The sequence below is a fragment of the Bos taurus genome, chromosome 11, assembly GCF_002263795.3.
Source record: "Bos taurus isolate L1 Dominette 01449 registration number 42190680 breed Hereford chromosome 11, ARS-UCD2.0, whole genome shotgun sequence".
NCBI classification, from domain to species: Eukaryota; Metazoa; Chordata; class Mammalia; order Artiodactyla; family Bovidae; genus Bos; species Bos taurus.
In genome coordinates this window covers 103,927,569-104,065,185 of record NC_037338.1, presented here as the reverse complement: position 1 = coordinate 104,065,185, position 137,617 = coordinate 103,927,569, and the positions used below count along the sequence as shown (strand labels likewise).

Below are 137,617 nucleotides of genomic sequence, written 5' to 3'. Positions count from 1 at the left end.
GGTACCCCGAGAGACAAACTGCCAGGAATAGCCGGGCGGCAGGGTCCTGGGGGCCACCATCACTCCCCACCCCACCCCAGCATCTGTGGCCAGGCTCTCCCGAGGATGCCGGGCTTAGGAGAGCACCCAGGGCCCCCAGCAGGGCGCCCTTCCTGCAGAGAGCAGGAGGGCTTGGGGGAGCCCCGGGTGCTTCAACCGTACCCGCTCTGCGTCCCCGGCGGGTGCCTGGGCGGGTGGACGAGGATGGGCCGCTGGTGTTGCTGGCTGTGTCTCGGGGGACACGCAGAGCCCAGTTCTGGGGCCGAGGTCCCGAGTCTGCTGTGGGATGTGACCTCCGTGTCCTCGCCTGAGATCAGGTGACGGCCAGGCAGGCCCCTCGGTGGGTCTGGATGTGAAAGTCCCTCTTGTGGGTCCTGGCTGGGGCCTGTGGCCCAGGGGACGAGAGGCCGAGGCCCCAGAACTGGGCTCCGTGGTCACGCTGGGCCGCCCGTCTGCCCCGGCCCCGTGGGCAGCCCCGCTGAGCCACAGGACGGGATGTGCTCTGGGCTGCAGGAGGGCCAGCGCTCATGTCCAGATCACGTCCACACTTGGCCCTGGCCCAGCCTGGCCAGAGGCCCTGCCTCTGCTGACCAGACAGGACGGAGGGGTCCCCGGTGGCCTGGTGCCTTGCCTTCCTCACTGACCCAACCCCTGGACTGCTCCAGAGACATGGGGCACACTAGGGACCCCAGACCTCAGCCACCTGTCCCCCCCCGAGGCCTGGCCTGAGGCCTTGATCCCTGGGACATGTGGCTCCCACCTCCATGCTCCTGGGGGCTCCCTGAGGGCAGGGGTCATCTCTTTACCCGACTCCATAGACATAGGGCCCAGCCCTGGGGGCACCAAGGCCTACGTGGTGAGAGGTCAGCATAGCTGTTGCCCAACTCTGTCCCTTCCAGGCCTGGAGGAAGGGAGTTGGGGGCTGGGAGAGCCTCTCAAGACGGCTGGGCCCAGAGGCCTAAGGTCCTCAGCCCCACCGCCCTCTGTCCCTGCATCTGTCTGGCTTGGAGGTGAGCAGGAGCAGGCTGTGTGCTGCTCACCCACTGGCCACCAGGCGGTGCTGTTGGCCGCATGGACCCGGCCGGTCGTCCTGGAAACCCTGGGCGGGGCTTTGGGCAGACCTGAGCCGACTCACGTGGGCATGCGCCCTCCCCTGACCACCTGGCTGCTGTCTAGGGTGGCCCAGTTCCTTGTTTTCTCCCGAAGATGCTTCAGGTGTACCGGGGTCAGTAGACCAAGATGTGATGAAGCCGTTCCTTCTGTCCGCCAGAACCCTTGAGCCCCCAGGCTTCACCCCGGAGGCTTCACCCCGGGTCTGCTGCCAGACGCCTGCGGCTCTCAGGGTCTGTACCTGGGGTCTCAGCACCTGCGGGGGGCCAGCGGAGCCAGGACCGTGGGGCTGGTCCCCAACGGGGAGTGTGTGTGGGTTCCCAGGATCGCCACCTGGTGCCCGGGGCCCCTTGGCGTGGCCCCTCGGAGCTCCTGGCAGCTGTCCCTCTGGTGATGTTGCAATAGCACTCAGGGCGGTGAGTCCTGTGGGACCTACAGCCTGGCCCGGGCTCCCGGCACAGGAGGAACAGGAAGGGCAGGCAGCCGTCAGGGCACCTGGGCGTGTGTGTTTTCTTGGCTCCCCTGAGGTGCCCGCTGCCCGTGCATGCTGAATGCCTGGGTGAGGCAGCTGGTTCCCTGGCTTCTCATCTCTGCCCCTGGAGAGATGATTCCTCACCAGCAACAGAGGCATACAGCCTTGTGGGTGACGAGGACTGGCTCCCAAGAGCCTGGGACCCACGGGGCATTCCTGTGATGATGGGAGAGAGAGACACCAGGGTCGCAGCTGAGCTGCAGGCTTAAGGAGAGGCTGGTGCAGGGGGCTGGGTCCAGCAGGCAAGGACTCAACAGAGAGGTGGACTTGGGCAAATCCTGAGTTTACGACCACACTGACAGCGTCCGTTGGATGCAGGTCACGAATCTCGTTCAGGCTTCTGGAGGCCGGGCCATCTCTCGGCGTCTGCTGGCGGGCAAGGTCATGGAGGCCCCCTTATCTTGGCTGCCAGCTTTCGACGGGTCAACCAGCACGGTGACTCTGGTGGCAGAGACTTCCCGGTCTCCGGTGTGCGGCCGCAGCTCTGGATGATGCTCCTCTCTGCACAGAGCTGAGCTGCTCGGTTCAGTGTTTGTCGTAACATATACAGGATGTGAGCTTTGCCATCCTAACCTGGTTTAAACGCATTTATGTGGTTGTGCCAAAGTCACCACCACTTCCCTGGAGGCTCAGTTGGTAAAGAATCCGCCTGCACTGCAGGAGACCCAGGTTCGATCCCTGGGTCAGGGAGAGCCCCTGGAGAAGGGGATGGCAACCCTCTCCAGCACTTTCTCCTGGAGAATCCCATGGACGGAGGAGTCAAACAGGCTACAGTCCACGTGGTCATAAAGCGTTAACACAACTGAATGACCAAACAACAGTCCATTAGAACGGCTACAATCCACTCTACACACTTCTCCCCACTCTCAGCCCTCCACCTACTGTCTGTCTGTGGATTTGACTTCTCTAGGGCCCTCGTTGTATTAGTCAGAATCAATGGGGTGTGTCTGTGTATTTTCAAAGAGGTTTATTATGAGGAATTGACTCACGTGTTTATGGAGGCTGTAAGTCCCAAGGTCAGCAGGATGAGTGAGACTCAGGGGAACCAAGGTTTCATCTGAACTCTGAAGGTAAGAAAAGATCAATATCCCGGTTTGAAGGCCTTCAGGCAGGAAAAATTCCCTCTTATTCTGGGTTGTTCAGTCACTCAATTGTGTTTATCTCTTTGCGATACAGGAAAGGCAGCATACCAGGCTTCCCGGTCCTTCATCAGCCCCCGGAGTTTGCTCAAACTCATGTCCAGAGGGTCAGACTTTTGCTCTATTCAGACCATCACCTGATTGGAAGAGGCCTGCCTACATTAGGGAGGGCAATCTGCATTACTCAGTCTACTGATTTAAAGGCTAATCTCAGACAAAGGAAAAAGAAATCTTCACGGAAAAACCCAGAATAACCTTTGACCAAATATAGGGCCCTCGTGCCGGTCAAGCAGACACATACAATTAACCATCACCCTCATATCGGTGGAACCCTATGGGTCTTGTCCTTTTGCGCCTGGCATATCTCACTCGGCGTGACGTCCTACGGTTCATCCACGCAGCCTGTGTCGTCATTTCCTTCCTTTTTGAGGTTGCGCAGTACCGTGTGGTTTGGACAGAGCACATCTCGTTTACCCTTCGTCCGCCAGCGGACATGGGGCGCTTCCACCTTTGGCTACTGTGAATAATGCAACTGTGAACACGAGTGTGCAGACCTCTCTCTGTGTCTCTATGTCCACTTTTCTTGAGTGTACTCTCAGATGAAAGTGCTGCACTCAATATGCCAGCAAATTTGGAAAACTCAGCAGTGACCACAGGTCTGGAAAAGGTCAGTTTTCATTCCAGTCCCAAAGAAAGGCAATGCCAAAGAATGCTCAAGTGAAAGTGAAAGCCGTTCAGTCGTGTGTGACTCTTTGCAACCCCAAGGCCTATACAGTCCATGGAATTCTCCAGGCCAGAATACTGGAGTGGGTAGCCTTTCCCTTCTCCAGGGGATCTTCCTGACCCAAGAATCGAACCCAGGTCTCCTGCATTGCAGTCAGATTCTTTACCAGCTGAGTCACCAGGGATGCCCAAGAATACTGGAGTGGGTAGCCTGTTCCTTCTTCATTGGATCTTCCCGACCCAGGAATCGAACCAGGATCTCCCGCATTGCTGGTGGATTCTTTACCAGCTGAGCTACCAGGGAAGCCCCTTCAAACTACTGCACAATTGCACTCATTTCACATGCTAGCAAAGTAATGTTCAAAATTCTCCAAGTTAGGCTTCAACAGTATGTGAACCGAGAACTTCCAGATGTTCAAGCTTGGTTTAGAAAAGGCAGAGGAACCAAAGATCAAATTGCCAACATCTACTGGACCGTAGAAAAAGCAAGAGAATTCCAGAAAAACACCTACTTCTGCTTTATTGAGTATGTTAAATCCTTTGACTGTGTGGATCACAACAAACTGTGGAAAATACTTAAAAAGATGGGAATATCAGATCACCTTACCTGTCTCCTGAGAAACCTATATGCAGGTCAAGAAGCAGCAGTTAGAACTGGACATGGAACATCAGACTGGTTCCAAGTTAGGAAAGGAGTAGGTCGAGGCTGTATATTGTCACCCTGCATATTTTACTTATATGCAGAGTACACCATGTGAAATGCCGGGCTGGATGATGCACAAGCTGGAATCAAGATTTCTGGGAGAAATAGCAATAACCTCGGATATGCAGATGACTCTACCCTTATGGCAGAAAGCAAAAAGGAACTAAAGTTCCTCTTGATGTAAGTGAAAGAGGAGAGTGAAAAAGCTGGCTTAAATCTCAACATTCAAAAAACAAATATCATGGCATTCAGTGCCATCACTTCATGGCAAATAGATGGGGAAACGATGGAAACCATGACAGACTTTAGTTTCTTGGGCTCCAAGATCACTGCAGATGGTGACTGCAGCCATGAAATTAAAAGATGCTCCTTGGAGAAATAGTTATGACCAACCTAGACAGCATAGTAAAAAGCAGAGACATTACTTTGCCAACAAAGGTCTATGTAGTCAAAGCTGTGGTTTTTCCAGGAGTCATGTATAGATGTGAGAGTTGGATCATAAAGAATGCTGATTGCCGAAGAATTGATGCTTTTGGACTGTGTTGTTGGAGAAGACTGTTGAGAGTCCCTTGGACTGCAAGGAGATCCAACCAGTAAATCCTAAAGGAAATCAGTCCTGAATATTCATTGGAAGGACTGATGCTGAAACCAAAGCTCCAGTACTTTGGCCACCTGATGCGAAGAGCTGACTCATTAGAAAAGACCTTGATGCTGGGAAAGATTGAAGGCAGGAGGAGAAGGAGATGACAGAGGATGAGATGGTTGGATGGTATCACTGACTCAATGGACATGAGTTTGAGCAAACTGCAAGAGATGGTGAAGGACAGGGAAGCCTGGTGTGCTGCAGTCCGTGGGGTTTCAGAGTCAGACACACCTGAGTGACCGAACAACAGCAACATTCAGATGAGGACCTGCTGGATCAAGTGAGTTCAGTGAGTTTTGTTCATCGGATATACCCGTGTGGCCATGATGAAAAACCAGACTTAGGGCATTTCCATTAGGAAAAAGTTTCCCTTCCAGCTGTGATGGGGAATTTACCGTCCCACTTGAAACAACCAAAAAAACAATGAACCACCAGACAGAATGAGACACGGGATGGCTCTGAAGGCGCTGCACACCAGGTAACATGGGACCAAGGTCCCTGAGAGAAGGGGCAGGTGAGGTTGGCCCTACGCCGGCTGCAACTCACCGTCTTGAGGGAGTTTCCAGGTTGTGGCGTGAGAAGAGGGACGAGGTGGTCCTGGTGGATCCTCTGGTGAGAGTCTGGGGAGATCAGGTGGCTAGCTGCCATGATACAGAGTGTCACAGAGGGGAGGGCTGCCCAGAGAACACTGGCCAGCTGAGAGGGCCCCCGGAGCATCCAGTGGAAGACTGGCCCGTGCCTGCCTCGGAAGGGGCATGCGAAGAGCCACCTGGAAAGGTGAGATGCTGCGGGTCACCATCGCACAGACCTCTGGACAAGCTTGCCTCTGTGATAGAGAACAGCGAGCCCCAGACTGAGCTGGATGACATCACCGACTCAATGGACACGAGTCTGCGCAGACCCCAGGAGATGGTGAAGGACAAGGAAGCCTGGCGTGCTGCAGTCCTTGGGGTTGCAAACAAACTGAGAGACCAAACAACAATAACAAAGCCTGAGCCCTGCTCTGGAGCCACTTAACAAGTCATAAAAGCGAAGTTCAAAAGGATCACAGCGTTCCCAAGTACTGTCACTACATCCTAGAACAAAGCCCTGGAAGATCCGCAGGAGCACTAAAGACCCAGCACGCGAAGAGGTGAAGCTCACAATGACAGGCACGCAAGCAATTACCAGGCACGCCACGAAGCAGGGAGCTCGACCCATGAGGAGACTGACCAGTCCTCCAAGCCTCCCCAGGGTTCATAGAGATGTCATCATGAACCAGCAGAGAAGGACATTAAGAGCTATTATAACCGTGTTCTGTATGTGCAAAAGTTAGGGAGAACCACAGTGAGATACCAGCATCAGAAAAGCAGAAAGTACGTGTTGGGGAAGATGTGCAGAAGGTGGAGCCCTTGTGCGTTGTTCGTGGGAATGCAAAATGGTAAAGCCACTGTGGAAAAGGGCTCCCAGGTGGGTCAGCGGGAAGGAATCTGCCTGCCAAATGCAGGAGACTCGGGCTCGATCCCTGCTTTGGGACGATCCCTTGGAGAAGGAAACGGCAACTATTCTTGCTGGGAAAATCCAGTGGACACAGGAGTCTGGCGGGTTACAGCCCATGGGGTCACAAAAGAGCCAGACACGACTTAGCAAGTAAACAACGACCAACAGCTGTGGAAAATAGTCCTGCTGCTGCTGCTGCTGCTAAGTCGCTTCCGTCGTGTCCGACTCTGTGCGACCCCATAGACGGCAGCCCACCAGGCTCCCCCATCCCTGGGATTCTCCAGGCAAGAACACTGGAGTGGGTTGCCATTTCCTTCTCCAATGCATGAAAGTGAAAAGTGAAAATGAAGTCACTCAGTCATGTCCGACTCTCAGCGACCCCATGGACTGCAGCCCACCAGGCTCCTCCGTCCATGGATCTTCCAGGCAAGAGTACTGGAGTGGGGTGCCATTGCCTTCTCCGGAAAACAGTATGAAGTTTCCTCAAAGAAAAATAGAATTAGTGTATGATCCAGCAGTCTCACTCTTGGGTATGTACCCCAAAGGACTGAAATCAGGGTCCAGGAGAGATATTTGCATCTCTACATTTATTGCAACATCTCTCACAGATGCCAAGAGGTAGGAACACCTCGGATATCCACTGAAGGATAAATGGATAAAGAAAGAAGTCTGGAATACTCTCAGGAGTTCCATTACAAATTCTGAAGAAGGCTGTTGTTCTCTTTTTTAATTCTTTTTAAAAAAAAATTATTTATTTATTTTAATTGGAGGCTAATTACTTTACAATATTGTAGTGGCTTTCACCATACATTGACATGAATCAGCCACGGGTGTAGACGTGTTCCCCATCCTGCACCGCCCCCCCCCGCCTCCCTCCCCTTCCCATCCCTCAGGGTCGTCCCAGAGCACCAGCCCCGAGCACCCTGTCTCATGCTTTGAACCTGGACTGGCGAGCTGTTTCACACATGGCAATATACATGTTTCAATGCTGCTCTCTCAATCATCCCACCCTTGCCTTCTCCCACAGAGTCCTGTCTCTTTTGCTGTCTCGCATATACGGTCATCGTTACCATCTTTCTGAATTTCATATATATGTGTTCATATCCTGTATTGGTGTTTTTCTTTCTGACTTACTTCATTCTGCATAATAGGCTCCAGTGTCATCCCAAATTCTGAAGAAGGAGTGTTGTACAATTAAGAGGTAGTTACACTTGATAAAGTTTTCCCTGGTGGCTCAGCTGGTAAAGAACGCGCCTGTCAATGCGGGAAAAGTAGGGGATGCGGGTTCCATCCCTGGGTCGGGAAGATCCCCTGGAGCAGGAAATGGCAACCCACTCCAGCATTCTTGCCTGGAGAATCCCATGGACAGGGTATTCAGTCCACAGGGTCACAAAGAGTCAGACCCAACTGAGCGCATGCACGGCTGCACACAAACTCGGAAAAGAATAAGCTGAGAAACAGATGAATTAGTGGAGTGAAGGAAAGCCCCAGGACAGAGCGTCCCAGCACAGACGGCAGGGCGGGTTCGAGGGAGGAGGTAGATGCCCACGTCCACCCGCTCAACAGCTCCTCGGGCCCCAGCAGGGGTCAAATGGACGAGGATGGTTTTTAAAAACGGATGGGAATCCCATCCTGGGCGTTTTTAGAAAGTGAGACTGGGCCTCGGCATCCACAGTGTTTCCTTCCGATGCTTCCATCTGTAGCACATGCTTTGAGTTACAGGCATGGCGTTTGGATTTTGCCAGCCTGCCACGTGTCTGCAGCCCACATTTTAAGGGTTTTGCAGTGAACCTTTGATGTTAGGACAGATTCAGACTTACACAAAACATCAAAGATAGTTCAGAGGGTTGTCATACACGCTGCACCCCTTTCCCCTCTGCAAACATCTTACATCAGCAGCGTCACAACATCGACACAATATTTATCATCAACTAAAGTCCGAACCTAATTTACGTTTCCTTAGTTTTTTCCCTAAGTCCCTTCCTGTCCCAGGACCCCACCCAGGATGCACAGGACAGTCGGTTGCCACGTCTCCTCGGCTCCTCTGGGCTGTGAGTTTCTCAGACATCCCTGGGTGATCAAAACCTTTGATCACCGTTGATGGTTTTGAGGAGGACTGGCCAGAGATTTCATAGACTGTCCGTCTATGGGGATTTGTCTGATGTCTTCCTCAGGACTGGAGTGGTAAGTTCTGGGGCAAGAACACAGGGCCAGGGCGCCCTTCCCACATTGATCAGAGGTGCTTGCTGTCAGCATGGCTTCAGGCTGAGGAGGTAGGGCTTGACCACCTGCCTGATGTGCCTTCATGCGTCCCCAGTAAAACTACTCTGCCCACCTTCCCTACTGTCCCCTGGAAGGAAGTCTGTGTGCTCGCCGAGGGAGGTGGGACAATGCCCCCCCAACCCCGGGGAGTTCCTACACTCTGAGGCTTCCCGGGGGACTCAGCGGTAATGAATCTGCCTGCCGATGCAAGGGACGCAGGTTTGATCCCTGGTCTGGGAAGATCCCAGATGCCACTGAGCCCATGTGCCACAGCTACTGAGCCTGTGCTCTAGAGGCCGAGAGCCACAGCTGCTGAGCCCACGTGCTGCAAGCGCTGAAGCCCGAGCTCCGCAGGAGAAGCCCCCGCGAGGAGAAGCCCATGGACCACAACTGGAATGCAGCCCCCACTGCTGAGAAAAGCCCGCGCAGCAGTGCAGTAAAATGAATGAACACAATCATTTTTAAAAACGAAAAAAGAAAAAGAAATTCTTCTGTTGTTCGGATTTTCCCACCAGGGGCTCTTCTGGGTGGTGTCTGCGCATACTGTGTGTTCCCACTGCGGGTTTGTTTTCTCCTGTGGTGTGGGGGGTGGCTGGGCACTTCCTTACTTTCTGGCACCACAGGCTGCTCCAGACTCACCTGTTATCTCCCGCCGCAGCCCCAGAGGCAGCCATATCTCTAAGACGCTCTGGTTCCTTCAGTGGGAGGTGTTAGAAATCAAGGTCTGGGTGCTGCGGTGCTCGTGGCCGTCGGCGTGTCATAGCTTCTAGATGCACCCACAGAGCAAGGACACATGAGTGCGTCTCGGAACCTAAGTATGTACACTATCTGTAAATATTTCTCTGTGTAACGTCTGTGTCTATATGAAGCTAATCACAGGTTCCTACTGATGACTCCCACTCTAACCCATCACAAGGACCGTTCTAGCACCTCCCTGCGAGGCCCACTCCAACAGTGAGCCCCTGGCTCCTTCTGCTTAACTGTGTCATTCCAAAATGCACACACAGTGGTTCAGAACTGCTGCCCTGGGTTCCTGGGGGAAACCGCCTCACCGGTGTGACGTTTTGAGACCATTCACATGTGTGTGCCTATAGTTCCTTTGCAGGTCTGTCCACTCAGCCACAGCCTTAGAGGCTGAGCCTCTCAGCTGCTCGTGGATATCTGATTGGCTTCTGCTCTTCGGCTCTTACGAATGAGGCTTGCTGGAACATTCCCCTACCAAGGCTGGAACATTCAGCCTTGGTGACTGGGGCAGATTCTAAGGCTGGCCCCTGATGACCTCACCACTTCATTTGGAGCAGGTGGGACCTGTGACATGGCCTGCTGTTCCTCCTGAGATCAAATCATGTTATGTGGTGACAGGAGACCATGCTGTGAGAGGGGCTCAGTCACATGGTCCCTTTAAAAGCAGGGGTTTCCCCCCGTGGAGGTGGGGAGGGGGTTGGAGCCTTCTGCTCTGTTGTTATACAGAGGGAGGGAGCCTGTGCCATGGAGGGTGGGCTGCAGGGGCGGAAGGAGACCCAGCAGGAAACGGGGACTGGATCCTACAACGCCAAGAACCGGATTTGGCCGTGAGCCTCCAGACTAGCCTGGTCTGGCTGACCTGTGATCTCAGCGTCACGAGACCTTTGCCACGAGAGATCTCTGATCTATATCTCCGTGGCTAATCAGTGGGTGTTCTCTTAAGCCACCAAGTTTGTGGGGCTTTGTTATGCGGCCGTGGGTAACTGATACAGTGAGGTGTTTTCATTTCTCTCAGGGACCAATATCTGAGATCGAATTGCTGGAGTTTAGAAAGAAAGAAAAGAAAGTGAAGCCGCCGAGTCGTGTCCGACTCTCAGCAGCCCTGTGGACTGCAGCCCACCAGGCTCCCCCCTCCCTGGGACTTTCCAGGCAAGAGTACTGGAGTGGGGTGCCCTTGCCTTCTCCAGGGGATCTTCTGGACCCAGGGACTGAACCCAGGTCTCCTGCATAGTAGGCAGACGATTTGCCGTCTGAGCCACCGGGGAAGAGAAGACCCTGCAGTTTAGAGCAGATGGGTATTTAACTTAATCAGGAACTCCCCAGGAGTCCCCTGAATGGTTATATAGCTTTATGTCCCTGCTGGCAAAATAAGAGGGTTTCAGTTCTTTGATGCCCTTAGTGATGCCTGGTGTCATCTGCCTTGGTGACTTTCTTCTTTTTTATTTGTTTATTTGCCGTACTGCACTGCGTGTGGGGACTTAGGTCCTCAGCCAGGGGCTGAACCAACGCTCCCTGTGTTGGAAGCATGGAGTCTTGACCACTGGACCTCCAGGGAAGTCCCTGCCATCGCTCTTTGAATAGTAGCCGTTCTAACGGGTGCTTGCTGTTTAGCTGCTAACTCGTGTCTGACTCTTTGTGACCCCGTGGACTATAGCCCACCAGGCTCCTCTGTCCATGGGATTCTCCAGGCAAGATGGGTTGCCATGCAGGCAGATTCTTTACTGCTGAGTCACTGGGGAAGCCCTGTAGATGCTAATGGGTATGTATAGATATCTCCTTGTGATTTTCACCTGCATTTTCCTGATGTCTGCAGATCCTGGGCACCTCTCAAGGGTTACTGGTCATTTGTCCATCTCCTTTAGTGAAATGCCTACCCAAATATTTTGCCTGTTTTAAAAACTTGGTTGTATTTTTATTGTTTGTTTGCTGGTGCTCTTTACATATTTCAAACACAAATCCTTCATCAGAAATTGTATTGTGAATTTTTTTTCCTTCAGCGTGTGAATTGTCTATGCATTTTCTTATTGGTGACTTAAAAAAAATTGAAATATAGTCGATTTACATTATCATGTTAGTTTCAGGTGTACAGCAGAGTGATTTAGTTATGTTAATGGTGTCTTTTGATGAAAGGGAAATTTCGATTTTGATGAAAACCAATTTATCAGTTTTTTTCCTTGTATGTTTGGCGCTTTCGTGACTTGAAAGAAATCTTCGCCTACCCCGAGATCATGAAGGTTTTCTCCTATATTTTCTTCCAGAAGGTGCTGGGGTTTGTTTATGTCCCTGACCCATCCAGGATTTATTTTTGTGCAGAACTAAGAGTTGAGGTTCAATTTTTTTTCCATATCATATCCAGTTGTCCCAGCGCCATCTTTTAAAAATATTTTCTCTCCCTGTTGACTTGACTTGGCATCGTAGTTGAAAAGTCAGTTAGCCAGAAGCTTAGGAGTCTGTTCCTGGATTCCCTGCTGCTTTCTGTAACCCCTGTGTCTGCCCTGTGTTGGTACCTCACTGCCTTAATGACTACCGCTGCATAGTAAGCTGTTAGAGTGGAAGCCTTCAGCTCCGTCTATTTCTTCACATTTCTCTCGGCTATTCTAGATCCTTTGCAGTTCCATTTCAAATTAGAATCATCTTTTTTTCTTTTTTTGGCCTTGCTGTGTGACGTGTGGGATCTTGGCTCTCTGATCCGGGATCAAAACAATGCCCTCCGCCGTGGAAACAGAGTCCTAACCACTGGAATGCCAGGGAGTTCCTTCAAATGAGAACATCTTGTCAAAAACTCAAAAAGTCTCTTGAAATCTTGATAGAATTTCCAATGATTCTACATTATTTTGGAGAGAACGAGTGCCTTAGAAATGCTGAGTTTCCTGGTTTACAAACAGTGTCTCTCTCCCATGGTTTAGTTAGGCCTGCCCTAGTCTCTCTCAGCTAAACTTTCCAGTCTTCTTTCTGAAAAATCTTCTGTATTTTTAAATTATTTTGATTCCTTACCACTTGATTCAAGGCTATTTTAAAATAGCCTTGATTTAAGGCTATTTTTTAAAAATTTATTTTCCAGAAATTCTCTGGCAGTCCAGAGGTTAGAACTCTGGCATGGCCTGGGTTCAGTCCCTAACAGGGGAACTAAGATCCCTCTAGCCACACAGAACGGCCAAAAAAAAGAAAACATTTCTTCAATGCTTCAGTACTAGCATATAGAAATATGGCTGACTTTTCTGAATTGACCCTTTATCCCTCAACTCTGCTAAATGTACTGAGTAGTTCTAGAAGTGACTTTCGACATTTTAAAAGGATTTTCTTCCTATAGGCTCACGGTGTCTTTTCACCCCGTATGCCTTTTCTTTCTTTTTCTTGCCTTCCTGCCGTGGCTAGGACCCCCAGGACAAGGCTAAATGGAGACAGGCAGAGTGGGCATTCTGACTTTGTTCCTGCCCTTGGGGGCAGTGCCCAGGTTTTCGCCATTATTCATGACTTTAGCTATAGGTTTTATATAGACGTCCACATCAAGTTGCTTAAGTTCCATTTCATTCCCACTTTGCTGAGCCTTCCTTTCTAATATCATTTTAAGCTATAATGTTAATATTTTGAGAAAGATCTTTATTTGCTTTACACAACAGTAAAAATTATACACTACATATTGCATGCATGCACGCTCACTCACTCAGTCCTGTCTGACTCTTTGTGACCTCATGGGTTGCAGCCTGCCGGGCTCCTCTGTCCATAGAACTTTCCAGGCAAGAATACCGAAGTGGGCTGCCATTTCCTCCTCCAGGGTTGCTTAGAATTCTTACCATGAATGGCGCTGAATTTCGTCAAGTGCTTTGGCTGCATCACGTGGATTTCCTCGGTTACTCTGCTAAAACATTGCATTATGCTGATGAGTTTAGGATGTCGAGCCAGCCTTGCATTCCCGGGATAAACTCCCCATGGTCATGGTGTGTTCTCCGCTTTACATTTTGCTTGATTGGATTTACTAATATTTTGTTAAAAGATTTTTATGTTCTTACTTATGAGGAATATTGGTCTATGACTTTTTTCTCATGATATCTTGTCTGATTTTGATCTCATAAAGTCAATTTTTTGAGGTGGCCTCATAAAATCTTATTTTCTGGAAGGGTCTGTGTAGAAAAATGTCTTCCCCAAATGTTTGGTTGCATTTGCCAAGGAAACCATGTGGGCAGGAACTTTCTTCGTGGCAAAACCTAAATTACAAATGGAATTTCTTGAGTAGATACAGGGCTGTTGTGCAGTCACTGAGCATGTCCGACCCCGGGACCCCGTAGGCTGCAGCACACCAGGCTCCTCTGTCCTGCACTGTCTTCCAGAATTGTTTCAGATTCATGTCCACTGAGTTGGTGATGCTGTCTAACCATCTTATCCTCTGCCACCCCCTTCTCCGTTGACCTCCAGTCTTTCCTATTATCAGGGTCTTTTCCAGTGAGTCGACTCTTTGAATCAAGTGGCCCAAGTCTTGGAGCTTCAGCTTCAGCATCAGTCATTTCAAGGAATATTCAGGGTTGATTTCCTTTAGGATTGACAGGTTTGATCTATAGTCCAAGAGACTCTTAAGAGTCTTCTCCAGCACCACAATTCAAAAGCATCCGTTCTTCAGTGCTCAGCCTTCTTTATGGTCCAACTCTCACATCCGTACACGGCTACTGGAAAAACCATGGCATTGACTACACGTCTGCAAAGTGACGTCTCTGCTTTTTAATACGCTGTCTAGGTTTGTCATAGCTTTCCTTCCAAGGAGCAAGCGTCTTTTAATTTCATGACTGTAGTCACCAGTGATTTTGGAGCCCAAGAAAATAAAATCTTTCAGTGCTTCCACTTTTTCCCATCTATTTGCCATGAAGTGATGCGACCAGAGGCCATGATCTTAGTTTTTTGAATGTTGAGTTTTAAACCACTTTTTTCACTCTCTTCTTTCACCTTTATCAAGAGGCTATTTCGTTCTCCTTCACTTTCTGTCACTAGAGTGACATCATCTGCATATCTGAGGTTCTTAGTGTTTCTGCTGACAATCTTTGCTCCAGCTTGTGCTTCCTCCAGGGCTATTCTGATTATATATTTCTTGTGCCTGTTCTGATCACTTGTGTCTTTCAAGGAATTGTACCATTTCATCTAAATTGTTCAGTTTTTGGTCACCAGTTGGTAATATTGAAATATTATTCTTGCAACGTCTTAAAGGTATGACGTGATACCTCCTCTTTCACTCCTGGTATTGTTGCCGAAAGGTGTGCATGGGGGGTCCGACTGCTCGCCGCTTAAAAGCCAATAAGCAGTCCAGGTTGGTGGAAAGGAACGTTTGCTTTATTTCAGATGCTGGCAACTGCGGGGATAGGGTAGCGGAGATCTGTCCAAGGCTGACTCCTGCCCCTGGCAAGCAGGGGGTGAGAGCTTTTACAGACAGATTTTTTTTTTTTTTTGAGGGGAGGTTACATGCAGAAACAGTACAAACATCTTTAACAGTGATCTTCAGATTGGTCATCAGTGGTCTGGCTAGCATCATCTTGGTCATTTTAGGTACAGTTAATCTTCAAGTCTAGGGAAGTGTTCCCATTTCTTTGTGGTCAATTCTCAGAATTGTGGCAGCTCTTATCATGGGTAGAGTCTGGTCCTCATGTAGTTAACTTCTGCACCTGGGATTTTGGTATCTATAAGACAGTTCTCAGGATATGGCTCAGAATATCATCTATAGCCCTTGAGAAAGAACTAAAGGTCCTTGACTATGCTTAGTGACTACATTGTTTATTATTTAGTCTCTTTTGACTGTTTTCCTTTGTTTTAGCATTTCTCACTTCTCTGATTAAACTTATTCTTTGACTAAAGTTTTCCACGGGCAAAAGGCAGGCAGGGGACATGCTGGGGGCAAGGACCACACCGTCCCACTCCGTTTCAGTACTGGCCATTCGTCTCTTCCTTTCCTTCCCTTTTCTTTTTTTTGGTTGCCCCACAAGGCTCTCAGGATCTTAGTTCCATGTGCTCCCTGCAGGGGAAGCGTGGAGTCTTAACCACTGGACCACCAGGCAAGTCCCCCTTTTATTTTTCTTGATCGGATCAACTGGAGATTTATCCATTTTATTGGTCTTTTCAAATAACCGGTTTTGGGTTTCACTGACTTTCTCCTTTGTCTGTACATTTTCCATTTCATCCATATCTGCTCTTGTCTTTATTATTTCTCCCATTTCTTTGGAGTTTAGTTTCCTCTTCCACAGTCCTTGGCAGGGCCTGGCAACTCGGCCCGGGTGCCAGAAAGGGCAGGTCTGTGCTGGGACACGTGTCCTGACTTTGCACCTGGCTTTCTCAGGAGAAAAAGGGCTTCCCTGGTGGCTCAGCTGGTAAAGAATCCGCCCACAATACGGGAGACCTGGATTTGCTCCCTGGGTTGGGGAGATCCCCTGGAGAAGGGAAAGGCTACCCACTCTAGTATTCTGGCCTGGAGAATTCCATGGACTGTATAGTCCATGGGGTCGCAGAGTCGGACACGACTGAGTGACTTCCGCCTCACTCACTTCTCAGGAGAGGGCTCTTGGAGGCCCTTCCTGCTGCGCTTGGGAGGGGCCGGAGGACGGTCAGGTCTGGAAGCCCAGGGCTCCAAGTACCAGACCCAGACTATCCCTGGGAATTTTGGGGGCAGAGCAAGGGGTCCGTGGGTCACCAGGTCCTGCCCTCACCCAGGCCTCACGGTCCCTGCCTCTTCAGTGGCTGAGCGTCCTGCCGGGACTCAGTCAGTGGATGAGCAGGCTTCACGCAGCACCTCCCGCTGCCACAGGGGGTCAGTGTGTACTCAGGAACGGCCAGTGTGCATGAGTGAGAGTGTTTGAGTGTGTGTGTGTGTTGGGGTCGGGGGTCGGCGTGCCAGCATGAACCCTCCTCCAGCCACCGGAGGTCTCCCAGGACTTCTCCGAGCCCCCGCATCTAAGCCCGCTCCCCTCCCGAGTCCCCTCCGTGTCACAGGGGCCCCTTGGCCCGGCAGGTGGCGTCAGGAGCTTAGGGACCAGCCCCCGGGGCAGGAGCACTGTGGGAGGGGGCGGGAGGAGGTGCCTCTGCCGGGGGAGGCTGGAGGCTGGCCAGCAGGCTGGAGAGGCTGCCTGAGCGAGCCCCAGGCAATCGCCCGCAGTGCGGGGTGGCGGTGCCGGGGGCGGGGGGCGTCCTTCCAGGCCTCCCTGCAGTCGGGGTCCTGGGGGAGGTTGGCGGGGGGCAGGCTTGGGGCCAGGGATGACGGGGTGAGCCCGTGAGCTGTGGTGGTTCTGCAGGTTTGGGCAGAGGACCCGGCCTTCCCCGGGTCCAGGTAGGTAGATGGCAGCAGTGGGATCCCGCCCAGCAGGGGCACTGGGAGGGGAGCCGGGAGGAGTCGGGGCTCCCGCTCAGGAGGGGCAAGAGAGGCAGCGATCCCCACTCGGCCAGCCGGCCCCTTTGGGGCACAGGATGGGCTGGAGCTTTGGCCCTGGGGGGGGCCTGGGGCGGGGACCGTACCTGAGGCAGCTGATCCTTCTCCTCCTCTCCTGGGCTGGACTCTCTGGGTGGGATCCCCTCAGGCCTCTGGTCTGTCCCAGCCACGCACCCCGCCCCCAGCCCGTCCTCTCCCCCACTGTGGCCTGTCTGTTGTGCCAAGGTGGGCGGGGTGGGGTGTGCCAGGGTTAGGCTGGTTTCCCCGCACCCACACAAATCAAAGCAACGGCATATGGTCAGCAGGGCCTCTGTTTGTCAAGAGGGGGCTGGGAGGCTGTGGAGGTCCCATCCCAGGGCCTGTCCTGGCCCAGCCCAGTCTCCAGGGTCCCCCCAGCAGGACACGGGCAGTCCCCAAACAGACAGCCTTGAGCCAGGCACAGCCCCCACGCCTCCCAGTTCCCTTAGGCACATCCCGGTGGGCATGGAGCCAGCCCCCGGCGTTCCGTCTCTACCCGTGGCGTGGAGCACGGGGGAGGGTCCGCGCCTGCTGAGAGACGGGGCGGCGGGTTCCCGCTGCCCTCCTTGCCTGTGCCCCTCTCCCCCTCAGGTGCCGAGCCAGGGGGAGGCTGCCCTGGTTTCTCGCCTGCAGATGGTGGGAGGGTGGCGCAGGGCCTTGTTCCCCTGGCAGCTATGCTGGTCGGGGGCTCTCCTGGGGGCTCACAGGACAGGGCACTGCAGCCCCCAGATCTGGGCTGTCCTGTCTCAGGGTCCTAGAGGGGCCGCTGGGTGCTGGGCACCCCCCCCAACCCCCGGGAGGGTGGCAGGCACTGTCTGGGCCAGTGAAGGGAGGAGGGAGAGCAGCAGACCTTGCGGCCTGACTGATGGCAGTTCGGGCATCAGTGGAGGGGTGGACAGAGGGCAGGGAGGTGCTGGCATGCGGCAGGGGCCCCGGGCAGGTGGTCCCAGGCCAGAAGCGGGGCAGAGAGTGGGCAGAGCCCTGGACCTGAGAGGCCGCAGTGGAGAGGGACAGAGGGAGCCCCCTAGCCCCCACCCCACCCCATCCTATTCCCTCCTGGAGGCGAGGACCCTCTGTCAGGATGACACCCCCTTCCCTAAAGGTCCTTCAGATGGCCTTCCTTCAGGTTCCTTCAGGAACCTCCCTGGAGACCATCTGGTCCAGGGGGAAGCCTCCAGGTCTCTGCCTCACCAGCAGCCAGCCAGCCCTTTACCTGTTGGGACCCCTGCCTCACCCCCACACCGGCAGCAGCATCTCCCCCCTTTCCAGGCTGCAGCTTCAGCCCCCTACCCCCACCCTCACCTCACCCCACCAGTCCAGCAGCCTCTGAAATACAGATTGAATCTTGCCCACACCTGCTTAAACCTCCTGGAGTTCCTCCTGGCGCCCTGAACCAGCCCCAGCCCCACCGAAATGGGGGCCTCCCTGGAGGCGCTGCCTCCCTGGCCTCCAGCTTGGAGGCCGCTGGACCCCTCCCTGGCTGCATCCACCTCCAGGAGCCTGGGCTCCTCCTGCCTCTTCCCCTGGCCCCTCCTCTCTGGGCTGGCACCTCCTGTGCCCAGGTCTGGGCTCTTGTGTCATATCTGAGCCGCGTGCCTGACCCCCCCAACCCAAGTCCGGTCCCTCCTCTGGGCTCCTGAATTCGGAGGCAGACTCCCTCTTCAGACCCAGAGACCAGGGCCCAGGACGCCTTCAGGGGCTCAGGGAAGTATTTTAATGTCTTTTAAAATCAGGAGAAAAACACTGAATTTTTAAGAAAATGCTTTCATGTGTCAGTATATCTCTGTGTGCATGCGTGCTCAGTCGCTCAGTCGTGTCTGACTGTCTGTGACCCCATGGACTGGAGCCCGCCAGGCTCCTCTCTCACGGGATTCTCCAGGCAAAAGTACTAGAGTGGGTTTCCATGCCCTCCTCCATGGCTCAGAAGCCACCGGAGGCCCCGTAAACTGGGTGATGAGGATGATTAAACCCCAATAAACCAGAAAGGAAAAGGGCCCCCCCTGGAAGCAGCCGGGGAGGGAAGGGGTGCCAGCCTGCTGAGCCTGCCGGCCAACCAGCAGCCCCTTAGGCCCACAGCCTAGTGCCTGGGTGGGGTGTGTGTGCCAGCCTTTGGATGAGGTGGGGTGATGGCCCAACGGGGCCCAGTCTGGAGACTGGGTGTGGGACCCACAAGCACCTCATTTAGTAGCTGGAAACTGGGGCTCCCAAGTCGCACCCTGCCTAAGCACGTGGAGGTTCCTTCAGCAGCAGGCTGCACTATCCTTCGGGCAGAGCCTGGGCACCCTGGGCCCCCCGCCCCACCGACTTGGGGCTGTGCTGCTGCCAGTCCCACTCCAAGAGGACTTTTTCACACCCCAGGTGTGGGCTGGGACAGCGTAGGGGGCGGCCGAGTCCCTCGGGGAGGGGCAGGGGGTGGGTTGGGGGTTGCCCAGCTGTTTCTCAGGCTTTCCTATGAGAAAAGTCCCCTCCGGCCACACCCTCGTGTGTCACTATCGGAAGCCAAACTCAGAGCCGGGGAATGTCAACACCGCAGGCACGGCACCTGGCTTGTGGTGCCCACAGGAGAATCCTCCGTGCTGGGAAGCTCTGTGCTATTTATAACCCCCGGGAGAAGCAGGCAAACACTGCAGCCCCTCCCCACAGCCCTGTGACCTCCAGCCCATGTTTGAACTCTCGATGGGCAAACAGGTGGCGATAAGGCGCTGAGATTAGAGCTCGGAATACACGCAGCTTCCTTCCCTCCAAGCTCAGAGTCCCAGCCTCGGACCCTGGGAGGCTCAGGGAGCCTGAGTTGGTGGCTGCAGGGGCCCAAGAGACCAGGCTGGCCCTCCTCCCCTGCACCCTGGGGGCCCAGATTGGGCTGTGACTCCCCAGCTCCGAGGTCCCGGCATCCCCTCCTACACCACCCCTCACCCAAAAGCTGCCACACCCCCTTGAAGGCACCCCCAGCCCCACAGGAGGGAGTTGTTGCTGGAGTTAGGCTGAGGTCAGTCTCCAGCAAGTGGCTGGACTGAGCTTTGGGTCAGACTGACTTGGATCCCGCGTTTGGGAATCGCTGTCCCTGTGTTGCCGGGTTCCTCGTCCACAAAGCGGGGTTGGCGTGTTCCTCCTTCCAGGGCTGGAGGACTAGAGGTGGAGGTGACCCACTGGTAAACACGCTGGAGGCGACATGGGTCCCACCAGGCTGACCAGGCCTCCCAGCCCGCCTTTGCCCCCCGGGTGCCTCCAGGCCGGCACTCAGCTCTCTCTCCCGCCTCCGCTGTAGCTGCTCTGCATCCCTTTGGAGGCAGGACAGGAGGGAACACGATATTCAGCAGAATGGACCATCCCCTTCCTCATCCTGGTGGTTGGCCTCTGCTCATGCAACCCAGGGAGGTCCTGGTGTGGAGCTGAGGATGCAAAGGGGTGGGTGGAGCTGGGGTTTGAGATCAGCAGACGTGAGGCTGGTCTGTTTGGAGCGGGTCAGTCACGCCTGCATCAGAAGCCCGTCTGCCTGGGATCAGGGGTCAGTCCCCGCCTGGGTCAGGGCTCCAGTCCATACCCAGCAGTAGAGATCAGTCTACGACCTGGGTCAGGACTGAATTTGGGTTGGGGTCAGGGCATGGTCCGGGGTTGAGACTAGTAACTGGGGTCAGAAGCTGGTCTGCGGCTGGGCTCGGGGTTTGGGGTATGACTGCGCGCGGGGCTCGGCCTGCAGGGGCTGCGGCTCCATCTCCATGCCGCATCTGCCCCCAGGGGCTCGTCTGCTCCTCAGCAGCTGAACTCTGCTTCCTCTTTGGATCAGACTGGCCTTGGCTGGCACCCAGCTGCTGATTCCCGGGGGAAGAGGCCTTGTTCCCGCCAGTCACATTCCCACGCCTGCCTGGGGGGTTGCCAGAGAGCGGCTGGGTGTCGAGGGGCTGCCTCCCGGGGGACCGGCCTCTCACCCTCCCCAGCCTCTGACAGCAGCCCGTTACTCACGGGAGGAGCTCGTCCGCTGGGGGCCCTTCCTAAGAGCCCAGTGCCCCAGGCTCTCCTTCCTGCCCAGCGAGAGGCCTGCAGACTAAGGCCAGGCAGGCCCGGTGCTTCCCAGGGCCCAGCGTGACTCGTGAGCCAAGGGCCTGCACCCACCCTGGCCTCGAGTTCCCTACGTGACAACAGAACAGAGGAGGGGTCTGTCCAGGTCACCCCCTCCAGCCTGTCCCGTGTCCCACTCCACTCCCCACCCCCATCCTGCTGCGGAGAATCGGAAAGGCCAGGGATGCGTGCAGTCCTGGGCGCCACCCTCCTCGGGGGCCCCCTAGCCTGCACGGCTCGTGCCCAGAGAAGCCTGTTGTCTTTCAAGCCATAGGTCTGCTTCGGGACTTGTGGGTTGATGAGACCCAGGGGCCAGCCTGACCTCAAGTGAGATGGATTTGCTTGGGGGTCAGGGCCTGGCACCCGAGGATTAGCCCCTGAAGGAGCCCCTGAAGGAGGGGAACCCTCCTCCCCACTCAGCCAGAGAATGAGCCCCTCCAATTCTGGCCAGAGAGACCCGAGATCTTGTCCCGGGGTTGAGCAAGGTTTGGGAATCGGGGGCCCCAGGCCTCTGTCCCCCCAGCCTACTGGCTTCAGGGGCCCTTAGGAACTTCTGACTTGCTGCCTCGAAGGCACAGCCTCGGCGCTGCAGGGCCCGAGATCCCACAGTGGGGACTTCCTATTGGAGCTGGGGTATCTGTCCCGTCACCCCACTCTGCAAAGTGAGGTCACACGCAGACCTTGCCCCGGGCTCCGACAAAGCGCTGAGCGCCGTGCATGCACACAGGTGTCCCAGCTCACTTCTTTGGATGAGCTGGATCCCCAACCTCAAGGGGGGGGAAACGGGACCAGAGAGGGACAGGGCCTTGGCCCCTGGGCCTGAGTCCCACTCGAAGAAGGGTGGGAACCTGCCTCCCGCTGCCCACCCATGCTCTCTGCACCCCCCAGCTGGGAGGTGGGTGCCAAGGTGGGCAGACGGGCTGGGACACGTGCCAGGCGTGGGCTGGGCCTCCTGCAGCTGCTCAGCCGGTGTTGCAACCCGGCGTCCCCCTCTCCAGGCCGTGTCTTGACTTGCAGCGGCCCCTGCCTCCAGGCCCAAAGGAAGGCCTCGCCCACCTTCCTGGGATCTGGGTGACAAGTCCCAGCATGGCAGGGTCTGCTGTGCCAGCTCCGAGCGTGAGAAAATGCTGAGCTGAGGAGGAAGGTGTGGCAGGTGGGAGTGTGAGTGCCAGCTGGTGTCCACCCTCCTGGCACCCAAGAGGAGGCCAGGCCAGCTCTGGCCACTTCCCTGGCCCTTCCTGGACTGGCCTGGAGGCCACGCCCAGCTTGGGCCCCTCCAGCACACACCCCCTGCTGCAGCTCTCTCCACCCCATCGACTCTGGCCCCCGAAGCAGAGCACAGCTGCACGCAGCTGGTGGCCACGGTTGTCTCCGGCAGGAGGTTCAGTGGGGCAGTCGGGCCATGTGGCCGGTGGGGGTCTGTAGAGGCGGGCTGTCAGAGAGCGTCCCTCCCAGTGGGGTCTCTGAAATCCAAGCTGTGGTGGCCCTTGGGGACCGGTGTGGAGGCCTGAGAGGCTGCTGCTCCCCAACGTGGGGGAGCATAGGGGAGCCCCAGACCCCAGAGGGCCCTTGAGCCCTCTGGCTCATGGAAGTCTGGTATCTGGAGCCCTGGCTCACTGGAAAGAAGCAGGGAGGAAGACAGTGGGGGCCCAGAGCCAGGAGGGTGTGGGCGGGCACCTCCCTGAACCCTGACTCCCAAGGGGGCGCGAGCCAGCAAGGGGCAGCGCTGGTGTCCTGGGAGCCGCCAGCTGCAGTGGCCCTGCCCAGGCATGTGCCGCCCTCGGCACCCGGAGCCGCCTTGGTGGGGACGGGCTGGGGGAGAAGGGACTGCCCAGCGCCGTCAGTGGGCCTGGGACCCCCAGTGAGCCTCCGAAGTCACCTGGGCTTCAGATGTCCCGAGGGCCCGGCCAGGCCCCACAAAGGCCCATCATGACCCCCTCAAGACTGGGGGAGATACAGGCTCTTCTCAGGAGCCCTGGGGGAGGCCCTTGAATGTCAGCGCTACTTGGAGTCGGCGGTGGGCAGTGGGCAGTGGACAGCCATAGGAGCAGAGGTACAGGAGGGAGGGACACTGAGCTCGCTGGGCCTGGCCATGGATTGTCCCCCTGACCAGAGGCTCCCCGGGCCCTCTGTTCCCTATCTCCCAGCTCCACTCTCAGCCCCAGTCTTTGGTCCTCTCCCCAGCAAAACCTGACGTCCAGGCCCCTCCCGCCCCCCCTGCCTCCTCCAAACGTCTGTGGGATTGCAGAGTGACAGAGCCCACAGACCAAGAGGCCAGGACATGGGGAGGGAAAGATGTCTCTGGGACCAGGAGGTGGCAGCACGGGGTGACCGAGGTGCCGACAGGGACAGCGGAGGCAGCAGGAGCACGGAGCTCACGGCAGAGCTGAGACTCAGGCTGAGAGCCGTGCAGGGGCGTGGCGGGGGCAGAGGAGTCAAGCTTCATCCCTTGGGGTGGGGAGTGGGGGGCACGTTGCTCCAGGTTTAAGCCAGCTCTTGAGGAGGGGCTCTGATTTGAGGTTTAGAAAGATGCCTGGTGTAGGCAGGGCCGCTGCCCCGATGGCTTCTGGTCCCCTGCGCAGCGCCCAACCTGCACACCCGTGCAGGGCAGGCCTGCCGGCTTCAGTGTGGAGAGCAGCCGGAGGAGCCTGGGCCTCGTGCAGAGAGGGGATTGCCTGCCTCCAGGAGGCTTCTGGCTGCCGGGCCAACCCCCTCTCTTCCACTAAATCCACTGTGAGGACCCTGCTCCAGCAACTCCACCACGGGGAGGAGGCCCACAGCTTGTGTATCTCTTGCCACCGCAGCTCCTTCGCCATCTGCTGCGGAGGAAGGAAGGCCCCTGTCACCAGCACCACCTGCGGGGGCCACTGCTGGGAACAGGAAGCCAGGGTATCAGGTCGCCTGCCCACCTGCCCACCTGTCCTGACCTGCCCCACCCCCACCACCCAAGAGGAGCAGGAGGGTGGGGGACGGAGGCTGGGCTTGAGGCTGGAGGGTCCTGGGGTGTCCAGTGCCCTCTCCCCAGGCAGACCTGCTGCTTCTGCCCAGCTCTGATCACTCAGGTCCTGGAGAACCCCCCGAGACCCGGACTTGCCCACCCAGCACCTAGCACCTCCCCAAGGCATTCAGTGTCCCTTTCCCACAGGCCGCACGGAGCCCCTTCTCCCAGGAGACAGAGAGGGGCTTCCTGGGGCAGCCCGCGGCCTAGGGGAGGGGCTCCCCGCCCCTCTCACAGGGCAGCAGCCAGTGTGGCACCACTTCTGGAGGAGGCTGGCGTGGGGGCCCAGCCCCAGGACCCGACGAGGGTGCCAGGCAGAGGTCCATGCCCAGGTGGGCACGCTGAGGGGCCAGCACTGGGTGGACTCGCCCCAGGCTGCCAGAGCGTCAGGGGCTGGCTTCGTCTACCGTGCTGGCCAGCTGGCGGGATGGAGGCTTTTGTGGAAGGTCCTGTCTCAGAGCCCCTTTTCCTGAGAGGCAGTGCCCACTGCTGCCCCTTGGAGAACCTGCGGGCAGGACCACAGCTTCTCCACGGGGCCTTGGACTGGCTGCCTGCCATGAGAAGAGCCGAACGACACAGGCGGCGGGGGCACGTCGGGGCCTGAGCCTGAGATCGGGTTTCTGGGCAGCCCTCACTGCGTGTCGCAAGAGTGGGCAGGAAGACGGGCCCTGGGCGCCGGGTGGGTCCGGGCTGGGGGCCCTGGAAGGCCCTTCGCGTGGGAAGAGGGGCTTTGTGTATCCCATTCTTCCAGGCGCTCTCCGCTCTCACGAGCCCCTGGCGCCCCGGGTGGGTGGGGCGGGTGTCTCCTTCCCCTGCCCGGGCCAGGAGTCACGCGCTGGGCCTGGCACGGGGGAGGCCCTGCCTGGGGCGCGGGGCTCTGGCTGGCAGGTCCTTGGCAGAGCTGGGCTGCCCTGGAAGCCCCGGGCCGGGGCAGGCACACCCCTTCCATCCTGAAGCCTTCTTCCCAGGGGAGAGCACCCAGCCAGGCCCACAGACAGTGTGGCCTGTCGCGGGAAGCTGGTCCTTGGGGCAGGAAGCCTGGAGCGTGAGCCCCAGTCTGGGTTCTTGCTCAACATACCTGGGCCCTCGGCAACCCAGCCCTGGGCCTCTTCTGCAATGGGACACTCAACTCATCCCCCAGCCAGTGAGCACTGGGCTGAGCCGCTCCTCTGAGGCTGGGCCACCCTCCCAGGGGCCTACCTCCCTTTGCTGTGGCCTGGCCTGGCCTGGCAGATCTTCCCTCCCCAGCTGGGAGCTGGCCCCCTGGCCTTATTCCCAGCGTCTATCTCTGCTCTGGGCAATTATCTTGGGCTGGGCGAGGCTGCTCCAGATAGCGGGTACTGGGCGGGCTGGAAACGCCTCGGGCACCCCCACCCCCATGCCCAGCCTGGGTCTGGTGAGGTCAGGATCTCCGTGGCCCCTGATAACCTGCCTGGCCAGGGCCTCTGGGCTCTGTATCTAGCGCCCTGTCGGGGGAGCTGAGATAACCAGGGTCCAGCCGACCCAGATCTGACCAGCCCTGGGTCTGGGAGTCCTGGGGGAGGGCCTGCAGGCCCCGTTCCCCCTCACTCTAGGGCTGTCCTCTGGGGGGCTGTCGCCGCTGGGGGGCGCCGGGGACGTCGTAACCCCCACCTCCTCCTCCCAGCCCTGTGCTGGGCAAAGCTGGGGGGAAGTCCCGCCAGCCAGGAGCTGTGGGAGGAGCCGGCATGAGGGCACCAGACTGTTGCTCCTGTGCCCTGCTGGGCCAGGCTTCCTGGCACACGCTGGGCCGGGCCGGCCAGCTCCTCGCCTGGGCCCATCTCCTGCTGCCCTGGCCTGGGCCCCCGTGGCTTGCAGTGACCTCCCTCGGCTTCTCCCCTGCGCGGTTCCCCCAGAGCCTCCCAGCCCACCTCGGGCTCTCCTCTCAGCAAGGAGCCCTGAGGGCCCTCCCAGATGGAGGACTCTGGCCTCCTCTCAGGGGGCTCCCGGCCAGTGAGTAGACCCCACCATGACCCCTGAGTGGACCCCACCATGAGCCCCAAGTGGACCCCTTCATGGCCCCCATCATGACCCCCGTACACAGAGGGGGAAAGGGTTTTGCCGCAGGGTGCACTCAGAGGAGGGTCAGTCAGGATTTGAACCCAGGTCTGTTTTTAAGAGCAGAGCCTGGCTCTGGCCAGACCTCCTGCTCTGTCCCGGGGGATCGAGGGCCGGAAGGGCAACATGACAGGAACTAGGCTGGGACAGGTCCCCCGGGACGGACAGTGGCCACTTAACCATGTGTGGGGGATAGCCTGTGCCCTGGGAGCCCCCAGGGCAGAAGGCCCTGGAGCTGGGGGTGGTAAGTGAGGCCTCGGTGACCGGAGCAGGGGCTGGGACCCCATTGGCCAGCTCAGGTGGGAGTGACCTGTTGTCGTGGCTCGCCTGGGGCCACCAGGACCAGTGGGCTGCCTCCTGCGTGACCCCTTGGCCTGCCCGTTGCGTGCGGCCACAGGCGGCCAGCTTTCCGGACCCCAGCTTCATTGCACAAGCTCCTGAGGTCGTCAGCACCAAGGACCGGGTTGCACCACCGAGTTCCCAGGCCAGCTTCCTCTTTGCTCTGTTGACGACCTCATGAGTGGCTCTCTGGGCTGGGGGGGTGTGGACCTCTGAGCCCTTGGCAAGTCCCAGAAGCTGCCTCCTGGGCTCCTGAGATGGGTGGGGAGCGTGCCGAGCCCGGACTGGCCTCGGTCTGCCTGGGGCTCAGCCTGCAGGTCTCTGGGGCTCGCCGGTGAACCCTGGGACATGAAGCTTCTTGGACCCACTGTGCAAACAGACCCACACGGAAACAGACCCTCACGGAGGGAGCAGAAGCCCTAGAAACTTCTTGTCCGTGAGCTCATCTGCTCTTTTCCAAAAATTGAAGCTAAACAAACCCAATCAGCCAATAGGACAAGCATCCTCTCACCTCCTCACAGGGGGAGAACCGGAGTCAAAAGAAGTGCCCAGCCTCCAAGTGCCCTGAAATTCCTCTTCCTCCTCCAAAAAGTCCTCCCAGACTACATTGCCTCGCCGGGCCCTCAGCCTCCTTAGGCGACGGGGCGTCCTGCCTGTTGCTACTACGCCCCGCACACTCACAGCCGCCCCGCGCCCCGCCCACCTGCAGGGGCCCTTTCTGCCCCTTGGGGACCCCGTGTCCCCTTCCTCCTCGGCTGGCCTTGGCACTGTGCAGCGTCCCTAGATGCCTGCTGGTTGCCTCCTTTTCTTCACCTGCAGGAAGGGTGATGGCTTCCCTCAAGGAGTGAGGATGGGGGAGCTGGCTCATTTGTGACCTATTAGTGCCCCAGCCCTGGGAGGGCGCAGGCGCCTTGGTTCCCGAACCCTGGGCTCCGAGCCCTCGGGGTTGGGGGGTGCTGGCCTGTGGCTGAGGCAGGGCAGGTAGCACGTGTGAGGCCGGGCCTGACCTCAACCAAAGGGCGCTCGTCGACAAAACAGGCTGTGCTGCTCGGCGCAGACAAACCGGCAGGTGCACGGGAGGGAAGAAAGGAAAAAACACAGGCGGCGGCGGCCTGGAGCTCTGTGCTGGTGGCCGCCCAGCCCCCAGCCCTGCCCCCGCCGTGCGGTTCTCACGGAGCCAGAGCCGCCCTGGGTGGACACCTCGCAGCCTGCGGCCTTTCCGCCCGTCTTACGGCAGGTCCCACACATGTTGTTTTCATTGTGTGTCAGTTACTCAGTCGTGTCCGACCCTGTGCAACCCCATGGACAGTCCACCAGGCTCCTCTGTCCATGGGATTCTCCAGGCAAGAGTACTGGAGGGGTAGCCGTTCCTTTCTCCAGGGGATCTTCCCAATCCAGGGACTGAACCCAGGTCTCCTGCGTTGCAGGCAGATTCTTTACCATCTGAGCCCCCAGGGAAGCCCCCCATACATATTGTTGTTCAGTCACTGAGTTGTGTCCAATTCTTTATGACCCCATGGACTGCAGCATGCCAGGCTTCCCTGTCCTTCACCACCTCCCGGAGTTTGCTCAAAATTATGTCGGTTGAGTCGGCCTACGCGTGGTGCCTGACAGTAAAGGAAAGTTCACGTTGCCTTGTCCTTTAAAAGACTGAAGCTTCGTTCAGGCCAGGCCCTGCTCCACGCTTCTGCAGAGTAATTAGCCAGGTGGCCGCCAGGGGCCCCAGCAGACCCCCCGCCCCCACTCCCCAGCTGCCCGTGGGCTCCAGGTGCAGGCGGGGCTGCCCCAGAAAAGCCTCCTTTTGGGCCTGAGCAGGCCCGGACCTCGCACCTCCTTTCTCTCATCCCTTTCTCCTGGTTTCGGCTGGTGGGGAGTTTATTGCCCTGAAATACAGGTTCCAGCCCTGGCTTGCCCCTCCCTGCACCTGTCCAGGAGGCCTCCTGCTCACCCTCCCCACGCAGGGCACCCCTGGAGTGGCTGACTGCCGGCTCCCAGGCTCCCGATTGCCCCAAATCCAGCAGCTCCCTCACAGCTGCTCCCAAACGTGCCTCTTCTCATCCACGGTCTCCTTCACCCTGCAGCAGCTCCACGCTCTGTTCCCAGCCCACGGGCGAGGCTCTCAGGGCCAGAGAGGCAGAAATTCACCTGAGGTCCCCTCACTGGGTGGGGCTGCCTCCTCTTGGGGCCCTTCCCCACTCCCTGCCTCCGCAGTGAGGCTCCCAGCAAAGCCCGACAGTCTGTCCCAGCCTCCCCCAAAGATCACCTTGACCACCGGCCCTGGAGATTATGACCATGGGCTCGCCCCTGCGGCTGGGTTGTCAGGTACGGGGCCGTCATGCAGCAGACCTGTGGCAGAGCCCAGCTGGCCTGGCTGCCTCTCCTAGCCACCCCACCCTGGAACGCCCCTGTCCCCTCCCTGGGCTCTGGCTATGGGACCCTCCCATCTTGGCACCTTGGGCTCACCGCTCCTCGCCCCAAACTGCCCCTCCCAGCCCAGACAAGCCCTCTGGCCCCGGCACCTGTTGAGGGTCCTTCTGTACCAACTGCCCTTGGGGAGGACTCCCTCCCGAAGACCTCTCACCAGCTCCAACCCACAGCCGTGGACCGACGTGTCCACTCTCTGCCTCAGGGACCATCCCAAGCTCAAAGCCACACCCGCACCACTTCTGGCCTGCCCACTTGGGCCTTCATATCTCCTGACTTGTCTGGATACCCCCCACCCTCCAAGCCCATTGGACCCTAAGGCCGAGATTCACCCCAAGCCCCCACACCCTCCCCCTGCACCCCTGATGTCTCTCAGCACCCCCACCCCCCGCAGCCCCGAGGGTCTCCCCAGACCATCCTCTCTGGCTGCCTCTTAAAATGCAACAATGGTGATGAATCCCTGACACTGCCGGGCTGGTGGAGGGGGTTGGCAAGCAGGATGGAGTCAAAGCTACTGCAGCAGAGAGGGGTCCCGGAGCCCCCCGGCCTGCGAGCTAGGCCAGGCAGCCTCCCCCGTCCAGGTCGCCCTGCAGGCACAGCGTGTTTTGACAGCTGGGAGGGCCCGGGCCGGCCCCTGGCCTGGCCTGGGTTCATTTTTAATTAGTCTTTCTGGAGGCGAAAGTGGGGAGGAGGCCGAGCAGAGGAAATCACCTCCATCGGGGAGGATAACTCAGCTGGAGGTGGGGGAGCACCCCCCTCACCCGGGGGGCCATGGCAGGGCAGCGGAGGGTGGGGAGCGGGGAGGAGGGGCTCCGGAGAAGGCTCTGGAATCTGCTGTCCGGCCGGCTGGGATCCAGAACTCCCTCCTCCAGGCTTCCCGAAGATGAGGGGAGGCGGAGCTTCTGTGACCCAAGGAAGAACGTGTCCCCCCCCACATCCTCCCCACCGCCATCCCCAACATGTGAACAGCTGTGACCGAGCATTTCCTGCTCCTGGCCTGGGGGCCTGGGCGGATAGGGGGCTCCTGGGCGGTGCCCCACTGGCTTCGCTCCCTGGGGCTGGGGCTCTGGAAAGCGGCGGGGGTGGGGTGCTCAGGGGCAGATGCACACAGCCCTCCCCCATTCCCCCACCATCAGCCAGGACTCAGGACACATCCGTGCCTGGGCTGGTGAGGCGGGTGGAGTCGGTCTAGAGTCTGGAGGGTGGGTATGTTGTGACAAGTGCTCAAGCCCGCTGTGCCTCGGTCTCCCCGGGGCACACAGGGCTCCTTGTAGGCTTGGAGGCCTCTGTGGGGACCCGGGGGCTCCCCTTGCCACAGCAGGGCCAGGTCCCTGGGGAGGGGAGACGTGAGCGCTGTGACCTCTGGCTCCCCGGTCTGGGGATGAGGCCGCCAGGCCCTCCCTCGCGTATGATGCGGAGCCACGCAAGGACCTCTGCCGTCTGCCCTGACTGTGGGGGCAGGACCTGAAGCTGGGTACACATCACCCGCTCCTGATGGAGCCGGCCGGCCCTGCCACGTCCCCAAGGCCCAAGCTCCAGGCCTCTGCACGTCTCAGGGGCCGGCAGGGCGGGTTGCACCCGGCCTGCTAAGCGCAGTGTCCAGGCCCTGCTCACAGCCCGGGGTCAGAGGACCCAGAAAGGACCCCTCAGTTGCCACCTTCTGCTCCCTGCAGATTCCAGCACCCTGGCAGGAGAGGGGCCTGGAAGCTAATGGAATGGGGTTTAGGTTCGGGGGCCTGGTCCTAGACCACCTGCCTCTCCTCTCTGGCCCTTTCTGCGCTCGGGCCCAAGCCTGCAGTTGGGGCCAGGCAGGCCGGTCAGGGGAGTTGAAGCGGTCCCCTCTTGGTCCCCAGGGACATACCCTTGGCAGCAGGGAAGCCCCTGCTCTCCACCTCCGAGGCCCCGGCCCGCCCCCTCTGATAGATTCCCCTGCCACCTCCTGCTTTGTCTGCTCAGACCTCTGCGCTCCCCACGAGCTGCTCCCTTTGGGAAGGCCCTTCCTCCCACACATGTCCCAGGCCCACTGACCCCCTTCTCCCCAGAGTGCCTATCACCCCTCCAATTCAGTGGGGGTCTTGTGCTGGCTGCCAACAGGGGTCCTGCCCCCCCAAGCCTGGAGCCCCCTGGGTCAGGGTGCAGAAGGCACTCGGTCAACACTGAGGTCATGCGGGAATGGCTCGCTCTGTGGTCCAAACCGAGGCCCAGTGGTCAGCTGGCGGGCTGGACAGGAGGCAGCCACTTCCTGGGCTGGCTGGTGACTCATGGTCCCGTTTCTGGAAAAACTCCCACCCCCTTCCACCCCGACCAGGTCCCGGGGCAGGGCCCGGCCACATGGGGGCCAGTGTGGGGAATGTGGTTGTGATTAGGGGCCGGGGCCAGGGCCTGGGGGGAGGGAAGTGGGGGCCCCCGGGACAGGGACAAGATGCCTGCTGAGATGCCTCCCCCTCCTCGGCCACTGGGCTGGGCTCCCCGAGCTGCCAGGCTGAGGCTGAGCTGCCCGGGCCTCCCCAGATGTTTTTATCCTGAGGATCAAAAAACCCAGTCACACTGAGGGTGGAGGGACCCCAAGCCCTGCCCTCAGCCTCTCTAATGCCCAGGACCACCTGTGGGGCCGGCCCTCCTGGGTCCTGCGTCTCAGAGAGGCTGCAACACAGCTGGGCAGGCTCTGGCCAGGCCTGGACCATCCGGAGGAAACAGGAGGCTGCTAAGCAGGGTGGGACGAGAGGTTGGTCCCCACCAGGCTTCCAGGCCACCGTCTAAATGCCGTTTGCTCAGCAGGTCCCTGGAAAAACATCCTTCTGGGAGGGCTTGAGAGGGGCCAGCAGAGGCGGGCTAGGAGGGCTCTGGGCAGGTCGGGAGCAGGGCCCAAGCCTCCTGAACAAACAGCTCTCGACCCACGGCAGCTGGAGCTGGGCCCGGCCCCCCTCCCAAGCCCATTTGGCTCCAGCGGCCACCCGCCCTCGCCCGCGGCAGGGGATGGAGTGGTGACAAGGAGGCGTGGCCCCTGCGCCTTTGCGTGGAGCTGGGCACCTGGCCTGGCTGGGGACCCAGCACATGTCTGCATCTTAGCAGTGTGATTGGTGTGGAATTCACATGGCATCCAGTCTGCGCATTTCAAGTGCGCCGTTCGGGGTCTTCAGCTTATTCACAAACAAGGGCGGCCGTCACCAGTCAAGCCTAGGACTTCTTCATCTCCTCCAGAAGAAACCCCTCATCAGGTCGGGGTCCCCCACCCGCCACGCCACCCTCCACCCTAAGGAGCCACTCAGCCTCTTTCTGCCCTCTGTGGACTCCTCCGTTCTGGACGTTTCCCGTAAGGGAAAATCATAAGCGACGTGGCCTCTGGGGCCGGCCTCTCGCTGGGCATGACCTCCCAGGCTCACGCAGGCTGAGCCGTGTCTGTCCTCAGTCCTCTTCACGGCTCAGTGACGGTCCACGGACCGGATGGACCACGAGTAGCTTATCCTTCACCTGCTGATGGGCACTCGGCTCTTGGCTGCCGTGAGCCTGTGTGTCCAGGCGTCATGTGGCCATGCAGTCCTTGTTCCTGGGTATGTGTCCCCCCAGGAGTGGCCCGGCCAGGCCATCTGGCAGCTCTGGGTTTAATCCCTCGAGGAGCTGCTGCCTGATTTCCGAGCAGCTGCCCCATTTCACGTTCCCAGCGTCTAAGGTTCTGATTTCTCCACCCGCTTGCCAGCCTTCCCTGGATCATCTGGGCTCCTCTCCAGATATGGACAGCTGAGCTGGCGGCAGGTGTGAGCGTGAGGAGGGCCCAAGACGCAGGCGCACCGGCGTTCACTCAGCACCCGGGGGCTGGTCCAAGGGGGCTCAGCCCTGGAGGCAGGCAGGGTCACTGTTTTCGAGAGTGCGGCTGGGAGAGAGAGCAGCCCGCCTCAAGTAGGGGCTCTCCTGTGAGGGCACAGGCCGCCTGGCCCACCCCCTCCCTGGGCGGTGCCCGCCAGGCTTCTTGGCGAGACAAGAATGCAGGGAGCACAGGGCCGCTCTCTGTCTCCCAGCTCCACGCTTCTCCTGCCCGGGACCTAGAGTTGGCCAGTGGGTCTGAAGTCAGAGAGCCCGTAACAAAGAACATCCAGGCGTGAGACCTGGAGGGCCCTCCTGGCTCCCAAAGCTCCCTGGGCACTGTGGCCAGAACGTGAGCGGTGCCCAGCCTGGCCCGCCACCCCCGGCTTGCCTCTTTCCGCCTAGGCACCCATGGATGCCCACGGGCTGCGGGCCCTGCTCCCCTGCCGTCTTCTCTCGCTTGGAGCACTCCTGTTCCGTGGGAGCCCCCTTCCAGCCCCGGCCCCTGGTGGTCCATGCCCTGCCCACTTGCTGCCCCTGGGTGATGCCGGTGGGTGCCAGGAGCCCTGGGATGATTGTGCCCCGGCCCTGTGCTGGGCTCACAGGGAGAGGCCCTGCCTGGCTTGACTCAGCTGCGGCCCCGCCCCCGTAGGAATGCCTGTGACCATTTGGGCAGCACTGTCTGCCCACTTGCTTCCTAGAAACCACTGTCCCTTCCCTGGGTGGTCCCCAGAGAGGTGGCAAACAGCCAGATGAACATGCTAGGCACCCTGACCTACTGGATCCCCAGAAGCCCCCGAGGTTGGGTAGAGTCACCCGAGCACCAGCTGAACCTTCTGGCAGGCTCAGGGTGGAATGGCACCCTGCCCCTCAGCTGCCCCTCGGGTTAGGTTTCAACAGCTCCTTGGGCAAGGCTTTGGGAGGAGGCGTCTGCTGCGGGGGGTTACACCTCAGGGCGGGTGGCGAGGGGAAGGTGCAAACCCCAAACGCCATCAGTTCCTTCTAAGGCGAGACCAGAGCCCTCGGGCGCCTGTGTGTGGAGTTAGCAGACCCCTGGGGGTGCAGACCGCTGCTCGTCTCACCCCGCCACCCCTTTGCTTCCAGGCTTGTTGGGGTGGCCCAAACCACCCCAACTCGGAGCTCTCTGGGGACAGGGTGCATGGGCCACTCGGCTCCCCTACACCTCTCGAGATGCCCAACAGAGCAGACGCTCAGAAGAGAGTTGCCGAGTGAAGGGCCGAGACGTCCAGTGCCCAGGGCTAGGCCCCTACCCACTGTGTCCCCACAGGTGGCTTCCCTGCAGCAGAGCTGGGTGGTCCCTGTGCCATCACCCCCAAGCCCCGGGGCCAGCATGTGGTTCAGGGGCCCCTGGGTGTTTGGTGGGAGGTGTCCCTGCAGAGAAAGCCCCTATAGAGGGAAGAAGGGTCCAAGAAGGGGTGGGGGGTGTTTGGGGCCACTGCCTGCAGAGGGAGGAGAACTGGGGGGGTGGGGGGCTGGAACTAGGCCAGCCTGCGGGGGTGGGGGTTGGGGAGGGGGTGGCTCTGCCCCCCGAGGCCTTGGGGCTCCCACAGTGGTGGTGGGGTTGGGATCCGTGCAGTCAAGGAGACCCTGCCCCTCCTCAGGACCCCTCTTCAGGGCGTGGGCACTGTCAGGCCTGCCCAGCACCTGGCGTGACTCTGTCTCTGTGCCTGCTGCCCGCGGCTGCCCAAGGGGAAGCCGCCAACGAGTCTTTATGGCCTGCCCCCCAGGAGGAGCCTGTGGGAGGGCTGGGGGCCCCAGAGGGGTGGGCGGAGAGGCCTGACCACACACACCATTTGCTGAGGCTGCTGCCCAGCTGCGAGGCCTCACCCCCCTGCCCAGCCCCCGGGGAACCACCTCGGCCCATTTGGCATTTGTCCCTCTGACCGAGGAGACCAGAGGCTTGTTTTCCCAGGGAGCGGGGACAGAGAAGGAGACAGGGGCTGGGGAGAGACTGGGGCGGGCCAAGAGAGGGCCAGCGGGCCGCACCCCCAATCCCCAGGAGGCTGGCCGGCTGCGGGGAGAGGCAGGGCCAGGCCACACTTGCTCCCTGGCTCAGCTGCCCGGCCCGGGGGAGGGAGGGACAGGTGAGTCAGGAGCGGCCAGGCCCACATGCCAGCGGGCACGGCACAAAGACCCCTTTGAAATCGAGATCAAATGCTCTGGGAAGAGGCAGTGAGTTTCGGAGCCTCACCGTATAATGTGGGGGGGCAGGTGAGGCAGGAGGCCCGCTTCAGAGGCCTGAGGGGTCCTGGGAGCTTCCTGCCTCCCCCTTTCTTCCTTCCCCATTTCATCCCTCCTCCCTTCCCTCCTCCCATCCCTCCTCCCTTCCCTCCTCCCATCCCTCCTCCCTTCCTTCCTCTTCCCCCCTCCCCGCTGCTTCCCTCCTTCCTGAAGAGGAGTCCTCAAGGGAAGAATATCTCATCTTAACTGAGCCAGCGCTGGCTGACCACCTCCACGGGCATCCTCAACCACCTCCATGGGCACCCCGACCCTGGCCCTGCGGGCCACTAGGCTGGAGGCAGCTGGCACCTCCACACACAGGGCAAGGCCAGCAAGTAGCTCTAGGATGGACAAAAAGGTGTTGGGAGCAACGGGACTCAGAAACTGCAGGGGGGGGTGATGGCTCGGGGCTTAGGGCAGGGCTCCTGGGATGGAGCCTGGGAGTTCGGCCTGGGAGACCTCATCAGTGCAGAGCAGAGAGGAACTTGCCTCCCTCATTCTGAACACTCAGCCTCTATTAATATCACTGAGCAGACCTTCGCCCCCGGGTACTCCCCCAACACAGCCAGCTCTGCTTGGCGTCCGCACCCCGGCGTGCCGCCCCAGGCCCAGCACTGGCATCTACTCCCTTGCAGCCCTGTGGGAACCATCCAGCTGCATGGCTGGTGGGTGCCTGGCCCGCACCCCACCCCCGGGGTAGGGTCATTAACGTCCTGGCCCTGCCCACAGGGCCTCCCCAGGTACACACTGCCTCCCTCTCTCACCAGCCGCCCGTTCCAGCTGCTTTGATCCCCAGCCTGGGAACCCGGGCTCTGCCTCCCCCACACCTCTAGGCATCTCTGGGCACCGTGCCCTGAGCCTGGGCCAGGCCTGCCCCTGCCCCTTGACCCCTGCCTCCCTCTCTGGTGCAGTTCTGGCCTGGAGAGCAATCCCCAGCCCCCGCCCCCCTCACCCGCCACCAGCTTAAGGTGGCCACATGGTCTTAGAGGTGCCAACTCTGTGTGTCTCTGGCAAGAGTGTCTGGAGGCAGAGCCTGGGGAAGGGGCAGCCCAGGGCAGCGAACTTGGAATGAGCCATGGCTCAGAAAAGCCCCAGCGGTGGGGGGCCCGCTGCCTGGGGCTGGGCTTCTAGAGGCTGTGTAGTGGGTGCGGCTGCTTGCAGGTGGGCACGGAGGGCCAGAGAGGGGCTGGAGCTGGAGAAGCGCTGGGCACGGGTGTGGGGAGCAGGCCAGGCTCCCAGCCCCACCTCTCTGGGTCGCAGCGTTCCACCCAGCTAGGGCCAGAGGAGCTGGGGGTGCGGCTGGGCTGGGGTCCTGGGCTGAGTGCCTACCCACCTGCACGGGCTGGCGGTCCAGTGAGCTAGGTTACGGCCCGGAGCCCCCAGGGCTCATGGAAGGATGAGGTGCCCTGGGCTGCACCCCCTCCCCCAGCCTGGGATGGCTGCTGCTGAGGGACCCCACCCCAGGGGGAGGGAAGACATCAGGACACCCAGAAACTTTCCCTCCCTGCCCAGAGGCCAGCAGCCTTTGAAGTGGGAAGGTTTGGCAGCAGGAGGAGAAGGGCCGGGGTATAATTAGAGACGGAGGTTTCACTCTCTCACACTCACGGGAAAAGCAGCCGGACTCCCAGGACAGAGGCTGGCTCCTCATACAGGAGCCTGGGCAGGGTCTCCCGGCTCCACGGCCACCCTGGCTTCCATCCCTGAGAGGGCAGGTGGTGGGACCTGCTCCCTGAGGACCACCTACCTGCCTCGTGATGGAGAAGGGAGCAGGCAGAAGGCGGAGGGGGCTCCTGGCAGCGCTCCCCTCCCTGCTGCGGGGGTCAGCTCAGGGGGCGCCGCCCTCATCTCTCAGGGTCTTTCCACCTGGGGCCCGGATCCTGTTTCTAGAACAGAGTGGGGGGAGCCCTGGGGCGTCAGGCAGGAGTCATGGTCAAACCCTGCTGAGTGTCATCCCCAGAGAGCAGGACCCTGGTGGAGACCAGGGCACCAGGGCTGTGCCGGCCAGGTGTACTCTCTCCTGGTACTCTCTCCTGGTACTATCTCCTATACTCTCTCTCCCCAAACTCTCCTGGTACTTTCTCTCTCCTGTACTCTCTCTCCATACTCTCTCTCCTGGTACTCTCTCCTGGTACTCTCTCACTGTACTCTCTCCTGGTACTCTCTCCCCACACTCTCTCCCTGTACTCCCTCCTGGTACTCTCTCCCTATACTCTCTCCTGGTACTCTCTCTCTCCCTGTACTCTCTCCTGGTACTCTCTCTCCCTGTACTCTCTCTTCTGGTACTTTCTCCCCATACTCTCTCCCTGTACTCTCTCTCCTGGTACTGTCTCTCTGTCCTTTCTCTCCATACTCTGTCTCCTCGTGCTCTCTCCCTGTACTCTTTGCTGCTGCAGCTGAGCCTGTGCCAGGAGGAGGACCCCCCTGCTCTCGGGCATCCTGGGTTGACAAGGAGAACGGGGCAAAAGGTTGGGCTGTTGACCCATGGGTCTGGCCACTCCTGCCTCACCTTCTCCACCTAAACTCTGGCCTTTGGCCATGCTGTGCCCTGCCTGGAACACAACTTTAACTTTGCCTCTTATCTGTCTTTCAGGTCTCAACCTGGATCTCCAGCCAGGCCTCCCTAAGCCCCCCTATAGTGAAAGTCCCTCATCTGCACTCTTGCATGCTCCGAGCATCTTTATCTCAGCACTGACTACACTGAGCATAAATCCCAGTGTCTAACCCTCTCCTTACTGTGTAATCAGAGGACACAACAGAGCCTGGTGGTGATTTATTCGTCCTCCCATTCTTCCTTCCTTCCATCTATCCATCCACCCACCCCCCTATCCATCGATCTATCCACTTATGCATCTACCCATCCACTTATCCATCCATCCATCCACTTATCCACCCACCCATTTATCCATCCATCCATTTATCTATTCATCCATCCACTTATCCATCCACCCATCCACTTATCCATCCATCCATCCACGTATCCATCCATCTATCCATTCAGTTCAGTTCAGTTCAGTTCAGTCGCTCAGTCGTGTCTGACTCTTTGAGACCCCATGAATTGCAGCACACCAGGCCTCCCTGTCCATCACCATCTCCCGGAGTTCACTCAGACTCACATCCATCGAGTCAGTGATGCCATCCAGCCATCTTGTCCTCTGTCGTCCCCTTCTCCTCCTGCCCCCAATCCCTCCCAGCATCAGAGTCTTTTCCAATGAGTCAACTCTTCGCGTGAGGTGGCCAAAGTACTGGAGTTTCAGTTTTAGCATCATTCCCTCCAAAGAAATCCCAGGGCTGATCTCCTTTAGAATGCACTGGTTGGATCTCCTTGCAGTCCAAGGGACTCTCAAGAGTCTTCTCCAACACCACAGTTCAAAAGCATCCATTTTTCGTCGCTCAGCTTTCTTCACAGTCCAACTCTAACATCCATACATGACCACTGGAAAAACCATAGCCTTGACTAGACAGACCTTTGTTGGCAAAGTAATGTCTCTGCTTTTGAATATGCTATCTAGGTTGGTCATAACTTTCCTTCCACTATCCACCCATCCACTTATCCATCCATCCACTTATCCCTCCATCCATTCACTATCCATCCATCCATGTATCCATCCATCCATTTATCCATCCATCCATTCACTATCCATCCATCCATTCACTTATCCATCAATCCATCCACTATCCATCCATCCATTTATCCATCCATCTATCCAGTTATCCATCCATCCATCCACTATCCATCCACCCATCCGTCCATCCACCCACCCATCCATGCATCATCTATCCACTCCTCCCCTTTTCCACTCACTCAGCACAGGCTCATGGGGCATCTACTCTAGGCCGGGATCTGCTCTGGGGAGAGGACACAGAGGAGAGAACAGAGACAGCACTGTGGGAGGGATTATATCAGGGGCCTTGCGGCAGCCCTTCCTAAAAAGGCCATCTGAGCTGGGTCTCTGCAGGGGCTGGAGAAAGGGCAGGGGAGAGGTGCCCGCCTGTCCCTGCAGCCACGCTCTGAGATGCCGGGCCCGGGCCATTGTTCCAGGGACAGCAACGCCTGCCAGCAGAGTGTGAGGTCACCTGCAGTACTTCATTTCAGGGAATGACCCAACTATGGGCGTGGGAGGGGAAGCACGCCTACACACCCACACGCACATGCATGCACGCACACACACCCCTAATTTCTTGTTCCTCCTCCTTCCCAGACTCAAGAACTGAGTGTCCAGAGCTTCAGGGAGGAGTCCAACCATGCAGTTGGTGACAGTGCCCTTCGGGTCAGTGTGGGGGCAGGATAAGGGCTGGGGTTGGGAGTCCTGTGCCCTTGAGGCTGCCCCCACGGCTGTGGGCATGTCACCAGGTGGGTCCCCTTCCTCTGATAGCACCTTCCTTCCTGGCCCTTCAGGCCTGCTCCAGAAGCACTGCCAGGAATAGCGGGCAGTACACCCCAGAGCAAGGGCACGTCAGGCATCCAGAAACGTATGGCCCACAGTCCATCCAGCCTCAGGCCCCTGGGGGCGGGTGGGGGAGAAGGGGCCCAGCCAGGACAGGTGCAACTCCTGCAGCCCTGCACTGGGACATTGCCCTGAGGGCAGGCTGCCCCCACCTCTCCTCACTTCCTCGGCCGCCCTGGAATCAAACTGCTGCTTCTCACAGGGCGGGGCCGGGGGGCTCGCTGGATGGCAGTGATGATCTCCAGGCTCAGGGTCCAGCATGGACCAGGAGAGCACGGACAGAGAGGGGCTGGACAGAGGGGTGCACAGCACGGGGCACGGCCTCCCTAGGAAGAGGGTGGAGAACGTGTCTGGAAGGCCTTGGTGGGGCCTGTCCCGGCTAAGGTCTAAAGAGGGACAGAAATTTGTCAAGGAAGCCAGGCGGGGAGCCGGGCGGGGTGGAGGGAGGAGGCGGACAGCGCAGCTCAGCAGGAGGACCGGCCCCAGGCAGCGGGGACGGAGGTCCCCCACAAGCAGCTGGGAGGGCCGTGTCCCTGGAGGTCGGAGCAGCACACGGTCCCCACGCTGACCCCTGAAGCACCTGCATCAGCCACCCATGCAGCTGCCCACCAAGGCCCCTCTATGCCTCTGGATAGCTGTCAGCAGCCAGAGGTCCTGCCAGTGGTCCAGCCCTAACTTCCAAGAACAGATGTGCAGGTGAGGGGCATGGAACATGACCCCCCTCTCTGACTTTGGCTCCCCCACTGGCCTGACCCCACGACTCCGGCCACACTGTCTCTGGGCAGACACTCCCACACCCAGACTCCAATCCCCGAAATCCCTCCTGCCTGGGGCTCCCCAAGGAGGGGCCGACGGTGGCAGGGGCCAGGACCTGTGGAGCTTAATAAATACTCATTAAATGAATGAATGCAGCCAGAAGAACTCGAAGCCAGGCCCACAGTCACCGTTAACCAAGACAGGTCCTGGGGGTCTCAGAGCAGCCTGGAGGCAGGGCGTCCTGAGCCCACTTTACCTGGGAGCCGAGCACCTTGCCTGTGGGTGCCCCAGCCACCCCTCCACCCCACGCCTTGGGTGAGCAGGAGCAGCAAAGCACTGCACGTCCCTGGGACTCGTGGGCCCTGCCCAGCCCTCCAGCCTGAGGCTTGTAATCCATGCGGGGTCTGTGCCTGAAGGGACAGGTCCCTGGAACTGGGGAGCCCCCGGCAGGCAGCAGGCAGGGGAAGGAACTGGTCAGTGTGGCCGCGGTCAGGGCAGACAGAACCTAGAGATGGCTGGGGTACCCAGGAAGGGCAGGGCAGGCCAGGCTTCCCAACAGTGCTGGACGCCCTGTTCCTTCCAGCCCCTGGGGGCCCTCTCTAAGCCTGTTTGGGGCAGCAGAACAGGCCAGGCACAGTCCAGGAGCTCGGCCTGGGATCCGACTTGCTGGGAAACCCTCAGAACCCTACCCTGGGAAGAAGGGCCTGGCCATGCCCACTGGTGGAAGTTCTATCCCTGCCGCCTTCCTGCAGGAGGAGACGTTTCCTTGGCCATTTAGGAAGCTAGAAGACGTGGTCCTAGGCGTGGAGCTGGGGGAGACGCTGACTTTGGGGCAGGGGTGGCTGAATCTCATGAGCCAAGGGCAGCCCTGAGGGGCTCCTGAGCTGGGGAGGGCCTGGGGCGTGAGGCTGGTCGGGTCCTGTGGGCACGGCTTGCACTCTCCCTTCCCAGGACCCGCCCAGCTGCTGATCTAGGGCTCAGGAGAGTCCTCAGTGGTGGGATCAGGGACGCACACTTCCTGTCCAGGAGCCACCCTGTCCAGGGCCCCAGCCAGCCACCGGCTCTGACACACACTCCCTCAGGAAATCCTGGCTCCGGGGCGGCCCCCGGCTCAGGGAGGCCAGAGCCCCGGGGGGTGAGCCTGTGGGGAAACGTCCAGTGGTCCTCGTCCATCAGGCCCCAGTGCCACTGCACCGCCCCCTCCCCGCATGCTCCCATCTGCCCACGGCCCTCCTGATCCTGCCTTCCCACTGCAGGCCCCTGTCACCTGCAGCATGGGCCCCCTTCCCCACCCCAGAGTGACCCCTGCCATGAGCACCCTTCCACGGGGCCTCCCCAAGCCACATCCCCAGCCTGCACCTCTGAGCCAAGTCTGGGGAACTACAGCCTTGCCCTCCCCCGCTGCCACTTTACATTAGGGGCTCCAGACACCCCACAATCTGATCCTCACCCCCCCTGGGGAAAATGCACCTTAGAGCAGAACGGCACACCCAGTTTTCAGAGTCAGAGGACTAGAGACCCCAGGAGGCTCAAGCTCAGACCGGGGAGTCTGTGGGCCTCAGGCTGAGTCCTCATCAGGGGAGGAGGTGTCCCCCACACCTGACAGGTGGGGAAACTGAGCCCGGGGCAGGGGGCTGGAGATACAGAGGACGTCTGAATGTGCAGAGCTGGGCTGGCTGGGCCACGGCCTGCTGGCACCCGGGGAGCCCACAGCAGGGGCTGGAGGCACAGCGGCTCCCTGCAGATGGCCCCCACCCCAGCCACAGGGTTCCCCAGGCTGCTGAGAGGCTAAACTCACACAACCACTGTCCTGGGCCAGGAGACTCCTAACCAGAGGGCCGCCTCCACCCGGCAGGCCTGCCAGAGGCCACCCAGCCAGGGCTCAGTCCTCCCCACCCACCCACTGCCCTCCAGGGTGCCCTGCCTGGGCAAGAGCCTGGCTCCTGGACTCAAACTCCAGCTCAACCCCCAGTGGTCAGTGGAGACTGGGCGGAGGGGGGCAGTGGAGGTGTGCCAGGCCCCTGGTGGGTGGACTCAGGCAGAGAGGTTCTGCTGCAGTCGGGGTGCAGGCAGCGTGCAGGCACAGCCCTGGGGGGCTGGACCCCCTCCTTGTGGTCCTCCAGGCTCTGTGGCCACCACCCTTTTCCCAGGACAGATTCGGGTTGGGGCCCAGGACTCAGCGGAGCCCGAAGCAGATCGGAGCTTGAATAGCAGCTGTGCTCGCTAGAGGGGAGGGTCAGCACCAGCTAGGGAGCCCACCTGAGGGACCCCGGCCCACCCCTGTCTCTCCCTGCGGGACCAAGCCGGCCGCTCGGTTCCCACGTTCCCAGGCTGCAGTGGCAGGTGTTCCTGTCCACCTGGCCCGCCCCTCCCTGCCCGCCTCCCCCACACGCTAGGGCCCTTGGGACCTCTCCCCTCCCCCATCCCACCCACACCCCCAAAATCACCCCCCGGAGACACCAGACACGGCAGGCCCCGGCGCTGGCACTCTGCAGGCCCCTGCCAGCGCACAGAGTGGACGGAGGAAGTGAGGGCCGTGCAGGGCGCCTGGCCCGGGTCACTGAGCCCCTGCATCCACCTGGGAGAGCTGACGGGAGCTCCCAGGGCCTCCCCCTGCAAGGGAACTGCTTCCTGGGGAGGTTGTGTCCCCGCTGCCCTGGTGCCCACCCTAGAGGCAAGTCCAAGGCGCTGCAGGGTGCCCTGAAGCCCCCCGCCTGGCACGGAGTCCAGGACACCTGTCAAGAGCAGGCCTCTCCTGCCACATCTCCTGGTCCCCAGCTTGGGGGCCGCCTGGGGTTCTCAGGAGGGCCTGAGAGCAGGCAGCACGGACGCCCCCTTCAACACGGGGCCAAGCGGTCGGTGAGCTCCCTTCCGACCAGGGCACCCCAAGGGGCTCGAGGCCGAGGTTGGGAGAGGAGGGAATATGCCCGGGCAGTGCTCGACCTGACATGGGGATCCCGGGACGGGAGGAGTGCGCAGAGGATGGGGCGGGGTGCGGGGACAGGTGCGCCTCCGCACGGAGCCTGAGGCACATTCCCGGCATGCACACACTCCCCTGGACACACACAGGCGTGTGCATGCACACACAGAGTCCCTGCCCGCCACCCTCGGGCACCTCTGGCATGGGCGCTTGCCGGGAGGAGCAGCGGGGGGCTGGACCACGGGTCCCACCTCTTCCTCTATTCATGGCCAGTCCCCTGAGTGCAGACACTGACGTGGGTCGGGGGATAAGGCTGAGCAGAGCAGGCCGGGCGGGATGAGGCAGGGACCCACAGGGAGGGGACGGAGCTGCCCTCTGGCTCCACTGCCCCATTTCCACTGGGCCTGGAGGGCGGCAGCGCCCAGGGCATGTGGGTTGCGGCCCCCGAGCTGAGACGCCGGGGCTCGGGCTGCCCCCGGAGACTTCGCTGAGGCCCTCGGGGTGGGCCCCCCCACCCAGCCCTGGGGCCTCACAGGGAGCCGGGGTCATGAAGGCTCGGGCATAGCCCTCGGTGGTGAGCAGGGAGACCCAGCCGCCCCAGTGCTCAGCCCCGAGCAGGGGGCGGGGACCCCCGAGTGGCAGCACAGCAGGGACACCCGCAGACCCCGGAGGTCGGCAGGCAGTGGAGATCCCCTGCAGCCAAGCTGGGCTCCGGCCCACCAGGTTTGTGGCCACGGCAGGGGCCTCAAGCTCTGTGAATCCAGTGCTGAAACAAGGCCCACTGTGCAGCGTCGGGGTCAAGCTGAGCGCCTTGCATCCCCAGGGTGTGACTCACCACATGGCCGGGCATCTGGGGGACACACCCCGCCTGGGTGGCACCTGCCCCTCCCACACACCCACCCCTGCCCGTGCACGTGGGCACCTCACATCACAAGCTGCGTCTCCTCTGAGCAATTGGGACTTGGGAGGGCTCCATCCATGTTGGGATGTGAGCAGCAGCCATGGGCACCCAGGGGCCCTGTCCTGGGCTCTTAGGGCTGCAGACAGGGCTACACAGCCGGGACCCAAGCTGAGCAACAGCTCAGCAAAGCTGCAAAATTGCCTGGAGACAGGCCCCGTCGGAGTTACGAGTTATGAGCAAGAAGACATTGGGCAGCTTGGGGCCGCTCCTCCCCTCGCCAGCCGCCGTGGCCACTCTGGGAGCCGGCCATGGGAAGCCATGGTCATCAGACGCCCCCCGCCCCCAGCTGCCCACTTCACTTGGCCAGTTCCCCTCTGGGCCTCAGCTTCCCATCCGTCATGAGGCAGTGGGGGCCCAGCACCCAGGCTGCTTCTCCCCACCCCCGAGAGTCTGCTTGGAAGTTTCTGGGCCTAGAAGTGAGGGGGAAAGGCAGGGGAGGGCAGGAGGAGAAGAAGGTCCAGGCGGGCAGCCCCAGGCCCGGGGGAGGGCTCACACTCTCCCTCTAGCCCACCCCTGCTCTCTGAGCCTGCCCTCTCAACCGGAAGCCTTTATGATCCCCAATCTCCTGCCAGCTGTACCTCCACTCCATTCCTTCCCAGGACAGGAGGGACCTGAGTAGAGCCTGCTGAGGGGTGGTGCAGGGCGGGAGCAGGGCCTCCTAAGCCCACCCTCCCAATTCAGGACCACCCTGCCCCCGCAGACGGCCCTGGTTCCAGCCTTCTCAGAGACCCCTCTGGCAGAGAGGGGCTGGGGAAGGGGGGGTCTCCTCCACACATCGACCTGCTCCTCGCTTTCACTGGTGCTGCTGGAGATGGGCTGCAGGTGGTCCCTCTCCACAGATGCCCCCTGCCCCCTGGCACCCAGACTGGACTGAGGGCTTTGGGCTGAGGGTGGTCCCAGCCCGTCCAGACTCATCTCCATTCCCGGAAGCACACGTGTTCCCAGGAGCCCTGCAAACCCAGGAGCCCAGCCTCCGGCAGCCCCTGTCCTGGGAACTTTCTCAGGAGGGGCTTTCTCAGGAGTGCTGGGTGGGTGGGGGGCGGGCAGGCTGACGCTGGGTGGGGCGCAGTCTTGGACGCAGCGGAGACTGAAACTGGGAGTTTCAGGTGCGAGGCTGGGCGAGGGCCAGGCCGGCAGGTGAGCCGGGCGGGCAGGTGAGCGCCGCAGACTGGTTTCCTAATTCCTCCTGGAGGCTCAGCCCCTGGTGCCCGCCTGGGTGGCCCAAGCCCCCTTGTTCTGACATCATCCCTTTCCCAGGGCAGGGAGGGCCCGCCAGGGACCCTGAGAGAGCCTGCTGCTGCGGGGGTGGGGCAGCGGCGGCTTCCTTATCTGTAACTAGGGGCAACAGCGGTCTCATCCAGCCTCAGGGTCTCCCCACCCCTGCTCCCAGCTGTGCCATCAGCTCCTGGGAAGCTGCTGCTGCCTCCTCCAAGAGGCCCGCCAGGACCTGGGGCTGGAGAGGAGTCCACCCCCTCACCCCACCCCCAACTCCCAGCCACATGGAAACAAGCCAGCCTGGCTGGGACGCCTGCTTAATCTTTTGCTGAAAAGATAATTTCTTTCTGTACCATTGTCGGGCACTGGTGGGGGGGAACAAAGGGGCTTTTGTGACAGCCCCCCTTGGTACGACCCGGCAAGGCCTGGCATTTTCCCTCCAAATGTAAAGCCCTGTAACGGGAAGTTTTTCTCATAACCCTCTCCTTTTCTCAAGTACAGAATCACTTTTGTTACCGAGGGCCAGCGCATGGCAGTGGGGAGGGCCCGGTTTTTCCTTCTCATCTTTTGCTAAATGCCCTGTGCAAGGGGCGTGGAAGGCGGGGGGCAGGGTGGGGAGCTGAAGCTTGCCCCTTCCCCTCCATATTTCCCTGGGGGAGGAGGAGGTGAAATGAACACATTCCTCAGGGCTTGAAGCCCACGGGCCTCCAGCACCCACTGCCCTGTCCGTGGGGTTAGGACCATTCCTCCTTACGGTCCATCCATCCGTCCATCCATCCATCTGTCTGTCCATCTGTCCGTCCATCCGTCCGACTGTCCATCATGCCTGACAGAAGGGCCAGAGGGCACAGAGCTGTGACTCCCACATCCCACTCCCACCTGCACAGCAACCCATCAGCTCTACCCTTTTCTCCCACACACTCACCGCAGCTCTTTGGGAATGCAAAAAATAAGGGGAGGATCACACACAAAGAGAAGATAAAAACCAGCAGTAATTCCTCCTGGCAGGGACAGTTTCTTAGTACCTGGGGCATGTCCTTCTAGATTGGCCCTGCACACTCATAATAACACATCTTGCCTCACAAAGTTGGAGGCTCCTTTCATTCATTCATTCCTCGGGTAACCCTCAAGCAGCTCAGGGCCCGGAGCTTCGCCCTAGACCAGAGGGGCTGTTGCAAACGAGCCGCCCTGGGGCCCAGCCTTCCCCTCCCGAGGGAGAGATAGCCATGGGGTAAACACACTGGTTTGTCATCCAATCACGCTCTCACCTGACGCTGGACGGTGAGCGCTCACCCGGACACTGGACATGTTTCTGCAACGCCCTTGCCGGTCGTGGGACTGGGTCTCACGGAAAGCGTTGTTCCGCGGTTTATCAAACATGCTTTCGGGGCAACTTAGTTGTGAAGCTGCTGTTTGCGTGCCAGGCGCTTGCTGAGTGCGGTTTTGGAGGTGCTGTGCGAACGCTGCTGTGCAGATGAAGAGACTGAGGGTCAGAGAGGTACCCTGCTGAGCCCACCAGGGACAGCAGGGGGGCTGTTTTACTCGGCAGCTGACGTCCCCTCCCCGCCTCCCGTGGGGCACTTCTCTGCTCCTCCTCTGACCCTCAACAGAGTCAGCCTTGTCTGGGACACCTCTTTCCCGCCAGGCTCTGGGGGCCTAGCCAGGGGCTGTGGCAGTGAGGCTCTGGGACCAGGCATCATCTCAGGAGCTTCCCACCCCCATTAGGGCTCACCGAGCCGTCACCCATCAGACAGAGGAGGAAACCCCAGCTCGGGAGGGCTGGGCTGGATCGGGGTGCGGTGGTTCCCGGCTTCCCTAAAAGAAGCTGGGATGAACCGGCCCCTCCTGTTCCCACAGCCCGGATCTCCCCACAGATAAAGTCAAGCCGTCTTTGGACTGTTTCCGTAAGCGTGACCCCCTGGGACCGCACCAAGCTGGAGTTGTATAGGATAATCGTTCCTCTGTGGCTGGCCGATTTCACTCAGCGTGATGTCCTTGTGGTTCTTCCACGCTGCCATCTGCATGGAGATTCCGTTCCTTTTCGGGGCTGAGTCGTATTCCAAAGCTAGTACTGCCCACACTCACTTCCGCTCTGCACCCATCAGGGCACACGCGGGTTGCTTCCACGTTTCAGCTGTTGTGAATAATGCCGCTGTGAACGTGCACCAGCAAATCCCTACTCAAGTCTCTATTTTCAATTCTTTTGGGTAAACATCCAGAAGTGGGATTGCTGAATCGTCTGGTAATTCTTTTTTTTTTAATTAATTTATTTATTTTCGGTCGTGCTGAGGAGGCTTGCAGGATCTCAGTCCCTCAGCTTGAGATCAAACCTGGGCCCCGTAATGAAGGCACGGAGTCCTAACCGCTGGGCCGCCTGGGGAGTCCCCGTGCGGTGTGAATGATTCTGTGTTGCGTGTTTGGAGGGCCCGTCACACTGTTCCCAAAGTGGCTGCACTCGTTTACAGCCCACCAGCAGTGCTCACAGTCTCCACGTTCCCCACATCCTCTTCAAAACTTGTTTCCTGGTGGTTCTGTTTTTATGTTGACAGCAGCATGATGAAATGGGTGTGAGACGGTACCTTGCTGTGGTAACGATCATTTTCCCCAATGACCCCTGGTGTTTAGCCTCTTTTCATGCGCTTCCTGGTGAATTGTATGTTTCCTTTGGAGAAACGCCTGTCTTCTTGCCCACCTTGGAGTCGGATTCTTGTTTTTGTTGTTGAGTTGTAGGAGTTCTTTAAAAAAATTTTTTTTTATTTTTAATTTATTTGACTGCACTGGGTCTTAGCTGTGGCACGCGGGATCTTCAGCTTTCGTTGTGGGATCTTTACTCGTAGCACGTGGGATTTTGTTCCCCGACCAGGGATTGAACCTGGACCCCCTGCATTGGGATTGCAGAGTCTTAGCCGTTGGACCGCCAGGGAAGTCCCTGTAGGAGTTCTTAGTGAATCCTGGATATTACCCCTTGTCATGTATATGATTCCCTGGGCTGCCTCTCCACTGCCTTGATAGTGTTCAAAGCACAGACATTTGATTCTGGGGCATCCAAGTCTCCCGTACAGCTTCTTTGGAAAAAGCAGTCCCCAGGGAGATCCCGGGGTGGGGGCCCTTCCCTGAGGTTCTCCTTGGGCACACCGGGGACCAGGTGGCCGGGAAAGCTGCTCTGGGCTCCCCCAGGAGACAGGGCTGGGCGCTGGCGAGAGGCGACGAGAGGCACATGGCTGCTGAGGGCGCACTGTGAATCCAGCCCCGCCCTAGGACAGGGGCATCGCCTGTCCTGGGGGGCAGGCGAGGCACTGGGCAGCACAGGTCCTCCCAACAGGCGCCCGCTCTCGGGGGCCCCGGCACAGGCTTCCTCCCAAGCCCTCCCATTACAGACGCTGATCCAAAGCAGGAGGGAGGCTGGCTTCCAATTCCAGTTCTCAGTTCCACTGAGAACCTGGCACATTACTGCTCAAAGTTAGGACTCGGTGGCCAGGATGGGCAGCCCTGGCCATGTCACTTCTGTCCCGTCGTCAGCACTGTTTGATTTTCCTGGAGCCGCCATGACAAAGGGTCACAGACCTGGGGCTGCCGACAACGGAAATAGGGTCTCCGCCTTCTAGCATCTGGTTCCATCACTTCATGCACATGGAGGGGGAAACATGGGAACAGTGGAGTCTTGGGCAGCAAAATCACGGCAGACGGAGACTGCAGGCATGAAACTAAAAGATGCCTGCTCCTTGGAAGAAAAGCTATGACAAACCTAGACAGGGTATTAAAAAGCAGAGACCTTACTTTGCTGACAAAGGTCCGTATAGGCAAAGCTATGGTTTTTCCAGTGGTCATGTATGGACGTGAAATCTGGACCGTAAAGAAGGCTGAGTGCCAAAGAATTGATGCTTTCTAACTGAGGTTCGGGACAAGACTCTTGAGAGTCCCTTGGACAGCAAGGAGATCAAACCAGTCAATCCTAAAGGAAATCAAGTCTGAAGATTCATTGGAAGGATTGATGCTGAAGCTGAAGCTCCAAAACTTTGGCCACTTTGGGGAAGAGCCGACTCATTGGAAAAGACCCTGATGCTGGGAAAGATTGACAGCAGGAGGAGAAGGGGACGACAGAGGATGAGATGGCTGGATGGCATCACCGACTCAATGGACATGAGTTTGAGTGACCTCCAGGAGCTGGTGATGGACAGGGAGGCCTGGCGTGCTGCAGTCCATGGGGTCACAGAGCTGGACGTGACTGAGCAGCTGGACAGCTCTGGAGCCACAGGCCTGGAATCAAGGGTCCCAGTGTCACGCTGCCTGTGAGGGTTGCAGGGGAGGGTCCGTCCTGCCTCCTCTCGCTGCTGGGGGCTCCAGGGCCCCTTGGCGTGTGGTCGCGTTGCTCCAGCCTCTGCTCTGGCTTCATGGGGCTGCTCGTTTGTGACTGGGTCTGTTTCCTCTTCTCTCTGGAGGGCGCCTGTCAGTGGCTTCAGCTCCCTCCTCAAGCCAGGGTGGTCTCATCTCAAGACCCTTAGCTAATTACACCTGCGAAGACCACGTGTCCAAATCAGATCCCTTTCTGAAGTTCCTGATCCCCATGACTGGGGGCCCCTGCTCAGCCCCCCGCAGGCCCTCGGTTTCACCCGCCCGGCACACTGGGCCCAGCTTCTCCCGCAGCAGTGAGGCCCAGTGATCAGACCCGTGGCCGGAGCCCTCTGGCTGGGCCTGTGGTTGCTTCATCGCTCAGTCGTGTCCGACGCTTTTGCAACCCCACGGACCGCAGCCCGCCAGGCTCCTCTGTCCATGGGATTCTCCAGGCAAAAATCCTGGAGTGGGTTGTCATTTCCTTCTCCAGGGAATCTTCCCGACCCAGGGATCTAACCTATGTCTCCTGCATTAGCAGGCAGGTTCTTTCCCGTCGAGCCACCTGGGAAGCCCCTGGCTGGGCTTACCTGGTTCTTTTGTCCATGATGACTCTGGCTTCCTGGGGTCTCCTGGTCCTGGACAAATGGAGTAGGGCAGCTTTACAGCCCGAACTCACTACGGACTCTCTCTTGCTCCGGGTTCCACTCAAAACTGACTGCATTCTGAGCTACCCAACAAATGAGGTGGGGCAGTGCCCAGGGGGGTCTCTGGAGCTGCCTCTTGGACCACTGAGGCAGCTGGGGCAGGTGCAGAGGCCCCATCGGGCCACAACTGTCGGAGACCAGCGGCCCCTTGCAGTGTTGGAGGGCGGCGTTGGTCTCTGCCATCAGGTACCGCCCGCTGGTGGAGAAGCCCCTGAGTCTTTGCTGGGCTTGTCAACCACTTGGCACCTCTTGGGCCACCAGTCAGATTCCCTCAATATCATCAACACAGAGAGCTTGTAGGATGCTCTGCGGAGAGGCACCACTTCTGACCTCACCCCCACGCTCCGCTGGACGGTCAGGCCAGGTCCGTTTCTGACCTCACCCCCATGCTCCACTGGACAGTCAGGTACAAGTCACAGTGGTCTCCCGGTGTGCTCCCTCGGGTACGCCGCTGCTCTGGGAAACATCCGGGCCCCTCCAGGAGGCTCCGGCAGAACTGCCTCTGCAAACCTTGCTTTGTCCTCACAGGGTTCTTCCTTAAGGGACCCGTCTCTGATTCAAGTGCTGGGCTCCGGGTCTGAAAGCCGGCCCAGGTGAAAATGCTTCTACCTCAGCAGCTGGTGCCATTCCAGCTCACTGTCCCCGCACTGCGAGACAGTCCCCCCGGCCAGCTCCCGCGCATGTTCCCATCGGCCTCGCCCCACGGCTGACAGAGACCAGCGCGCCCTGCTGCCGTTGCCGCGGGCCCCCGGGGCTGGCTGCTGTCCTGGCTCGGCTGCCCCAGGGCGATTCTGGCCTCCGCCCTCTGACATTCCCCATCACGGAGGCTTCGGGAGCTGGGAGGCGGCTCCTGGACGCACCCTCTCCCATCCAGCTGGCCTCCACGGCCCGGCCACCATGGAGCCTCCGCTGCAGCGTGCTTCCTGCCGCGTAGGCCGGGCTGTCCTCCGGGAAGGCAGAGGTGGGCAGAGGGTTCTCTGCGTCCTTCCAATGCTCACATGTGCTGCCCCCGCCCCTCAGCTAATGTGGGTTGAGCCCCAGAACCAGCTCCAGGGTCAAATCCTGACCCACGACCCAGAACCACCGTCAGAACTCTCCCCACGCAGCATGACCAGGGCCCCGCCCTGGCCCCCCAGGGTCCTGTGGTCCCCCCCTCACTAGTCCCCCCGCCCCTGCCCCGATGGTCACAGCAGCCTGGCCTTGGGAGAGGCACGGAAGGGAAGGGGAAGGCGGGGGTCCCATGGGGCATCTGCGAGGTGCCCAGAACAGAGGGCTGCAGACCCCTAGAAGAAGGAGTGGCCACTCCTGGGGGTGTCCTCTCCTTGGACTCCCTCACCCAGGGCCCAGAATGCCCTCCTGCCAGGTCAGAGCCCCGACCCATCCCGGGGGGCCGTGCCTGCCTCCCTGCATTCCTTGTGTCCACTGAGGTCCTGGAGCCCCACATCGCCCGCCTCAGCTCTGGCTGCAGGGTAAAGCCAGGGGTCTGGGTGAGTCTCCCCTCCTGTGGATGGAGGGGAGCTCGGCTGACAGCCGCCAGACCCAGCCGTAACGTGATCGTCCCCCAGCCCCTGGGTCTGGGGGGACCGCAGCCGGCCCCCCCTCCCAGATCGCCCTGGCAGGAGGGTACACACCTGTGGCTCTAGGCCGGGGCTGTTCCGCCACCTGACTGGACAGCACCTGGGTTCCAGAACCCCACCCTGAGCTTCCCCTCCCTGGAGCCACGCCAGGGCCAGCAGACCTGGTGTGGCTCTCTCAGGAGCAGACCCGAAGTCCAGGCCGGCTCAGTCCTTGGAGAAGCCGGGGAACCACACGAAACACACCCCAGGACTCCCTGGGAGCGGGGGTCATGTATTGACATTTCCGGCCCCCAAATGCTGTCACTCCTGGGCAAAGTGGATAATACAGGCGCCAGCTGCTGGAAGAGAGGCGACGCAGGCACAGCACCCACGGATTGGGGTGGAAGGAGGGAGCGTCAGGCGGAGCAAACAGCCAGCCTGGGGACTGGTGGGGATTCGGTGCGGTGAGGCAATCTAGGAGGACTTTCAGGCAGTGGTGTGGCCAACCCAAGCTTCACCCGGGAGGCTCCTGTATTAAGACAGCACAGGCCTTTGAGGCCCAGCTCCCACCAAATGAGCCTGTTCTTACCTCTTTCAAGGGCACAACCCCCTGGGGCCCTACTCTCTGGGTGAGGAAATCTAGCCCAGGATGGCAACGGGATGCCACAGGGGCCACCCACCGCCTCCTCCTTCCCCTCCTCCGGCTTCTTCGTGCCCTCAGGGGCCCTCCCCTGGAGGCCTGGCCGCAGGGCCCAGTGCTCAGACGGAAGCCTCCTTCAGCTCTGAGCTCCCAGGGAGGCCATGCCGGTCTCCAGGTTGGAAGGGCACCTGTATCTTGAATCCCAGAGCTACACTTCCACCTGCTCCCTCCCCACCTTCCTGCCGGGAGAAGGCAGGCCCCTCACCCTGGACCCCCACGTCTGCCGCTTCCCAGCAGTGGTGCCCCAGAATCTGCAGGCTCTGCCGGCCCCTCTTCTGCCCCAGGTCCCCCTCCACCGGTGTGAGCTTCTAAGGAGGGATCATGAAACAGTGTCCGAGGCTTAATCCCTGCAGGACTCCCCACTGTGGCGAGATCAGAGCTCCCTGTGCCTGGGCGGTGGGCGGTGTGTGTGGGGGGCTGTCACTGCCCTGGTGCCTTCCTCTCTTGGCTCCCTGAGCCTCACGCCCTCCTCCCTGTTTCTTGGAGTCTCCAAGTACTCACCCACCACAGAGCCTTTGCACAAGCCGCTGCCTGGCCAGCCGCTCCGCCCACACTGACTGACTAGGCATCCGAGTGGATGCACGCAGCTGCTTTCCAGTCTGTGTGCTGAGCTCCTGGGAGCAGAGCTGTGTGGGCACAGCAGGTCCTCGAGGAGTGAGTGAACGAGGCAGGGGAGAGGGGCACGACCCACCTTCCCCCACTCGGGGAGGCGCTGGCTCACCTGCCAAGACCCAGGGAGGGCCTTCCATCCAGCCAGGGGTCCCAGGACACCCCTGCCGGCTGCAGGGCCTGAGGATCATGGGGTGGCAGGGGCCCAATGAGGGGTTGCCCATCCCAGGATCCCCCTTCTTGCGCTGCCCCCTGGGGTTCAGAGGGGCCTTGGGGGCCAGGCCAGACCAGCCAGAGAGGAAATCCTTGTATTTTTGAGGACAAATGGAAACACCGCTTCTTGTTTATTTCCTGGTGAATTGTGCCCAGGCCAGTAGGCTGGAGGGAGCCGAGCTGGGGTTAACTCTTTCTTCTCTGGATTTAATTGTCCCTCCTTCCGGCTGGCGCTCCTCTGAGGCTCCCAGAGCCTGGGGAACTGCTTTCCTGTACTCCAAGGGGGAGGGGAAGGGCTGCAAACACACACACAAATCAAAGCCTCAGCAATAAATGAGCCCCCAGCCTGTGGAGTCTGAGAACCCGGAAACGCCCCCGCGTCGGCCCCAGAGCCGGGGATGCGGGGCCCGGGAACCTGGGGCTTCTGACCCAGAGGAGCCTCTCTAAGCCTGCGGGTGGCTTCGGGGATCCTGGGGTGGGGGGCTCGTCTGCGGCAACTTTTTCCCATTACCTCACCCAGAAGGGCTGAGCCAGAGTGGGGTGAGCCGCCCCCCTGGAGCCACTATCAGGCCGGCGCTCCGGACCGGTGTCCTTGTGTCCTCTGCAGCCAGGGCTGCGTTGAGCCCAAGGTAGATGCAGACCCAGTGTGCCAGGGGTCCCTGCCTCCACTGCCCTGGCACCCTCCTGCCAGGCAGCAGGCTGGCCTGGGGTGGGGGGCAGACTCTGCAGGGGCTCAGACCCACATCCTGGCTCAGCCCTTCACAGTGCACTCTGCAGGCTTGGATGCAGAAATTCATGAAGGCCGATGGGTAGACCCACAGCTGGGGGGCAGGGTTCACGCAACAGGAGGCAGGTGGCCCCACTGCGAGGAAGGTCACTCTGGGCCGGGCAGGGGCCGTTTGACCTCCCAGGCCTCCCTACAGCCTGGAGGCTGCACCCAACCAAAGAGGACACTGAGGCTGCTGGGGAAGACCTGGCATGGGGGCAGCCTGCTGTGGGAAGACCCAGGGTGGGGGCAGCCTGCTGGGGAAGGCCTGCGGTGGGGGCAGCCTGCTGGGCAAGACCCAGGGTGGGGGCAGCCTGCGGGGAAGGCCTGGGCTGGATGCACCCCTTACTTCCCACGGTCTGGAGGCAGGGGCTTCTGCAGCCCAGGACCCCCTCCTTGGCAGAGCCTGGAGAGGTGGTCTCCTGCCCACCTGCCTCTGGCCCCTGCTAGGCTGGGGCCCAATGGCCCGCCTACTCCGGTCCCCTCCCCCCAACTAGCCAGGCTAGACACTGCCCCCAGCACGCTGGTTCTCACAGTCCCAAGGCCACTCCCACGCTGTTCCGCAGTCACCCCCCTGGCTCCCAGCCCCCGCCCTGCGGCTCGCTGGAAACACCGACCAGATGTTGGGACAGTGGCCCGTGGTGGCGGGGAGGAAGTGGCTGGGGGGTGTCCACCTGGAGAGTAAGCAGGGCCTGGTGGGGCTTGGGCACATCAGAGAGAAAGAGCCCATAACAGCCCCATTGATCAGACAGGGAGATGAGGACCCGGAGGCCCACAGCTGACCCGCCCAGGCCAGGGGACACAGGCCTCCTCTGGGGTCTCTGCCTCGCTGTGCCTCAGCAGCCCACACAGTGTGCATGTGTGCACACGCTCGTCCACACACATGTGCACACACTCGACACACGTGTGTGCACACACTCATCGACACACACGTGTGTGCACACGTTCACACGCTGCAATGTGTGCACACGCTCAGCAATACACGTGTGTGCGTGCACGCTCGTCCTCACACGTGTGCACATGCTCATCCACACACATGTGCACACGCTTGTCCTCACATATGAATGCACATGTACACTCGCAGGCACCCACCCAGCACACACGCCTGAGGACAAGTACACGCACACAAACGTGCGCACACAGGAGCACCCACGCAGCATGTGGTAACACACTCACACACAGACGGAGCCCACCTGTGTGCACACTCACGCGTGCACTCAGGCATGGGGTACAGCCGGCTCCCCCTCTCAGCCACCAGGCCTCACCCAAACCCGAGTCTACAAGGCCCTAGGCCCTGGGCAAGGAGTGGGCAGGGTCGGGGCTAGGGGGAACCTGCAGCTGTGTGATGCCCGCAGGGAGGCAGGGAGACGCTCTCCAGGAGGACAGGGCACCTGCCCAGAGGGCCCCTGCGTGGGCAGAGCCAGGACAGCTCCCTGCACGGGGTGACCAGACCCCCTGTCCCGGGACCTCCCGCCGTCTGGAGTCCCGGCTCTTGGCCCACCCCGGGCTCTTGACTCAGCCCGTGTGTCACCGGATAAACATTTATTGGATATTTCCTGCCCGGCCCCAGTCCTGAGTGCCTGTCCCCACCATCAGCATGGGGGCCGAGGGAGGGGGTGAGTGTGCAGGCCGGGTGTGTGGGAAAGTGTGGCGATGCGAATGTGCACCTGTGCGGGGAGCCGGCCCCTCGGCCCTGGAGGGAGCGCTGCCCTGCGCTGGCCCCACTTCCCGCCCGTAGGGTTGGGGGGCTGGGTTGGAGGCAGGCCCTGGCTGCCCCCTCAGCCGTGGGGTCTGGCCCTGTGGTCCTCCGGGCACCTGGCCGCACTGCTTTGGGGTCTGCGCCTTCCCACAGTGCCCAGGCCTTCTTCTGGGTCTGTGCCTGAGTTGACCCCTGGAGTATCGCCTGCCCTCTCAGTTGGCTTATGTGATACCCCCACTCACCCTGCTGGCCTCAGTCCCCGCCTCAGGCGTCTCTGTGGACCCCTAGCAGGGCCACCCCTCCTGAGGGCGAGTTCCCAGGGGCCCATGGGCCCAACTCGCAGTGAGCACTCTGCAGACGCATGGAGGGTGACTATGGGCATGAACGCATGAACCTCTGCCTGGCTGGGAAGAGCGAGAGGAAGCATGGGAGCCGCTGGGGCCCAGGAGGAGCCCTGCCCAGCGTTTCTCCTGCCCCTCCCCCTTACCACCCTGTCCCGGGGTCCCATCCTGCAGGTGCCAAGACCAAGGCTCAGAGAACTGGAGGTATTTGCCCCTGGTCGCTCAGGTTCACACCTTCTACTCCGGGGGTGGGGTCAGCACCCCCACTGGCTGGTTCCAGCAGGGCCTGTGGGCAGAGGGGCCGGGTGGCAGGGCAGTGAGTCGGGCCCACGTTGCTGGGCCTTTGTGCCCCCCCTGTAGCCTTCTGAGGGGCAGCCCCTCGGTCTGGGAGCAGGGTAAGGGGGCCCTGGCTCCCCGGCTGCACTTGCTCGTGACCCCGTGACCCGAGGCGTGCAGGCTGGGCCCGGGTGAGCAGCTGGCCTGTCCTCCCGCCAGCCCGTGGGAAGCAGAGGTGAGGGGGAAGGAAGGCCGGCTCCAGCCAGCCTGGGGGAGGGCAACTGCAGGGACGCCCCGGGGCTGCTCATTGTGACCAGGGCTGCAGGGGAAGGAGGAGGAAGCTGGGGGGCTGCAGACCCCAAGCAGGGAGGCAGAGGGGTGGGTGGGAACTGCCATGGCCCCAGGTCCGGCTCCCCAGCCACCCAGGCCGCCCCTGGAGACGAGCACCGCTGGGCTGCTTCCCTGGGGACGGGGCGGTCGCTGAGTGCTTGCTGTGTGCCTGAGGGGAGGCAGGCACCGCGGTCAGCTAGAAAGGGACACACCCGCCGCGCTCCAGGAGACGCCCTGCTGGGAACCCTGCGAGCCTGGGAGGGGGGCGCCCTGGGCGGCGGGGGTCCAGAGGGCTCCAGGTGGCCCTGCCAAGGGGTAGGACAGCTGTCACAGAGGACCACAGGCGGGACGCTTAGAGCAACAGGAATTAACCGCTTCCTAGCTCTGGAGGCAAGTCTGCCTGCAGGCCGCTATCCCTCGGAGGCTCCAGGGGACAGTACGCTCCCTGCCCTTCCCAGCCCCTGGCGTCTGGCTGGCGACCCTCGCAGCTCCCGGGCTGGCAGCAGCATCGCCGCTATCCCAGCCTGCCGTCACACGGCCTTGCCCTCTTCATGTCCGTGGGGCCATGGACGCCTGTCATTGCATGTGGGGCCACCCTACCCTGGGAGGGTCTCATCTCCAGATCCTGACTGAATTACATCTGCACGGACCCCGAGTCCAGAGAAATTCTCCTTCAGAAGGTCCACGTGAACCTACCCTTGCGGGGGATGCAATCCGACTTGCCACAAACACTGTGAACCCTTGGCCCAGCTCCGGACATGCAAGGGGCCCCTACCCAGGTGCTATCTTCAGTCCCTGCGCCCTTGAGTCAGAGTTAGCTGGTGGGGGGCGGGAAGGACTCCTACAGAGGGAACAGCGTGGGCAAAGGCCTGGAGGCTGGGCTGGGGCGCTGGGGCCCAGGCCCGGGCGGGCGCGCTCCCTGCTCTCTGCGGACGGCCAGCTGCCTCGGCTTCCTGGCAGTGTGCCCGGCAACCCCTGCCCGCAGGTGGCTGCTCTCCTGGCCCTGGAGGTAGAGGCTGTGGGCCCCGTAGCTGGGAGCTGGGGGGGACGGCCTGGGCTGTGGGCAGGCCGGGCTGGGGAGCAGAAAGGAGACACCCGCTGTGAGCCCGAGGGCCTGGGAAGCCTGCGACAGGTACGTCCCCAGCTCCCGGGGCCCGGCCAGGGCCAGGCTAAGGTTTCCTGAGCTGGTGCCGAGGCTGGGCTGGGGTGTCCCCAGCCCAGGCCAGCCCAGGGCCCGGCTCCCAGGGCACCGCAGAAATGTCCCTTTGTTGGCCGAACAAAGCAGCTTTGAGCCGGGCCCTTATCTCAGGTGCAGTGAGATGGGGCTCCGTCGAGCCAGGCGGGAGCCAGCCGGCCAGCCTGGACGGGGCCCACCCCCCTGAAGGAGGGGCAGGGCAGGGCGGCCGGAAGGGGCTGAGGGGGTAGAGGGTGGGCTGTCTCCTGCTCTTCAGGGCCCGTGTGGGCTCACAAGGGATGGAGCAGGCCCATCAGATAAGGCCCAAGTAGAGAGGCGGGCAGAGCAGGCAGACACACCCAGGTGTCACAGGCAGACACACCAGTGGACACGGGCTGGCCTGGATGAGGGTGGGGTGCCCGCTCCGTGGCAGGGTCCCAGTGGTCGGGGGCTGCTCCCTGGCCCATGCCTGGGTCCCTCTGAAGACAAAGCCCCCAACTCTGGGTACCTCAAGGGCAGGGCCAGGAAGTGTGCCCTGCAGGGGTCCCTGCACCTGGCCGAGCCGCCCACCAGGGTCCCAGGGAGCTCAAAGGCCCACCCAGGCGGCGAGGGTGGGGCAGGACGCCAGCCAGAATGTGGCGGGGACGGGTCAGGTCAGGACAGCTTGGGGGGCCTCAGGCATGTGGTCAGCTGGCACCCTGCTGTTGCCCTGGCCTCCATTTCCCCATCTGTGCAAGGACCCCCAGGGCTCCAGGGAGACTCGGCCGCCCTGCCCTGCTGTCTGAGCACCCACATCGGGCCGCCTCGGTGGGTGGGGCCCCCAGGAGAGAGCGCAGTGGAGGACCAAGATGGGAAACGGGTGGGGTCAGTCGGCGGCACAGCTCGCTGCCCACCTGCCCCCCACACCCTCAACAGGCGGGCTATGTCTCGGCGGCCTGGCACCCACATGGCCTGCAAGGCACTGGACGCAGACGTGGGCATTCGGTCCCCTCTCTTCTCGCCCCTGTGTGTATTGAACAGATGAATGTGTGAACGAGTGGATGAGAATAAGAGAATAAGAGGAAACGGGCAGGCCCACCAGCCCAGGAATGCAGGGTGTCTCCGGCAGGAAGTTCTCTCATCAGGCCCAGAAGATGCAAGGCTTTTCCGGAAGACCGAGGGGTGAAGCTGCTCAGGCTGGGTGCCCACCCTCCCCTCCAAGGGCTGCAGGATGGCGGGGCTGGGGGGCAGGGCATCCCGGCAGGTTGGAGGAGGGAGTGGGGGTGAGTGGGGGGTAAGGGGGTAGGGGGTTGGTGGATTAGGGGGTAGTTTCCTGGCTCAGTGAATGCGGGCTGAGCAGACACCCTGCCCACACCCTCCCTGACCCCTTGGGAGCTGCCTGGCCACCGAAAATTGTCCTAGCGGCTCAGAAGGACTGGGAACGGGCGAGACCAGCAGCAGGCCCTGTCTAAAGAGGCTTATCTCAGCGTGCTCTGTGGGGTGCAGGGGCCGCCCCCTCCCAGCTATAATTAGGCCCTAGTTGGAGCTGGGCCCTGGGAGGACCAGGGCTTTGCTGCACAGAGGCCCCCTGCAGCCCCCAGCCTGAGCCCCTGGAGCTTGGCCAGGCTGAGCAAAGGGCAGCCACGTCCCCTCTTTCCCCGCTTCCCCCACCACCACCCCGGGCCCTCCCCCCACACACCCCGTCCCTCCCCAGCCCAGGGTCAGAAAGCAGCCACTGAAGAGACCGGTCCCCTTCCCGCCTGTGAGCGGGCCTCTCTATTTCCTCTCCTCCCACTCCCCTTGACTTTCCCACAAACATCTCTGCGCATAAAAATAACTTCTTTGGGAATGGCAGTCCCTGGCCGCCTCCTTCTGAGCCCCCCTGCCTGAGGGGGTCTGGCAGACAAGCCCGGCCCAGGATGGGGTCCCTCTGAACACTGGGCTGTCCGCAGTTGTCTTTAGAGAATTTCACCGACAGAAACACCCAGGCTGGGTTTGTTTATAAGTACCCAGTGTTCGGGGCTATAAAGGTGGGGGTAATACCAGGAGTCTCTGGGTCGGGGTTGGGGGCAGCCTTATGATATTGTAGACTTTGATGCTGTCTGTTTTTTACCAAGGAAAATGACTTCTGTCGTTAAGACCATTTGCCAAGTCATTTAGAATCTTTATTTTATTGGTTGGGAAAACGGTCTTCATACAAAACCTAGCCACTGCCCCCACCCCTCACCCAGGGAAGTAATGGTTCCCACGGGGCGGGGCCTTGCAGCTGGGGGTGCTCCGTCTCAGCCCCCCGGGGGAGGTGGGCTCGGGGGTGCTTGTGGTTTTTCGGAGAACGTCTTCACCACATCACTAAGGACAGAGCCTGCCGGCCTGCGGGTGGGGCTGGCCAAGGCCCGGGAGCCTGACGCAGTGCCCTGTGGCCCCCCGGGCCGCCCCCTGAGGCTCAGTGTCCCCGGGTCAGCGGGGGTCCCAGTGGAAGGCTGGCGTCCGGGCTTGGCCCCGGGGTCCACGGTACTAACCACACACCTACACGGTCACACGGAGGGAAGAAGGACCCCCTTGCGGCCACCGCGTCCCCTCTGCCCGCTCCGCGTCACGACCTTTCGACCACCTCAGCCCCTCACGGAGGCCCTCTGTTCCCACGCGGGTTCCCCTCAGGGTCTGGGACCATTTCTCTAGGTGCGTGCTGATGGGGCCCAGCTGTCTCTGAAGCCCGGGGACAGTTTTATGGGTCTCGGAGCCTCACGGCCCCGTCGCCAATGCCGCCAGAGTCCCCGGCTTCCCACAGCCTCACGGCCCGGGGTCAGCGGGCCTCCGCTCGGGTGGGCTCACTCGGCTTCTCTGCTTTAGTCTCGCCCTGCTGCGTGTCCGTCGTCCAGCAAACACCCGTGAAGTGCCTTTGGGAGCAGGGGGTTGCTGCCCGGACTTTTCCCTAGTTGCGGTGGGCAGTGGCTACTCTTGCTGTGGTGAGGGGGCTTCTCACTATGGGGGCTTCTCTTGCTATAGAGCGTGGGCTCTAGGCACGTGGGCTCAGAAGTGGTGGCTCCCGGGCTCCGGAACACAGACTCAATAGCTGTAGCTCACAGGCTTGGCCGCTCTGGAGCCCGTGGGATCTTCTCAGATCAGGGACTGAACCCACATCTTCTGCATTGGCAGGCGGATTCTTTACCCCTGACCCACCAGGGAAACCCGAGGTGCGAGATTTTGTGCAAGACGCTGAGGCATAGCAGCCTAATCTTGACATCCTCCTGCAAAGCACGTTTGTTAACCAGGTTTTTCGGAAAGGGTGAAGGTGGAAACACCCTAACAGCGGGATGTGGGGGCCAATGCCGAGGGATCCTCCATGTCCACATTGCTCAACTATATGCAAATGGATTTTAAAATCTTGGATGAAATGGGCCATTTTTAACCAAAACTTGCACTAGAAAATATCGAAAATGTAAACATACCAGTGATCAGAGAAGAAAAGCAATCGTATGACCCACCAAAGCACAGGTCGCCAGCAGGATTCTGCCAAAGTGTCAGGAAGGAGATTGCTCAAGCGCGGTTTCAACTGCTTCAGCCCATAAAGGAAGGGGGAAAAAAAGAAGGAAAAGAAAAGCTTCCGATTTTATTTTATGGGAACAGCATAATATGAATATCAAATGCAACTGTAAAATTGCGCTAAAATATATTAAAACTGTAGACAAATTTCACTTTTGAAAATCAAGGCAGAACTCCTAGGCAGGCATCAGCTGGCAGAACCTAGCAGTCTTAAAAAGATGACGCCCCCCTTCTCCACCCCCACCTGGGCCCTAGGAGCCAGGATTCCGGCCCGCACCTCTGTACCCTCGTCTTCATCCTCCATGGACTTGCCCTCTGAGGCTGCAGGTGAGGCTGGGCGGGGATGGGGGTGGGAGGAGTCTCCACCTCGTGGCCTCCCTTTTTGCCCGGCCTCATCCCTCACCTGAGCATCTCTCTCCACGTCCTGTGCTGACCTGTCCCAGCCCTAAAGACTGGAGCGCATATAGCCCTCGGGCTGTGGGATCGCATGCTATTTCCCCAATCCCCCCCCCCACCTCTGTAAATAGTCCTTTACAAAGTCCTTCAAATTACCTCATCTGAGCACACCGTCTGTGGACTTTCTGCACTCTGAATTATATGATTGTACCTCACCTTTGAATAGCTTAAAAGAAAAGAGATATTTCCACTGAGATCCAAAAAGGCATTTGACTAAATGCATCAATATTCTGGATTTTAAAAAATCATAATAAAACAAGCTTCCCTCGTGGCTCAGATGGTAAAGAATCCACCTGCAATGCAGAAGACCCAGGTTTGATCCCTGGGTCGGGAAGATCCCCTGGAGAAGGGAATGGCAGCCCACTCCAATATTCTTGCCTGGAGTATTCCATGGACAGAGGAGCCTGGTGGGCTACAGTCCATGGGGTTGCAGAGAGTCGGACGCGACTGAGCAACTAACACTTTCAATAAAATAGGGCTGGGCAAATATTTTCTTAACTTGATAAAATATCTGTCTTCACCCCAAAGCAACACCTTGCTTAATGTGAAAACTTTAAAAACACATGTATAAAAGTCAGAATTGGACAATGGGATCCACCAATATCTAACATTGTTCTAGAGGTACTGGCTACTGAAATTAAAAAAGAGAAAGAAATAAAGTTATGACTATAGGAAAAAGAGGAGATAAATGTGTCACCATTTGCAGACAATTTTATTGAATATTTAAAAAACTGAACTCTTTCAAACAATTAAAGAATTCCTTATGGTGTCTGGGAGCAAAATAAATACAGGAATCTCAATATCCTTCATGTACAAATATTAACCCATTGGGCGATATATGAAAGACTCCCTATCAGTTCAGTTCAGTCACTCAGTCGTGTCCAACTCTTTGCGACCTCATGGACTGCAACACGCCAGGCCTCTCTGTCCATCACCGACTCCCGGAGTTTACCCAAACTTATGTCCATTGAGTCGGTGATGCCATCAACCATCTCATCCTCTGTCATCCCCTTCTCCTCCTGCCTTCAATCTTTCCCAGGATCAGGGTCTTTTCAAATGAGTCAGCTCTTCGCATCAGGTGGCCAAAGTACTGGAGTTTCAGCTTCAACATCAGTCCTTCCAATGAACACTCAGGACTGATCTCCTTTAGGATAGACTGGTTGGATCTCCTTGCAGTCCAAGGGACTCTCAAAAGTCTTCTCCAACACCACAGTTCAAAAGCATCAATTCCTCACTGTTCAGCTTTCTCTATAGTCCAACTCTCACATCCATACATGACTACTGGAAAAACCATAGCCTTGGTGAGATGGACCTTTGTTGGCAAAGTAATGTCTCTACTTTTTGATATGTTGTCTAGGTTGGTCATAACTTTCCTTCCAAGGAGTGTCTTTTAATTTCATGGCTGCAGTCACCATCTGCAGTGATTTTGGAGCCCAAAAAACTAAAGTCAGCCACTGTTTCTACTGTTCTCCCATCTATTTGGATGAAGTGATGGGACCAGATGCCACAATCTTAGTTTTCTGAATGTTGAGCTTTAAGCCAACTTTTTCACTCTCCACTTTCACTTTCATCAAGAGGCTTTTGAGTTCCTCTTCACTTTCTGCCATAAGGGTGGTGTCATCTGCATATCTGAGGTTATTGATATTTCTCCCGGCAATCTTGATTCCAGTGCTTCATCCAGCCCAGTGTTTCTCATGATGTGCTCTGCATATATAGGATTGCTGTAAAATTATAAAATATTTGGAGATCAATATGATATTCCAAATTCACATTAAGAAATATTTAAAATGCTACTGAAGGACATAAAGCAATATTTAAACGTATGGAAAGACCTAACTTAAAATATAAAGACAATACCATAAAGAAATCAATTCTCCTTAACAAATCCATAAATATATTGATGGTTCATTTTCTGAAAAGCTAAATGAGATACATTTTTCAATTAAACAACCTAATTCTAAGTTTCATGTAGAAAACTAAACAAGCAAAAACAGCCAAGAAAATTCTGAAGAAGAAGTATATTTCAGTAAGAATTAGGTTTGGTTGCTATAACAGAAACCCGTACTCAGAGGCTTATTCTGATGAGTGTTTATTTCTCTCTACGATAAAAGGAGCCCCTAGTGAGGCAGGCAGCACAAGGCTGCCTGGCTGTGGTGGCGCCGTGGTATTCAAGACACAGGATCCTTCCATCTCTCTACCTTTTTGCGTGATTTCCTTTCCAAGTTTGTCTAGTGGTGCAAGATGGCTGCTAGATTCCAGCCATCACCTCAGATTCCAGGCAGCTGGGAGGAGAAAAGAAGGAGGAGTACTCCTTTGCAGAGAAAGTCCTTGGAAGCACCAAACCGCACTTCTACTTTCCCCTCTAGAACCCCTGTCATCCCCCGTCTGGAGCGGAACGCTGTAGCCACAGTCCTCTGCGTTGCTGCTGGGGCACGCATGTTCTCAGCGCTTTGCTCAGATAGAACCAGGTTACAAAGGAGGAAAGGCGAAGGCTATGGCTCCTGCATTCTCTGCCGGTGTAGGAAGAGGAAACTAGCCCCCACAAGCATCAAAACCATTATAACCTAGAATAGTTCAAACAGTGGGATGCTGGTGCGAGAATAAACAAGTAGATTAATGGGACACAATAGAACCTCAAACGGTTTCAAACACGTAAGAGAATTTCGCACATGGCAAACACAGAATTGCAAATCAGTGAGAAAAGATGGCTCATTTGAGACCCACCCATACCTGGGAAGCCATCTGGAAAGAATAAAGAGAGTAAGGTTGGAGCTATATCTCACATCTCGTACCAAAATAAATTCCAAATGGGTCAGAGATTTGAAAGGGGAAAATTGAAACCACAAAGTCTTAACAATAAATAGTAGAAATTTCTTTATAAACTTGAGATGAGAACTTCCTAAGCAGGATGTAAAATACAAAAACACCCAGAAACACACAAAGGAGTGTTTGGATCATTTCAAATACACAAAATAAAATTTCTGCATAGCAAAAGCCACACAAAGCAACTTGGGGAAAATATTTGCAAATTGTGTCAAACAAAGAGCTTGTCCCTATCATATGTAAAGAACTCCAACAAATCAACAACAGGGCCACAACGCAGCGGGGGATAAAATAAAAAAGCAAAGGGCGAGAACAGGAGTCTCAATACTCTTCCTTTTTCATGAAAGGAAAAAGCAAATGGCTCCTAAAGCGATGAAAGACACTCAGGCTCACTCTTGGTGAGAGAAACGCAAATGACGGCTGCGCTGAGGGCATGTGTGCCTCTCAGACCGGCAGAGACTCCAATCGCACACTCCTGGCATTGCCATGAGAATACAGGGACTCGCACATATTACTGTAGATTATTGGAAATGGTTACAGCCTCAGCAGGCAGGCGTTTGGCAAAATGCCTCAGAATTACAAACTCACATCCTGCGACCCAGTGGTCCCACCTCTAGGAGGGCATCCTGCCCACAGTCACCTTGGGTACCAGGTCATGGCAGCATGGTTCCTGAGCCAGCCAGAAGAAAACCTTAAATGCCCATTAGTGGAATGTACTAATATAAACCACATAGGAAGGCAGAGAGTAAGGAAGAAGGCCTTCCAGTTTTAATAAAAGGCCGTGTCTGCAGACTGTATGTGATAAAAAGGAGGCCCAGCAGTGTGTGGAATGGGCTTCCGATTGTGTCAGGGAACAGAGGGGGCTGGCAGAGACGTGTGCACTAGACATGCCAGCAGAACCTGGTCTGGGGAAGGCCCCACAGACACAGCACCTGCCGACCCTCAAGACTGGCTGCGTGAGAGCCAGGGCATGTGCAGAAGGCTTTCCTCAGCGCACTCTTTGGATCCCTGTTGGTTTCAGGACCAGGCGAATGCGAGTGAAGGAGGGGCTGGGGTGCTGGCAAAGCCCGGCCCCCTGTTCCAGATCTGGGTCGGGACTCTGGGGGTGTGGGACGAGCTGTGGAAGGCTGGAGAGGTCGCTTATTCATTCATTAAACAGGCTGCTGATTGCAGAACTCAGTCCTGACCAAGCAGGCTCTTCCCTCTGGACTCAGACCTCGACAGCGGTGACACAGCGCCATTGCAGCGGGGAGCGGAGGGGCACTGACAATCCCTGGGGCCCAGGGCCACGCTGTGGACAGTCAGACCCTGAGGAGGGGGGCCTACCAGGCTGGGACTCCAAACAGAGGAAAGAGAATGCCTAAGGCCCAGGCGGGAGGCCCAGTGAGCTGCCCTTTCCACCCAAGAAAGTCTCTGTGGAGGGGCTGGAGGGTCGGCCCACAGAAGGGGGAGGGCCGGGGTGGAGGACCCCTCCCTGCGGGCTGCTGAGGGGCAGCTTCCAAGACTGCTTTCTGGGGAGGCCTGGCCCAGGCTCATCAGCATCTCATTTGCATGGCCATTCATCCTCTGGGGCATTCCCAGCCACCCCAGAAGCCCCTTCCTGCCCTGGAGAAAGGGACCAGGCCTGGGTCCCCCTTCCAGTGCCCCCGACACTGCCCCTCTCCAGAGGGAAGGACAATGGGGTGGGGAGGAGGCGGAGGCGAGGTCTGGCTGGGCAGCCAGGCTGGCGGGAACCATTGTGTGCGGGGCCCCCGAGTGTTTGCATAGCAAGTGCCTTGGCTGCTGAATGGGGCACAGGCATCCCAGGAATGCTGCCTGAGCTCCGAGGGCCTGCGGTCTCCAGCTCTTGGCCAGCCAGGCACATCCTCGCCCAGCTTCCGAGTCCTTCTGCCACTCACACCTGGCAAGCGCAGGGCGGACAAGGATGAGCGGGGCCAGGTTTCGGAAGCGGGTGGGAGTGACCCGGGCCCACCAAGCACAGTGGCTCAGCTTGCGCGCTGCACCACGCCAGCGCACCCCATTCACCCGGGCGGCCACAGCTACCAGCAGCCCTGCAGTCTCCCTGTTGACCTCAGGGATCTCAGCAGTGAAAGGGGACAGGACATCCCTGCCCTGACAGGGCATCTGCTCTCAGCCGAAGGTGGGAAGGGGAGGTGTGGCAGAAGCGGGGGGGCAGAGGGAAGGAAATCTGCTAACTCTGTGAGATGGGAGAGGCCCCTGTCCCATAGGCTGTGGGCCACACAGGAGCATGAGGGGCTGCTGTGGGACGTGCGGGGTCATGGATGCCTTGGGGGGGTTCCCCTCTGCTGATCTGGAGTGACGGCTGGTAGTTCAGAAGCAGCCCCTGCCGCTGTCTGGGAAGTGGGGGAGGCGGTTAGGGATGGGGTCTGCCTCCCAAGGAGCAGGAGGTGAGTGGGTTGGTACCCATCAGAGAGGACATGAGAGTCAGCACCCAGAAAGCACGGCCAGTCTGATCGGCACTGTTCCCAGAGACAGGTCCAGGGGTGTGCTTTCTAGCGGGGGGCAATGTACCTCGGGGAGAGAGCAAGGGCAGAGGTTAAGAGGTGGGAACAGGCCTGGGGAGTGCCAGGCGCAGGGAGGAGGGCTGTCGGTGACGTTGGTAATCCGGGAGGTTGGCACGGAGCAGGTGGGTCACCGGGGATGGGGGAAAATGAGGCCAAGGGGCAGCCAGGAGGCCCCGGGCGTGGCGGCCTGTCCCCTGTCTACCCCAGCCCAGGGACGTGCCATCCTGGAAGCAGGGGGTTAGTGGAAGTCATGGGCAGCCTGGGGGTGGCAGGGCCCTGACCAGCCCTGAAGCTGGCATCCACAGCCCGGCAAGGGGACACCAGCAGTCAGCAGGCCAGCTGGGGCCAGGCTCCCCGGGAGGCCCAGCCTTGCAGGAGGGTGGCCCCCTCTGTCCCCTGCCACCCCCTGGAGCCCCTGGGAACTAGACAGGGTGGGTCAGATGCTCTCACCTTCTCCGAGGGAACTCAGCCCCACTCTGCCCCACATCTGCTGTGCGGTTTACGGCCAGTGGCTCCCTTTTCCTAGCCTCGGCAGCCCATCCGTCAAATGGGGATGGCCGCTGACCTCACCAGCCAGGGCTGAGTGATAACTCCGACTGGCTCAATGGAGCTGGCTGAGGGGATTCCTGTCGGCATTTGAACAAGCCAGGAGAGCTCCGTGGTGGAGGCAGCACTGGGAGTGGGAACATGACCAGAGGCAGGTGGGCCGAGGTTCCCAGTGCTGGGAGGGCCACTGGTTCCCAAAGTGGGGATGAAGAACAGGCTCTGGGAGTGGCAGGGGCTTGCCAGGGACGCAGAGGGAGGGCTGGGCGGGGCGGGCTCAGGAGCCTCTAGGGGAGGACAGCGGACGAGGCACCTCGAGGCCAGGAATGGAGATGGGTGCCCTGACCGCCAGGCCTGTAGGTCTGGGCATTCTCAGGGCATCTCATGGTGTGGGCCAAACCTGGGGGTCGGGGCTGGAAGGCTGGGCCGACGGCTGGAAACAAGGATCTTGTCCACCTGCAAACCTGAGAAGCGGCATCAGAAGAGCCTCAAGGGGTTGCAAGGAACTGAGGTGGCTCCCAGCCTCGGGTCTTCCCGGGCCTCCAGTGAGGGGCCGGGGCGCATGGGTTCAGGGCAGAGAGAGGGCATCTCACCCTCCCATCCTTGGCAGCGGTGTTGGGGGCCTGTCCCCCATCTCAGGGTCTGAGTGCCAGACGGGCCTGCCAGCCAGCAGGTCCAGCTCAGCTCTGGTCCCTGGCGCAGGGCCCTGGCTCTGGCTGAAGGGGAGGCCTGGCTTGGGGTGAGGGGGGGAAGGGCTGGGAAGGGCAGGGCCTTCCTCACCTGGGGGCACAGTGCCAGCCCTTGCCCCTGGGACTGGTGTCGTGCCAGTAGGGGTCAGCTACTTGGAGGGAGCACCCCGACCTGCCCACGCTTCAGGCTTCTGCAGTGGTGCTGAAACTCACATGACACAGAAGCGTGCGTCTTAGTCGCTCTGTCCTGCCAACTCCTTGCGACCCCATAGACTATAGCCCGCCAGCTCTTCTGTCCATGGGATTCTCCAGGCAAGAATACTGGAGAGGGTAAGCATTCCCTTCTCCAGGGCATCTCCCTGACCCAAGGATCGAACCTGGGTCTTCCACATTGCAGTCAGATTCTTTACCGTCTGAGCCACAGAGGGGTTCCCGACACACACGTAGTCACTTTAAACTGAACCATTCAGCGGCATTTCATGCATTCTCTGCAGTGAGCGAGCATCACCACGATTTAGTCCCAGAGCCTCCTTGTCGCCCCCGGAGGAGACCCCACCCCACGGGCATCACTCGTACCCCGTGCCCGCCCCGTCCTGGCAGGGTCACTGTACCTGCAAGGATTTACCGCCTGCAGGCTCTTCGCAGAAACGGGAGCCTGTGGCACCTGCCTTCCTGTCTCACCTTCTTCACTGAGCACATGGGCCTGAGGACATGCCAGGACTCCAGCCCCTTCCTTCCTTCTTTCCTTCATTCATTCGTGCCAAGGGCAGCACTCAGCCTGTCCCCACGAGGTCCCCAGGAGGCCACGTGGCAGCCGCCCATGTCGCCTTGAAGTCCCTGAGGAAGGCAGCGCTGCCCTGATTTCCCGGTGAGACAATGAGGCTGGGGGAAGGTTAGGCGGGCTGGCATCCCTCCCAGAGACCAGGCCCCGGGCTGCGCTTTTAGGGAGGGGCACGAAGTGGGGGGTGCTTGGCATGAAGGCTGAGGGCAAAGGCCAGGAGGGGTTGGGTGGAAGGTCTGAAGTCAGACCGGGGCTTTCCCGCTCGGTCTTGGGCTGGCTCCCCATCTGGGGTGTGGAGGGGATGAAGGAGCAGCAGGCGCCCACAGGGAGCCAGCCTGGGCCCGTCCCGGTCCCGGCTCCTGGCAGAGAAGAGCAACGCCCCCACTCAGCCCGGAAGCGATCCGCATCTCTGTGAGCCTTGAGACGCTTGACGGTGAGAAGGCTGCCTTGTGGGCAGGGGGTGTGCCGCTCACCATCTGCGTGGCCTTCCCCAGCCTGTTCACCTCCCTGTTAGGCTCCTGGGTCACTCTGAAATTAGGTCTTAAACAGAAAGAGTGGGGAGTGTGTGTGGCCAAGTGCCAGCCCGATGGTGGCAGACCGTGGGAGGCTTCCCCCCACCCCTCTGCGTGGCCCCAGGGGTCCTGGGGAGCCTGGTGAAGGCTCAGACCCTCTCCCCAGGAAAACTGGAAGCTCAAAATCCTGCATCAGACCCCAGGGTGTTCTGGGAACTGTGGAGAAGTGTTGCGGCCACTGCCGGGGTCATCAGATCCCATCCTACCTTGCCTCTCTCCCGCCACGTGACTCAAGCTCTCCACTTTTGCACGGCCTTCCTCACCAGATGGTCAGATAACCCATTAGAGAAAGAAACAGTGCGGCCTGCTGGGATGAATGCGGGCTACTGCCGTTCCGGCCAGAGTCCCAACCTAACCCTGGTTGCCCGAGGCCCTGCCGCTGAGGCTACTACGCCTGCCACCTGCAGGAGGAAGACCCAGCCGCAGAAACCTGGACACGAGAAGGTTAGGAGGAGAGTGGCCGCAGCTGGCTGCTCTCCGGGGCCTGCTGCCTGGCATATGGGCCACGGGTTCCTCTGCTCCCTGGGACCCACTAGCCCTCAAGGGTCAGGTCCTTGTTGCCCCTGCCCTCCCATGAGGAGGCCTGCGTCTCACCCCAGGGTCAGCGTGTGGCTTGGGTGGGGTGGCACCGTTCCCCGGTCGGACACCTGACCACTTACCCACCTCCTCCATTTGCGCACTCTTTGCCCTGTGCCTGGGTGGGCTCCCTGCCCGCCAGGCACTGCCAACACCCGGGCCTGGAGCTCACGCGCTCCCAGACGTCCGGGGGGCCCAGGCCCTTCCCCACGCCCCGAGCCCAGGCCCTTCATGGGGCAGGGACACTGACTGCTGTCCATGTTCTGTTTAAGACCCCAGCAGGCTCCAGGAGCGGGAGCAGAGGCGGCCGGTAGAGGGTTCAGGGTTCGATGGTGTCGGCCCCCAGCCAGTCTCCCTGGGAGAAGACCCCTCACTCCACGCATCTTAGTGGACTGGGTCTCAGAGACCACACCCCCCCACACACACACCAAGTGCACAGGGCCAGGTCCCAGCTGTGAGAACAGGCTTCACCGTAGGCCACACCAGGGGCGCACACACTAGCCCCCAGAGAGCCTCCTGCCCTGCAGCTGCTGAGCTGGAGACAGAGCCTGCAGTCTCAGCCCCTGGGGGCCCCGCGGTGGGGGGTGGGTCTCCAAGTCCAGGGTTTTGTGAGAAGGTCCCCCCCGCCCCCTGCACGGGCCACAAAGCAGAGCAGAGCATGGCAAGAGCCCAAACCACGGTTTCCTACCACCTGGAACCAGGGCGGATGCCGGGGCCCCCGGAACGCTGGGTGCTCGAGGCTTCGTCCCCGTGGCCCGGAGAGTCTGCCGCCGCCGCCTCCTCCCATCGCGTAGGAACCGTTTCCCACGATGTTGGAACTTTCCACAGGCCTGACTTCTAACAACTGCACATCATTCAATTAGACAGACGCGGACGGTTTCTCAGCCGGCCTCCACGCACATCTGGGCCGCTTCCGGGTTCTATCGCTTATAAATAACACAGCCAGAGGAGTCTCCGGGCGGCTGGTTTTCTGGGTTTCGCATTATTTCTTCAGGTTAAATTCCCAGAAGCAGAATCACTGGGTCAAAAATATGAACACTTTATGCTTGTTGCTACACACAGAAGTCAGAATAAATCTGGGACCCTGTCTGGCACGGAGACGGGACTCCGTGCTGAGCCGCCCCCTGGGGCCAGGCTGCCCAGGAACCGGCAGCTCCCCGGCACATCCCCAGGGGCTGAGATGGGGGCCTGGACTTCATGTGGGGTGGTGGGCTGGCACCAACCTCGGCCCACGCTGTGGGCTCCCTGAAATTCCCACGAGGGCCCGTGGTGGACCTCCGAGCTGACTCGGCAGCTGGAGACGGGGATGGGGGTGTAGACGCCAAGAAGTCATCACTTCCTGCCCGTTTCAAACATTCTGTGAAGCCCTATGATCCAGCCCTTTCCCTTCCCGCTGGGCCTCCAGCCCCTGGATTTTCCTGTTTACTGCACCCCAGAGGCTGGCCTTGACCTGGCTTCTCTCCTCTGGGGCTGCTTCCCGAAAGGACTGTCCGACTCCATTTTTGGCCCAGGCCGGCAGGTCCAGGGCAGACGGGCTGGCCCGAGGGTTGACACCCCACAGCTGGGACTGACGCCAGGCCACGCTGTCCCCAACCCATGCAGCCAAGCAGGGCCCTGCTGTGGGCTTGGGGCCCCAGAGCTGTGGCGGGCTGTCTGGCTACCCATGGCCTCCGAGGCTGTGACCCTGGAAGGCCAAAACCCAGCTCTGGGGTCACGCAGCACTCAGCTCGGTGCATACAGGGAGGGTTAGGGTTAACCCCAACCCAGTGTGACTCCAGCCTAGGAGCTGAGCGCGCCTAGGAGCTCAGCCTAGGAGCTCAGCCACTGAGCTCAGCGCTCAGTGCGTTGACCCCTCGTCTTTCTACTCCAGGAAGAACCACGCCTGAGTGACAGTGCTGGGGGCACTTGTGTCGCAGAGACCGCAGTGTCGTGGGGAAGCGTTCTGTGCAAGAGTGCAGACAAACCATGATGTGTCCGCCTTCCTTTGTGTGGGTCACATGTCCAGCAGACCTGTGGGCTGAGCATCCCAAGGCTCTCCCTGCAGCGCTGGGCAGGCAGGGGGCATTTTTCACCCTGTATTAGCTTTCTAATCCTTGGCCCATCCCACGGGGTGAATAGGGTAGGAAGAAATATTCCCATTTTCCAGAGGAGAGAGGTGAGGTGACTCATTGTGGTCACAAAGCTGGTGACCAGAACAGTCAGGATGAAGCCTTGAAGCCAGGCCTTCTCCTCTCAGGTTGGGGAGGGATGGGCCCTGGGGTGGGGCCAGGCCAGGGTGCAAAAGAGCCCCTGTGGACAGTAGGCTGAAGACCCCGGGGCCAGGCACCCTCCCTGTGGACAGGGGGCTGAAGACCCCGGGGCCAGGCACCCTCCCTGTGGACAGCAAGCTGAAGACCCTGGTGCCAGGCGAGGCTTCTGCCCTGGAGCCGGGCACCCTCCCAGGTCAGGCCCAGAAGCGGCCCCACCTGCATGGTCTGGCATCAGCCATGTCACTTCCTACTGTGACCTGCGTCTGCTCCTCTTTAGCACCACATCTAACCTCTGGCCACCCCTCTGCCCCTGTCCCCCGCATGTCTCACTGTAGCTCTCTCTGGGGCAGGTTGTTGGCCCTGCTTTACAGACGGGAAGGTCGATGCGGGAGAGCTGGACCCGCCTGAGGAAGAGTGAGGACCCGCAGAGCCGGGGGCAGCCCAGCTCCGGGGCTCCCACCCGGACACCAGGCCCTCACGGTCTCAGGACAGCACAAGACTCGCCCAGTGAGGGCCGGGCCGGCCTGCCTGGTTCCTGGGGGGACACACCGAAGCCCAGTGCCTGCCGGGGTGATGGAAACGTCTCCCAAGAGTCAGCACAAACTGCGGCCTCGCTGTGGGGCCTCTGGGGGCCTCCGATTCCCGCTGGGAGGCTCCCCTGAGCGCCTAGGTGCGGAAACACCTGCTCGCCCTGGGATGGAGGCAGCCGGCACGGCTGCGCGTGCGGGAGAACGCAGGGCTCAGGCGCTTCCTGAGCGGAGCCAGCACCCCCGTCTCGCCCAGCCGTCCAGCCTGGGCAGAGGAAGGAAGTGGGCACGGGGCGGCTGGAGGGAGGGTGCCCACCCTGGGCCCGGGTGGGAAGGGGGCTCCAGCACCCGGTGGCCGTGGCGCAGCCCCAGCCGGGCCGGGCGACCTGGGAAGGAAGTGGGTGGATGCAGTGTCTGCTGTGGACAGGCATCGCGCCAGGAGGTCTGCTCCAAGCCCTGAGGTCACTGGCCACAGGGGCTTCTCAGGCTGGCTTGGCAAAGGCACGGAGACCGGGGGTTGGCGGGGGGGCAGGCCTTGGAGGGTTTCTGGCTGCTGTTTGGCAGCTAGGCCTCCCCGGCTCTGGCCGGGTACCAGGGCAGCTCAAGGAGCCCCGAGCGGCCATTCTCACAGGCAGGCAGAGCTTGCCCAGCCACCGGGCATCTCGGGGATACAGGCCTGGACTCTCATCTGGGCTCTGCTCCCAATGCCTTGTGCCCATCCTGAATGCTACCTTTGCCTCTGAGGCCTCAATGACCCAGTGGTCCTGCAGTCAGGACAGCCTGGCCCAGCCTTCAGCAGGGTTGCTATCGGTAAAAGGGAAAGATAAATATTTAGTTGCTTTGTAAGTAGTAAAGCCCTGGAAGGATGAATGGTTTTATTCAGAACAGCTCCAGGCGTGGCTGAATCCAGGGGCTCCAGCGATGCCATCTATTTAAGTTTTGTCTCTGTCCATTTCTGGGCCCCTTGGGCTCTGCTCCCCACCGTGCGGCAAAGATGGCTCATGTCCCCACCACTCAGCAACTCCTGTGGAAGATGGACTCTGCACAAAGCCTGGACCTCTGCCACGGGCAACTCGGGCCTCATGCCCATCAGTGGACACAGAAGTCCAGACACACGGGTGGATGATTAAGGGAGCAGCAGTAGATGTCCACCCAGAAGGCTGACTGCGAGCCAGACCCAGAAGCCCTGAGCGTCCACTTAGCCCATTCCATCCCCTCACAAGTCCCAGAAGTGAGTCCACTCTACAGATGAGGAGCCTGAGGCTCAGAGCAGGAAAGCCACCTGCTTAAGGCCACTCAGCTTGCTAGACTGTGGCCAAGAAATGTGGATCAGGGGGTCCTGACCCCAGAGTCTAAGATGCACCCCCCAAGCTCTCCCTCGGGCGTTAGGGACGACTCGGGAAGCCCTTGGCAGCGCAGAAGTCAGTTATCCCTGTACCAGGGCCTGTCTTCTGGGGGCGCCTCTTATTTGGGGTTGACACTTGAGGTGAAGCCTCTCAAACTGGGTACCTGTGAGGCCCGAGAAGAGCTGAAACCCATGGGACAAAACACAGCCTGTTTATTCTGAGCTGGGTCTTACTCAGGGGCAGGTGGTAGATGTCAGGAATGGTGTGGATCCAGCTCCAGACCTTTCCATAAAGCAAGGAAGTCACAGCGAGAGAGTTGCACAGATGGGTTAGTCCCAGGGTCTCAAGAAGTCATGTTTACACAAGAATAGAGTCTGTTGCGTGTGCAATAGCTCTATACTACATTATCGGGTGTGTAAGAGTGTTATTGCCCCCAGGAGGTAACAGTGGTAAAGAATCTGCCTGTCAATCCAGGAGGTGCAGGAGACATGGGTTCAATCCCTGGGTCGGGAAGATTCCTCTGGAGCAGGAAATGGCAACCCACTACAGAATTCTTCCCTGGAGAATTCTGTGGACAGAGGAGCCTGGCAGGCCGTCCATGGGGTCACAAAGAGTTGGAAACAACTGAGCGTTTTAAGTTAACCGGTTAATAGTGTTATGCCTGAAAAATAAGTACAGAACTTAATTTTAAAATACTTCATTGCTAAAAAATGCAAGAGCTGTAGTAGTAACACGAAGATTCACTGACCACAGTCACCATAGCAAATGTAGTAACGATGAAAACGTTTGAAATATGGAAAGAATTACCAAAATGTGACACTCAGACAGGAAGTGAGCAAATGCTGCTGGAAAAATGGCTCCGACTGACCCACTCAATGCAGGGTCACCGCAAACCTTCAATTTGTAAAGATCGCAGTGCTCAAGAAGTGCAATAAAATGAGATGCACCTGAATTCTAAAACAAATGCAAACTCATTTTTAAATGTGAACACGTGCATTCGTGCAAGGGGACAGCCATAGTGGGCTCCTGGTCAGGACAGAACCTAGAGCTTTCCTGACCTTGAGATGCAGACCTGAGCTGCAGAGACCCTGGGCTGTGGGGTGACCCCAGGCGAGGTGCCGGAGAGCGGACACAGCGTGGGAGACAGGGGACTGCCATGAGCCGGCTCAGAAAGTCCCTGGCTTGTACTTTTTCATTCATCCCCCGGGTTGAGTGTCTCTACTGCGAGCCTCAGGCTCTGCGGATCTCGGGCAAACTGTCCCACACTAGTCCTGTCCTCAACGGAACGAGTCCTGACCCGATGGGTGAAAACTCAAGAAAGTCACATGACATCTAACCATAAAGATGGCCCAGAGGTCGGGGTGCGGGCCTGGGGAGGCTCCTGGGAAGGGACCCTAAGAGAGGAGGAGCCTCCACCTCTGAGACAGTCCACGCTGCGGGCTCTAACAAAGGCGGGGAAAAGCGCCCAGATGTGTTTTAAACACGGCTTCTGACGCCGTAAGTCAACTCCACTCCCATAAAAGTTAAACAAGCAAAACCCTCGGCCTTGGCTGGGGTTGCCCACGGCATAACTCCCTTCTCTACGCTTCTTGGTTTTGTCTGAATTTTTATAATGGGGGTCGATGGGAGTGTTTTCATTCATGTGAAAAAAGTGGAACCGGTAAACACAAACATGTTTCTTTTTCCTCAATTGGCCTTGAAGTAAAAAAAAAAAAAAAAATTGCTTCCCACGGAAGGAGAGAGGCCCAGGCCTCCCTGGCTCACCCGAAGTGCGGTGCCAGCCCGAGCCTCTCTGCCTTGGTCTCCCCGCTCGGGAAGCTCAGAGCCTGTAAGGTCAGCTGCAGTCAGGAGGCCGGGCCCTTCTGGGGATCCTCCCCACCTTCACGTCCCCTCTGGGTCCCTGGGTCCCTGGCCCCGGCCGCTGTGGGTCCCAGGGCCCAGCTTGGGACTGAGCATCACGTGTGTGTGTGGAGGGGTATAAATGAGTGGTGTGGGGGCTGACAGGGCCTCTGGGAGATGACGCTGCCCCCCCCCACCTCCACACGCGGGACGTACCCGGGGGCGCAAACACAGCACGGCTTGCCAGCTGGAGTCTGCGTCTAGTGGGCAGGGCAAGGTCAAGTCTCAGCGTCGTCGTCGCATTTTGGCAGAGCGTCCTCGCCCCCTGGGGCGGCAGGTCGTCTCCTGGCCCAAGGAGGGAAGGGCCCAGCACTGGGGGCCGGCAGCCGCCAAGCATGGAAACCAAGGCAGCTTTCTCCCCGCAGGCCGCGACGAGCCGAGTCCCACTTTACGAGTGGACCGACACCAGGGCATCTCGCGAGGTCGTCTCATCTAACGCAGGCCCTGCTGCTGCCGCGTGCCAGCCGGCGGGCACGGAGGCTGGTATAGGCAAACCCCGAGAGATCCCACCTACCCTCGACCCGCCCCCTTGCCAACACCCGCAGCCCCCTGGTGCAAAGCTTGTGAAACTCAAAAACCAGCTTTCTCTGCATTAAAACCCTTGCATTGGTTTCCTGGCCAGAAGTCCGAGATCAAGGTGTCAGAGGCGCCAAAGACGGTCTCCCGGCTCCCCCAGCCTCTGCGGCTCCCGCCGGCGGTGGGCAGTTCTCAGTGGGTATTCCTGGCTTGCGGCCACATGCCCCTGATCTCTGGGTCCGTCGTCACGGAGCCTGCTCCCAGGTCCCAGATCCCTTCGTCTCAGGACACGGGTCACTGGATGGGAGACCACGTTCTCCAGCCTGGCCTCACTTCAGCTTGATCACATCTGCAAAAACCCTATTTCCAAAGAAGGCCACATTCACAGGTTCCCAGAGGAAACCATCCGCTGCATCTCTGGGGACACAGCTCAGCTCGTAACACCCAGGAGTGGTGGCAAGTGATAAACCAGGACCTGCTCTTGGCCAGCAGGGCCCGGCATGGTGAGGGACACGGGGCCCACGGATCCTGTTGAATGTACCCAATTTCATTCGGCGCAGCCAGGCTAGAGGCTCAGGAGAGCCCCCTGGCACCCGTGGCTGGTTCCCCTGGGAGCAGAGTGGATGTGCCGGGGCCAGTCTGCCTGCACAACATCTCCCTTCACTTCCTGGGGTCTCTGCCCCCCGACGCCTCCCCAGAGAAGCCTCCCGAGCTGACCTCGCCCAACGGCCCTGCCTCCCGCCTGCCCCATCGTGCAGCACAGAAGGAGCGATGTCCCCTGAGTCCACAAAAGGCTCTCTCACCACCCAGCCAGGACCCTCGTCCTGCTCAAAGCACAGCCGGAGGTCTCCAACCCCTACTCAACCCCCTGTTGCCTTGCCATCGCCTCCCTGCACTCTGGGCACCAGTCCATTTCTCAGCTGGGGGTCCAGTCGGTTCAGAGCAGACTCAGCCGATGGAAGAGGTCGGGGCTCAGGTGGCCTCCTAACACAGAGGCCGGGTAGGTCACTGCTGCCCGGGGGTTGCAGCCCCGGCCTGGCAAGATGTGCAGGCACATAGACAGACAGATGGATGGATGGATGGACGGCAGGCCGCTGCAGCTGGTTGCTGGGCATACCGCATCACGTTCTCTGGGACTAGCTGGGCCCCCTGCGGCAGCCGGGGTGGGGCAGTGCAGGGCTGTCCCCGCTCCCAGCTTTGCAGGGCCACGGTGGGCAGAGGTCTCCAGGCAGAGATGGCATCTGCTTTGCTTCATGGCTCTTCCCGCGTATTAACAGCCAAGCCTTGCTGTTCTAAGTGAGGAGCAGACGGTAGTACAAACACACTCAGGACCCCCAGCTTTGGGGAAGCGCGGGTGGATACCCACCCTCAGAAGCCAGGGCCCCCAGGAGGGGTGAGGGGCCCCTGTCACGTTCACCACCACAGCCCACCTTCCCCAGCGCCCTGCACAGGGGCACTTGACCCTGGCGCCAGCAGAGCCCTGGGCTGGCGGCCCTTCCGGGTCCTGCCCGCAGGCGTGGGAACCAGCGTTCCTTCTGTGAGATGAGAGGGAACGCGGGGCAGAAAACGCATGAGGCCCATCCCCCCAGCCTCACGGGTGCCCAGGCGGGTTGCTCAAGGCTCAGTAGTCACCCTGGACTTTCCTGCATGAGGCTAAGGCCAGGAGGGGTCACCATCAGGGTTCCCAGGTCCGCCGCCCCCAACACCGCCCCACGGCCGCGCCCCCGGGAACAGGCACCCTAATCCCATCACAGCCTGCTGGCTCCCACAGCGCTCAAGTATTTTTATCCTCCCTGTGCCCGGGCAATAGCTGGTCTGATTTATGTTGTGCTAAGACCCTCGGTGGCTGCAGGCCCCTCTGGCGGGCTGGACAGCGCTGAGCAGTCCTCTCTCCAGTGGGAACCACACAATTATCGCCACACGAAACACAGCTTTCCTTGCTGGTTTTTGAGAACTGTTGCACCAAATGTTTGCCTGAGAGATGCTGATTGTGATGAAAAGAAGAAGGTTGGAGAGGCCAAGGAAAAAGGGACAAGAGAGCGGGAGGTTGCAGAACCCCCTCCGGATCGCGGGAGCTCCCATCGCAGGCATGGACCACTGGCATTTGCCACCAAAGAGCCTGTTTTTATTTAAACGGCCCAGAGCAAGTCTCTGACTAAACTAACATTCCCACGCCAACACTCAGCAGCGCCTCTGGTTTTTGGCAAATTTTTTCCTTAGCTGTCAAGGCAGAAATATAGAGAATTCTGGTCTTACTTAAGGATTGTTGGGGTTTTTTTTTCCCCTGCCCCTGGAGACATGAAAATAACTCACAGATGTGCAGTACCTGCTAATGTCTGCGCTCCGTTTAGTCCGGGAAGAGAATTCCCTGGGCTCCGTGTAACCCAAACCCCGATGTCCAGGCCCATTTTCTTTTTAACAGGGGGCCGCGGCAGTGGTGGGGGGCGGGCGAGTGCAGGGGAGGGCGGACGTCCTAGACATGTTTAAATGTGTCTGGAGCAAATGGGAGGAAACCCAGGCAGCCCTGAGAAAGCAGGAGATTCCCCATGGGCCCACGGTGGGGTCGGGCAGCTGGAGGGGCGGGGGCGGTGGGCGTGGGGGGGTGGGTTCGCAGGGTGGGTGGGGGGCAAAATGTCTGCAGAGGCTCCTCTTCAGCAAATCCCTCTGGGGCAGAAAGATTTTGCTGTGGGAAGCCTGTGTCTTCCCTGTGAAAATAAAGATGGACTTTTTTAAGAAGGCAATTTCCAGCTATTTTTAACTTCAGAAAGGAAGAAAGGGAAGGAAGGCGGGACGGAGGGAGGAAGGAAGGGAAGAGAGAAGGAAGGGGAGAGGTTGGAGTTGGGGGAGGAGAAGCCCAGCCCGGTTGTTCCCTTGTGAGTGAGTGACTCAAGCCTGCGAGGCTCCTACCAAAGCTGGGGGTGGGGCCAGGCAGTTTCATCCCCCGGGGCCCTTTTTTTTCTTTTTTTTTTTTTGGAGAAAGTTCTGAGCTGCAGCCAGCAGGGCTGGGCTGGGTAGAAGCTCCCTAGAGCCAGCCTGCCCCCACCTCCCAGCAGGCTCTGCAGGGGTCCCAGGACCCACAGGTGGGGGCTGGGATGGGGACACCAGGCTGGGTTCCATGACTTCAGAGCCTCAGTGTCCTGTCCAAAAGGTGGGCAACCCCGCCCCTCAGCCAGCCCTGCAGGGGTGTCACCTCTGAGCTGGACAGCCTTCTCTGAACACCCCCACCTCCCGCCCCAACCTGCCCCCCACCGCCCCACGTTTTAGCCAGCCAACCCTGCTCCACACCATGCCCCCAGTACTAGGTGGGCCCTTCCTCCTCAGGCTGGCTGTCTCCAGGGATACCCAGAAATGGGCCACTGAGCCCTGAGTGACCCAACCCCGAGTCTAGCTCTGCCCTGGCCCTCTGGGCAGCTTAGGGGTCAGGGGTCTGGAGAGGTCCAGGCCGGGCCCGTCTTTTCAGAGCTTGGGAGACCAGGCCCAGAGTCCTTTCCTGCTGGGTCAAGCTCTGAGCATTTGGGGAGGGGGGTCCCTACGGAGAAGCAGGTGGTCTGTCAGGGCCTGGGCACGCCCCGTAGCCCATGCCTCCATGACAAGCGCCAGGGCCAATTATGCGGCTCTCGAAGCCCACACCAGCCAGGCCTCATCAGCTCACCTGCGCAGGGAGGCAGCTACCTGTCAGGGGATTTGCCTGGGCAACACTCCCTGGGCTCTGTGCCTCCCTCTGAGAGGCTGACCCTCCTTCCTGGGTTTCCTGGGCAGCAGGGGGCAGGCCGGGGGGCTCACAGTCAACCCCGTTCCCTGGCCCTGAGCTGTCTAGAGGCCTTGTGCCCTCAGGGAGTGACCGCTGTGTGTGACAGGTGGACAGGCCCCTCAGAAGGGCAGGGCCTGGTGCAGGGTCCTGCAGCATGGCACCGTTTGGAAGTCACAGAGTGTATGCATCTGTTGGGGGCGGCAGGACCCACAGTGACAGGTCCCTGCGTCCACCCCACCCCCTGAGGAACACCGCATGGAGGTGTGAGAGTTGGGAGGCCCAGGGGTTCTGGGACAGCTTCTTTTTTAAAATTATTTTATTTATTTATCTTTGGCCATGGTGGGTCTTTGTCGCTGCTCGGGCTTTTCTCCAGTTGCGACTGAGTGGGGGCTGCTCTCCAGCTCCGGGCTGCTCATCGTGGGGGCCTCTCTTGGGCACAAGGGCTTAAGTGGTTGCAGCACACGGGTCGATAGTTGCAGCTCATGGGCTCAGCAGTCGTGGCGCAGGGGCTTCCGGATGGCTCAGTGGTTCAGAATCCGCCTGCCAAAGCAGGAGATACAAGAAACACAGTTTCCATCCCTGGGTGGGGAAGATCCCCTGGAGAAGGACACGGCAACCCACTCCAGTACTCTCGCCTAGAGAATCCCATGGACAGAGGAGCCTGGCGGGCTACGGTCCAGAGGGTTGCAAAGAATCGGACACGACTGAAGCGATTCGGCGCACACCCGTGGACTTGGTTATCCCGCGGCAGGTGGGGTCTTCCCAGACCAGGGATCAAACCCATGTCTCCTACAGGGGCAAGTGGCTTCTTTACCACTGAGCCACCAGGGAAGCCCTGGGACAGCATCTTGGAGCTGGTGAGGCCAGTGAGGGAGGCGTTATTTCAGCAGAGCAGGGACCGACCCACTGCAGACCGCCTGGGACTCAGGGCACGAGGGGCTGTCCCCAGGCCTGGCGGAGCTGGCCCAGGAGGTCTGCCAGCACCCGCAGGGGGGCCCCGGCCGGCCCACTCCCAGCACAGACAGACCCGGGTGACTGTGGATCCCTGCGTGGGGAGTGAGTGCAGGCAGATGAGCCAACTGGAGACCCAGCCTACCCCTTCCCTTCTGGGTGCTGGCAGGAGTCCAGCTTGGGGAAGAGGAGCGGGGAGCAGGCGGAGCCCCAGGCACACACGCACGGGGGTGCCCGGCCCGGGTGCAGCCCGTCGTGGTGGAGGCATGCTACGTCGCCACCAAAACCACCTCCAGAAAAACGCTCGAACCTCTGGAAATGTTCTGGGTTGCTTTCAAGACGAAAAGCGTGGACAGGACTCTAGGAATCTGTTGGTAGAGGAGGAGACCAAGCCCAGGGCGGCAAGCATGGGCCCTCAGTGAGCCTGCTGGTCAAGGCCTGGCTGTGGTGGGGCAGGAGGCTGGGCATGTCTCAGGCGCCCAGGCCCTCTCTTCCCAAGCGGGTCAGACACATTTTACAATTAAGCTCAAAAGGTGGACAAGCGCCACCCCTGGGGTTCTGGGCTCGACCCCCGGCTGCCCTGGCGGGCATGGCCCCCGCCCCCACCCTCACCTCTCCCCACATTCTGTCCCCTCTGCCGCAGGGCCACCGTCACCTGCACCGAGCTGCCCAGCTGCCCCCACGCTATGAGCAGCCCACGAGGCCAGGGCGGGCAGCAGCCCTGTTGTGGTCCCAGACAGCTCACCCCAGGCTTCCGGAGCCCATCTGCCTGCTGAGGAGCAAGGCAGGGACCTGGCCAACCTAGAATCAGTCTTCTCAGGACGACCAGGAAAACCAGGAGCACCCCACGCCCTCCAGGTGCATCCGAAGCACCAAGACCAACCTCTGCAGGAGGGAGAGGGGCTGGGGCCCCAGGACCAGGAGTCTCTGTCTGGCTGCACCTTAGAATCAGGGCAGGGGAGCTTTAAACAGCACCCCCCCACCCAGCAAGCCAAATCATGCTGGACTCCCTGGAGGAGGGGGCTGGGGTGAGTTTCTTTGGGAGGCACGAATGGACTCCCCAGCAGACCTCCCCTGCCCATCCTGGCGATGGTATCCCTGGGGGCAGAAGAGGGGAAACTGACCAGCTCAGCCTGGGATGCGGGGGCTGAGGGCCTTCTCCTCTTCGGGCCCAGCAAGCTGGACCCTGCAGAAGAGCGTGGCCACAAGACACTGACCCCTCTGCGAGCCGGGCCTGCAGCCTCACCCCCACCAGTCCCAGGTTCCCCAGGCGGCCTGGGGGCCTGTGCAGGGACCGCCCGGCAAACCTGGCCCCAGTGCCCACCACAAGGAGGCAGGAAGCCCCAAACCATGTTCCATTGCTGTGCCCCCCAGATTCAGTGCTGGCCACCCCAGGCCCCACTCTCCCACTGGGCTCTGGACAGGACCCGCACCCCAAATTCCCCTCCTCTCCCCAACACCCCCAACCAGGGCTGCCCCTAGGCTGCCCATCCTGTAAGAGGAGGTCTCCAGGGTCTGGGCCGTCAGGACCCCCAGTCCTCCCCGCCTCAAACCCCTTGGCCTGGGAAGGTTGTTAAAGAGAGATAAGAAGGGGCCTAATTGGTGATTGGAAAAACTTGGTGCCCACTTGCCAGGGCTTGGCCCACCTCCTTCCCAGGCCTGGAGGGGAGGGAGGCCTGGCCCAGCCCCTGACCTTGGCCTCACACAAGCCCCTCCCCAGTCCCAGGCACTTCTGATTTTGCCAGGGTCTCCTGGGGGCCCCAGTCGCCCACGGGATACCCCAGGAAGCAGGTGGCTGGCATGGGGGTTAGAAGCTTGGGAGGCCCCCTTCTCTGTTATCACTGGCTAATGAGAGTATCCGGCCCCTGGGCAGAGGCCCAGTGTAGGCCTGGCAGGGCTGGCAGAGTCAGGTGAGACTCCCCCAGTCCCAAGTCCCTCCTCCAAGACTGCTTCCTCGGTGGAAGGCTGAGGACTTGCTCCCAAGCCAGGGCTGGATGGGCCTTTGCTTTTGATCTGGGGCCTGTTGGCAGAGACGCTGGGCTCCAATGGAAGGGCACACGGGCAGTGGCCCCAGAGGAGTGCCGGCCCTGAAGCCCTCCTCTGTCCATCCCTGGGAGAGGAGAGGCTGTGGCGTGCAGAGCCCTGAGACTGTGAGCTGGTTGTTGTGGGTGGGCAGGGGAGGGACTTCGCAGCCGCACCCCCCACCCCCTTCCTGCTAAGGAAAATCTGCTCCTCCAGGCCGCCTGGCTGCTGTTATATAAACATCTCTGCTGCCTCCAGGCGCCTCCTCTCCCGGGCACTGACCCTGAGAGGAGTTACCCCAGGCTCTGAGAAGTGCCATGCCGCCAGCTTCCTGGAGGAGGCAGGCCAGGGAGTCTGAGCAGCAGCTGGACAATCTGTCCCTCCTGGTGCTCACAAGTGCATCCTAGCTGTCCCCAGGTGCCCTGCAACAGGTGCACCAAGGAGGGGGGCTGGAGCGACCTGCCCACCAGCAGGCAAGCCCCACGCTGCCCACCTCTCTGGGCCTCCCTGGCAAGGGCGGCTTCTCAGTCAGCCTCTGGGATTTCTGCGGTCCTGAGGGTTCTCCTGCCAGGGAACCGCAAGCCGGCTCACTACCCTGTGTTGAGAGGGGGTGCTGTTTTGTACCAGTGTGAGGCTGTAAACCGGCTTAGCAGGGTCAATGGCAGGCATTTTGGACGCCCAGCACTTAACCCGGGCTGGCACAGGATGCCCAAATCTGGCGCTGTGGTGCAGAAATAAGTCACCCGGAAGGAGCACGGGGGAGGGTCCAGGGCTGCCTGACCCACAGCGTGCTTCGCGGGCCACCTTAGGCTGGAGGCGCGGGAGAAGGGGTAGGACGGTGACCAAGGAGCGTCCGGAGGGGGTCCCTCGTGGGGGAGCTGGTGCGCAATCTTTCTGGCCAGGAGCTGGCCCCAGGCCATTTCCTTAGGGGTACCCAGGGTCCCTTTGGCAGAGGCTGCAGCCGCGGCACCACCATCCTTCAGGGTCAAATGCCCCGATCTTCACAGCCGCGGAGGTGGGGGCGGGTCTGGGCTGGATCTTTCAGATGTTTTAAGTTGCGACCAGGGGGGCTTCTAGGATTGGAGCCCCGGGCCAGGGGTACACTCAGGGCTGCCGATGGCGCGACTTCTCCCAGAGCCTCTGTCCCAGGGACCCCCACACTCGCCTGCCCGGCCCAGGTCCTCTCGGGGACAGGCCTGTCAAAGGCGCCCCTTTTCTCGCTCCGCCTGCGCCTCCTCCGCTATTGAGATGTAAATCGTTGCCAATTGTCGCAGAGTGCGGCGGCACCCACAGCCGGATCCTTCCGCAACCCCGGAGCAAACTTTGGGTCTCCGAAAACTTTCGAACGAGAAGTAGTCCCTTAGGGCATGGGCCCCGACCCCGCTCCGCACGGCCGCGGCCCCCATCCCCGGAGGACCCGGGCTTGGGACCCCGCGCCCCAGCCTGAGGAGGCGCGGGGCTGGTCGAGGAGAGTGGAGGGGCGCGGCCAGCGAGGGGGCGCGGGGTGCGGAGGGATCGGCGGGGGCGGGCCCCGGGGGCGGGGCCGACGGGGCGGGGGCGGAGCGCGCGGCGGCCGGGAGCCTCACTAGTGCCTCGGCCGCGGGAGGGAGCGCACGGGCGCCGGGATCGGGGCGCGGGCCGCGGGCGCAGCGTAGGAACGATCGTGGGCGCGGAACCGGGTCGGGGAGGCCGCGAGAGCCCAGGGACGCTCTCCACCCGGAAGGAGAGGGCAGTAGCGGGCCGTCACCGCCCGTGGGACAGTCCCTCTGCGCGCGGGTGTGCCCGAGCCCCCGCCGGCCGGGCGCAGGAGGCCGCCCCCGGGAGCAGCGGGCAGCCGGTGGGCAGGCATGCCGCCGCTCCTGGCGCCCCTGCTTTGCCTGGCGTTGCTGCCTGCGCTCGCCGCACGAGGTAGGCGACTGCCCGCCGCGAGCCCGCAACTTTCCGCGCCTTCAGAAACTTTTGGCGGCTCCCTAGGCGCGCGTCCTCGGGTGTCTGGGAGCGGGCGGCCAGGGTGGGGAGGGGGACCCGGCGACCCGGGGCGGGGTAGGAGCCAGAGTCCCGGGCTCGGGGAGAAAGACTGACCTTCCCCCGCGCCGCTTGCCCGATCGGGATGGACTTGGCGCCGCTCGCGCCTGGAACCGAGTTTGGCGCCGGGTTTGAAGTCGGCTTTGAAGCCGGGCGTGGGCATCTGGGGGCCTGGGAGACCTAGCTCTGGGCTCGCCCTTTACCAGCCGCGCGTGGGGCTCGCTCCCGGGGCGGGCGGACGAGCTGCCTACTACTTTTCGGTTTGAATCGAGTCGGTTTTGGTTTCCTGTTGCTTTGGGGCCATTTATCTTTTTTCTTCGCCTCTTGCCCGCGCCGGGGGCGGATGTTGGGGCGCGGAGCTTGGGGTCCAGGGCGCCGTGATCGTCTTTACAGAACCGCACTGCGGGACCTGGCTGCCCAGCGTGGTGGGCAGAGGGGAGCAGGGTGGACCAGGCGGCCCGGCCCGGCCTCCCTTCGGAGTAGGAGAGTTCGCGCAGGACCCGGGCGAGGGCCCCAGACCCAGGTGTCCCCCGGCTCCTGGCCGCCCCGCCCGCGGTGTCCCCTCCCCACACCCGGTCGCTACTCCTATCCTGGCTCACAATTTGCGGCGGGGTGGGGTTCGTGTGTGCGGAAGATTCAGCTGCTACGGATGGACTTTCACTTTGTGGAGTTCACATTTGGAAACCTTGCAGGGGTTGGCGGGGCAGGGGTGGGGGGGTTGGTCATTCCTCTCCATTTCCCGTGGAGAGGAGCTCCAAGGAATCGGATGGTGATTAATGCTTCTCTTCCCCTAAAAGTTGGAGGGAGAGCTAGCTCCCTACTTCCTGAAGATGGGGTTCCATGTCACACCCCCGTCCCCACCCCCAGAGGGGGCTTAATTTACACAGCCCTGGTAAGAAGGAGGCAGGGGGTGGGTGGCGTGGGGGGTAGTGAATTAATTGATCCCTTCCTGGGAATGAAGTCAAATTCCTTCCAAATGGAGCATCTTCACTGCCACCCCCAGCCCCTGGCTGTGGGGGGGGGGGGGGAGGCTGCCACTGAAGATGCCCACCCTGGGGAGCCGGTGTTGAGTCTCGGTGGAGGCGTGGCCAGGTCCCTGGGGTGCAGTCCTGGTGCCCCAGGAGGTGGCCCTGGCGCACAATGGGCTGCTCTGATTCCTCCGCCGGGCGCTTTGTTGGCGGGCGGGGCAGCGGCTCTTGCAGCTGTCGCATTTTCCCACGAGCTGGGGAGCTGAGTGTGGCCAGCACTGCCACCCCCCCAGCGCCACCCCCTGGAAGAACTTGTTTGAACAGCAAGACAATCCTGGTGGTTGGATAGGGGCCTCAGCCCAGCCAAGGTCCCCAGTGAAGCTGGGGTGAGGGGTGAGAAGTTTGGGAGACTGGCCCAGGGTCATCCCAGCGTTTCTTTCCTGCTGTCTACAATGCATTTCAGGCCACTCCTCCCCACCCCTCCACCCACTTTGAGCTTGACCTGTCCACCTGCCACCCAGCCAGTCTATTCCTCCCCGCCCCATCTCTGACCCCAGAACTCTGGGCAGAATGTTGAGTCCCCTTGGGGTTCATGCAGGGCTTCCTGGGGGCCCCCTGCACCCAGTAACCCCATGACAGGAGGTGAAGGGTGGACAGTGCCCCTGGGGGTGCTGGCCAAGCTGACCTCTCCTCTTGCCCCTCCCCAGGCCTGCGCTGCTCCCAGCCCGGTGAGACCTGCTTGAACGGTGGGAAGTGTGAAGTGTTCCCCAACGGCACCGAGGCCTGCATGTGAGTATGGGCCCCGCGCCCCTGCAGGGACCTGTTGCTTTGTCGGAGCGGAGCCCCTGCCTTCTGCAGCGGGCCAGCGGGGACAGAACACTGGGCCATTGTCTTCTGGAGATGGCCCAGAAGGCTGGGCGCGGTCACGTGCTAGTTTATTGGACAAAGTCTGGCAATTACTTAATCACCAGCAATTATGCTGCGTGTGGAGCCCAGCCTGGCCGCTGGGGGTTCGAGCGCTCCTTTGAGGACCACCTCGGGCTCCTGGGGTGCTGGGTGGGCATCCCTGCTCCCCTATTTCTTCCCAAAGTCCCTGAGGCCTGCAGGGAGGCTCCAGAGCATCTGGATAGAGGCCAGGCCCTCCCCGCCCCGCCAGCCAGGGAGAGTGCCTCTGCTGGGGGCAGGTGAGGCTTGCTCCAGGCGGGTGAGCGCCTCCTGGACAGGAGGTGCCTCTGAGCGAGAAACTGACTAGTTCAAAGGCACACCCACCCTTTGCCGCCCTCTGCCTTCCCTGGCCTCTCCTCTCTGGCCTCAGGTGAGGTTGGGGAAAGGCGGTTGGAACTCATCGTGGTGGCTGTGCCCGTCTCCGCAGGGGTATGGGTGGGAGTTCCTGCCAGGAGCTCTGTCTCTGTCCCCAGCTCTGACCTCCTGACCTGGTGGCCCTTCGCCTTCCCAGCCCTGGGTCCTCAGCTGTGAACGGGGGTGGGGGGCGGGGGTGGCGGTGGTGTCCGGAGTCAGGGAACCTGGTTAGGATCTATCGCCTGCCTGCCTGCGAGTACCGGTCAGCCTCTCAGGAAGTTTTTCTCCTGTGGCCGATGCCCTTCAACTTGAGTTCGTCCCTGATGGGAATACCGAGCAGGTTCCTGGCGGCTGGAGAAACGCCCCCTCCCCAGGCTGCAGAAGTGGGTCCCCAGCCGGGCTGGCGCGCCCTCATTCCAACTGCTGAGGGCCCATTCCCTTGACAACCCCCAGCCTGGGCTCACTGCCGGCCCAGCCAGTGGGCAAGCAGCCCCTCCTCCCCCCACCCCGGCCCCAGACTGAAGCCAATTAAGCAGGGCTGTGAGCAGTTTAATGGACAAAACGCATTGTGTCTTTGTCGGACACTAATGAATGCGCACTACTTTTTTTTTTCTTTGCTTTTTTTGGGGCCTTTTTCTCCTCCTGCAGAAGCCTCACCGACGCTTGATGCCCTAAATCTTGTTTCCTTTCATTGAGAGACCGACAGCTGGGATTCAGTGGAAGTGCAGGGGCTATTGTTGGGGAGGCGGATTAATGCTGGGTGATTAAGTATGCGTGGCTTCCCAGAATGCCCACTCCCTTCCCTGCCGCTCACTGGGATGTGTGTGTGTGTGTAGGGCTGGGGGCAGTCTCCGTATTTCTGCAGAGGGCTCTGGGGAGGGCAGGGGCAGTGCTGGGCTGGGGAAAGTAGGAGCCGTCTCTTCTTGCGCCATCACTGGGGAATTGGGACGGGGCAGCCTGGGGCCCCCCACCCCGGGCCAGCGCTCCGGCCACACGCTGCCCTGGCTGCTGCAGCTGTCACCCACTGGCCTCCGGGTGAGGCGCTTCAAAGGGACGGGGTTGGGGGAGGCTCTCCCACCCCCAAACCTGGGCAAACCTGGGCAGGCAAGTTCCTGCCTCCCCAAGCCAGGCCCTGGATCAGGGCTAGGGTGCCGGCCTTTTTCCTCCTTTTGGCCTGGTGCTACCCCCCACCGCCACCTTGGCGGGAAGCCTGCCTGTCTGGCCTGGCACCCCGCCTCACTCGGCCCACAGAGACCCCATTGTGTGCATCCTGCAGACCCACTGGGAAGTTGAACGGAAGTGCCGTCCTTGCAGGCCCCAGCTCTGGGCGCCTCGGGCCGGAGGCAAGGGATCAGCCATGACGGCTGGCCAGGGCCAGCCGTGGGCAGGCCCCAGTCCAGGCTCGCGGGGCAGGGTGGGGGCACTGTGGCCCCCCCCAGGGTCCGCGCCGTCTTGCTCTCACCCACCACCCACTGGTCTGCGGAGGTTCTGCTGGCGGGGGCGGCCCAGCTCTCTGGGCTGAAGGGGAGAGCTGCTTTCTTCTCTCCAGGGTGTCTGGGTCTCAGGCCGACCTGGGTGTGAGCTCTGGCTCTGCAGCCTCCAGCCGGGACCTGCAGAAAGTTCTGTGACTTTCCTGCTGCTCCCCTGTGGCCAGGGCGTGGGAATCGGTGCTATCATGTGCCAGGCGCATTCACGCCAGGTGACTCATCCGTTTCCATCCAGAGAGAGGGAGCCTTCCCCAGAAGCCGCCCGTCAGGTGTCTGCGGGGCTCGGGGTCGGAAAAAGAGGTCCGTGTTGTTGCGAAGGCCCTTCAGGAAGTCCCAGAGAGCGGGGCCGGGCCACCCGATGGCCGTGAGCCTCTGGGGGCGGAGTGCTCTGCCCCAGGAGGGTGGCTGTGTGTGGTGGCCCCAGCTGGGGGTGCCTGGGGAGGCTGGTGAACCAGGGGCGGCCTCAGGTGGGTCTTTGGGACCCTCTGCCGCCTCGGCGCCCAGAGTACGCTGGAGGGAAGTTGGGCAGGTGGTGGACCTCGGCTTTGGACGATCCTGTACTTGAGGCCAGGCTCTCCCGTGCCCAGTGTCCTCATGACCTCAGGTCATCGGGTCGCCTGAACCCAGATTCCCCCAGTCTGTAATCTGTGCTTGATCTGCGATTGATCTCTTGGTGGTGCGTGAAGGTTACGTAAGAGGCACGCAGCAGGCGCGGGGCGAGTGTCCGCTCCCTTGCTGCCTTCTCCTTTTGAGCTGACAGCGCTGGTTTCAGGATCCCCATTCGAGAGAGTTTAGTTGTCTAATGAGTGAGTTCAGAGAACCCGAAAGATACGGCCTGGTGGGCCCGAGCCGGGGCACCGCCTGGGAGGGGCCGGCCAGCGACTCCGAGGACTTCTCACCCGCGGGGGCACCCGTGAACACCCTCCTTGCTTCCTTCCCAATTCTGAGCACCTGTTGTGTGCTGGGCGCTGCTCTGGTCGTGGGCATGTGGGCCCAGGTCCGATGCAGCCCCCGCCCCCATGGTCTCTCCGCTTTCCAGTGTGGGGGTTAGGAGAGGCGGCCTGAACACGTGACACGTCAGAGGGAGGGGAGTGCCGTGGGCAGGGCGGCCCGGCCCCACGTGGCTGGCAGCAACCCCGGAACCGTGGGCATCAGGCGTGTAGTGGGGCCCAGAGATGTCGGCGCCAGGCCCAGCGTCACACAGCCCGGCGTAGCGCCCAGCCCCGCCTCGCTCTGTCCGGGGACGTGTGTTCCTAACCACGGCCGCATCCTGCCTGTACTGCCCCCGGGGCCCTCGCTGGTCGTCCTGTGAGGAAGCAGGGCGGGGACAACGACTTCCCTTTAGAAGAAGAGGGTCAGGGGCCGAGTGGAAGTGACTCGGCCACCCGGCTGCAGAGGAACACTCTACATCTGTGTCACCTGGCCCGCCCGTTTCCACTGAGTCACCTGCGCGTCCCGGGCGAGGCTGGGGGAGGAACAGGTTAATTCTCACCCTCACCCCCACCCCCACCCCAGGCTGAGACCGAACCAGGTCTGTACAGGACTTCCTCTGTTTGTCAGCGCCTGGGCGCCAAGGACGCAGGGTTAGAAAAACACAGCGAACGCACAGCCGCAGCCCAAAACCATCACCTGCTGCCTCTGACCACGGGGGGCGGACGTCAGGGAGCACGCGACCCCCACAGGAAGGTGCCCTCCTCGGGCCTGGCTCTGCCTCTATGGCGGCCAGTGTTTTTTCCACTGGGGGAAAAAAAATAGGGATTTTTTTTAAAAGAGAGAAAAAAAAGAAAGCTGTGCCCTTAGCTGGAAGAGGGTGGGGCCGGGCAGACAGCTGAGAGAGAACGCTTTTCGTCAGGACAGCTGAGCTGGGTCAGGGCAGCCGGGGCCACGAGTGAGAGGGCGGGTGCGGGGCCCCCTCCCCGAGGTGGCGGGCGGTGGGGGCAGGTCCAGAGGGCGGCACGGCTCCACTCCCCCGGGGCTGGGTGGCCGCCCAGGGGTCCCGCGGAAGCCGGCACTGGCTCCATCCCTCGCTGACAGTGACGCTGATGGGTGGCTATGGCCGTCGCGGGCAGATGGGGCTCCCGCTGGGCAGGGCCGGGCCAGGCTGGGCTCGAGGAGGGCACCTTTCCTGTTTCATGTCTCGCCTATAAATAGTGAAAGGATGTGGCTTTGCAGAGTCGATTGAGTGTCCTGATTGCTTTCCTCAATAAAGTGCCCACAGTCGCTCCATGCACAGACAGCCCCTTTCATCCGGTCTCGTACAAGTGCGGCAGACGTTTTCTTCGGCGGCCTCACACCCCCTCAGGGTGGCGGCCGGCTCTGCATCTCATCCTCAGTCCCCGCTTTACAGGTGGGAACGGCTGAGGCTGAGAGATGAAGAGGCTGGGAACGGGAGTAGGGCACCTGGGGCCAGCTTGCCTCAGCTTCTGCCTTCGTGTCCGGGCACATCCGGAGCCTGGCAGACTCTTCCCAGAGGCTTTAACGAGCGGCTGGCCTGGGGGCATCGCGACCTGTGGGTCAGGGGCCGTTTGATAGGTCCTGAAGTTCCCGGCCGGGCTGTCTCTGGCGGCCGCACCCCGTAGTCCCATGGACTGTAGCAGGTACAGAGCGACTGGCTCCTCCTCTGTGCCTGAGAGTGCAGGGTTAGGTGGCCGCCCAGAGCTCCCTTCCAGCGGCATCCTGGCAGGACCCTGGGATGGGCCCGCAGATGCCCAGGAGGCGGCAGTGGGCTGCAGCGTGGTCGGGGGAGGAGGGCCCAGGAGCCAGGCCTGGCCGTGCGGTAGGGCAGCTTCTGCCTGCCTGGGGCCAGCTCTGGGCTTCGGTGTCCTTACCCCCTACCCCCTGGGCCTGCTGGTGGGCCGTGGACACACCCACTGGAACGGCGGCCGTGATTGACAGGTGCTGCTGCAAAGGAAGGGCCGCTGGGCAGAGAAGAGCCCGTTGCCAAAGTGGCCTCTGTTGGCTTCTTCCCTGGCATCTCCTTCCTCAAGGCCCCGCCCACCTCGCTCCGCTGAGGTCACAGGTTGCTGAAGACCAGATGTGGGGTTGGGGCGGGGCGGGGGGAAGGGAGGATTGATATTTGTATTTTGGCGGTTGGTTTCACGTAATGTAAGTTTTATGATTTTAGATGTTTAAAATGTACATTTCGGGAGACTTGCCTGGTGGCCCAGCGGTTAGGACTCAGGTTCCGCTGCAGAAGGCACAGGTTCCATCCCTGGTCGGGGAGCTTAGTTGCTTCAGTCGTGTCTGACTCTGTGCGACCCTGTGCCCTTATAGCCCTCCGGGGTCCTCTGTCCATGGGGATTCTCCAGGCAAGAATACTAGAGTGGGTTGCCATGCCCTCCTCCAGGGGATCTTCCCGATCCAGGGATCAAACGCATCTGTTACGTCTCCTGTATTGGCAGGCGGGTTCCTTACCGTTAGCACCACCTGGGAACTGTGCGACACAGCAAAATAAATAACCGAATAAAGTCTGCACTTCAGCGGCGTTTAGTACATTCACAACGTTGTGGGACCAGCATGTCTGTCTAGTTCCAGGTTTTCACCACCTGAACAAAACCCCCATAGGCGTTAAACAGGCGTCCCCTCTTGCCCTCCCCGCAGCCCTGCGTGCTCTCACCTGCTTTCTGTCTCTGGCTCTACCTGATCTGCGTGGTTCACATGCGTGGACTCGCACTGCTTGCCTCTCCCGCCTGGCTTCTTTCGCCCGGGGTGCATGTCCGTGCGTCACTCCTCTGGGCGCTCGCTGGACTCGACCTGCCTGAGAACGTCGGGGGGTGGATGGTGGTGGCCCAGCATGGTCATCCTGGTATGGCCTTGGGCAGAAGTCCAGAGGCGGTGGGTGTCAGAGGTGGGGGGTGTCCGGAAGGCTCCCTGGAAGAGGCGGCGCTCACTCCTGTGTCCGCATGGCCAGCCATGGGACCCCCTTGAGTGGGGCCTGGCACATCCAGGGGTACCTGTTAAAGTGGGGTGGCGTGCCTTCGGGTCCAGGGGATGAGCGCACAGGGCTCCACGGCCGGCACCCCACCGCCTGCTCGGGGCATCAGGAATGCGAGGGGCAGCGGGCGTTTACTGAACGCTCTCTAGGTGCTGGGGCAAGGCGGGCAGGGCAAACTCATGCCTGGCTCGTTGTTTGAGAACCAGACTCGAGGGCAGATGCCTTCACCTCCTGCAGGACGAGGCTGGTGCTGTGGGAATACCCCGCCCGGGTGCCCCAGGCCCACTAGGGCCTTTTGGAGGGAGTCCACTGTGGAGACTCAGGCAGATGGGCTGCAGACAGGTCAGCAGGAAGAAGGGCAGCTGGGGGGCAAGTCTGAGACCTGAGCCCCTACCCACGCCGTCTGCCTGCTTCCCAGCCTTGCCCTGGCCTGGAGCACATTTCTCCTGAACCCTCAGGGCTCATCTCGGAGTTAGTGGGTGTACCCTTGGTGGGAGGCACCCCGCCTGGTGTGAGAGGGCCGAGGGTCAGGGGCCTGGGCCCTCGCTCTTAGCCACAAGCCGATCACCTCCCAGTGGCTCTCGGGGCTCAGGGAGGCTCCATGTTTCCTGCAGGGCACCAGAGGGGTGCTCTTGCAATGTTAGCATCTGGACACTTGCTCGGCCCCAGTGGGGAGGCTTGAGTGGGTCCCCCCGTCACAGGTGGGCTGCAGCTCTCTGTGGGTCTCTGAGACGCGTGGAACTCTGAGAACAGAACGCCCTCCCCAGGGTTTCACCGCTGAGTGGTCCCTCCTGGCTGGGGCTCTACTCCCCACCTGCACCCTCGCTGCCCCTGGGATGGAAGCGTCCTGGGAAAGGGGGCCTTGACCTCGCCATCCACTCCCCGCCGAGGCTCGGGCGCAGGGGTCATCATCATACCGGCATTCACACGTTTAAGTGAATTAGGTTCATCGTTGCCCGTTCCCTTCCTGACACCGAGCTGCTGCTCTGCATGGGAGCCCGTCGGGTGGCGTGTGGACACCTCCAAGGGCCCGGCCTCGCCTTCCACGCGGCGCCCGCCCGCCCCTTCTGTGGCTCAGCTCCCCCAGGATCCCTAGCCCCTTGCTGCGCTGTCTCGGGCTCTCCTGGGTGGGGGCCTGGGACGGCCTCTAGAGGTCTGACGTGAGCCTCCTGCACCTGAGTCGCTCCGTTTCCTGGAAGGTGCATCCGGGGTCCTGGTTCTCAGCAAGCCTTGGTGGAGGCGGGGGGTGCCCTGGGGAGGCCGCGCTTCCAACGCCCACGTGGCGGTTCCCAAACACGAGAGGCACTCAGACAGCCCGCCAGTCCCCACCAGCCTCAACCTGGGAGTCCTCGTGGGACAAGTCAGTCACTGGGCTTGGGTGTCCATCGGGTGTCTCTGAAGTGCTTGAATCGGTTGCTCTTCTCCGCTGGGTAAACGATCCCTTGTCCCTCTGTTGACACTGCTGATTTGCTGAGCAAACTCTTTGCCCCGCAGGCAGCATGAAAGTCCAGCCTCAGCCAGCCCTGCCGAGGCCTGGGGCAAGCAGGTCCCATGTCATCACGTTGGCCTTAGGGTCAGGGCAGCGGGCCGGGAGAGGGGCTGGGGGTCTGAGCCGCGCCGCACGGGGGACAGGCCGCTGGAGGCTGGGCAGGCACTCGGGGTGACACGCGGGCCCCAGGCTGGCCCTCCTCCGGGGACCCTGCCGGCCTCCTGCTTCCTTCACCCCTTGATCCTGGGTCAGCTGAGCTGCCAGCCTACTGCCTGACCCCAGGAGGCCTGCTGGACAGGCAGCTGGGTCCTGGCGGGTCATCACGGGTCCACCGGGGGATGAGTGTGAGAGGAGGTGGGCGGCTGCCCCTGGAAAGCTGTCGGTGCCCCCCTCCGTGTGAGAGGAGGTGGGCGGCTGCCCCTGGAAAGCTCTGTCGGTGCCCCCCCTCCCGCAGGGACCCGGGGCTCGGGGACCTGCCTCCCACTGTTTCCTCTTGGTTTCGGTTGCTGGTAAGCGGAAACTACACGGTTACTGGAAATGACAGGTCTAGGGGAGAAGCCAGAGTTTTGAGTGTGTGTGTTTTTCCCTGAAAGCTTTTCAGTACAAGAGATGCTGGGCTAAGACCGGGCTGAGGCGGGGCCTGGGGGTGGGGGGTGCTGGCCCCACTTCCGCCCCCAGCGCCTCCGTCTCCCCTCTGACCACGGAGAGGGCTGAGGGAGGTGACTGCCTCTGGGCCTTCCGGGTCAGCCTGAGGGTCTCTCCTGCGCTCGCCAGGCTGGTTCCGGCTCCCAGGGGTGGCCGCACAGGGCGGGGCTCCCCTCACTTCCCCCTCCAGGGCTCAGGATGAGGGTGGCCTTGGGCCTGACTGAGAGCCAGACGGGGTGGGGGAGGCCAGGCAGGGCTGTGTGTCCCGGTGTCCACGGTGGCAGGGGCCTCAGGCCATGACGGCTTCTGCCCGGGGGTCCAGGGCCCAGGCCTGGCCCAGCACGGCGCTCGGCAGGCATCTGGGACATGGCCTGGGTCAGGGCTGGACCCAGCTAAGCCCATCTGGGTTTCTAGAAGGCCTGGCCTCCAGGCCACAGGCAGGCACGGTCCACGTCAGCTGCCCGGCCCTGTTCCAGCTCGCTGCTCCCGCCAGGCTGGGAGAGCGCTGTACTCTACAGCACAGGCCATGGTGGGCTGTGTGACCGGGGGCTGCTCACCCGCCCCTCTGAGCTCCCCTGTAAACAGTAACACACGTGGGTCCCGATGGGACATATCAGCGTGGCTTCACTCCACTCTCAGGCCTGTTCCCAGTGCTCCCAGGCCTCATCCAGAAGGCTCTCTAGAGACCAGCCCAGCCCCGGATTTGGGTGAGGTCATTGAAGGGTGCTCATGGCTCAGACGATAAAGCGTCTGCCTACAGTGCGGGAGACCTGGGTTCGATCCCTGCATCGGGAAGATCCCCTGGAGAAGGCAATGGCAACCCACTCCAGTACTCATGCCTGGAAAATCCCATGGACGGAAGAGTGTGGTAGGCTACAGTCCGTGGGGTGGCAAAGAGGCAGACAAGACTGAGTGACTTCACTTTCATTTTCGCGGAAGGGCACAAGGTTGTGGCCAGCCCAAGAACCTCCTGCTTTCCCCGTGGAGAAGAGTCTCCCCTGAGCCCAGAACAGTGCGGGTCTGTCTCTCAGCAGGTCCACGCCAGCCTGGGTGCAGCTGCCAGGGTTGTGTCTCCTGGTGTCTGCTGTGGTCCCGTGCCTTGGTGACTGTGCTGAGCCTGGGGTGGGGGCCAGGGCGGCTGCGGGCTTGTGGGCAAGCCTGGGGACACGGGGCCTGGTGGTCTGCCTCGCACAGGGGTTGGGGACTGGGCAGGTGGCGAGCCTGAGCTGGGAGAGGCGTCCAGGGAGAGGGTCTCACGGGAGCCTCATCAGGGCCCGCTCTCCGCTGGCCCGCCCAGCGGCCGGCGGCTGTGGGCTCCGTGCTTCCTCTCTGTCCCTAGAGCTGGACAGACAGGAAGGAAGGCCACATGAGCTCTTGTGGCTGAGGGTGGTGACAGGTGTCCGGCGTTGGTGGGACCCCTCCTGCCACACGGAAGGGGTGTGGGGAAGCCGGGGCCCAGGGCAGCCCCACCCCGCCGGCTGGGAGCTCCCCGATTCCCAGGCTTCTCACTCAGACACCGCCCCCACTTCCAATCCAGGGTTTTGAGTTTCAGCAGATCTTGTGGGGTTGTAAGAACACATTGTCTGCTCCGGCCCTCCCGGTCTGGGAGATCAGGCGGTCAGGCGAGAAACCCAGGCCTCCAGGGTGGGGGAGGGGGAAAAGGAATGGGGTGCGGAGGCCCCACACCCCCTCCTCCACCCAGGGAGCTCCTGCTGGCCTCCCAGCTGCCTCCAGGGGGCGCTGTGCTCTGGCCGCCCCCCACCCTCACACCAAGGGCCTGGAGTCTGACCACCACTGGGGACAGCAGAGGTTAAGAGCTGCATTCAAACACAGGTAGTGCCGTGGGCATAACCTGCCAGAGCCCTGGTTTTCTCATGTGTACAGTGGGCCAGTGTCCCTGCAGGCCCATTTTGAGAAAGAAGTGAGATAAAGCCTGAGTACAGGTCCGGGAGCAGGGAGGGGGGTCCACAGTGTCTTCGGGGACCCGTGTTGAGGGGGGTCCTCAGTGTCCTCCTGCGCTGCATTCTCAACTGGAGAATGGGAAGAAGCGGGGCTGCCCTGAGTGTCCGCTCGGGTCGGCGGGAGAGGATGGGAGCCACCGGGCAGGCCTCCCCTCTCCCCGCACCGCCGCACAGCTGAGCAGAGGCGGGCACTTGCAGGATCGTTTCTGGCTTTGGCTCGGATCTCAGTCTGTGGTTGCTGACTTAATTAATCGAGTTTTGGATTAAGCGCCGCCCTCCCCCCCCACCATGGCGCGGGCCGCACGCTCATCGATCCCTTCCCTTCGTTGTATCCAGTGTCTGGGGCACGGGTCTGGCTCCGTCTTGTGGCGAACAGAGCTCCCCGGCTGCTGGGGGGGTCCCCTCCCTGGCCTCCCAGAGGTGGGGCTGCAGGCTCGACCACGTGGGTCTCAGGGGGCTGTTGGGGTGAGCCCTGGGTAAGGACACCCATTCCCACCTTTGTCCAGCTCCTGGCTCCATCTTTGGGGGTGATGGTTGGGGAATTAACCCAGCAGAGCAGGACCGCGGGGGAGGAGTGGGCAGCAGGCTTTTCTTCCTCTCCCAGCAGCCCCCAGGGTTCTCGGGACAGCATGTTGGCTGTGCCTTTTGCAATGTCCGGAGGGGCCGGCCAAGCAGCGGTGTGCCTGCCCGTGGGTGGGCCCGGGTCGTTCTCTGCCCACTGCAGCTGGGCCATCTCCAGGAAGCCGCTTGACCTCTGCCTTTCCATCCCTTCAGACGGGCAGCCACTTCCCACGTCGAGGGTGGGGCAGCTCTGATCGCCGCAGGGGGGTGGCGAGCCGCAAGCATTGTTTTCCCCGCAGTGGGAAAGGTGGCTTCCCGGAGGACCGCTTCCGTCCACACACAACACAAAGGGCTTCCCCGCGCTCCTGCACTTCCTCTTTCCAGCCTATTCTAAACCATCCAGAGGTGCAACTTGGGAGAAAAGAGGCAGACAAAGAGCCCCGAACCCGGGAGGAGCTGCTGGGCCCAGCGGCTCCACGCCCCACCCTGCCTGGACCCCCTTCCTCCTCTGCAGCTGCTGCCTGTTCTCCGCTGAGGGTCAGCTGCTGTTGGGGGTTGGGGTCTGTCTGCCTCAGACCTGGCTGGACCTTTTCCTGGGTCCCCTGTCCCTCTGCAGCCCTGGCTGCTGCTCGCCTCCTCCCTGAAGCTTGGGAGCCAGGGCAGCGCCCTCCCCTGCAGCTCTGAGCCGCCCCAGCCCAGCGGCCGTGCGGGCTGGAAGCAGACCGCAGCTCAGCCAGGCGCCGGCTGGGTCCCTGCAGTCGCTTCCTGGGGCAGCTGGGGCTGCAGGTGGTGGGGTGCCGTCGCACAGTGTGGCCTCCAAACTCGTGCAGGGCTGGCCAGGCTCCGGGCTGCCCTGGGCACACCCTGCCTGAAGCAGAAAGGGACCGAGACAGGAGAGGGCAGAGGGCCGTCGTCTAGGTGCCCTCGGGCACAGCAGAGTCATGGCTCAGACAGTGGTCTGGACCAAGGATGCTGAGGGTTTGAGAGAAACCTGGAGCCCCGCCCGCTGCAGCTCTTACCCTGGGGCCGTCGGAGTCCCTGGGCACCCCTGGCTTTTGTGTCTCCCAGGGGCTGCATTCCTCACAGCTGAGCTGTCCTGGTTGTGCCCAGTGGGGGAAGGACCCCAGGATGGGCACGGTGGGTGGGCACAGTGGGGGAGGCCAGCAGAGGCCACTAAGCACCACCCCCAGTCACTGCGCACCCCCCTACCTGCCACGAACACAGCATCCTGGAAGCTGTGATTCCCTACTGGGATTCGGGGCCCTTGAACCAGCCTCTGCCCAGAGGGGCTCAGGACCCCTGGCAAGCCTTGTCCAGGAGCACAGGTGGACTCCTTGACCTCGCCCCCTCTGAGGGAGGAGCTGGGGGCTCAGAGTCTGTCCGATGCACCCCCCCTCTCCTGGCCTCAGTCTTCCTGTTCCATAAGCCGGCAAGAGCCTCCTCTGCCCAGTCTGCAGATGGCCCCAGTCGCCCGGGCTGGGCTGGGGGTCTGAGAACCTCCCGGGCAAGCTGCCCCGAGGTGGACGGGCCTGCCTGCCTGGTGGTGGGCCGTAGTGGTCTTTGTTTGGCATCCTGGACCACTTCTGGGGAGGAGGGGGTACCCTGACGAGCCATCCGTGCTCCCTGGCCCCCCTCTTCGGGGCCGCAGTGACACTGTGTTTGTTGGAGGGTCCTGGGCAGAAAGCCTGTGAGCGAGGCAGTCTGGTGTGGGGAGGGTCTTCTAGCAGGCACCCCACTGCAGGCAGACTGGGGCTGGGCGTGGGGGGTGGGAGGGGACTTCGGCTGCAGCAGGTAGGACCCCAGGCCCTGACTCAGCCCCCCGGGGATACGGGCTGCATGGCTGGGGGTCAGGGACATGCATCCATCCCTGTCTGCGTTGGGTGGCACAGTCCCTGCCCACCTTTGGGGCACAGACCCCGGGCCTGCAGACGTGGCCTCCAGCCATGGGTTACCGGCTCTTGTGCTGATATCCCAGGCCCCAGGCAGCAGGGTCGGACGGGGCCCTCCGTGCTGGGGAGCCCTGTGTCCCCCACGGCTTTCCTTAAGCAGATGCCCGGGCCCTGGTGGAGCCACCGTCCCCAGGGACACATCGGTGAACTGTGTGCAAATCCAGTCCGGCAGTGTTGGCTAGAGTGAGAGTCCCCTGTGCCCCAGATGCCCAGGCCACCTCTGCACTGGGCCTTCTGTGCCCTCGATCCCCCAACTCGCATGAAACGCAGGCCTGGCAGGCAGTGCCCATCTGTGCCGCAGAGCCCCCCAAAAGTTCTTCTGATGGACTGTCTCGCTCATCCATTGGTGGTGCCCCTGGATGCCCCTCCCCTGGGGCGCCTCTGTCTGGCCTGCAGAAGGAAGGGGGCGGCACACCCCCGATGACCCCCGTCTGCACCCCCACCCGGCCAGGGCCCTGTGCTCACCCAGCTCTGCCCCGCTCAACCCCCCACTCAATCACAGACTCCTCGAGGGCAGAACCCATTGAGTCCTTCCTCGTGCTGAGTCCCGCCTTGGAACTGCGGGTAGAGAGAGCTGTCACCTCTCCCCTGGGGGTGGCAGATGGCTCGCTTAACTCAGAAAGGAAAACAGCATCATTTAGCATTAGTCCCGGGTGAAGGGGTGAAAGGTCAAGGCAGCATCTGCCTCCGGACGCTTCTGGGGCTGCATTTCTATGGAGCCGCGCTGTGGGGTGGGAGGGGTGGGGGGAGGAGCTGGCTTGGAGGAAACTCTGAAGGAGGCTCCAATGAGCTCCAGGCTGGCGGGCGGGTGAGCGGGTGTCCCAGCAGCTGTTCGGCGCTGCCGCCCCCCACCCCGGGTGCCGCCTCTCTGCAGCTCTGATCCTGGAGCCCCCAGCCACCACCTGACCCTCAGCTGCTGTTGGCCGTGGTGGGCCAGGACACTCCGCTGGGCGATGTGTGGGCCGGAGGAAAGGCGAGTGGAGGAGGAGACACTGAAGGACCACTTTCAGAGGGGAGCAAGGAAGGGGAAGCTGCCACGGGCCCCCAGGCGCCAGGAGCCGAGTGGCACGGTGCACGGCGGGGGGGGGGTTCTCGTCCAGCCTCAGGGTCCCCGACGGCCCCTGGCCCGGAATCCTGAGGCAGGTGTCGGGCACGACTTTCCCCTCCAAGCACAGGCCCCTGTCCCTGCCAGGCACTTAGGCTGAGCTGCCAGGACAGGTGTTCAGGACCAAATGGCCACGAGGGACTTGGTCACTGGTCCCAGCGGACTGGCCACGTCTGAGCAGCCTCACGGGCTCTCTACCTTCTCAGGGAAGTGCGGGTGCCGTGGGCGCCTCCCCAGGAAACCCTGGCACTGCAGCCAGGGTTGGGGGCAGGCGGAGACACGTCTAGGCGAGGGGGGAGCATGGCTGGAGGCCGCCCAGAGCAGGGACAGGCCTCTGTGATGGGTTGTAAGGCCCCTCCACCCTGCCTACCCACCCCTGGCCCCCGCCAGGCTGACCTGGCCCCGGGCGTCCTCCCATGGAGCTAAGCCAGGCCCTGGTTGTACCCAGCACCCCCCCGGAGCACCTGCCTCAGCAGCACCCCCCGTCCCGAGGCTGTCCCTCCCTCGCTGCCCTGCCGCTCCCCTGGCTGGGGTGCTTGTGGTGGACGGCGGCCAGGCCCAGCCCTGGAGCCGGCCCACATGGGCAGCGTGCCTTCACAGCAGCGTCCGCCAGGCCTGGACAGGAGCAGGGAGGACAATGGGCCCCCTCAGCCGCTGCCATCCCCCCACGGAGGAGCCTCCCTGGCTCCTGCTCCGCCCCCCGCCTGCCGGGGCTGGCAGCCGCCGCTGCGCTGGCCAGGAGCAGCTGCCGCCCGCGTCCCCGGCCACAGGCGCACCTGCTCCCCAGCCGCCCTTTGTCCCTGCTGCCGCTGCCTGATTTACTGGGCGCGCTTTTCCTCCCACTGTAATTCACGCAGCCTCCCTGGCCAGGATGCTCTCGGTCCAGGTGGGTTCTCCCACAGTCCTCTGCGTTAGGCTCCCCGTTCAGGACGGGCTTGGGGTGGGGTTCAGGGACACACTGCCCCGTGGCTGGAGGCTGGAGGGTTGTGCACCCCGGTGGGGCCTTTCTGGTCCACTTGGGAATGCTGCTGAACCAGACCAGTGATGAAGGCGGAGCCCACACGGAGGACGCGCTGGGCAGCCTTGTGTGCGTTTCCCCCAGGCCATGGGGCAGGCCTGCCTCAACTCGCCCACCTGGGTGGGCTTCCCACGCCTTGGAGCTGGGCATGGACAGGGCAGGCGGGCTCCCACCCCCCGCCCCACTTTGATGACCAAGCGTCCTCTGTCCAGCTCCCACTTTCTGCTGCTCTTTAGTAGCTGGGAAAGAAAAAAAAGAGCCTTTTCTCCAATAGGGAGCGGTGGCCAGCTCCTGCCTGACAATGGAGGGCATTGAGAGGTGGGGGAGGTGCTACCTCCTGGGTCTCCCCCCTCCCCTCCAGGGCTCTGGGTTCCCAGTGCCACTCAGGCTGGGACCAGGCAGCCTGTAACTGGATCCACGCTCAGTGGGGGCCACGCCACCTTCCCCAGGCTCCAGGGTATGGCCCTGCCGGAGCCCGAGGTGCCAGGGTGCCGGTCGCACAGGGGGTGCGTCCTGGGGTCTGTGCCCCCAGAGAGGAGCCAGCCACACCGTCCTCCTCCCCTCCCTGAGCGGGCTGGGCGGGAGCCGCGGCTCAGCCCTGAGTTACCGCCCCTGCGCCCCTCCCAGAAGGGCAGCTGTTTTTCTTTAAGCCAGTTGGTTTGGGACTTTTGGCTTCAGGCGACAGATGGTGGTCCGGAGTGGCCATTTTGCGTCCTCCCCGCCCGCCCTGCCCAAGCCACAGCCTCAGAGGAAAGCCCCTGCTTCTCACCGATCCCCCGCCCCCAGGACGGAGGCTGCCCCCGCCCCCTCTCCCTGTGCAGCTTTGGGCAGGAGGGGAGGGAGGGGGCCCCGGCCGGCTGGCATTTGTCGGGGGCCAGGGGTCCTGGAGTGAAGGCCTGAACCCCAAGGAGCATCCCCTCTCGGGGGGGTCTTGGGAAGGTGGGGTGGTCGGAGCCCAGGAGGGCCCTCTTTTCCCCCAGAGTCCCCTTGGCTGCCCTGCAGGGGGAGGGGCCCCCAACCACCAGCGCCCAGGGCTGTGGGCCCAGCGTCAGGGCTGCCTTCCCAGGCCGCTGCCAGCTGGGGGCCGTGGGCGCGTTCCACCCCAGAGGCTCTGCCGCTGGGAAGAGGGAGGCCTGGCTGGTCCCAGAGCCTCTCCTGGGCTTTCCCTCAAGCTCAAGGCTGCGAGGTGACCCTGGGGGGCATGTACCGCCCCGTCTCAAGAAGCCGAGGCAACAGGTGGCCAAGGGCGGCCCCGGGGCAGGGGTGGCAGGTGCCGAGCCCTTCCCGGTGGGGAGCGCCGGGGACCAGGCCTGGGGCTGGGCCGGGGGCAAGGCGCCCCCCACTCCCGGCTCACCTGCTACCGTCGCAGCCCGGGAGCCGGCACAGGGCCTGCCGGAGTGGCCGTCCTCCTGGCCCCTGCTTTCTCCAGCTGTGCAGCGGGCTGGGCTTCTGATGTGAAGCCTTCACCCCCGAAAGGGAGAGACTGCGTCCGGGCACCACGCGTGGGTGAGGGTGGAGCGCCGAGCAGCACAGTCCTGTCGCGTCAGACCCCGAGAAAGAATTCCACGTCGGCAACAACAGGGGAGCCCGGCCACGTGGCGTCTGCAGTCCCATCCCTGTTTGCTCTCGTGTTTGTACTGAAAGAAGAGCCATCTGTGAACTCTTTTATTACCCAAATAATGCATATTCGTTACAGAAAACCTGGAGAGAAAGAGAGTAGGCAGGTCCCTGAAACAAAAGGTTGCACACAACACCATTCCCTTCCACGGAGAATGGCTGGGTCTGGCCCGCGCAGCCCCTTCTCAGTGGCTCACGGGTGCAGACAGACGCCTCCGTGGCTTCTGAAACCGACGCTGGGGCCCGCCAAACACTCTGGTCTCTAATGTCTCCAATTAACATAATCACTGTTTTTATGGACATGAAATTCCCTTGATGTAAAAGTAACCACTTTAAAGCGGAGAGCTCAGTGGCGCTTGGCACCATGGTGATGTTGGGCAATGACCCCCACTCTGGTCCCAGAACCTCCCCGAGCCCTTTGAGAGGGGCTGCTGCCCAGGAGGGGACCCCCATGGATGCCGGGGCTGGTGGAGGGCTAGGTGGGGAGTGGGTGCTCACCACCCTGGCGTGTCTGCTACAGCTGCGGCGGGGCCTTCGCGGGCCAGCAATGCCAGGCCCCCAACCCCTGCCTCAGCGCCCCCTGCAAGAACGGCGGGACGTGCCACACGACGGAGCGAGAAGGCCTGGTGGACTATGTCTGCGGCTGCCGCCTGGGCTTCTCGGGGCCACTGTGCCTGACGCCCCGCGACCACGCTTGCCTCGCCAGCCCCTGCCTCAACGGTGGCACCTGTGATCTGCTCACGCTCACTGAGTACAAGTGCCTGTGCACCCCGGGCTGGTCAGGTGAGGACCCCGGAGGGGCGGGGATGGGCTGGCCTTCCCCCAGCCGCCCACACAGCCGATGCCGGGCCCCCGTCCGCGTGCCGTGGACGGTCCTGGACTGGGCTCGGCTGTGGGGGTCAGCGATCCAGAAATTGCCCAGAGTCCCCACTCTGGGGTCCCCATGCCGCTTTCCAGCCTTGGAGGTGTCAGTTTCCGGCTCGAGGGCACCCCCCGGCCTCATGCCGCAGCCTCTGTAAGAAAAGGGGAGACTCCCCGCAATCCCTGCAGGAGCCGTGGTGTTACCGCCGGCTCAGGAGGGACGCAGTCTGGGTCAGCTCCCCAGGGGCCCTGGCCTACTGTGCGTCCCACAGTGGTCACTTAGCCCCTGAGCGGTTGGGGTCCCCGGGCGGTGAGGAGCTCATGCCACTGGGCCCATGCCCGGCTCACCCACTGTCCGGGTCTGGACGCTGCCCCCAGCTCACAGGAACCAGGGAGGCCGGCTAACCACCCCCCCACCCCCTGCCCCCCCAGGGAAGACGTGCCAGCAGGCCGACCCCTGCGCCTCCAACCCCTGTGCCAACGGTGGCCAGTGCCTGCCCTTTGAGGCGTCGTATATCTGCCACTGCCCGCCCGGCTTCCACGGCCCCACGTGCAGGCAGGACGTCAACGAGTGCAGCCAGAGCCCCGGGCTCTGCCACCACGGCGGCACCTGCCTCAACGAGGTCGGCTCCTACCGCTGCGTCTGCCGCCCCACCCACACCGGCCCCCACTGCGAGCTGCCCTACGTGCCCTGCAGTCCCTCCCCCTGCCAGAACGGGGGCACCTGCCGCCCCACGGGGGACACCACCCACGAGTGCGCCTGCCTGCCAGGTACTGCCCGCTGGAAGCGTTCAGGGGGTGGGGAGCCAGGCAGGCTGGGTCTGGGGGCATCACCCGAGCCCGGGCGGTTGGAGGGCAATCTTGGGGGTGGTGCAGGGTAGGCTGTGGGATGGGGGCACCCACCCACCAAGTGCCGCCCCAGGACAGGTCTGCTGTGACACCCTAGTGCTCCTCCCCTGTGCCAGGGACCCTGCCACCCCCAGGGAGGGCCTGAGCATTCCGTCTGCTCCGGGGTCACTCTGCTCTCCTGGCCCCCTGCTCCGAGTCTCCCGGGCTGTGGATACCAGCCTCCTTCAGGCCCCCCCGGGAGGCCCCTTATCCCGAGTTCCCTGGGACCACGTGCATGTTACAGAATTCTCCCCCGCTGCGGGGAGCACCCTCGCCTGTGCTGCCCGCGGGGCTTCCCCTGGTTCCTGGAGGTAGGGCCGGGGGGGCCGGGGCTCACGCGTGCCTCCCCCCAGTGGTGGCCTTCCTCCTGGCCTCTCCGGTCGCCCACTGCCGGGGCAGGAATGACGGGTAGGCCCAGCCCTCCCCATCCCCTCAGCAGCTCCACCGTTCCTGTTTCATGTCCCAGACTTTCCACTGTAGTTTTCATCTGAGTCTGATTTGCTGCGCTGATCTAAAAATACTAATAATGACGAAGAGGTTCGAAAACCTCTAGTCTATCACTTGCATAGGGGCAGTTAGGCAGAACTGGGAAGGGGAGGGTGTTTTGGGGTGGGGCGACGAGGAGGTGGGGGCGGTGGGGTTTGGGTGCTGGAGAGAGGAGGGCCCAGGGTCTGGCTGACTCAGGACTGACCCAAAGGTCGCTCCGGCCCCCACACGGCCCTTGGCCCAGCCCGGCCCTTGCAAAGAGGAAGTGCTTTTCCCGCCCGCAAGCCCCGGGCCTGTTGCCTCTGCGTGCAGACGGCAGGCGTGTGCATTTCCGGTCCCTGGTTCTCCCCTCACCACCTGCCCGCCCCGGCACTACCCACTGCCCAGCTGGGCTGCGTGGCTCTTTGAGAGTCTGAGTTCAGATGCCTTCCTGAGGGAGGCAGGCTGTGGGACCCCAAGCCTGCGCCCTTGCGTCTGGCCCCGCGGGTCAGGCGGGGCTGTGGTGCGGGCCCGGGGGTGGTGGGAGGCATGGGCCTGGCAGAGGAGGCTGCACAAGTGGAGCGGGTGGCCCCACCGGCCGGAGGTGATCCGAGGCTGCGGAGAGGCGGTGCTTTAGGCCCGCCGCACGCAGGAGGGACTGGAGTGTGGGTGCCAGGCTCTAGTCGGGGGGGCCTCCGAGGGAGGGGCAGGAGGGGGTCCAAAGGCGCCCCGGGAGGGGCATTAATTAGTAACCGGCTGCAGGTTTGGCTATTGCCAGACGCACCTTTCTGGGTTGATTATTGAACCAGCGGGAGTCGAACGGATTAATAGCTAACTGGTTGGACGTGGAGGTGGTGCGTGGCCACCTCCTGGCTGGGAGAGGGCAGGGAGAGGGTGGGGGGCTCCCACCCTGCCTGCGCCTCTGCTGCTGGGAAGTGTGGGGGCCGCACCTGCACGCACACCCCCACCCCCGACTGCCTGCCGGGGTCCCTCTGTCTCCCTGCTCCAGTTCCCTGCGTAGGGTCTCCCAGGCCCAGCGCTGCTCCGTCAGATGGGGTATCCGCGGCCGCACATGGGGCTGTGCAGACAACCCCGAGCACAGGGCTGGGCCCGCAGCCAGTGCCCAGTCACAGAGGCCATAGCACAGACGTCTTCTCCGACAGAACCCTGGGGAGCCTGTGATTGTGGGTCCCCTCTGTTCAGCTGGCCCTTTACAAAACGATTGCTTAGGAATGTGCTGACCGTGGGCTCTGGGGTGTGGGGCCCGGTCACAGGAGTGGGGAGGGCAGGGTGTGGGGCAGGGACTCCAAGGGCTCCGAGGCGGTGGGCATCACAGGACAGGCCGTGGAGAGCAGCTCTCCGCCCAGAGTAGGGTGTCCTGGGTCCAGCCAGGAAGGTGCCAGAACCCAGGGCAAGCGTGACAGGACGGGTGCGGGCCTGGCCCCGTGAGGAGGCCTGACCGGGCGGCTGGCCCCTGCTGCAGGCTTCACTGGCCAGAACTGTGAGGAAAACATTGACGACTGTCCGGGGAACAGCTGCAAGAACGGAGGCGCCTGTGTGGACGGCGTGAACACCTACAACTGCCGCTGCCCCCCGGAGTGGACAGGTGCGTGCAGCGGGAGGCTCGGGCGGGCACCTCTGCTGCTGGAGTCTGTCCCCTTGGGGGGCAGGCAGGAGGGAGCTGAGATCTGGGGGCGGGAAGGATGCTGTGACCTGCAGCTGACCGCCCCCCCGGCAGGGTCGGAGGCCCCCCAGCCCCATGGAGCAGCACAGACGTGGGCGGCACCAGCCCGTCTGTGTGGGCCATTTGCAGCCTGGCCCCGGGCTGGCCTGGCCACAATCAGGTCCCCAGTTTGAGTCCAGCTTGCTGGCCAGGACACAGGGATTCTGGCCAGCAGGATGCAGGCCCTGCCCACAGGTGAGCATGGACACGGAGCAGCCAGGCGAGAGCCCCCAGGTGCCAGGGGTGCAGGGGAAAGGCTGACTCTGGCTGGCGGGGCTGGAGGAAGTCAGGAAGACTTCCTGGTGGAGGTGAGGGTCTCAGCTTGGCGGAGGGGGCTGGAGGCACCGACTGTCCCGGCCCCTCGCAGGTCAGTACTGCACAGAGGACGTGGACGAGTGCCAGCTCATGCCCAACGCCTGCCAGAACGGCGGGACCTGCCACAACACCCACGGCGGCTACAACTGCGTGTGCGTCAACGGCTGGACGGGCGAGGACTGCAGCGAGAACATCGACGACTGCGCCAGCGCCTCCTGCTTCCAGGGCGCCACCTGCCACGACCGCGTCGCCTCCTTCTACTGCGAGTGTCCCCACGGCCGCACGGGTGAGCGCCCAGCCTGCCACCGGGCGGAGGGCCCTTTGGCGGTCAGGCCCGGGCGAGGGGCCTCACACAGAAGCTCACACTGCAGCTCTGTGGGGCCCATAAGGGGGGAACCCCAGGAGGGGCCTCCTGGAGTGAAGCGGGCGGCTGTGAGCCTCCTGGAATAGCTCCGGCATCGTAGGGCCCTCCACAGGGTCACTGGCTGTGTCGTGGCAGGGGGGCCCTCCCTGGGGAGCCGGGTGGGAGCGGACACCAGCTGTGGGCAGTCGGCGTTCCCAGCCGGGGGAGGTGGGGGGACAGTGACGCCGCTGATGCCCACCGCCATGCCCAGGTCTGCTGTGCCACCTGAACGATGCCTGCATCAGCAACCCCTGCAACGAGGGCTCCAACTGCGACACCAACCCCGTCAACGGCAAGGCCATCTGCACCTGCCCCTCGGGGTACACGGGGCCGGCCTGCAGCCAGGATGTGGACGAGTGCTCGCTGGGTACGGGCCGCCGGGGTGCTGGGGAACCTGTTGGACGTAGTCCGATGGGGGTAGGCGGGTCTGATGGGGAGGCGGGCACACCCCCAACTGCTCCAGAGGCCAGGGTTCCCAGAGCAGCCCCTTACCCGTGCTGCATCCACCCCCCCCCCCCGCCCCCACCAGGCGCCAACCCCTGTGAGCACGCGGGCAAGTGCATCAACACGCTGGGCTCGTTCGAGTGCCAGTGTCTGCAGGGCTACACCGGCCCGCGCTGTGAGATCGACGTCAACGAGTGTGTATCGAACCCGTGTCAGAACGACGCCACTTGTCTGGATCAGATCGGGGAGTTCCAGTGTATCTGCATGCCTGGTACGCGGCCGGCTGCCCGCCTGACCCTGGGGGTGGGGAAGTCGCATCGCCTCTGCCCCCGGCCTCCGTGCCCACCCAGGCCACAGACCCCCCACGGTTATCTGGGGAGACTTGAGCTAGGTCTCTGGGGCGCAGCGGAGAGCAGGCCAGCGATGGGCAGATGGGTCAGCCGTGGGGAGCAGGTGTGGAGGGAACGGGGCATTGCTGACCAGCCCGCTCCTGCCAGGCTACGAGGGCTTGCACTGCGAGGTGAACACGGACGAGTGTGCCAGCAGCCCCTGCCTGCAGAACGGCCGCTGCCTGGACAAGATCAACGAGTTCGTGTGCGAGTGCCCCACTGGTGAGACTGGGCCCCGCTGCCCGCCCTGCCCCTGCGTCAAGGCCGGGTCAGGTCCCCGTGGCGGGAAGGGGGCGTGAGAGCCTCACCTCCGGAGTGTGGGCAGGGGGGTGGGTTGGTTTTCAGCCCCCAGCAGACAAAGCTGGGCCGGGCAGCGTTCCTGGCCCCCACCTCGCTGAGAAGCCCGGGGCCCAGAGACCGTCCTTCCTGCTGTCGTGCCCTGGTGGGAGGAGGGCCGGCCAGCCACGCCCACCTGCGTCTGCCGGCAGCAGTGGATGTGATGGCCAGGAGGGCCTATAGAGCCTGTGGGGGCCCTGAGCCTGTCGCAGGGAACGGCTGGGGGACGCCAGGCCCGGGGAGGTGTTGGGGGTCAGAGCCCTGGACCTCCTGCGATGCAAATCAACTGTCCCAGACACCGAGCTGGGAACCGAATTCTCAGCCCAGCCCGGCTGTAGCCATGGCAACCGTCTTGGGCTGAGCCTCCTCTGAGGGGGCAGGGCGGGAGGGCTAGGACCCCAGGGGTGGGCTCTGAAAGAGGGCGAGGCAAGGATACGGGCGTTTGCCGTTTGCCCAGCCCTGGCCAAAGCACTCCCGGGCGCCCCCTGCCCCCCGACCTTGGCCAGCCAGGGCTTGGCTGTGGTGCCGTTGTGCCCCTGGCGTCTGATTGCCGTCCCCTCCCCGGCCACAGGCTTCACCGGGCACTTGTGCCAGTATGACGTGGACGAGTGTGCAAGCACACCCTGCAAGAACGGCGCTAAGTGCCTGGACGGGCCCAACACCTACACCTGCGTGTGCACAGAAGGTGCGGGGCCGTGGCCCCGGGCAGAGCGGAGGGGCAGAAGCAGGCGGTGGGGTCCAGGGGAGGGGGCTGCTCGGAGGCTGAGGCTGGAAAGGTGACCCCTCAGTATGGAGGGGGCCAAGAGCAGGGCACGTCTCTGACCCCAGGCAGTTGCGGGGGGTGCCCCAGACATCCCCAGGCTTCCCTGGCGGGAACAAGAGGACCCCGGGTCTGCTCGATGGTGTCCTGGACAGCCTGGTAACCCAGGGAGCGGCCCCCCGCCCCTGCAGGCTACACGGGGCCCCACTGCGAGGTGGACATCGACGAGTGTGACCCCGACCCCTGCCACTACGGGTCCTGCAAGGACGGCGTGGCCACCTTCACCTGCCTGTGCCAGCCGGGCTACACGGGCCACCACTGTGAGAGCAACATTAACGAGTGCCACAGCCAGCCCTGCCGCCACGGGGGCACCTGCCAGGACCGCGACAACGCCTATCTCTGCTTCTGCCTCAAGGGGACCACAGGTGCCTGGCCCCGGGCAGCTGTGGGGCTGGCGGGGGGCAGCTGCGGATGAGCGAGCAGGAGCGCGTGACCACCTCCGGTCTCCCACCCCCAGGACCCAACTGCGAGATCAACCTGGATGACTGCGCAAGCAACCCTTGCGACTCCGGCACGTGTCTGGACAAGATTGACGGCTACGAGTGTGCCTGTGAGCCAGGCTACACAGGTGAGCCGCCCAGGATTCGGGGGCCTGCAGGGCTCTGCTCTCCCGCCTGCGTCGGGGCCTTGACTTGCAGATCAGGGTCTCAGGACTATGGGGGCCCAGCTCTCGGGCCAGCAGCCTTGGCGGCTGTCGGCAGAGGCTCTGGAAGGGCCGGGGGCGGGGGGTGGGTCTGGCTGACGCTGGGATGGACATCCTTGAACCTGGCATGCTGGGTGAGAAGCAGCCCGGCAGGCTCACAGTGGAGCCAGGCTCCCGGTGCACATGCTGCCCTCTGCCCCGAGCGTGTCCAGCGTGGGCCCTGGGTCCCGGGAGCAGAGCTTGTATCGGTGAGAGTCTGAACCTCGGGAGGGCCTGGGATGGAGCGGGGGGAGGGGGGTGCTCACGGAGAGGGAGACTGAGGCTCCGAGGGCGGGGAGCCCGACCCCTCTCCTGCTCCTGGTGTCTGAGCTGCTGGGACGCCCGCAGGGAGTATGTGTAACATCAACATTGACGAGTGTGCGGACAGCCCTTGCCACAACGGGGGCACCTGCGAGGATGGCATCAACGGCTTCACCTGTCGCTGCCCCGAGGGCTACCACGACCCCACCTGCCTGTCTGAGGTCAACGAGTGCAGCAGCAACCCCTGCATCCATGGGGCCTGCCGCGACAGCCTCAACGGGTGCGTCCTTGGAGCCCCGCCCTGGGGGGGGTGTGGGGGGAGCTGGCAGGTCTTGGGCGGAGCAGACAGGTGCTCCCCAAGGATGGGTCTGCCGTGGGAGCCCTGAAGGGTGCCATGCACGGGCGCTCGCTCGGCTCCTGGTCTGAGCCCAGCACTGCCCTCAGCTCCGAGTATGACCAGGGAACGCGTCTATGCCAAGGCAGCAGACCAGAGGTGAGATCTCTGAGAGTGGAAGGGGTGTCTTGGGTCATGTCTGAGCCCCTTTGGGCCACAGCTCAGTTGGTAAAGAATCAGCCTGTGATGCAGGAGACCCAGGTTCGATTCCTGGGTCGGGAAGATCCCCTGGAGAAGGAAATGGCAATCCACTCCAGGATTCTTGCCTGGGAAATGCCATGGACAGAGGAGCCTGGCGGGCTACAGTCCATGGGGTTGCGAGAGCCGGACACGACTCAGTGACCAAACCACCACTGAGCTTCCGTAAGGAGGCTGCGAAGGTCATCCGAGGCTGAGGCTGGGGGCCGGGGCCTTCTGTCCCACCCTGCCCGCCGAGGACGGGAGAGGGGCTGCAGGGCAAGTTAATCACCAACTGCCAGTGATGTATTCAGTCACGCCTGTGTGAGGAAGCCTCCATAAAAAGGCCAAGTGCGGGAGTTCAGAGAGCTTCCGGGTTGGCGAACAGGTGCTGGGATGGGGTGGGGACCAGCTCTGAGCCCTTCCCCATCCCTGGCCCCGTACGTCTCTTCCGTCGGGCTGTTCCAGGTTTCCCTGCTTATAGTAAACCGTTGATCTAGTAAGTCAAACAGTTTTTCTGAGTTTTGTGAGCCGTTTCTGCAAATTTCAAAGGAAGAGGTCTGGTTTCTGGCTGTTTGGTCAGAAGTAGAGGTGGCAACTTGGGGCTTGGGGTTAGTGTCTGACCTGGGGCCAGTCTAGTGGGTCCCATTCCTCGCTGGGGGGTAGAGGGCAGTCTGCGCTGACTCCAGGCACTTAGGGCCAGGACTGGGTTGCGGGACACCCAGCTGGTGTGGGAACCCCGCCCATACATGTGGTGCCAGAACATTAGAGTGTAGAGAAGCTGACTTTTAGTTTCCGACACCCACTACGTGCCTGGCATTGGCTCTATCTAAATGGGGTGATGGACATGGCAGGGACCACACGCCCTCGTTTTGCACAGAGAGGGTAAGCAGCCTGTTCAGGGTCAAGCAGCAGGTGAACAGTGGATGGTCTCCTGACCACTGCTCTGAACTGGGCACTGTCCCAAACCCTGACCACCGTCTTAGTCGAGGTGGGCTATTTAAAGTCGTTTAAAGGACTCCAAGGGTCAGAGCGGGCCAGTGTCTCCATCTAATCAGGTCGTAGGACGGTGGCAGAGTCTGGGTTGCTCCCAGCCTAGGCCCCGCCCTCTCTGGCTACACCTGAGCCGCCGTGTGGTCGCCTCTGCAGGTACAAGTGTGACTGTGACCCCGGGTGGAGTGGGGCCAACTGTGACGTCAACAACGACGAGTGTGAGTCGAACCCCTGCATCAACGGGGGCACCTGCAAGGACATGACCAGCGGCTACGTGTGCGCCTGCCGCGAGGGCTTCAGTGGTGAGTGGGACGGTGCAGGCCCTGGGGGCCACGTGGAGCCCGGACACAGGCCAGCCGTCGAGAACCCCGGTGGCTCCTGGACCCACTGGTGTGGGTTCCCAGGTCCCAGGCTCAGGGCAGGGCTTTTCCTGCACGCCAGGCAGAACTTGGCCATAGCACCGGGGTGACGGCCACACCGACCGCGTTTCCTCTCTCTCCAGGGCCCAACTGCCAGACCAACATCAACGAGTGCGCATCCAACCCATGTCTGAACCAGGGCACGTGTATCGATGACGTGGCGGGGTACAAATGCAACTGCCTCTTGCCCTACACAGGTATGGGCGGGGCCTGGAGGGCAGGGGCGGGGCCTGTGGTGTGGGCGGGGCCTGGAGGGCAGGGGCGAGGCCTGTGGTGTGGGCGGGTCTGGAGTGCAGGGGCGGGGCCTGTGGTGTGGGCGGCTCTGGAGGGCAGGGGCGGGGCCTGGAGGGCAGGGGCAGGGCCTCGGCAGGTGGCGCAGGTGGCTGAGGTGCAGGGCGGCCTTCCTGGGCTGGCCTTGTCTGCATGCCTCTGCAGGCACCCCAAAGGCCCTGCTCTGTGCTCCGAGCCTCAGGCCTGGCTGCGTTAGGGCCTTGCCCTGCAGGTGTCTTTGCTCATAAAATAACCAGGTGCCTGGGAGAAAATTTGAGCACAAGCAAGTCCCTACTTGGGGGACCTGCCTGGGAGGTGGCCCCCTTGGCGGGGGAGCTGGGCCTGGTCTGTCAGCCTCCCCGCCTGCTGTTCAGGCTGCCCTGGAGGTAGGGGGGCCAGGCTTCCCTCCCCATTGCTGGCCAGGCCTGAGGGAGTCCTTTGATGGCGGGCCCTCTTTGTGTGGGGAAACAAGGAGCCCTGTGTTCCTGCTGAGAGTGGCGGGAGACGGGTCCCTGGCATCTCAGCTGCTGCCATTGGCCCGGCCGGGGGAGGCGGGATGTGGGTCCCCTCCTGAGGAGAGATTTGGCAAGTACTAAAAAATGGAAGTCACACGCGCTCAGGCCACCAGGCCCCCTGGGGATGGGGCAGGGGGTGCTGCCGTTGGGGATGGTCCTGAGAGGCCCCCATAGGCAGGGGTGGGGCCCGTGACTGCGGTTCTCACGACACCGGCGGCCTGTGGTCCGAGCAGTGTTTTCTTTGACCGAAGCTGGGGACCTGGACTTTCTCTCCTCGGCCGGTGAGGAAACGCCCCCCTCCCAGTGGCCGCCCAGGGCACACCCGAGTCCCTTTCGGACACGCTGCCATCGGGGCTGGCGGCCGGCGGGGAGGAGCCGGCCTGTGCTGACCCGCTTCCCGTCCGCCCGCTTCCTGCTTCCCTCTGCACAATTGTCGGAAACCCTGGCGAATTTCCTGCCGGCTGGGGTCACTGTGGAAACCGATAGAATGAAAGGCCCGGGCCGGTCACCCCCGCGGGCCGGGGAGATAATGGGCGGCCGGGAAGATAACGCTTCCTCGCGGGCTCGGGACACAGCCCCGTGGGCCGTAAACAGGAAACCCCGCATTGGGCTCTCAGGGAGGAAAGGTCACCCAGAGTGCCGGGGTCCAGGCAGACTCCCGCTCCCACCCGGGGTCCTAACGCCGTGTCCGGTGCTCCCCTGATAAGCAGCCATGCTGAGGGCTGAGACTGGCACGTTCCCTGCAGTCACAGCCTTTGCTCAGGGGCCTCCCAAGATGGGCACTAGCCGCCCAAGGCACCAAACCCCTGGAATCAGCTCCCAGGCCACTGGCTCAGCGCAGGGCCCTTTGCCACCAGCAGGGCATGAGGCTGGGAGCCAGTCCAGGGCCCCTGTGACGTTGTGTGTGGGGGGGTTGTCAGGCCCGGCCCAGCCCTTGCTCCTGGCACTATTGGGGGCTGGGGTCCAGGCCATTCCCCCAGCCTGTGGGGCCCCAAGTGTTCCCCTGGTTCACATTCAGGCACTCACACAGCCAGGGGCCCGGTGCCCCGCTGTGTGTACCCCCCGCCCCCCACGCAGGGCAACCAGACGTGCTTGGACGGTAGAACCCCCTGTTGATGGTGGCTGCCGTGGCCTCTGTCAGGATGTGCCCAGGGCGTTGACCTCTGGCTGGGGCTCCTGGGGGGCTCACCACCCTGCCTGTCCCTCCCAGGGGCCACGTGTGAGGTGGTGCTGGCCCCATGTGCCCCCGGGCCCTGCAGAAACGGCGGTGAGTGTCGGGAGTCAGAGGACTATGAGAGCTTCTCCTGTGCCTGCCCCGCGGGCTGGCAGGGTGAGTCCGGGGGGTGGGACAAAGGGAGGCTCGGAGAGGCTCGGGGGCCACGGGCTGGCAGGGGGAGTCCGGGGTGGTGGGACAAAGGGAGGCTCGGAGAGGCTCAGGGGCCACGGGCTGGCAGGGTGAGCCCAGGAGGATAGGGTGGGGAGCCTCGGAGAGGCTCGGGGGCCACGGGCTGGCAGGGTGAGCCCAGGAGGATAGGGTGGGGAGCCTCGGAGAGGCTCGGGGGCCACGGGCTGGCAGGGGGAGTCCAGGGGACGCTGGTACTGGGTTGGGAGAGGCTCGGAGAGGCTCAGGGGCCACGGGCTGGCAGGGGGAGTCCAGGGGACGCTGGTACTGGGTTGGGGGAGGCTCGGAGAGGCTCGGGGGCCATGGGCTGGCAGGGTGAGCCCAGGAGGATAGGGTGGGGAGCCTCGGAGAGGCTCGGGGGCCACGGGCTGGCAGGATCAGCCCAGAGGGTGGGGGGACGGGGGTGGGGAGGCTCGGGGGCTTCAGGCGACTCTTGCTAGTGAGCCCCCGTCCTTGGGGGATGAGCCAGTGGGCTGCAGGACCCTCCTAGGCTTGAAGGTCTGTCTCCTGCTTGGCCCAAAGTCAGGGGGCAGCCCTTTGGAGAGCTCCCCCCTCCCCGGACGCCCCCAGAGGGTTGTCCTGTGGCACTGGAGGGCCTGCTCTGGGGGGGCAGGCAGTGCCCCGTGGGTACTGGCCGAGCCAGCGACTCTCGTCCCCTTCCCCAGGGCAGACCTGCGAGATCGACATCAACGAGTGCGTGAAGAGCCCGTGCCGCGCGGGCGCCTCCTGCCAGAACACCAACGGCAGCTACCGCTGCCACTGCCAGGCGGGCTACACGGGGCGCAACTGCGAGACGGACATCGACGACTGCCGGCCCAGTGAGTGGCCGGCCGGCCCCGCCTCTGAGACGCCCAGACCCGTGTCCCCAGGCGGGCGCAGGGCAGGGAGCGTGCCAGGGTCACGTGGGAGGGTGGGCAGGGCAGTACCGGGTGCACGCTTGGCGCTGGCAGCCCTCTCGATCCAGCTGGACCTTTCGGAAGGGGCTGGAGGAAGGGCTGGGGCAGGGCTGGGTGGCTGCTGTTGACCAGCGAGGTGGTCGTGGGCAGTTCCAGGGGCTGTGGTGCCAGGCTGATGGGCCCCCTACTCGTCCATCCTAGCATCTCCCAGCCGGACTCCTGGGCTCCTCTCCCCGGGGCCGCAGCTGCCCCGTCCAGCGTGGCTCTTAACCTAGTTGTCCTGACCCCTGAGGAATGGGGCTCCCACGACCTGCAGTCCAAGAGAGGCCGAGTGCCTCATCTGGCATTACCAGCAGGGCAGGGAGGCCTGTGGCCACGGCCTGTGTGGGTCTCACTGTTAAGCCTGCCCACCCTTATGGCCTGGGGACTGGGAGCTTGTGGGGCAGCATAGACCCCAAGCTCATGATTCGGCCTGCTGGACTGGGCTCCCTGCGGAACACCCCAGGGGCAGTGCCAGGAGCTTGCAGCTTTGGTCGCCCTGGCAGAGGGGTGGTGCCCAGCTCTCAGGCCTGCTCTCCGGTCCCCTCGCAGACCCGTGCCACAATGGGGGCTCCTGCACAGATGGCATCAACACGGCCTTCTGCGACTGCCTGCCCGGCTTCCAGGGCGCCTTCTGCGAGGAGGACATCAACGAGTGCGCCAGCAGCCCCTGCCGCAACGGCGCCAACTGCACCGACTGTGTGGACAGCTACACCTGCACCTGCCCCACGGGCTTCAGCGGCATCCACTGCGAGAACAACACGCCCGACTGCACGGAGAGGTGCGAGGGTCGGCCACGGGGCCACGCGCGGCACCGGCAGACCTGTGTACCCAGCAGATGTCCGCCTGGGGGCGGGCACTTGGTGCCAGTGTGACACCGTTCCTCCTGAAAGGGCCGTTGTCCATTCTCCCTTGGGGATTAGAAGCAGGAGCCCTGTGGTTTATCCTCAGGAACTGCTGTTCCTCCTTCCATTAGCCGGGGACCTCGTAACTGGCATGTGTCCTTATTTGCCTTGGCTGCCAGGAAGCTCGGCGTGGAACGTCACACTTGTCCCCGGTTTCTGGCATTTATCTCCCACGCGGTCTGGTTTCTGCTCATCTTTGTCTTGATCGCGACACACCTGTGTGTGATATGAGGCTCCTCTCAGCACAACTTCTAAAGGAGGCAGAGAAAGGAGTGTGGCGTGGTGTGAAAGCCTGGGGTTCCCTGGGACTCCTTCTGGCCTCCCCGAGCTCAGCCAGGCTGTTGCCGGCCTGTCCTGGTGCCCAGACCCCTGTGGCCACCCTGATCGGCGGTGAGGGTGCCGGCATGGATGTACCTGCTTGGGCAGGGTCCTGCCCCCAACTCACCACCCCCTTGCTGCCTGCCCACCTCCAGCTCCTGCTTCAACGGCGGTACCTGCGTGGATGGCATCAACTCCTTCACCTGCCTGTGTCCACCTGGCTTCACGGGCAGCTACTGCCAACATGACGTCAACGAGTGTGACTCTCGGCCCTGCCTGCACGGCGGCACCTGCCACGACAGCTACGGCACCTACACGTGCACCTGCCCGCAGGGCTACACAGGCCTCAACTGCCAGGTGAGGGGCCCGGGCACACTGAGCACCCCAGCCGGGTGAGGGGGGGCCCGGGCACACGCCGAGCGCCCCGGCTGGGTGAGGGGGCGCCCCGGCACACGCCGAGCGCCCCGGCTGGGTGAGGGGGCGCCCCGGCACACGCCGAGTGCCCCGGCCGGGTGAGGGGGCCTGGGCACACGCCGAGCGCCCGGGCCGGGTGAGGGGGCGCCCCGGCACACGCCGAGCGCCCTGGCCGGGTGAGGCAGCGCCCCGGCACACGCCGAGCGCCCTGGCCGGGTGAGGGGGCCCGGGCACATGCCCAGTGCCTTGGCCGGGTGAGGGGGCCCGGGCACACGCCGAGCACCTCGGCCGCATGCCTGGGCCCCTCGCCTGGATTCCAGCTGGCTCTCCCACCCCTGGGAGCCAAGGAGGGGCCAGATAAGGAGGCAGAGGTGGTGAGCAGGGCGGTTTCCAGCTCAGGCAGCAGAGGCCACAGAGCAAGAACAAGGACCAGCTGTTGGGGGGGAAGGCGGCTGAACGCCAGTGTTTGCATGAAGACTGTGTAAAAGTATCAGAGGTTTATCTTCTTTAAAGATGTTCACACACAAAACACCAATTAGAAGAGAGCTGTTTCCTTCTTAAGAAAAATCTTCCTCCAAGGAAAGGCAGCCTGTTGTCTGGATTCACCACCAAGGGCCCAGAGCAAGAGAGGGGCCCCCGTAGCCCCAGTTGCTCCCGAGCAGGGGGGCCCCGTGGGCCTCGGTGTCCATTTCTGTGGACTGGGGGGAGGTCACGGGCCACCTTGGGCGCGAGGGTTTCTGGCGCCCATGTGTGTCCCCCGCCGGGTGGGCTGGGCCCGTGGGGGCGGCGGGTGGGGTGTGAGCAAGGCTGCCCCCTCGTCCCCAGACCCTCGTGCGCTGGTGCGACTCGTCCCCCTGCAAGAATGACGGCCGGTGCTGGCAGACCAACGCGCTCTACCGCTGTGAGTGCCACAGCGGCTGGACCGGCCTCTACTGTGACGTGCCCAGCGTCTCCTGCGAGGTGGCCGCGCGGCAGCAAGGTAAGCAGCCCAGGCTTCTCTGTGCCCACTGGGCATCCGACCTCTGAGGTCAGGAGGTGTGCTGCCCAAGGCGCGAGGTGGCCCCTGGGGAGGGGAGCTGGGGCCTCACGCTCCGCCTGCTGCGTCCCCCGCAGGCGTCAACGTGACCCACTTGTGCCGGAACGGGGGCCTCTGCATGAATGCGGGCAACACACACCGCTGCCACTGCCAGGCCGGCTACACGGGCAGCTACTGCGAGGAGCAGGTGGACGAGTGCTCGCCCAGCCCCTGCCAGAACGGGGCCACCTGCACCGACTACCCCGGCGGCTACTCCTGTGAGGTGGGCACCCGGCCCTGGGGCGGGGGTGTGTGTGTCTGGCCTGAGTGCTGCCGAGGGCCAGGCCCTGGGCTGGGAGCCAATGCGGCAGGGAAGACTAGACTCATCGGGAGGGCTGGGTGATCAGGAAAGACTGCTTGGAGGAGCTGTCCTCTGGGGGCACCTGCAAGAGGGAGACCCTGAGAAGCAGGGCAGGGTTTCCCCTCCCCCAGGTTCACCCACCTCTATACTAACTCCCACCTCGGGCAGTGAACCGCAGCTTACCAGGGCCCTTACCAGGGTCTCCACTTGGGTCCTTCTGGTAGGAGGGCTTTGCGAGGCAAGAGGGTAGCTCGTGGGGCCCCGTCGGCCCGCACAGGGGTAGGGGGCACCCCAGCTGCCCACTGAGCCTCAGGCCCACGCCTCGCCGTCCCCTGCAGTGTGTGGCCGGCTACCACGGGGTGAACTGCTCCGAGGAGGTGAACGAGTGCCTGTCCCAGCCCTGCCGGAACGGAGGCACCTGCATCGACCTCACCAACACCTACAAGTGTTCCTGCCCCCGCGGCACACAGGGTAGGCTTGGCCACACCTGGGGAGGGCGTCGGGGGCTGGTCGCCAGCGTCCACCTCCTGGACGTCTGACCCCCGGCCGGGGCACACCTGTGGGAGGCATGGGGCTCGAGAGCGGCCACGTGGGGTCTGATGGTGCCCGGCTTGCAGGCGTGCACTGCGAGATCAACGTGGACGACTGCAACCCCCCCATCGACCCCGTGTCCCGGGGCCCCAAGTGCTTCAACAACGGCACCTGCGTGGACCAGGTGGGCGGCTACAGCTGCAGCTGCCCGCCCGGCTTCGTGGGTGAGCGCTGCGAGGGGGATGTCAACGAGTGCCTGTCCAACCCCTGCGACGCCCGTGGCACCCAGAACTGCGTGCAGCACGTCAACGCCTTCCACTGCGAGTGCCGCGCCGGCCACACCGGTGCGTGCCGCCCTGGTCGGGGGTGGCGGGCGGCGCTGGGGGCGGGGGGTCGGCGCCTCACGCCACTCTTGTCCCCAGGACGCCGCTGCGAGTCAGTCATCAACGGCTGCAAAGACAGGCCCTGTAAGAATGGGGGTAGCTGTGCAGTGGCCTCCAACACGGCCCGTGGGTTCATCTGCAAGTGCCCAGCGGTAGGTGCCATGGGCAGCAGATTGTGGGGAGGGCTTCTGGTCTGAAGGGGGCAGGAGGACACCCCCGCTCAGCACGCCTAGTGCCCTGGGGTGGCCAGAACTGCCCCGCCGCCCCCCGCCCCCAGCCTGCGGGTGAGCTGGAAGGCAAAAGGTGGCGTGTGTCTGGACTCCACTCTCCGTGTTCCCCTCAAGACAGTTTTTCTTGTGTCTTTATGTTTAGAGCGGTTTAGTAGAAAATTGGTGCAGGAGGGTTCCTGTGCACCCTCGCCCCCTGCACACCCAGCTTTCCCATTATTAACATCTTGCTCGCCTGTGGGCTTCCCCGGTGGCTCAGACAGTAGAGTTTGCCTGCAGTGCGGGAGGCCAGGCTTCGATCCCTGGGTCAGGAAGATCCCCTGGAGAAGGAAATGGCAGCCCACTCCAGTATTCTTGCCTGGAAAATCCCTCATGGACAGAGGAGCCTGGCGGGCTACAGTCCCTGGGGCCACAGAGAGTCGGACATGACTGAGTGCCTTCACTTTCGCTTTCTTTTGCATTTGGGGAACACTGTTACCGTCAACGACCAACATTAACATGTTGCTAAATGACCTGTACACTGACACGCTCAGTTCAGTCCACTCCACGTCGTGTGTTCCTGGGCTCTGACACACCCGGTGCTATGAGAGCCCTGTTGCAGGATCCCAGGAGGCCGTCAGTTTGCCCAGAAGTGCCCCAGGCTCCTACTGTGCCCACCCCTCCCTCCTTCCCTCCCGATTCCTGGGAACCCCCCCACCCCCGAGTGTTTCGTGTTGACTTTCTTTAAAAGGAAAGCCCGCCAGCCCTTGTGGGTGGGTGGGGGACGCAATGGAGCAGCCAGGCGGGTCCCCAGCACTTGGGGGTGCCGGCTCACCCCTCACACCCACGTGGCCCCTCCTGCAGGGCTTCGAGGGCGCCACGTGCGAGAACGACGCCCGCAGCTGCGGGAGCCTGCGGTGCCTGAACGGCGGCACGTGCATCGCGGGCCCGCGCAGCCCCACCTGCCTGTGCCTGGGCCCCTTCACCGGCCCCGAGTGCCAGTTCCCGGCCAGCAGCCCCTGCGTGGGCGGCAACCCCTGCTACAACCAGGGCGTCTGTGAGCCCACCGCCGAGAGCCCCTTCTACCGCTGCCGCTGCCCCGCCAAGTTCAACGGGCTCCTGTGCCACATCCTGGACTACAGCTTCGGGGGCGGCGTGGGCCTCGACATCCCCCCGCCACAGATCGAGGAGACCTGCGAGCTCCCTGGCTGCCGCGAGGAGGCCGGCAACAAGGTCTGCAGCCTGCAGTGCAACAGCCACGCGTGCGGCTGGGACGGCGGCGACTGCTCCCTCGACTTCGACGACCCTTGGCAGAACTGCACGCAGTCCCTGCAGTGCTGGAAGTACTTCAGCAACGGCCGCTGCGACAGCCAGTGCAACTCGGCCGGCTGCCTCTTCGACGGCTTCGACTGTCAGCGCGCAGAAGGCCAGTGCAAGTAAGGCGTGCGGGGACGCCACTCCACGTCCATGATGTCCCGCGGGGCTGGTGGGGGGCAGGCGAGGGGGCCGTCCGCTCACCAGCAGGAGCGGAGCGGGTGGGAGGACACTGGGCTTCACGGGCAGGGCAGTGCACAGCTGGGTGCTGGCCGAGGGTCTCCGGGTGGACAGGAGCAGGTGTGGCCCCAGGGGACCCAGGCGTGGAGGGGGCCCTGAGCTGTTGCCGTGTGCCCTCAGCCCCCTGTACGACCAGTACTGCAAGGACCACTTCAGGGACGGGCACTGCGACCAGGGCTGCAACAGTGCGGAGTGCGAGTGGGACGGGCTGGACTGTGCGGAGCATGTGCCCGAGCGGCTGGCGGCCGGCACGCTGGTGCTGGTGGTGCTCATGCCGCCCGAGCAGCTGCGCAACCGCTCCCTGCACTTCCTGCGCGAGCTCAGCCGCCTGCTGCACACCAATGTGGTCTTCAAGCGTGATGCCAGTGGCCAGCAGATGATCTTCCCCTACTACGGCCGCGAGGAGGAGCTGCACAAGCACCCCGTCAGGCGCTCCGTGGACGGTGGGGCCCCACTGCTCCTGGGCGGCGCGGGCAGACGCCAGCGCAGGGAGCTGGACCCCATGGACATCCGCGGGTGAGCGAGCCCCTCCTAGCGGCCTCCACGCCCTGACCCTCAGGGCTACCCCCCTGCCAGAGAGGGCAGCACTGTCCTCCCAAGATGGGGAAAGAGACCTGGGATTTCAGCTCCCGTGACGGGCGAGCGGCAGAGACGGCATTCCTGCCCGGGCTCAGCTCTCAGGGAGGCGAGGGACTGGGCTCTGGACACCTCCATCCTTCCGAGTTGGGGACCAAGGCCGCCCGTGGCTCTGTAGGAGCCCCACTGCCGGCAGGGGAGCGCTCCGAGGAGTGTCGGTGTGAGCACCACGCATGCCCTGCTGGTGCTGGACAAGGCGAGCCCTCAGGGCCACTGTGCACCTCCAGGCTTGTTCCTGTCCAGACCCAGCTCTCCGCCTGCACAGGCTGCCCCCCTGGGGTTCTGGGAGCACCCTCTCTCCCCGCCCATCCATCAGGGTGACTCCACAGGAGCCAGAGCCTGTCCCTGGGGGCAGGCTGGCCGGGTGGGTGCCAGGAGGGGGCTGGCACCCAAGCCCCCTGACCTGGGCTCTCCCCCTACCTCAGGTCCATCGTCTACCTGGAGATCGACAACCGGCAGTGCGTCCAGTCATCCTCCCAGTGCTTCCAGAGCGCCACGGACGTGGCCGCCTTCTTGGGCGCGCTGGCCTCGCTGGGCAGCCTTAACATCCCCTACAAGATCGAGGCTGTGCAGAGTGAGTGGCCAGCCCTGCTCCCCCAGCTGCACTCCCACGGGAGCTCTGGACTGTCCTGGGAGGGGTTGTGCATGGGAGACGGTCTCCCAGCTGCACCCCCACCCCGGGATGCTCTTGTTCTTTGCGCCAGTTGCCACCCACGGGGGCGTGTGTCACGCCATCCAGAGTTCGGGGAGCGCTTTTCTGGGGTTTCCCACCGGGCACGCTCTCTCTCCCGTAGCAACAGCTGTCAGCGAGGCTGGCCCAAGGGAGTCCACACATCCACCAGCAAATGTTGGAGGGGAGACTTTTCTCGCCCCACCCCTTCCTCCCGATTTTTCTTTGTTGGGTATTATTTCAAAATCATTACAGTTTTTTTTTTTTTTTTAAAGAGAGAGAAAGCAAAGAATTGATCGATGTCATGTGAAGTGTTGAAGTTTGTATCTGGAAAATCCCCCTAAATCCTTTGTCTTAACAGCTCGATGCGAGTGCAGCGATTTGAAGTTGCCTAATCCTTCTCCCTTAAAGGAGAAAAAAGTAAAAGCTGTCTCCAGATAGCCGGCTGGTGCAGGAGAGAATTTAGCGATAGTTTGCAATTCTGATTAATCGCGTAGAAAATGACCTTATTTTGGGGGGCGGGATGGAGGCGAGCGGGCGAGGACGCGCCGGGCCGCGGAGCCAGCGCGCTGCCCCCGGCCGACGGCCTGCCTGGCTGCGCGGCCTGATGTCCGGGCGCCCGCCCGCGGCCGCTGTGCCCGCAGGTGAGACGGTGGAGCCGCCCCCGCCGCCGCCGCTGCACTTCATGTATGTGGCTGTGGTGGCCTTCGTGTTGCTGTTCTTCGTGGGCTGCGGGGTGCTGCTGTCGCGGAAGCGCCGGCGGCAGCATGGCCAGCTCTGGTTCCCTGAGGGCTTCAAGGTGTCGGAGGCCAGCAAGAAGAAGCGGCGCGAGCCCCTCGGCGAGGACTCCGTGGGCCTCAAGTCAGTGGGCGCGGCGGGGCGTCTGGGTGGGGCCGGGCTTGCGGGAGGCGGGGCTGCCCCTCCCCTCCTCCGCGGCGCCGGCCTCGGGCCCGGGCATGGGCGGGGCCTGGAAGGGGAGGGAATCTCCCTGGACCCCCGCTCCCCGCTTAGTCGCACCTCCCCTCGGCCCCGTCACCCCCAGGCCCCTGAAGAACTCCTCGGACGGCGCCCTCATGGACGACAACCAGAACGAGTGGGGCGACGAGGGCCTGGAGGCCAAGAAGTTCCGGGTGAGTCGGGGCTCCAGGGTCCCTGCCCCACCCCGCCCCGCGCCACGGCGTGACCCTCTGCTCCACGCCCTTCCTTAGTTCGAGGAGCCCGTGGTCCTCCCTGACCTGGACGACCAGACGGACCACCGGCAGTGGACCCAGCAGCACCTGGACGCCGCCGACCTGCGCGTGTCTGCCATGGCCCCCACGCCTCCCCAGGGCGAGGCGGATGCCGACTGCATGGACGTGAACGTCCGCGGGCCGGGTAGGTGGCTGGCCAGACACGCCGCCCCCCACCCGGGGCTCCACCCCCAGGCACCTGGTGGCATTGGGCAGCCCGCGCTTCCCTGACCTGGTGACCCGCCCACCCCCCTGTCCCAAGCCTCAGGGTCGGTACCTGAAAACTCCCCAGGCCTTGGAGGGGGTGAGGACCCCCAGGAGTTGGTCAGCCTCCTTGCTGCCTCCCCTCTAGGAGTACAGGTCTCAAAGTGTGCTTTGCCCTCAGAGTTGATTTCTTCTTTCAAAATGCATCTTTTGAGACACCCAGAGTGCCTGTTAGCTTGCCTCCTCTGTCTCCTGGACGGGGCTGTGGGTGAAGGTCTCGGGCAGGTCAGGACGTGGAGCCCACCAGCTACCTGGCAGCTGGACTTGGTTCTGCCCTCGGGGAGCTTAGACGGATTGCACTGGTGCTGGGCAGTGTGGCCGTGTGCACTGGGCCTCCGTGGGCTGCGCCCCCGCTGAGGTCTGTTACCCCCGGGAGCAGCTGCCAGGGGCCAGCCTTCCTGACCTGGCCCCGTCCCTGTCCTGCCCGGCTGCAGACGGCTTCACGCCCCTCATGATCGCCTCCTGCAGCGGAGGGGGCCTAGAGACTGGCAACAGCGAGGAGGAGGAGGACGCGCCCGCGGTCATCTCGGACTTCATCTACCAGGGCGCCAGCCTGCACAACCAGACGGACCGCACCGGCGAGACCGCCCTGCACCTGGCCGCCCGCTACTCGCGCTCCGACGCGGCCAAGCGCCTGCTGGAGGCCAGCGCGGACGCCAACATACAGGACAACATGGGGCGCACCCCGCTGCACGCGGCCGTGTCTGCCGACGCACAGGGCGTTTTCCAGGTGGGCAGCCATCACGCGCCCTTCTGCGTGCCCTCGCCTGCCTTCCCTCCTTCCTGGTCTGGGCCCAGAGCCCTGATTCCAAGCCCGGCCAGAGCAGGGACAGCTGGGGTTCCCCCCGCACCCCAAACCTTTGTACCCTGGAGGGGGCGTGAGGCCAGGGAGGGTGTCAAATCCTCTGTGGCATCCCCTCGGGGCAGCCAGGCTGGTGGTGCTAAAGCAGGAGAGGCCACAGGGACCTACAGGGGCAGGACCTCCTCACTGTCACCCAAGACAGGCCCATCCCCTGCGCCTGCCCCTCCCGGCCCCCAAGCCCTCCCCGCTTTGGCTGCAGGCATCGATCGCTTCTGGCGATGGGGAGAAGGGCTAGAGGCTGCTGATTGCTGCCTGCAAGCAGCAGTGGGGGGGCGGCTCTGGCCTTGCTGGGCTTCCAGGATGAGGATGGATTAGGGACGTGGGTGCCTGGGTCTCTGGGGAGCATCCCTGGCAGAAGCAGCTTTTGAAAGCTGCCAGCCGGTCCCCTGGCCACAAACCCCCAGGCCCCGGGCCATGCTGCTCTGCACAGACGGGCAGGTAAATGGGGCACAAATGGGGGGTGTCACAAAAGTCTAATGATTTCCGACATGTTGTCTTTTATGGAAATGAGAGATTGGGGACAATTAAACGAGCCCCTGGAGGCAGGCCCTGGCCGAGTTTGCCCAGGCGGTCTCTGTGGCACGTAGAGACATTCCCTTGGGCGCTTCTCGGGGTGATGCCGGTCCGCACACAGCTCCTCCCCAGCTCCTTTCGTCCCCCCCTCCCGCCTGCGAACAATGACCATCCTTCTCTCTCATGCTCCAGCCCCACCCCTCCGGCAGAGCCTGGTGGAGTTCTGCCCACTCCCCAGGCTCCCATGCCACGTGTGTCCGGGCTCCCTGGGGCCACCCGACCCCAGGAGGGCTGCATTCGAATCGGGTTGAGTCCCAAGCACGTGTCCCGGAGCGGGCGGGGGCCTCACGCTCACACTTGCTGAGCCCGAGACTTTCCCTGTGGTCCAGATCCTGATCCGGAACCGAGCCACCGACCTGGATGCCCGCATGCACGACGGCACGACCCCGCTGATCCTCGCTGCCCGCCTGGCCGTGGAGGGCATGCTGGAGGACCTCATCAACTCTCACGCCGACGTCAACGCTGTGGATGACCTGGGTGAGTCCGGCTGGGCCAGCCCGAGGGACGGGGCACGCCACGGCCACCTGCCCACCCCTACCCGCCTGCCGACCTCAGACCTGCTTGCCGACTCCTGACCCGCCCTCTGCTCCCCTCGCAGGCAAGTCCGCCCTGCACTGGGCAGCCGCGGTGAACAACGTGGAGGCTGCTGTCGTGCTGCTGAAGAACGGGGCCAACAAGGACATGCAGAACAACAAGGTGGGCTGGCTGGCGCGACACTTCCCCTCTGCCACTCCTTCCCGACCGGGGGACCCCGAGCCACGACTTCAGCTTCTGGGCCTCGGCTCCCTAACCCGTAAAGTCCCAGGAGAAGCCCCGGGGAAACAGAGACGTGGACCCCGTAGTGGGTGCCCATGTGGTCGGCGCTCCCTGCCTCCCTCTGGCCACATTATCAGTCCCCTCCCGGGCCCAGGGCATGGGCAGCTGCAGCTGTCCCCCCGCCCCCATGTCACTGTGACCTGCGACCTCACCTCTGTCCTTGGCTGTCACCGGCCAGGGCGGGTTGACCCAGATGGTGCATGCTGAGCCAAGAGGCCGGTGGGCTAGGTGGGGGGCTCTGCATTGCCAGGCCCCCAGATGGAACGGTGGGTGTCCACCTTCTACACGTGGACCGCCTCCGGCCTCCCTCAGCCTCGCCGCAGTCTGTCCCTGCAGTCAAAGTGTGCTCTTTCCTTCCTGCCCAACCCCAGCCTGGCCCTGCGTCTCCTGCACTTGTCTTTGGGCTCCTGTGTCCCCGAACCCGCCCCTTCCTTCACTGACCCCTGAAGGGATCTCCTGTCCTGGGGGAGGGACGCAGGGGATGCTGTTGGGCCCGGTCACTTCTGAGTCTGCCATGGGGCAGAGGCATCATCCCACCTCCTTCTGGGGAGACAGGGTGACTGGCGTGACTGGGGTGACAGGACTGCCGTGGCAGGGCAGCAGCTGCGGCCAAGGCCACGTGTATGCCAGGCAGACACCATCCGGCCTCAGCCCACACAGCAGCCTCATGGGGCATACGTGGCATGTCCGCTGTACAGATGAGAAAACCACGCCCTGTGGACAGAGCTAAGATGTCAGGGTTCCTCGGGGACCAACTGGTGCCCACAGACACACTTTAGTGACCCTGAAGCCCCTGAAATCGTGGCAGGGTCTCCATCTGTGTGGTTTTGGAGGAGGGGAAGGGGGGGCACAGTCTGTTAGATTTCCTGTGGGGTCTCTGACCCCATGAAGGTGGATCCCCACTGGTTTAGAATATAGGATCCCACAGGTCCTCTGGGTCTTAGAAGATGCGTTTAAGGTGTTTTTGTTTGTAAGACGTAACAGTGATGGTAGGACTCTAGGGGGAGGGTTGAGATGAGGTGCCTCCCCTCCGCAGCAGGGCGGAGGCGGGGCTGACTGCTGGTCCATCTGGTGACTGGTGACCCCTGCACCTGCCCCCGTCTGCTCCCCCCAGGAGGAGACGCCCTTGTTCCTGGCCGCCCGGGAGGGCAGCTACGAGACCGCCAAGGTGCTGCTGGACCATTTTGCCAACCGGGACATCACAGACCACATGGACCGCCTGCCTCGCGACATCGCGCAGGAGCGTATGCACCACGACATCGTGCGGCTGCTGGACGAGTACAGCCTGGTGCGCAGCCCCCCGCTGCATGGCGCCACCCTGGGCGGCACGCCCACCCTGTCGCCCCCGCTCTGCTCGCCCAACGGCTACCTGGGCAACCTCAAGCCCCCCATGCAGGGCAAGAAGGCCCGCAAGCCCAGCACCAAGGGCCTGGCCTGCGGCGGCAAGGAGCCCAAGGACCTCAAGGCTCGGAGGAAGAAGTCCCAAGATGGCAAGGGCTGTCTGCTGGACAGCGGGAGCGTGATGTCGCCCGTGGACTCCCTCGAGTCCCCCCACGGCTACCTGTCAGACGTGGCCTCCCCACCCCTCCTGCCCTCCCCTTTCCAGCCGTCTCCCTCCGTGCCCCTCAACCACCTGCCCGGGATGCCCGAGACCCACCTGGGCGTCAGCCACCTGAGCGTGGCGGCCAAGCCCGAGATGGCGGTGCTGAGCGGGGGCAGCCGGCTGGCCTTCGAGGCAGGGCCACCACGCCTCTCCCACCTGCCCGTGGCCTCCAGCACCAGCACGATCCTGGGTTCGGGCGGCAGTGGGGGCAGTGGGGCTGTGAATTTCACCGTGGGTGGAGCTGCGGGCTTGAATGGCCAGTGCGAGTGGCTGTCCCGGCTGCAGAACGGCCTGGTGCCCAACCAGTACAACCCGCTGCGAGGGGGCGTGACGCCGGGCACCCTGAGCACGCAGGCTGCTGGCCTCCAGCATGGCACGGTGGGCCCGCTGCACGCCCCCGCCCTGTCCCAGGTGATGACCTACCAGGCCCTGCCCAGCACGCGGCTGGCCTCCCAGCCTCACCTGGTGCAGCCGCAGCAGAACTTACAGATGCAGCCGCCGAGCATGCCGCCGCAGCCAAACCTGCAGCCGCACCTCGGCGTAAGCTCGGCCGCCAGCGGCCACCTGGGCCGGAGCTTCCTGGGAGGGGAGCTGAGCCAGGCGGACATGCAGCCGCTGGGGCCCGGCAACCTGGCGGCGCACACCGTCCTGCCGCAGGACGGCCAGGTCCTGCCCACATCGCTGCCGTCCACGCTGGCCCCGCCCACGATGGCCCCGCCCATGACCACCGCCCAGTTCCTGACGCCCCCCTCCCAGCACAGCTACTCGTCCTCCCCCGTGGACAACACCCCCAGCCACCAGCTACAGGTGCCCGAGCACCCCTTCCTCACCCCGTCCCCGGAGTCCCCCGACCAGTGGTCCAGCTCCTCGCCACATTCCAACATCTCGGATTGGTCCGAGGGCATCTCCAGCCCGCCCACCAGCGTGCCGTCCCAGATCGCCCACGTCCCGGAGGCATTCAAGTAAACAGCCGGCTGCCCCCAGGACCCTGCGCTTCCTTTCCCAAGCCCTGCTGGGGCGTGTGCGTGCGCTCCATGGATGCCGGGGCCGACCAAAGGAGCTTTTTTTCAACAAATGTGTTTTTATACAAAATAAGAGGACAAGGGTTTTTAAATTTTTTTTTTTAGTATTTATTTATGTACTTTTATTTTACATGGAAACACTGCCTTTTTATTTATATGTACTGTTTTGTATGGCATCAGGTAGAAACTTTTATCTGCTCAAAGAAAATAAACTAGTTCTCAGTCATGATTTTCCTACTTAGGATAAAGACTCCTAGGTATTTGTAAAATATAAACAAAGATTCATGATGTGCAAATGCCATTTATTTATTGAGTTCCTCTTTTTTGAATCCCAAAAGAAATGATGTCAGACAAGGGTGGTCTGAGCCAGCATTGTTTAGAAAGCTCCAGGGGTGCCCGGGGCCTGCTTTGATTTCCCCAGACATCCCCTCACCCCCACCTCCAAACCCGGACCGCCCTCCTCCCAGGACTGCCTGCATCTTATGAAAAGATGCGTCTAGAGAAAGAAAAGCAAGCCCTTTCCTCTGGCACGTGGGTTACTTTGTACCTGAAGTAGGAAAGTAAAGTGTAAAATGATGTGGTTCATGCATTTCGGTGTACTTTTAAACTTTTTAAAGCTATGTCTCTCAGAACGTGTTCTTGGGGTATGCCCAGGGTACATCTCATGGTACCAATCATGAATCTTTGTTTCAGGTGCAGTATTACGTAGCTGTTCTTTGGCATTGTGAGTTCTTGTTCTTTCTGGAGTCTCCCCTGCCCCTCGCCCCTGCTGATGTTTAGCATCATGTGAGAAGTCGGAGGTGTGGCCATGTGGTGCCCACCGTGGACCCCACGTTGGGGAGGCCTCCCCCTTCCTGGGGAAAGACACTGCCGGGCCGCCCTGTTGGAGGCATCTCAACTTGAACTGCATCTCCCAGGTTCAGCGGAAGATGAACTGGCGCCCCTGGGGCCCAGTGCCGACGCGCCCGGTTTTTATAGGAGACTTGGAAAAATGTGAGTGTGTCCAGCCTCAGTGCTCAGAGACCCTGGTGCCAGGGCCTGGTGCGCCCTGGGGTGCTCGGGTCACCAGGAGCCTGCTCGCGGGCCACCCCTCCCAGTTCAGGGGGTGGGTGTGTGCCCAGGGTAGAGCAGATTTTTACATTATCAAGTATAAGCCTGTGGCAGATACATATCTGTAAATACATTTTTAAAGGGTGATTTTGTTTAAGAAATCTGATTGGACAAATCTGTCAGGGTCGTGCTGATAAGGGATGTCAGAACCCAGGCCCCACGACCTGCAGCTGCCGAACCGTAGCTCCTGAGAGCAAAGCCGGGGGGTCCCGCGGCCCACCGCACTGAGTCTGCTGTCCCAGCCTCGCCGGGCGTGCTGTGGGGCCACCCCTAGTGGGCACGATCAGACTCTTCCTAAGATGTGGTTTCTTTTTGTGTTTTATAAGATAGAGTATAGTTTACATAAAAAGAAAACTTTTTAAAAAAGTTATCTACCTACAAAACTGTAGGTGATTAAAATGATGTATTTTTTTTCATCTTTTTTGTTAACATTGCAATAAAAATGATTCCGATGGTCGTCCAGATTTTGCTAAACTCGACTGTGGTCTTGGCTTGCTTTCTGAGAGGGAGGGAGAGCGATAGAGAGGGAATGCCAGCCCAGGCTCCTGGGTGCCAGGGTCACTTTGTCGGGTCAGATATCCAGTGTCCATCTACCCTGCCAGGCCCTGTGCAGCGGGGCAGAGACCCCACAGGGAGCAGGGCACACAGAACCCGAAAACCAGGCTCTCAGCTGTCTCTCAACTGTCTGGGTCACGGAGGGTGAGGCACCACTTACTAGCCTGGGGCCCACCACTGCAGACAGGAGGGGCACAGGGAAGAGTCCAGGCCCTGGCGTGGGGCAGAGAGAGCCACAGGAACATCTGAGCAGGGGAACTTTGCAGGGCGGGGCTGGTGACATAGTGAGTGGGGTAAGTTCTGTGACCCCCAAGGGGTGCAGGCTGGGCAGAACCACTGTCTCAGGAATCCCAAACTGGGCCGTCAAGCACAGGGCTCCGATCTTCCTCCCTCCTCCCTATGCCTTCCTCCCTACCTGCCCCCGCCCCTTCTCTGCCTGTCCCACCCCTTATGACTCCGCCCCTTCTCCACCTGGCCCCGCCCCTTCTCTGCCTGCCCCACCCCTTCTCATGACTCCACCCCTTCTCCACCTGGCCCCGCCTCTTCTCTGCCTGGCCCGCTCCTGCCCCTTCTCTATCTGACTCCGCCCCTTCTCCACTGGACCTTACCCCTTCTCTACTTGGCTCCTCTTCTCTCTACCTGGCTCCTCCCTTTCTCTACCTGGTCCCGCCCCCACGCCAGTGGCTTCAAAACAGATTAACAGTCCACTGACCTTTTGCGCTGTGGTGTTGGAGACGACTCTCGAGAGTCCCTTGGACTGCAAGGAGATCCAACCCGTCCATCCTAAAGGAAATCAGTCCTGGGTGTTCACTGGAAGGACTGATGCTGAAGCTGAAACTCCAATACTTTTGCCACCTCATGCGAAGAGCTGACTCACTGGAAAAAGACCCTGATGCTGGAAAAGATTGAAGGCAGGAGGAGAAGGGAATGACAGAGGATGAGATGGTTGGATGGCATCACCAATTCAATGGACATGAGTTTGAGTAAACTCCAGGAGTTGGTGATGGACAGGGAGGCCTGGTGTGCATGGGGTTGCAAAGAGTCAGACACAACTGAGTGACTGAACTGAACTGAACTGACCACCTTCCGCTGCAAAGTGCCACCTGTCCCTGGCGTGGCCCATCTGGGCACAAGGGTGAACCCAAGATTTCCTCACTGAGTGCAGATGCTTCGTTTCTGGGACAAGAGGTACTGGGAAATGGAATATGGCAAATGGCTGAACTTTCATCTTGGAGGAGGCTCTCAGCCTGAATTCTGCCCAAAAAACTCCCAGCACCCCTAAATTACACTCCTAGGTGTACACCAAGAGAAGTGAAAACGGGCTCTATAACCGGTCCATATACACATGTGCTCACAGCAGCCAAGAGGTGGGAACAACCCAAATGCCCATCAGCTGCCGACTGGTGAACCAGGTGGGGTAGGTCCACACTGTGATGGCTAATTTTATGTGTCACCGTGGCTGGCGGTGCGGGGCGGGGCGGGGGGGGGGGCGGTGCTCAGATTTGGCCACACGTGAGGGATGAGATTAGCATTGCAATCTGGGCTGAGTAAAGCAGATGCCCCCTCCCCTGCCCCCATGCAGGTGGGTCTCACCCAATCAGGTGAAGAAGATATGAATAGAACAGAAAGGCTGAGGAAGAGGGACGTCCTGGGGCCCGACTGCTGGAGTTGGGGTATCTGTCTCTTCCTGCCTTCGGAGTCTCCATAATAATATGAGTCAGTTCCTTGTAATAAATTTCTTTATGTATTGATACACCCTGTTGAGAGTTGGACCATAAACAAGGTTGAGCACTGAAGAACTGATGCTTTCAAATTGTGGTGCTGGAGAAGACTCTCCAGAGTCCCTTGGACAGTAAGGAGACCAAACCAGTCCATCCTAAAGGAAATCAACCCTGAATACTGATTGGAAGGACTGATGCTGAAGATGAAGCTCCAATATTTTGGCCACCTGATGAGAATAGTTGACTCACTGGGAAAAGACACCAATGCTGGGAAAGATTGAAGACAGAAGGAGAAGGGGGTGACAGAGGATGAGATGGTTGGATAGTCTCACGGACTCAATGGACACAAACTTGTGCAAACTCCAGGAGATAGTGAGGGAAAGGGAAGCCTGGCGTGCTGCAGTCCATGGGGTTGCAAAGGGTTGGACATGACTGAGCGATTGAACAACAACAACAGCATCCTGTTGGCTCTGTTTCTCTGGAGAACCCAGACTAAACACACACGTGATGGACTATTGTGTGTGTGCTAGTCACTCAGTCGTGTTTGACTCTTTGCGATCCCACAGACTGTAGCCCACAAGGCTCCTCTGTCCATAGAATTCTCCAGGCAAGGATACTGGAGTGGTTTGCCATTTGCTCCTCCAGGACGGACTATTTTCAGCCATAAAAAGGAATGAAGTTACCAACACAAGTTACAGCTCAGTCAAAATGCAGAAAGATCACGCTGAGTGAAAGAAGCCAGACAGCAAAGGCTGTGTGCTTCCGTTTGTATGAAACATTCAGAGTAAATAAACCCAGGGAGGCGGAAAGCAGATGAGTGGTTCCCAGGGCTGGGAGCTGTGGGCAATGGGCAGTGAATGCCCAGTGGGTCTGGGGCATTACTTCCAGAGATGAAATGTCTTGGAAGCTGACAGAGGCGGTGGTTGCACATTTTTAACATGGTAAATGCCATTGAATTCGCTGTAAAATGGTTAATTTCATGCTCTATGAATTTTACCTGAATTATTTTTTTTAAAGAAAGAACTCCTAGCAGTGTTTGTCCTCCCAAGAAGTTCCTGGTGGTTGTGGGATTCCCACAGAGGCAGCAGGACGGGCCTCAGGGGACCTCACTGCTCCCCCAAACCCTCGGGCCCCCAGCAACAAGGAGAGCGATGCCATGTCAGGTTTAAACTCGGCATGCCCAGAACCTGGCCCTGCCCATCGCCTTGCGGGCGAGTTCCTGGGGGCAGACCAATCACAGCCACAGGCTGAGGGCTCTGCCCTCCCCTGCCTGAACCTCCCCTGATGCCCAGGGGATGCAACCCCCAGCTGTGCTCGGGCTCAGAAGCATCGGCATGGATTCCCCCGGCCCCAGGGTGCCCACTGCAGGCTGAAAGACCGCCCGAGACCTGCCCACTGGGGCCTGAACCTGCTCCCACGGCCTCAGCTACACTGCCCACCAGCATTTCTGCTGTTCACCGTTCTCATCCTGGACACACAGTCTGAGCTGGCCTGCTCCACCAGCCGTGCATTGAAAGGACACCTCCCAGGCCACGGTGCACCTCCCACAAGGAAAAGGACACAGCCTCTCCCTCAGGGCTGTACTCAGCCAAGACAGCCCTGGCTTGGGGGTCTGGCTTGTTCTGGCTTGGGGCTCTGGTCCTCCCAAATTCGTATGTGGAAGCCCCAGCTCCCAGGACCTCAGAATAGCTGTCTCTGGAGACTGGGCTTTAAAGGGGTAATTTAGGGAAAGTGAGGTCAGTGCGGGGGGCCCCAAGCCAATGTGACTGGGGTCCTCAAAAAAGAAGCAATCGGGACACAGACTCGCACAGAGGGAAACGTGAGACCCGGGAGAAGGCGGTCACCTCCCAGCCCAGGACAGAGGCCTCAGGAAATCCGCCTCACCAACAGCTTGGTCTCGGTCTTCTGGCACCCAGAACTGTGACAAGTGAAATTTCTGTGAAGCCACTGGCCTGTGGCACTTATGTTTTTTAGCCATGGAATCTTAGTTTCCTGACCAGGGATCGAACCCGGGCCCTGGAAGTGAAAGCTCTGGGTCCTGACCACTGGAGCACCAGGGAATGCCGTGTGGCACTTGTTCTGGAAGCCCTAGCAGATATATATCCCAGGCATTCCAGTGCCACGTGCATGCCCACAGCTGCCACGGCCACGGCCAGCTGGCCCAGCTGTCAGCCCTGGTCCCCCTCCCCTCCTCGGGGTGTCCTACCCCAGGGGTCTGGAGACTTGTGCTTTTCAACACGCAAAACTCGTGAGGTCAACACGGAGTGGCCAGTCCACCCTCCTGCCGTGCCCTCCTCTCCCGGCTGCTCACCGTCAGGGGTGGGGTTGGGGGGGCACCTTCCCTGAGGCCTCCAGGGTGATTTAGAGCAGCGCTGTCTGCCAGAAAGGCAATGCAAGCCATGTGTGCAATTTCAAATATTTTAGCAGCCACGTTAAATGCAAAAAGAAATGGGTGAAGTTTATTTAGTAATATATCTTAGTTAATCCAACAGACCCAAAATACTGTCACCTCAGCATGTAACTGACACAAAGTTAATGGGATCTTTTAGCTTCTTTTGGGGTAGGAGGGGGACTGTCTTTAAAAGCTCATGGGTGTTCCAGGCTTACGGCGCACCTCAGTTTGGACCGGCCACAGCCCAGGTACTTGACCGCCACACGTGTGCACGGCCACCACGTTGGGCGGTGTGGATTAGGCGGTCAGGATGGCTGTCGGCCCCTCAGCCCTGCAGGAAAACCCAAGGTTCTGCTCCACCTTGTCCCAGAGCGAGCCCCAGAGGTGGCTCTGCGCCCCTCTGGCCAGAGCGGAGACGGGATCTGGGAGCCAGGAAGGACAACCTCAGGGCCCACAAATAAACAGACCCGCAGGGCTACACACGCCAAGAAGTGAGCAGAGCGTCTCAGGCCTTGGTGCTACTCGGGGGGCTGCCCGCAGCTGCCATTCTCTTCACTGAGAAAGGCTCGCTTCCAGAGGCTGTGCTTAGCCTCGGCGCGGAGGACCACTCTGCGGCGGCTTCATATCCCATCACAGCCAATGACGAATCCTTTGCGGGCCAGCCCAGATTCGGGAACCGTGCCCAGGAGCGCTGCTGGAGGGGCAGAGCTGTCAGCAGACAGTGGGTGGAGACCTTCGTACGCTCACTGTCATGATGGGGTCCCAGGCATAACAGCAAAGGATTATTCCGTCAAAGTATTTCAATCAGGAACCTGCACGGTGTAGTTCAGCTTGACCCCGGGGAGAATCGAGAGACCCAGAGCGCTGTGTCCCAGAGGGTATTTGATGGGTTTGGGAAGCGGCCCTGGGTCAGGGGATCCTTTTCCTCGGGACCTGTTGGGCCCTGAAATGCCGGTGTGCACCGTGCATCTCCGGGAGGGAGCGCGTGTGCACTGGCTCCCAAACGACTCACCGTTGCTGCAGAAGCCAGTGCAGAGCGGGCTGCACCGGGCCTGGAGGCGCTGCTCCACGTGACTCCGTCCTAAGGATCATCGAAGGGGCCAGGCCGGCTGCTCCTGAGCTTCCTGATTTGTGTTGCTTGTGTTTCCGCCTTCCCGGTCACAGTCGGAGGACCGCAGGGAGGTGGTGTGCCGTCTTGGAGACTCAGTACCTCAGGGTAAAGTGGAAACTGCTTCGACCCAGCCTCCTGGGCTGGCGATGGGGCTGCAATTGTCAGGTCCCTGGCACAAAGCTCGTGGCACGAGGTCAGGACTCAGAAATGGCATCGAGTCCTACAGCTGCGTTCTCGGTTCTGCCTCTGGGGACCCATGCGCATGCGCGGGCCAGGCAGCAGCCACTTTCTGTGGACACGCCACCATCCCGATTAGGACCGAGAAACCCAGGCTGGACGCAGTGATGCTCTGAGCTCCAGAAGCGTTGTTTCTAGGTAACACGACAGACACCACGTGTGAAGGACCTCGGGGCTACACTCTTTACTGTCTTCTCACACCCTTGAACGACACGGCAGATGATGTTTTATCGATCACATCCGCAGTTGAATTCGTACTTGTGTGTAGATTCACGGTATTCACTGCAAATCTCTATGCAGGCGCACTTCAGAGATAGGATGCGTTTGGTTCCAACGCACTTGGCTGCAATCAAATGAATGTCACAGGAAGTTAGTGTGAATGAAGTGTGAACAGAAGTCACGTGAGTGTTTCGGTTTCTCAGTGCATGTAAAAGTTATGTTTCCGTTAGACTGTAGTCTATAAGGTGTGCAATAGCGTTATCTCCGGAAAAAAAATGTATACATCTTAATGAAAAACCACTTTATTGCTAAAAAATGCTAACCATCCTCTGAGCCTTCAGTGAGTTGTATAATAGTAATAAATTCAATAGAGAAGGAAAGGGCAACACACTCCAGTATTCCTGCCTGGGAAATCCCAAGGACAGAGGAGCCTGGAGGGCTCCAGTTCATGGGGTCGCAAGAATCGGACAAGACTTAGCGACTAAACCAGCACTACCACCAATAACATCAAAGATCACTGTCCACAGGTATTGTAACAAATATAATAATAATGAAAAGTTTGAAATATGGTAAAAATTACCAAAATGTGACAGACAGGAAGTGAGCAAATGCTGTTGGAAAACGACTCTGACAGACGTTTCACGCAAGTTTGCCACAAATCTTCAATTAAAAAAAAAAACAACGCAGTATCT

General features: G+C 61.5%; 2 protein-coding genes and 1 long non-coding RNA gene across 5 annotated transcripts; 1 reads left to right on the top strand and 2 right to left on the bottom strand.

The window, feature by feature from the left end:
• Positions 1-62,391: 62,391 nt before the first annotated feature.
• Positions 62,392-71,644, bottom strand: LOC112448856 (uncharacterized). 2 transcript variants are annotated; one of them, XR_003037313.2, is made up of 2 exons: positions 70,899-71,644; positions 62,392-63,419 (listed from the first exon to the last, which is right to left on the bottom strand). XR_003037313.2 is itself a non-coding variant. In XM_024999645.2 (2 exons), the coding sequence occupies exon 1, from the start codon at positions 66,643-66,645 to the stop codon at positions 65,698-65,700; it is 948 nt and encodes a 315-aa protein (XP_024855413.1). In that variant the 5' UTR covers positions 66,646-71,644; the 3' UTR covers positions 62,392-63,419; positions 63,897-65,697. The 2 variants fall into 2 exon arrangements, 1 of the variants encoding a protein (XP_024855413.1); XM_024999645.2 differs by having other exon boundaries at positions 63,897-71,644.
• A 9,137-nt stretch (positions 71,645-80,781) lies between these two features.
• On the bottom strand, positions 80,782-85,044 carry LOC132346648 (uncharacterized). Its single transcript, XR_009496575.1, has 2 exons — positions 84,093-85,044; positions 80,782-81,035 (listed from the first exon to the last, which is right to left on the bottom strand). It is a non-coding gene; the product is annotated as an uncharacterized lncRNA (long non-coding RNA).
• An 8-nt stretch (positions 85,045-85,052) lies between these two features.
• On the top strand, positions 85,053-131,164 carry NOTCH1 (notch receptor 1). 2 transcript variants are annotated; one of them, XM_024999643.2, is made up of 34 exons: positions 85,053-85,376; positions 87,169-87,250; positions 104,047-104,309; positions 104,820-105,158; positions 107,224-107,346; positions 107,831-108,064; positions 108,393-108,548; positions 108,711-108,896; positions 109,123-109,236; positions 109,922-110,035; positions 110,302-110,535; positions 110,628-110,738; positions 111,201-111,393; positions 112,834-112,979; positions 113,180-113,293; positions 115,092-115,211; positions 115,949-116,101; positions 116,771-116,999; positions 117,597-117,798; positions 118,681-118,834; positions 118,969-119,153; positions 119,570-119,702; positions 119,849-120,106; positions 120,185-120,297; positions 121,216-121,787; positions 122,026-122,421; positions 122,967-123,115; positions 123,856-124,072; positions 124,254-124,341; positions 124,420-124,585; positions 125,139-125,434; positions 126,469-126,616; positions 126,738-126,835; positions 128,070-131,164. In XM_024999643.2, the coding sequence occupies exons 1-34, from the start codon at positions 85,316-85,318 to the stop codon at positions 129,522-129,524; spliced, it is 7,602 nt and encodes a 2,533-aa protein (XP_024855411.1). In that variant the 5' UTR covers positions 85,053-85,315; the 3' UTR covers positions 129,525-131,164. The 2 variants fall into 2 exon arrangements, with proteins under 2 accessions (XP_024855411.1, XP_024855412.1); XM_024999644.2 differs by lacking the exons at positions 85,053-85,376; positions 87,169-87,250; positions 104,047-104,309; positions 104,820-105,158; positions 107,224-107,346 and adding an exon at positions 107,394-107,658.
• The last annotated feature ends 6,453 nt before the right edge of the window (positions 131,165-137,617 follow it).

Bases quoted from the DNA above. Each gene is read 5' to 3' on its own strand.
- LOC112448856 (XM_024999645.2), bottom strand. From the start codon at position 66,645: ATGCCCTGTCAGGGCAGGGATGTCCTGTCCCCTTTCACTGCTGAGATC.
- NOTCH1 (XM_024999643.2), top strand. From the start codon at position 85,316: ATGCCGCCGCTCCTGGCGCCCCTGCTTTGCCTGGCGTTGCTGCCTGCG. The intron at 108,549-108,710 runs GTACGGGCCGCC...CGCCCCCACCAG, and splicing joins TGTGGACGAGTGCTCGCTGG to GCGCCAACCCCTGTGAGCAC. The intron at 123,116-123,855 runs GTGAGTGGCCAG...CTGTGCCCGCAG, and splicing joins CAAGATCGAGGCTGTGCAGA to GTGAGACGGTGGAGCCGCCC.